Source organism: Sander lucioperca, chromosome 21, assembly GCF_008315115.2.
Source record: "Sander lucioperca isolate FBNREF2018 chromosome 21, SLUC_FBN_1.2, whole genome shotgun sequence".
NCBI classification, from domain to species: Eukaryota; Metazoa; Chordata; class Actinopteri; order Perciformes; family Percidae; genus Sander; species Sander lucioperca.
The window spans coordinates 17,814,453-17,935,237 of NC_050193.1; the positions used below are offsets into that span (position 1 = coordinate 17,814,453).

The 120,785-nt window shown below is 41.7% G+C and overlaps 5 protein-coding genes across 7 annotated transcripts; 3 read left to right on the forward strand and 2 right to left on the reverse strand.

The window, feature by feature from the left end:
• The first annotated feature begins 21,044 nt into the window (after positions 1-21,044).
• Positions 21,045-23,752, forward strand: gadd45gip1 (growth arrest and DNA-damage-inducible, gamma interacting protein 1). Its single transcript, XM_031318751.2, has 2 exons — positions 21,045-21,476; positions 23,177-23,752. Exons 1-2 carry the CDS (start codon positions 21,076-21,078, stop codon positions 23,466-23,468), a joined length of 693 nt encoding a protein of 230 aa, XP_031174611.1. The 5' UTR covers positions 21,045-21,075; the 3' UTR covers positions 23,469-23,752.
• Positions 23,753-24,026: 274 nt separating this feature from the next.
• On the reverse strand, positions 24,027-41,915 carry zgc:158403 (tetratricopeptide repeat protein 39A). 2 transcript variants are annotated; one of them, XM_031318719.2, is made up of 18 exons: positions 41,597-41,915; positions 40,663-40,767; positions 40,013-40,144; positions 39,370-39,428; positions 37,036-37,103; positions 36,743-36,807; positions 35,795-35,894; positions 35,550-35,615; positions 35,360-35,468; positions 35,159-35,226; positions 33,979-34,038; positions 33,173-33,334; positions 32,957-33,048; positions 31,231-31,351; positions 31,001-31,112; positions 30,393-30,507; positions 28,865-28,981; positions 24,027-24,982 (listed from the first exon to the last, which is right to left on the reverse strand). In XM_031318719.2, exons 1-18 carry the CDS (start codon positions 41,629-41,631, stop codon positions 24,874-24,876), a joined length of 1,695 nt encoding a protein of 564 aa, XP_031174579.1. In that variant the 5' UTR covers positions 41,632-41,915; the 3' UTR covers positions 24,027-24,873. The 2 variants fall into 2 exon arrangements, with proteins under 2 accessions (XP_031174579.1, XP_031174578.1); XM_031318718.2 differs by having other exon boundaries at positions 35,357-35,468; positions 41,597-41,631.
• A 3,167-nt stretch (positions 41,916-45,082) lies between these two features.
• Positions 45,083-48,372, forward strand: LOC116063771 (zinc finger protein 436-like). Of its 2 annotated transcripts, none has more exons than XM_031318736.2 (3): positions 45,083-45,693; positions 46,516-46,768; positions 46,802-48,372. In XM_031318736.2, the coding sequence occupies exons 1-3, from the start codon at positions 45,501-45,503 to the stop codon at positions 47,553-47,555; spliced, it is 1,200 nt and encodes a 399-aa protein (XP_031174596.1). In that variant the 5' UTR covers positions 45,083-45,500; the 3' UTR covers positions 47,556-48,372. The 2 variants fall into 2 exon arrangements, with proteins under 2 accessions (XP_031174596.1, XP_035852589.1); XM_035996696.1 differs by having other exon boundaries at positions 45,091-45,660; positions 46,516-46,767; positions 46,801-48,372.
• A 2,176-nt stretch (positions 48,373-50,548) lies between these two features.
• LOC116063750 lies at positions 50,549-91,845 on the forward strand. Its single transcript, XM_035997054.1, has 8 exons — positions 50,549-50,834; positions 70,646-71,687; positions 74,194-74,281; positions 75,832-75,943; positions 78,699-79,246; positions 79,594-80,272; positions 82,948-83,775; positions 91,192-91,845. The coding sequence occupies exons 1-8, from the start codon at positions 50,642-50,644 to the stop codon at positions 91,494-91,496; spliced, it is 3,795 nt and encodes a 1,264-aa protein (XP_035852947.1). The 5' UTR covers positions 50,549-50,641; the 3' UTR covers positions 91,497-91,845.
• A 3,662-nt stretch (positions 91,846-95,507) lies between these two features.
• On the reverse strand, positions 95,508-106,697 carry amdhd2 (amidohydrolase domain containing 2). The gene is made up of 12 exons (XM_031318731.2): positions 106,339-106,697; positions 104,785-104,922; positions 104,028-104,164; positions 103,507-103,646; positions 102,457-102,511; positions 100,489-100,701; positions 100,248-100,336; positions 99,524-99,668; positions 98,917-99,024; positions 96,791-96,859; positions 96,292-96,393; positions 95,508-96,205 (listed from the first exon to the last, which is right to left on the reverse strand). Exons 2-12 carry the CDS (start codon positions 104,865-104,867, stop codon positions 96,126-96,128), a joined length of 1,221 nt encoding a protein of 406 aa, XP_031174591.1. The 5' UTR covers positions 104,868-104,922; positions 106,339-106,697; the 3' UTR covers positions 95,508-96,125.
• Between the last annotated feature and the right edge of the window lie 14,088 nt (positions 106,698-120,785).

Consider the following 120,785-nt stretch of genomic DNA (forward strand, 5'->3'; position numbering starts at 1 on the left):
TCTTGTGAAATACTGACTACTGTCATCGCTGCAGGGCAGGAAAAAATGCTTCAAACGAAACAGAATTTATTCATTGAATGGAAATGAGTCTTTGGTCAAATTGCTCACACTGTGTCCTCTCTATAAGACCTACTGTCTGTTTGGTGGTGATCACCAGTGGTGCAGTGTAGCTAAGTACATTTATTCAAGTACTGTACTTATGTACAAATTTGAGGTACTTGTACTTTACTTGAGTCTTTTCTTTTCATGCCACTTTCTATGTCTACTCCGCTACATTTCAGAGAGAAATATTGTACTTTTTACTCCACTACATTCATCTGACAGCTTTAGTTACCTTACAAATTATGATTTGTGCACACAAAACCCATGTAGTTCATAAAATACGATGTTTTATTATAAATTAAACTACCCAACAATATGCAGGCCTACATGTCCAGCTGAAATGATTAGACCATTAACTCTAAAATGGGAGGATTTTTCTGCATTGAGTACATTTACTTTTAATACTTTTAAGTACATTTTCCTGATTATACTTACATACTTTTACCTAAGTAACATTTTCAATGCAGGACTTTAACTTGTAACTGAGTATTTTTTACACTGTGGTATTAGTACTTTTACTTAAGTAAAGGATCTGAATACTTCTTCCACCACTGGAAATCACCCACCAAAACAAAAGTAACAAAGTAGCTATTTTTAAGAAAAGCATTGATTGACATTCATTTTCATCAGGACCTGTAAGTGTGAGGGGCATTCTACCAATTTTACGCATGCCGTTCATGTGATTCATGTGATTAGTGGTTCTGCCGACTACTTAGCCTGTAAAAGCAGTTTTACAATGTCTTTGGTGGCTATGGAGGGAGCTTTCTAAAGAAAAATGACCCTGATGATGTCATAGTGACGTCATCCTGGTTATCCCGGCTCGGGCTGGATTTTCTTTTAACAGAAAGCCTACACTACAAATCAGAGGTGTGGGGTTTAAAAGAAGGAAGCATTAAGGAGGCAGTGAGGGTTGCAACAAAAGACACAATCCAGTTGCAGGGCTGTAGTCAAGTCCACTTTTGTCGAGTCCAAGACAAGTCCAAGACCAGGACTAGTCGAGATCGAGTCAAGACCGAGTCCAAAGAGGTTCGAGTCCAAGTCAAGACAGAGTCCAAAGAGGTTCAAGTGTTTTTGGAGATTGACCCATAATAGGGACTTTAAGTCTGGACATCTGGGCCTCTGTTGCCTCGATTTTAACCATTCTTTTTTAAAAAATCTGTCTCTTATAAATCCCTCAATAGCAATGCTAAATTGCTGGAGTACCCCTTTAAATCTGTTTATTTTATATGGCAACCTTAAATGTGAATAATCTTAACTGTACAGATGGATAAAATGGCTTAACCTCCCACTGCATCCTTGCCTTTGTCACAGAACAAATTCAGCAATTCTATCAGGAGCAAAATCACAAAAAGAAAGAAAAAGAGAAATGTTATTAACAAGAAAACTAAAATTTGAGAAAAACATTATCCCATTGAATCTACCCCGACACCCCCCCCCCCTCCCCTCCCCCCCCACCCCGACTTTGAGTATAACGGAGCTGAGACACTGCATGTCCACAGACGGAGGGAATGCTCCTTTGCCAGCCATGGGCAGCCTGTGCCCCTCTCTATGCCCCCTGTTGCACCCTGTAACCCCCTCCCCCCTGCTCACCATCTCCTGCATCCCTGCATGGGGCCCCAACACTGGCTGCCATCCCTCTGCTACTCCCCCTCTCCCTCACCCATAACTCTCTCGCCCCCCCCCCCACACACACACACACACTCCCACCCAGGCAGAGGGTCCAGCTCTGCCCTACATAGCAGCGAGCGCAGCAGGCTGGCGGTGAGAGGAACCCTCGGGTTTACAAACTGTGTCAGGCCTCGAGACACCTCTGTGATCAACACCAAACACCAAAGGAGGGGAAGTAGTGAAGCAACTGCTACCAAGAGATTGGAATGATTGATGTTGTCAATATGTGAAATCTGGAATAAATTAGCTCCAAACTGTGGATGTTTGTGTCACAAAAAAAGCACACAAAAAAAGGTCAAAAGCGTAAAAGACAGCAGCTACAGCAATTAAAGCCATGGCCGCCAGTTGAACTCAGATACATTGATTTGCAGTTGTACTGTAAATTCAACTCCTAAAGTAATATATTGCTCATTAAAATGTCTTAATATGAAGGCAACAATGCACTACAGGTAAGGATTAATAGGAGAAAAAAAATCAAGTAAGGTTTAAAATAGTGCTGTCATAAGGATAAAAGCACATGCCCCAAAAGTGTATCATGGCCTTAATACATTCTAAATCATTTTCTCTAGTGTCAAAAACAGGTTTTAATTAAACACCACTATCCTTTGGGATAAGCCCTAGATATCTTAGATGGAGTCAATCACCCAAATGATCTTGTGATTTGAATTAAGGAAGAAAAACTAAGTGCATTTTTGGGGAAGTATCTCCGTTCCTGGTATAGCTTAAACGTTTTTGCCAAACGCAAATATATTGTAATATATATATACCACCATCATCACTTCATTCACATTTACCATAATGTCAACAAGGAGAATTAACTTGTCTCAACTTCTAGAAGTAGACTGACACCACACTTGGCTTGTCTTTGGCCTTGGGCACCAAACACCTTGAACACACACTTAGCAAAGTGACTGAACACAGTCATTTCAGATGCACACTGTGGAAACATGCAGCGTACACATAAACATGTCAACATTTTGTCCCATTCTGCAGCAGAGGAGAACATTTCATCCAAACACAAGATGGGTTGTAACTGAGTTGCAAAAGAGAGCAGGAGAAAAAACAAACAGAACAGAGACAGACGGATCGATCGAAACAGGGAGCATCCATCCTACCATCCACCATGACCTGGCAGAGAAGTCATAACACAGCTGCCACCTGAGCCCGGGGTCACTCTGCCTCTCCCACGCCATTCCACACACTGCCGGCCCACGCTGCCTCTCCCACGCCAGAATCCTCTTCCCGGGACTGCTGATAAATATATAAATATATAAAACACAGTCAATGAAGGGGGAAAAACACGCATGGAGTCACCAATCAGGAGCTATCTGTTACCAGGATGCTGCTGCTGCGGTGTGAGTGATAGAGAGGGTGTGTGTATGTGTTGGTATATACTGTATGTATGCTCTGGTGTGTGTGTGTGTGTGTGTGTGTTTGTGTGTGGGTGTTTGGAGGGAGAGGGGACACAGACACAGAAATGCCATGGAGCCCTCTCCAAGCAGCTGTGCCTCTCGCCTCGCCAGTCCAACTGCTCCCGCTGCCATGTGCAGACTTACCCAGCCACCAAACACCGAGGTGCAAGCTCCGGTACGAGTGTTTGCACACATGTAGCGACTTGAACATGTGTGGTATGGTCATATCGTCGCAATATGCGTATTCCTAACAACTTTATGAGTCACATTGTCAGTCAAAAGCAATAATGTCTGTGGGCCGTGCTCTGTGCTGATATACATTTTCCAGGAGGCCCCGGGCCAAGCTCAGATGTCTGAGCCAGGTTACCGAAGGGCTTCCATCGCACACTCAACACAGCAAAGTGAAAACAAAGCTAGTTATGTCTACCCGTCTTGTTTTTCATTTTTCTCATCGATAGTGCTGGGTTACATCAGTTCAATGATACTATACTCTATAGAATGCAGAAATATAATGTCTGATTAACCCTTAGGTGCATGTCACTGGAACCTACACTCTTCCATAAGTGGGTCAAAATGTTAAATTACAATGAGCAGTTTTTGCTAATAATAAATATATGGTGTCTTCAGGAAATAATGAGTTGACTTCTGAACAAGAATTACGGAAGATTTGTAATGTTGCTTTTTCACCTTTTTAAGTTCGCAGAAACTCACACATATGGTGGCCCTGTGAGTCAAAGCAGAACAACATTTCAGAAAACACATTTAAAAAAACATGTATTATGACCCCTCAGGGCCACCATACACACTTCTATAGCCTATATATATATATATATATATATATATATATATATTGAATGTGTGTTGAACCAATTTTGTGGGTTGTTGTAGCCCAACAGCAAGACTACAAGTCATATTTTACTGGCTACCTGTGCTAAAAATGGACTGTTTATACAAAAAAAGAAAGAAGAAAAAACCCTCCACCAAATAGTTTTCAGGACCGCTCACATCCCCAAACACAATGTTTCTCTTCTCTCTGGTGCGCATGCAAACCAGAGGGAAATCTGTTGCTGATGAACATAATAAAAACAAACGAAAGTCATTTTCTTCTGAGGTATAAACAGTTAGTCATTTCACATGCGGACAGCATTAATGTGGATCTTATTTAGTCATGCCTATTATAGAAAATAAAAAGAAACGTCTGAGAGTAAAATTGGGTTTGCCCTTTTGTTTGAGTTCTGTGCTCAATCCAATGGAACGGCAGATTTTATCTGATGCATTGTATCTATTTGATCAGTCCGCCTGTCTTTGCCGGTCGGCTCGCCAACATATGATGCTGTCTTTATTTATCTGTCGCTCGGCTTTTATTTCTGTCTCCGTGGCCACTTTGCCTCTCAGAGCTAGAGCTGCACCATATGAGGAAAACATGCGATAACGTTGTTGAATATAGATATAGATAACGATATTACTTGCAATAAATAAACAGATATGACAGTGTACTCAGTTCTGCCTTTCTGCTGATTTTAGTATTCTGCTAAAATACAGCAAATTGCCTGTTGAATTTAAAACAAATTAAAGAAAAGGTTATTTTATTGAACTAATTGAATTGAAGATAAAATGCACCACTAAACAAAAAATGACAGTTACATTTTAAAGTGTATTTTATTTTATTTTTTTACTGATACTCTTTCAACACACTCAAAAAATCTCTAAGTGTCTTTTGCGATACGTCGCAGCCTTTCACGATGAGCTTATTGCGCAAGTTGATATCGCGATATATTGTGCAGCCCTACTCCTCTCTGTCCGTCTCTTCTCCTCTCTGTCTGTCTATCTGTCTGTCTGTCCAGTGAGCTGTCTTCGCTGCCTGTCTGTCTACCTGCCATATAGCCTGTCTCTCTGTGCATCTGCTTCCAGACCTGTATGTTTATGTATGGGTTCATTAACAGCCATTGACAGCTTGTGAAGGAGAGTGCCATTAACATTGCATGTATTCCCAAGTGGTGATCCTGCAGGGAGTGCTGCGCTCCGTCTCTGTGTTTTACATGCGTGGTGGGTGACCGTAGTGAAGAGGAGGGGGGGGGGGGCTGGGACGAGTGGCAATTACAGGGCTAGTTATAGTGTTATAGCCTGCTCGACGGGCCACGCTTGGCATGGATCCGTATTTTAGGGGATTTTAAAAGCACTAGACGGGGCTCCATTGTGTGACCCCATCCCTCTGCCTCCTCCCCCTCCTCCATCCCTCGCTACCTTCCAGTCATGATTCAACCCTTTTTTTTTTAGGCGTCAGCGGGGCCTAAAAGCACAGGGACTGGGCGGAATGCCTAGATGACCCCCGGTAATATGGAAATGGATAGAGCAACCCCCACTCACAGTCCCTCACGGACCCACTCACACACACACACTGAGGTGCTTACTCTAGCGCAGTCAACTTAATTTTCCATCAGAGCTGCTTCACCTGAAATATTTCTGCCAACTGAGCAACACTCATCCCTCTGTGGAGCCCTTCTGTCCCCTCTGCTCCGGCTACCTCTGCAGATCCCCTCCATGCTCACACTGCAGGTCGCTCAATAACAGCCACTGATCATTTCTAATGAAGTGCACAACTCAGAAAAGTTTCTCTGGTCAAACACACACCACATTTACCTATATGCACTCTTACATTTGCACTGAAACAGATCTGGTGCATGTTATTATTAAGTGTTTGCAAAGTTCTGTTCTAATGTTCTACATTTCTGGTCATCCAGCGTCATTTTTCCACTCAAGGTTACATTCACGTTTGTGAGTTATAGGATACACTAAAACTCCAAAGTTGACCCTCTCCCACACACACACACACACACACACACACACACACACACACACACACTCCCGTCGTAATTTGTCTGCCCACTGGTTTCACTTATTAAGTTTCAAAAGGTTTCTGGGCAACGTGGTTTGAGAAAGGGAAAAAAAGGAACCATGGCATTTTTTTGGCACACCACTCTGCCCGTCTTGCCCAGAACGAGGAGGTTACCATGGCATCAGTGGGCACCTCATAAAGCAGACCATTGTTGGTGCTTGTGTGTGTGCGCATGTGTGTGTGTGTGTGTGTGTGTGCCACATTGAGTTGCATGGCAACAATCTCTGGGCACAACCAGCGCTAGCGAGAAGCTCAAATTTTGCACGGGGCAGTGCCAGCCTGAAATACAACATAAACATGAACTTTCCTATCTGTTTGATTCTGATTTCTTTCCTACCTGCTTCTTTATCTGTGTCACATTACCACACACACACACACACACACACACACACACACACACACACACACACACACACACACACACACACACTTTCCCACCGAAGCTACTATAATTCTGTCAGCAAACTGCAAGAGAGATTCCATAATTGTTACTCATCATGATTTATTATCCCCAAATACAAAAGCAACGTGTTGTCAAAGGTTAGCAAATCAGAAAAGATCTGGAGTGTATTTTTTTTTTCTCCCCTGTGCAGTGGTGAGTGCAGATTTTCATTAAAGCTAGAAAATGACTGAGAAACATGCACTGCATGCTTAAAGAATGGCCACCACAATTAGAAAATGAGCCTGCAATCTAAAATAACCCGAGGGGGAAAACAGAAACGTTTAATTTTCTTGTCTTTTCTAGTCAGGTCCATTAGCGGAGACTGAGAGAGGGTATAATAAAGGTTTGTTTGTAATTGTTTCAGTTCCAAATAGCCCCAAACACTAAGTTACTATGTGTGAAAATCTGGACACAATTTGTGGTTCCCTTGGAAAAAAAAAAAAAAAAGAAAAAAAGAAGAAGAAGTGAGAGGAGGGAAGGAGGGGAGCTATTTTCAGTTTATAAAAGTTTTGTTGGAAGTTGAAAGACGTGGGTGACAACAATCTTTGACAGGTGTACGCTCTCTGGCTCACTGCAACCTTTGTGTTGGAGTTAAGGTCTCAGTGTGTGTCGAGTTGTGAGCTGCAGACTAAGTATGGAATAAAGAGCAGGCAGCGTGAAGTGAGACGGGGGTCCTCTGGCACACTCTGCTGGTGCCTTTGGAGAATTACAAACACTAGTGCTCCTGCAGCTCTCGGCCGTTTTGGAGAAAAGGTCTGAAACATTTGTGGTAACACTTTTAAAAACACATGCGTACCTAATGTATAATCAAAGCATGACTCAATGACTCATGATGATTCGATGCATAAATGAATGCAGGATGTACCCTGAGTTCCTGTTGCTCGCCATTAACCATTAGCCATTAACAAATTATCACGTCACTATGAATGTATGTGATTAGTTAACGCTCAGCGCTGATTCACAGTTACTTCATACATTTATTTGTATGCCACCAAATTAGCTTCAGTTAAAGGGGAAGTCCACACAGACACACACACACACACACACACACACACACACACACACACACCCTACCACTCATAGACTAAGTTAAGTTAATTTTCACTTATTTTTCTCTCTCTCTCTCTGTGGAACTTTAAATGTTTGTATCAGATTTTAAGTACTTGTACCAGTTTTTATGTTTTCATAGTTGCGTGTCAAAATGGATGCCATATTCTTGCTGCAAAATAAATCGACCTACGGGTACAAATAACGTAACCTGGACCTGAATCCGTTGTTCCCGCCAACAACGTACCATCCTACCAACACGAGCACCACTGTGACCTCATAACCCACCCAAAACCCCACTTATTGTCGTCGTTCCGAGTTAGCAATGCCCATATGAATATATAAAATGGTTACAGCGATTTTATGTTCTGTTGTACATGCCGCTATTTATCTGTTTATGTGTGTTTTATATTATCCTGTATCAATTCATGCATCTTGACTCATGTATTAGGCTAGTTAGTTATGTATTAGTTAAGAACATGTTTTGGGGAGGGTATTGTGAGTTTGTTTTTTTTGCCAAGTCAAGGAGAGAGTAAATTATTAATAATGCAAAGGAATACAAGATTCAGCCCCTCTCCCTATCCCAAGCATTTTGGTACAGTCCCTTATTCTATGGGCCTACTGAGCAAAGGATATGTATGCTTTAATATTAAGTATTGATGAAATCAGATTGATTTATCGGTTGTGTTTTATCTTTTCTCCTTTTAGAGTATGTTGTTTGCTCGAGATGAAAAGAATCCTTAATAATTTTTCCTATATAAGAAGTTGCAGAGTGTATACTTAGGCTAGCAAGCCTACAGTAAAAATATGAAGCAAATTCAATGTTTGAAGACAGAAAAAGCCCTGCTTTAAGAAAATAAAACCTGCTATTTTTTTTTTAATCATAGGCTCCTTTTTGTAAACGACCCTGTCTTGTACCCTTGTTATACCAAGTTACCAAATGTGTTCAGACGCTAGTGAATTCTGGGTGTTCAAATGTTTTTCATCTGTATTGCAGGCCACCACTGGTTGTCATTCATTCATATGATTTGAAAATCATCAACTTGTAGACTTTGAATTTGCAGACTGCAAACTTTTTTTTTTTAAACGCTCTGCTTTTGCAGCAGTGTAATACAACACAACCTAGACAGAAACCCAATTATGATCACACAAGTTTGAAGTCAGAAAGGAAAAAAATATATATATTATAACATCTTTTTGGCACTAATGTGAAGTACTAGAGATTAGTGACAGTCAATGGGCTCAAACATGTTAAAAGTACCAGTACGGTACCTAATAGGGTTCAAACTGATCGCAACTTATATATTCAGCCACCTGGAACAGACTTCCTCACTTGCCAAATACATGCCATGTAAAGCCTGGCTGCTCAGAGTGTGTGTGTGTGTGTGTGTGTGTGTGTGTGTGTGTGTGTGTGTGTGTGTGTGTGTGTGTGTGTGTGTGTCAGGTCTGTTACTGTGCTACTCGGTTGGTCCTGTGCTGTTGTGCAGCATGTGGCTCAAAGATTAACGCTTTAAATGAGACTCTCTCCTATTCTGAATGCCCCCTCTGTTTGCTTACAAGGCCCGGGTGAGACGGAGTGGAAGGATTTGAGAGGGTTTTTGTATCTCCTACTGTTCAGGGGGGGGGAGGGGGGAGGCATCCTATTATGAGTGAAAAGCTAAGCGAGGGCATGGTCACAAAGAGTTAAAACCTGAGAGTGTCTTTTTTTGGCATAATATGCAGAATTGGCTTCTTCTTTTTTTCCTTTTTTAAGACATGTGGAAAACGGCTCCAACCAGATTTTAGTGTAAGACAGGTGCCAGCTCTGCCATCTGCTTTCAGTTTTACCTCCCTCTCTGTCTGCTCTCAGACGATCCCCTCCTCTCTCTACAATCCTGATTCATCCATCTCTCTCTCTCTCTCTCTCTCTCTCTCTCTCTCTCTCCCTCCAATCACATCAGTCTGACACCCTCTCCATCATTAGCTGGCCTGGAGAAATCAAATCAAAAGGGAAATTCATTAACTTCAGGTATGACATCTTTGGAAAATATTGGGTCTTAAATGTACAAGCATATGCATGTACACACAGATGGATGGATTAGGGACTGTGTGAAAATGATTAGGGAGGGAAGAGGGGTTAGAAAAGGAGGGTTATCTCCTTTTTCTTTTGGTTGAAGGGAGGTTAGTCAAACATTTTTGGGAAAGTTTTTTTCTTCTTCTTTTAAACATTTTCTCATTCTCTGACCGTGTGATATCAGTTTTTATAATAATACTTTTAATTTTACGTTCCCTCATTCAGTGACTAATTACAGTTTATTTTGAAGAATTTAGTTCAAAGAATTCAGATCCAACCAGATCTGTTCTTGGTAACTTTGGTTATTCTGAGATAAAAAAGAGTTGCTCGTATTACCATCAACAAGCATTAATGTTAAAATAAAAATACTCTCGGTAATAATCAGATTTTTCATGTTATAACAAAATGCTTTTTATCATTCAAATTGCTACAGCTATGTGCCCTTTAACTCTGAGACACAAAAGTGTTTCGGGGGCCTTTCCTTGTGAAAACGCAAACCTACTTTAAGATATTGGCATCGATCTATTTATTCTTATCCACTGACTTAACTGTTTCTTAATGGGTAGAGCTAACCTCCCTCCTTTTAAAAAAAAAAACTTAATTTATTTAGTTTTTCCTTAAAATGATGTACATGTTTTTGTCACTGTTACTCTATTCTATTCTCCTGATTTGTAAAATGGGGAAAGCTAAAGATAAAATAGAATTTGTAACACAATACACAATACAAGAAAACAAGTTGTGTAACTTTGATTTGACCTGGAAAATTAGCTAACATTGTGACAGAGACTTGAATTTACTTTATAAAATATATATTTTTTACCGTGGAATGTGCACAACTGTCTCATAGTCCATTCATGCACACACTACAGGTACTGTTCTGTGTCCCTTCTCTGTATTTTATATCTGTCTATTAACAAACTAAGACTGAGGAGAGACGGCAGTTGCCAGGAGTGGAAACCTCTGCGACATTAAAATGATGTTCCATACAAACCGGCTCCTGCTTGAAAAGTGTTGTAAGCAAGTCGGGAAAACTCTTTTGTGTGACAGTCTACAGAGTAGCCTATTCCCAGAGCAAGGGAATTTAATTTTAGTGCAAGCATGTTTCTCTTTTGGAAAAGATGCAATTTCTTGTGAAAAATATCAACTTTAATGGCCAACTAGATGACTTATGAAAATACATAAAAGTGAAAACACATTGTTGGCTCGTCTCTCTGCAGCTTCCCCATGAGAAACGGGGCCAAGCCTCATTTAAAGTGCGGCGCCTGAGCGGTGGCGCTCGGTTCAGAAATGTGGGGCTTTAACCTGGTGGTTTTCTTCCTGGAATGAGGGCGCCGCTTGCTAATGAGCCCGCTAGGACAAAGGTGAGTTCGAAATGAGCGGAAAGAAAAGTAAACAAGCCAGGTGACAAATTGCAAATAGGCGAACATCAAGTGGCCAGGATGGAGATTCTGTCCACGAATACAAACTCGCTCACAAGAGAACCAGTGGCTGTCAGCGTTGTAAAGAGTTGTTGAGGCTAGAGTTGTTGTTTCTAGGACTCTTACAGCATGCAGGTGCTCTTTTCAAAGGCAGCCCTCTCCGCCAGGCACTTCTTGGCCACCGCTGAATGTTGGGGCTCCCAGGGTGTTTGTTTGGGTTCTTTTTTGTGTGCTTAGTGTCTATGCCTGCTTGATACCTATTCCTCTTTTCTTCTGTTATTTAAGTGCACATTTTCTCAGGGAACGCTTGTAAGGCTTTCCAAAACATATAACCTGCTCACAAAGAGCGTGGGTCACTTTTTCCATTCACGAAAAGAAAAAAGAAAAGAAGCAACAGGAGACTTAGTTAGGAGTTCGCAAGCCTTATATAGTCATGTAGCCGCCCAGAATGTATAAATCTTTGTTGCTATAAATCTATACATTACTGTGTCATAGCTCATTCTCTGGACAATAGTTTCCTCTGCAACCTGGTGAGTTAAGATCTCAATTAAAAATAGAATCTCAATTCCTATCAATGATTGTGGCCCACACTCTTTCACCGTGTGTGTGTGTGTGTGTGTGTGTGTGTGTGTGTGTGTGTGTGTGTGTGTGTGTGTGTGTGAAATCATCAGTGTGTCAGATGGAGCCTGTTGTGCCAGGCAGCCGGGCAGCAGCGGTGCCACTCTGTGTGATCAGGGCACAGTGTGTCCTCTTAGCTGCTGTTTCCAATTCACAACTAACTTGACAGCGGTGTCCTCGCTCATTCACCGCAGCAGATGGCGGTGAGCTCGCTGTTTCGCGTGCGCATGTGTTTGCCCATTTCTTTTGGATAGGCAGCTGTGGGAGGCAAAGCTTTGCCCACTGCAGCATCCAGCGTCATGTGCGGGCAGCAAAGAGGGAGGACAATTGAAATGAAACTCTGGAGTCTGAAAGATCAGAGAATCTCATAAAAGGATGCTCCCAGTCCCAGCCAAGGCTTGTATCAAATCTCCCCATATCACTCTGCATCATCCAGAGAGGCTACGGCCCAGTTTCATCACAGAGTAATCCTTGAGATTATATCCCTGCATGGTGGACAATGAGCATATTGTTATGATCTTGTTGCCGTAATCCAGCTCAGCACCATATGCAATAGACAGCGGCGCTCTCTAGAGAGCTGCAGTGGTGAATAACACTCTGTCCAGTCTAAGCACAGCAATCCATCTACCACTGGCTCTCTGCGTCTGAAAATATCTCCGCTAGAATCAACTCTGAGGCAGCATATTACAGTTTATTCTCAATCTGTTTCTGTTCATTTTTTATTCAGGATGATGCCAAATTGCAGATACAAATGTTGCTCATGATGGACCGCAACTTGGTTCAGCCATTCAAGTCTCCTGGAGTTTAATATATGAATATGATTTCAATTTTGGTCATAACCTCGGGTGCACCGAGAGGAGATAGATTAAAAATGGGGAAGGGGTGAAGCCATCTGTTTTGTGGTAGTCAGAGAGACAGAGGAGGAAATTTGGACGAGCCGAGCAGGGACGCTGGAAGTCAGTCAGAGCCAGGGGGGTGCTGGGGGAAAGTCAGTCTATATAATGACGTCATGCTAAATGCTGAGCAGCACTCATGGTCTTTGCATTCATTACAACGGACAGGATCATTTATATCTGATAGTTATTAACAACATTTCACACCAATTATAAGACGTTTTACAGGACAACACATGACAAACATGAACAGCAACATACTGTGTGTCAAAGCAGCCACATCTACTACACCAGCAACAACACTGAAGCCAAACATGAAAATGGAAGGAGATTAGTTACCAGATCTACTTTATAATCAAGAACTATAACCAAATCGCACATCTTATTGTCCAAATGGCCTATAAGTGTGACTGTTCAGCGGCAGTACTTTAAGTTAACCCACAGCTGTAGCTGACTGGATTGAGCTCTCTCCAGGGGTCTGCCTGACATGGATGATCTCTGCCCTAACCTATTTGGTTATTCGTGATTCAAATGAAAAAATCTGGACTCTAAAAAACACCTTAACCCTCGTGTTGTCTTCCCGTAGACCGTGAACTTGTTGTCCTTCTGGGTCAAAATTGCAAATGAACTTTTTTTGGCTCTTTTTTAACATTTTTTGACGCTTTTTGAAACGTTTTTCTCACTTTTTTCAACGCTTTTTTTAAATACATGGTCAATAAACATAATTTAAATGACATAATACCTATTTTATTTTTTTTTTAAACAGAAATTGTGGATTATTTTGACTGATAGTTAAGATCAGAGGATGTTGAGTGGATCACAGTTTATTTCAAATGCTATAAAATTGAAAAAAAAAAAAAGAAAAAACACCCACAATTCAATGAAAGTAATCATTCATTTTACCTGCCAAGAATGTTACATGGCTTCCATACAACGTACATCCACGCATTCATGTTATTTTGGGGCAATTTGATTCAAAGAAACCCACAATTCTGATATAAAAATGGATCAAATTTGACCCAAGGACAACACAAGGGTTAATGTGTTCCCCAGGGAATAAAAACGCTCTGACCTGCAGCGGGTATTATAAATAGACTAACACATATTGATAACTAACTGATGAAAAACAAAGTAAAACCTTTTTTTCTGGCACAAATACAAGTAGACATTACAAAAAAACATTACAAGTTCAAACTTTTTAATCAACTGATGGTTTTTATTATGCTTTATTTTAGAGGGTGCTGCAGCCTCCTCATCACCACTACCCCCAGCATCCATGGAGCTGAGGCCAATAAAGACACGGCAGACTCAGGCCAAATTGTCAGTTAGTAGATGAGATGTCATGCTAGCCAGACATGCCAGCCAGACGGCTGGTGTTGCCTGAGGACTGGAGGAACTATTTAATGTGCCTCTGCAACCCAGCTGATTCACCACTACACCATCCAGTCTAATCGGTTTCTGTTCTGGTGAATCACTCCAGGTTTCCTTAATGGAAAAGCCAAACATACTGCTCTAACATTGGGTGACAAGGGCACCTTGGGTTTGCAGATGTTCACGCAGATGACAGATGGCACCGGCATAGCTAAGGGAGCAACGGGAACGATGTCTGCGCCAGACTGGTGCCACATGCACTCCCCCTCCCCTTGTAGCTACTGCAGAGTCCCCCCATCCCATAATCTCACAAATGAGGGGCGTATAGCTGTATGCATGAGGCTGTAGGCTACCTGTGTCTGAATATCTATCTGAATGTGAATGTGCACATGCAGTGACTCAGCACCCTAGGGTCAGGGCTTGAGGGACAGCACAGCTACAACTCACTGTGTGTCCCATACGTCTGGATCATGGTGTTCCAAGTTCAATCAGGCGGCATTGTTCCGTTCACGAACTCAGTGTTCTTACAGAAGGTTTATGGTAAATTGACCACTCGCTAAGTCCCCTCCCCTTACTTAAATACTGGTGCTACACTTCATCTGTGAAGATTTCCATTTTCACAAAGCACATGTGCAGTTTATGATAACAATGGCAGATTTACTCAAAATTCTTAATAATTGAAAAAGAAATGAAGAAAAAAAATGGATCCTTGATTTCAGACAAAGGTAGACAAAAGCAACCTTGTCATCTTTTGCGTAGGTTTGCGGGCTGAAATGACAACTGCTGCTGGCAGGTTTTATCAGTTTACAGTTAGCTGCTAATGCTGCCTAACGCTACCTAATTAAGCTAACGCTAGCGCCAAGGGTAGGCTAAAAAATGCAGTCTCCGGATGGCTTTTTAATGTTTCAAGATAACTCTTTCTAAAACAAGAACCCTATAAATATGTACTTGATGGCTACATGTTATCGTGTTAATCGTGTTATCTACTGAGGTTAAAGCTACAGCCAAAAAGTCAGCATCCTCATTAGAATATTCATGTAGATGGTATGTACATGTACATGTACATGGAAATAAAGAAACAGCACTGTTGTTGTAACGTTATTACAGAATAGAGCTAGTTAGTCCTGGTATTATAAATGTAATAAGAAAAGGTAAGATTCAACTTTTAATTGCTTTCTTACATAATCCCGTTTGGCTACTTGGCTTACATACCTGTTAGTGTACGACTATGTTTCACTTTTAATGTTACAAAAGAAAAAGCTTTCAGCATAAGGACTAACTGATTTGTTTGGCAAGTGTAACTCGGATTTGCTACTATAAACCTCCCCAAATCCCAGAAAGAGCAGGACAGAGCCGCTAACTTTAGCCTAAACTCTTATAGGGTATCCACACAGTTGGAAAACACTGTTTGCAGTTAATGAAATGCACCTTGGCCTTACTGTAGTAAGCTAGCTAGCGGGACATGCTAAGGTTTGTAGCTTAAGTTAGAATAGATAAACACTTTTTTTCATCCATTCTTTACACATTTTTTTTTACTTTTAGAAAGGCTAAACAACAAGACACTACCCTCCAAAGTATTAATATCACTACAGTCCCATAAACAGCTTTGGTATGTAGAAAAATCCAAAGCTTAACTGCAATGGCCGTGCGATCCTTGTTATGCTTTCTAGGCTACGATTGAAACGTTAAGGAAGGGCTTAGTGAACGGTAAATTTTTGTCTTTAGACCGTGGGACTTTTGGTGAATCTATAGGAGCTTCATTGTGCCAAAAACATCTCTCTTTCACTCTCTGAGGTGTAAATCTCTTAAGGTGGCTCTGACTGTGCCAACAAGGAAATTAAACTCCAGCACTGTAAAGGTTTCTGTCATATTATCCCTAACTGCTCTATCAGTGGTCACTACTCTCACAATTTGGCAGCCAGAAAGCATATTCAGTGCATCTGGCAGGACATTTCATAGAAACCAATGACATTTTACAACAATGCCAACTGGAAGTGAAAACAGTAATAGCTCTGTTGACCAAGTGATAGAGGTAGCACTTATAGCCCAACGGTATCTAGTGGAGAAAGCACAGTGATTAGATCATTTGGTGCCCATGTGCAGAATTAGACATTCAGTATGGCACTCCGGCATTTTGTGTCATGAGAGCAACAATACTGGTGCATTAGTATAATGTGGAATGATCTCTCACTTCAGGCTTGATTGAGATCTATCAACAAAAGAGGAATTTGATTTAAGCCTCAGCTCTTCATGCAGACAGATTAGGAGCCCTGGAACCCCAGGAAGAGGAGGATGGCTGTGAACAGGTAGAGCTGATAATTACCTCCATTCATCTTCACTGGACCCCGGCACAGCTTTATGAAGGTGCATCTGAGTACAGGCCTGCATTTGATGAATCTCCCCTTAAATTAGCAGCCACTGGTGGATAGAGAGCCTCCATCACTCTGTACGCTTCCATTCATCATCTCATTAGGACCCTGGGCTGGGCTGTACAGACCTGAGGACTCCCAAAGAGAAAGGAGAAACGATGAGCTCCATCATAACAAAACAATTTTTGAGATGTTGTCGTTGTTTACAAATCTGTCTTTTTTATTTTTTAGAAACCACAATCTGTTCAATTCCCAAAAGCCATTTGATCATTTGTAGAAAAATCCTAATGTATCAGGGGCAGAGAGTGGCACAGTTGTTTACTACCGTGGGACTCCAGTGCCATTACAGAACTGGAACAAATGCCAAATCCTTATGTAAACCCAGTGACTGAGTATGTTTTTAGGAATGTGCTTCTCTTCAGGTGTTTACATGAACGTGAGATATAAAGATTTGTGATGCAAGATAATTTAGCTAAAGTGTTACAGCCATTATGTGGCAGGAGATGCAGTGGGAGTCCAGGGAATCCCAGCTTGCCATTTTTACTGCACTCTTTGCTGCAAAGTGAGCAGAAATAAAAGCTCTCTGGTGGTTACTCTGCTCCGCCGCCCTGGTCTCTCCATCACCGCTACACCCAGGTGGATGAATCTTTCACAAAGCCACAACCACCCTTGCATGTTTCCACAAACTCAGTGGAGAAAGCAGCAGGGCAATGATGCCCCCCCCCGCCCCATCCCACTCAAACCCCCGGTCGCGCTCCAAACGCATCACTAACGGGATCTCCATGTGGTACATCCATTACTGTAAAATACTCTGCTGCTCCCCACTGAAAGCTCCCCGTCCTGCTCTGCCCTCCGCTTTCCCTAGCGCGCGCACGCACACACACACACACACACACACACACACACACACACACACACACACACACACACACACACACACACACACACACACACACCACCCCCCTTCATAAGACCGCTTACGCTGGCAGTTCTGAATTGGGCTAAGTCCAAGTTTAACATTAGTGTGTGGGGGGGCTTTTGGGGTGTTTAAAAAGCAGCCTGCGGAGAGCTGCAGCAAAAAAGAAATCTGCACGTCTACACTCCTTGCTTTGTTGTGACCATGATGGCCTTTATGTAACCACAAATTGAGCAATCAGGAATGCTATACACACGTGCAATGTTTACATGTTTCAGTTACCTATGGGGAATTTGTATCCGTGTTGCCAAGGACAACATTAGTTACCTTTGGATTATTAATTTCTGCAGAAAGCTGTAATTTATCACCCGCGCTCTAGGGACTCGTCTTACCAAAGAAGCTTTGCTTAGCCTTTTTTTCCTCTTATAGTTTGTGCAGTGAAGCCACAGTGTTCTGTCATTACCAGGAAATGGAGATATTTTGGGGATCAGCTCTCAGTTATTTGGGATTTGTTCTCATCCCTTTTTTCTGGGGAAACGCTGACATATCTAATTTTTGGTGCCAAAATTCTGAGCAGACCCCTGTCATTGTTAAAGGCCAACAAAGGAGCGGTTCATTTAGACTCAATTTATTATGATTTATTCTTTGTGTCAACAAATAGTAACACTGGCTTGGCAAATTGCTTCATAGGAAAGACAACACCAAACCTTGGCTCTCTCTCTCTCTGCCTGTGTGTGTGTGTGTGTGTGTGTGTGTGGGTGTGGGTGTGTGTGTGTGTGTGTGTGTGTGTGAAAGAGAGAGAGTATTTTCATTATTCTTTTTTATTAATATTATTTAATTAGATTATTATTACAAATTATGGTTACAACAAACTTGGTGGTTATTAAGTAACATCTGACAAATAAGTATTCATCACATATTTATATAAAAAAAAAGGGTTTATTAATATTATAGTAAAAGGTTCCTGTAATTTAAGCATGAATTTTGTGTTTATAAGAATGTAGACTGAAGGTCAACTAGTCAAGGTGTCTTTAGTTTAGTTTAGTTTATATTATGTAAACAACTATACAAATGTCAAAGATGACACTGAAGCTGCAACTATTTTCACCATTAATGGATTATTCAATTGGTCGATAACATGTCAGAAAATAGAGGGGAGAAGGCTTTTACAACTTCCCAGAGTCAAAGGTGATTTTAAATTTATAATTTTACATTTAACAGGATTTGCTGCTTTAATTTAACAATGAAAGCAGCAAATCCTCACATTTAAAAGGCTTGAACAGTTGTTGGAATTGTTGCTGGAAAAAATATTTAAACGATTAATATGATATGATAATGATAATGATAAACGATAAGCTTAGACTTCCAAAATTTGAAAAAAGGCTTCTTATAGGCCTATCTTATTATTTTTACGTTCAAAATTCCTGGCACCACAGACCCTAAAGGAACAGGTTCTGATGTTGGTGTTAAACCTCAGCAAGCCCATGTTGGCAACACTAGCTCTGGTGTGCAGGAGTTTCTCCAACCGTATAAGGGGGTCTTTAAAATACTCAGGGGCTCTACCAAACTACTCTCTACCACCACCAATGTGTAGCACCCACCTGGGAGATGCACAGCAGCCTTACGACGCCAGGCGCTCACCACACATCAGCTCGACAGAGAGGGAGAGGAACATGTTTTTAGTGGTAGGGGAAACCAGAGCACCCGGAGAAAACCCACGTACAGTGCTGCTAACCATTGGGCCACACTGAGTTGTACTTGTAAGACTCTATCCTTGAAGGGTAAGCACCTAAACCATTTAAAATGCTGTCTGCCAACATGTACTCTGGTGTTTAAGCCTAACACAACCCCTGACTAACCTTATCTGAGAGATCTGTCTTTAAGTGACCAGATGTTTTGGACATCTGACCAACAATGAAGGCCCAAGTGTTTGCTGTGCTTGTTCCACTTAGAGAATACCAAAATCTCTCAGTCTCATGCAGCTATCCTCATAACCAGCGGTGAAAGAAGTATTCAGATCCTTTATTTAAGTAAAAGTACTAATACCACACTGTAGAAATACAAGTAAAAGTCCTGCGTTGACAATATTGGTTAAGTAAAAGTATTTATATAATTGGGAAAATGTACTTAAAGTATTAAAAGTAAAAGTACTCAGTGCAGAAAAATCCTCACATTTTGGAACCTGGAAACGATCCAAACAGTTCTGTCAGTCAACTAAGTGTTTAATCTGCTAATCATTTCAGGTGTACTTGTAGGCCGTTATATTGTTGGGTAGTTTAATTTATAATAAAACATCATATTTTATAAAACTACACGTGTTCACAAATCTTAATTCGTAAAGTAACTAAAGCTGTCAGATTAATGCAGTGGAGTAAAAAGTACAATATTTCTCTCTGAAATGTAGTGGAGTAGAAGTAGAAAGTGGCATGAAAAGAAAAGACTCAAGTAAAGTACAAGTACCTCGTATTTGAACTTAAGTACAGTAGGCCTACTTGAGTAAATGTAGTTACATTCCACGACTGCTCATTATACATTCAATACAAATATACAGCTCTATACAAATTAAACACCTCTGTAAAAACAGATGCAGTAGAGTCATAATTCCGGTGAGCCTGTTCTATATAACTTCCCTAAACATGTATTAATACACCACCCAAGCCTCCTACTCACATCCTCACTCAGAAATAGACCTGTCATCTTGCCACCATCCCCTTATCGTCTAACTGCTAACAAGCCTATTTGCCTGTGACTGACGTTGATGTGATCCCTAAAGCCCCGGGCTTGGCACCAGATCGCTCCTATAAGCCAAATTAAACCTCTGTCATGCCCACCCGCACCCGCACCCCCATCCCCACCCCCAGCCTGGTGCTACCCCTGCCATGGGAACCCTACATCTTTAATGACGATGGAGAGCCCCGCGCCCTCCCACGACACAAAAGCGATGACATCTGTCTCTGTAAGTGCTGCACTCCAGAGCAACCCCAGTTGTCCTATCTCCGCATCTTGTTTGTTGAGGGAGGATGGAGGCTGCTAAAAAAAACAAAAACAAAAAAAAATTAAATAAGGGAGGGGGTTGAGCTAAGGACGTTTAAACAAAAGGATCCTCTCTTTCAAAGGTTTATTGCCCTACTAACTAAAGTTTACTAAGGGCCCGAGCACGGAAGTGCCAGGGCCCAACGGTGCCTGGCACTGAAACAACTAACAGTATTTATTATGAATTAAGCTGTCAAATGTCTTTATGATTAATCGTTAGTCTATGCAGAAAACAATGAAGATTGACCATCACAATTTCCCAGACACGAAAGCAAAGTCTTTAAATTGCTTGTTTCTTTATACAGTCACAAACACATAGACATTTAACTTGCATTGATATAAAAAAAAGAGAATTTGGAGAGTTGGCATTTTTGCTTTAAAAACAATGAAAAACATAGCCTGGGAATCAGCATTTTTTGTCAAATGATTGTTTATTGATCAACTAATTGTTTAATACATTAATTCTTTCGACAATATCATTCTTTCAAACTGTTCAAACTTTTTTTTTTAAATGTCATATGCTTCTTTTCTAATGTAATGTATTTAATGTCTTAATAAAATCACTTTGAGCTGCCTTTTTGTAATAAAACGTGCTATATAAATTGTATGCCTTGCGTTTCCCAGTAGCCTAACCAAACCCGGTCAACCATACGGCCTAAATGTAGATATTAAAATTTTTAAACTGTAACGTTACCAACATACCAGAGCACTGCCTCCTGGTCAAATACTGTAAAGCATGGATGTATTATTATTATTATCAGCATTATTATCCTGATGAACAGGCACTGAGGTAGTTACCTCTTTTTTACTCCGGGTCCTTTTTGTTCACGAACAAAGATGGCGGCGTCCATGTTGTGCAGGAGGACGGCAATGTTATGTAGGGCTTTAAAGGGACTTTCATGTTCGAAAACTGTACTTTCTGCGAACTCTCAAAGTGGGTTTCTACTGCAGACGGCGTCCTACAACCCCAAACCTTTAAAGCTGAACCTCCGTGAGCCCTACGTCCCAGACAAGGACAGCGAGAAGACACCGGAGTGGCAGAAGACGGCCCGGTATGACAGGAAGCTATTCGGTCGCTACGGTTCAGCGTCGGATATCGACCCTGCCTCGCTGTGGCCAAGCCATGAGCAGCTGGACAAGATCATCGCAGAGGAACAGGAGTGGCACCCTCCGTTAGAGGTAATGCTGAAGAACATTGAGGCCAAGGAGAAGCAGGAAACCGAAAAACGGCTGGCAAAGTAAGTAATGCTACTGTAGCTAACGGTGGTGCGCCTATTATCGGACAGGTAGCTGGTACGCTGGTCTGTTTACTCTTAACTTCAGTTGAGTGCCAGCACGGGTAGTACCGGTCAGATACATGTACTGCCGTTATGTATTGGTAAATATATGTGAGGCACAAACTGGGGCTAAGAGAATATAGGGGCACGTTCAATATCAAAACGGTGTGTACCGTTTTGCTACGGGTTAAGACATGTTTCCTCGGAACGGTGTGAAACGGCTCGGAGATGTTTTCTCTCGTTTAGTGGCTGTGTCACAGGTGATAGCCAATCAGCAGAGACGTGTATGTAAACTCGTGGTAATTAAAAGGCAGAGCGCTTGCGCACACAGCAGGGTGTTCAACCATAGTGTTCAACGTGGCCCAGATGAACATAACCAGCAGCAAATCCAGGCAGAGGATTCATCCACACTGAATTCTACACCAGCTGATGGAGGAAGAGGATGCTTTCAGCTCATTCACAGAACTTCAGAGCTTAATTTACACTGATCAATTATGGTATTCATGTTTTAAACCTACAACTAAAAACGTATTAAATATATCATTTAGAGCCATGGCCCTTTTTAAAGGAAGTGTTAGGTAAAAATAAACCATAAGAACTCCAGTACTCCAGAAAGGTAGCATAGTTGGGGAACTCACAAGAGAGATCAGACGTATCCTGAATTGTCTCCGGGGTGGATCAGGCTCCAAACATGCTGTGTCCTATATTTCCCATAATGCAACTGCATAGTATCATTAGTTATGGTTGTTAACATACTACTGCACCTGACTAGTCAGAAAATGTCCATCAGTTTTCCTGCGTGGTGGCTTCAAATGTCTTGCTTCTTCTGACCAACAGTTCAAGTCCCAAAGTTAATATTCAGTTTATGTTCACATAAAGCAGCAAATACTTACTAATGAAAAGCTGCAAAGTGAGAATTTGAGATCAGATAATGCTATATTATTCCCACAGCGGGGGGATTTGCAGTGTTACAGCAGCAAAGGGGATAGTGCAATAACAAGAGGTACCAAGATATGATAATGATAGCCTAAGTAAACAGTAAAAAAGTTAAATATAACAAGTAGAGAGACAGATTTCAGTACATACCAATGCACAGTTCAGTATACATTGATATTGCATGAGTGAGTAAAATGTTTGCATAAAGAACGATTAAAACAATTCTCTAATTAGCAAAATAGGACAAAAATTTGTCTTTTGATTGACTTTTCAAGTGTGTGTGTGTGTCTCTCTCTCCACAGTTGCAAATTAGCTGTCAAGCTAACACATTTAACCTTAACACCAATGTTAATTAATGTGCATTGTCCCATATAATCTTAAAAATAAACTGATCATTTATAACTGTGTTAAATGTTATAAATGTGTATATACAGTATAGCATATGTGTATGAGGTGTATGTATTATTTGATGTATTTTATTGTTTTGTTTTTTTTAATATGGACTGGGCTACTAGTCTTGTGCTAAAAATAGATTTAAAAAAACACAGAGGAAGAGTCAGGGAGATAGAAATAATTCATCCTACGAGGACCAAGAACTGCAAATTCCACGGCAATCAATCTCATAGTGGTGGAGATATAATCTGAACCAACCGACCTGTTGAACAACTATGCATGATGCAACACATTAACATGAGTTATACTAATCTTTTCCATTTCCATCGCAGAGAGAAACTCCTAGCAGCGAACATGGCCAAAATGCCCAAGATGATAGCGGACTGGCGCAGAGAGAAGCGGGAAACCAAACACAAGCTGAAGGAGGAGAAAGCTCGGCGTGCAAAGTTGCTGGTCGAGGCCAGAGAGCGATTTGGCTATGCAGTGGACCCCCGCAGCCCCAAGTTCTTGGAAATGGTTGCTGAAATAGAGAAGGAAGAGAAGAAGAAGAAGAAACTAATGAAACGCAGACTGAAAGAGGAGCAGGTGGTGGCCCCGGTCACACCTCCTGCTGCCTCCTCATAGTCTTAGACGGAGTCATTTCAGACATACAGAACTGCTGGGGCTTGGTCTAACTACTTAATGAGATGGAAGGTGTGCTGCATAATACAATTCACTGGGACATTTGTGAAAGAGTATCTGAATACCAGTTTAGACCTTGTGTTACATGATGGCATCTGTAATGGCCTGGATTAAAGAAAAACCCCATCCATGTTTTTTTCTTTTGTAAAAAAAACTAAGCATGTTATTTTTAATTACCTCTTTATGTATTTAGCTGTCACTGAAATAAATACATTGCTGTACAGAAATGTTTTTAAGATTATTTTTTGGGGGCATTTTTAGGACTTAACGTGACAGTTTAAGACTGGAAAGGCGAGAGAAAGGGGGAATGACATGCAGCAAAGGGCCACAGGTCGGAATCAAACCTGTGGCTGCTGCGGTACGGACTGAGCCCCTGTACATGGGGCGCACACTCAAGCAGGTAAGCTACCCAGGCGGCCAAGAAATGTATGTTTAAAATATTTTAAAAGGACGATAAATATTACAAAGTAATTTTGGCATCATTAATGACAAAACAGACAGTCGTATGTAGAATTTATTTATGCAAAAATATTTTGTTAAACATTCTGACATTTTTGGAAAGTGCATGCACTGTTACAAATGTGCGTTTGAATTTTGATTCATTCAAAACACATCAAGACGGTGTCAGTGAGTTGAGAACAGTAAACGGTTCACCTCTTTAGCCGTGGCGTGTTGTACTCGTATGCATTTCCGTTGCAAGCATACAGAACGAGGAATGAATGAATGCATAGCATACTGGCTGCTGACTGTGGGGCATACATTTCTTCAAGTCAGTTAACCATTTTCTAAATTTTTTTTTTTTAAACAATTTTGTATCTTAAAACACCTTAGATCTTAACACCTTAAAATGTAGTCATTCCAAAACTGCACAGTATGCTATAGTAACTTAATTATGTAAAAATCATAGAGCTATTTTAATTTAGTAAAATATAAAGTCATTACTATACATTTCATCAAGTCATAAAATGTCTTACACTGGTTGTGATGCTTTCAATCAATTGATTTAAATTTAGTGTTTAATTTTTCTATGTAAACCGTGAAAACCTTGTCCATAATATCAAGTGTACTGTATATACACTGTCCCTCAGTTCACAATGTCAAACCGTTAACACTTTTACGATCTTGGAAGCCAGTCTGGGCAGTCCAGGCTTTTGTAAAACAGTCTTTACCTTTGTCCAATGATATGTTAGTGTAGAAAGTGACACAAAAAGGTATACCTGAACACAGTGATAAAAAAACAACAACCCAGCATTCACTTGTTGAAAATGGATATACGTTTTAAAAAACTGGGGCTAAAACAGCCATAACTGTGAGGGAAATGGCGAGTCCAGTGTGAAGAAATGTCCTCCTACATATGAGTGTCCTCCTCTTCCCCGGGGTCAGCCTTGAGTTTGGCCAGAGCAGCGTGTACCCTGAACTGTGTACGAGACTCCATCGAGTAGTCCTTGTAGTTGTGTCTACAAGTCAAAACAGGGGAGGAAGGTTAAAGTGTGAAAGGATTAGTGTTGGTGTTTTATTGAATATTACAAATTACATTTTTTTTTGCGAATTCTCACAACTTGCCTACTTTACTGCCTTTTATCCAATGGGAGCAGAGGGTTGATACACAATTTATTAGTCTTCAAGAACCCATTTTATTTCCGCCGTGAGTGGATAGTATTTGTTGTTCTGTAACAGGCAGAGAGCGACCTCTAGTGTTCCTGTAGGGGCTATACACTAAGTAACCATAGAGACGGTACTCGCTGTACATTGTGGGACTATCCTGTCCCAACAGTCCTGTGATGAAGACTTTGTTGGTGAAATAATGCTAATTGCAATAAATACATTATATTACATATAATATAAACATAAAAAAAAATTAGTAGTATAAAAAAGGAACTTTTTACAGCAATAGTAAAATATTCTTATTCACTTTCTTGCCAAGAGTCAGAAGAGAAGATTGATACTGCTCTGAGACATGGGAGTGGTATTGATGTTTTCATCCAACTATCTTAAAGGCAGCAAATAAATATGTATTCCAAAAATATCTTTTTCTTTATGTTAGGCATTTCAAGATTTAAGATTCCTTTTACTGTCATTTAGCAAAACACAGAAATGAAAAGCATGAACGAAATTACGAGCATGACTCCTTTTAAAAACACATAAAAAACAGGGTAATAAATAAAGCTATATATTATACAGTGCTGCTCATAAGTATTCATACCCATGCTAAAGTTGACTAAAAAAAGGAATAAAAAAAAAAATCATCTTTTGGAAATTGATCTTAATGCCTTAATTAACAAAATGAGGAAAAATCCGACTTTTTTAAGGACAACAATTTGTTTTGTGAGTGAATAATGTATTGTAAATAAATAAATGTTCTTCCTTAAAATACAGGGGCCATAATTATACATACCTCTATGTTAAATTCCCATAGAGGAAGGCAGATTTTTATTTTTAAAGGCCAGTTATTTCATGGATCCAGGATACTATGCATCCTGATAAAGTTCCCTTGGCCTTTGGAATTAAAGTAGCCTCACATCATCACATCCCCTTCACCATACCTAGAGATTGGCATGGTTTTATTTCAGTTAGCCTAATAGCTAACTGAGATAAGATCCATATCAATGCAAATCAAACCAGCTATTAGGCTAACTGAAATAAAACCATGCCAATCTCTAGGTATGGTGAAGGGTATGTGATGATGTGAGGCTATTTTAATTCCAAAGGCCAAGGGAACTTTATCAGGATGCATAGTATCCTGGATCCATGAAATAACTGGCCTTTAAAAATAAAAATCTGCCTTCCTCTATGGGAATTTAACATAGAGGTATGTATAATTATGGCCCCTGTATTTTAAGGAAGAACATTTATTTATTTACAATACATTATTAATTCACAAAAAAAATTGGTGTCCTTAAAAGGTCGTATTTTTCCTCATTTTTTTAATTAAGGCATTAAGATCAATTTCCAAAAGATGATTTTTTTATTCCTCTTTTTAGTCAACTTGACCATGGGTATGAATACTTATGAGCAGCACTGTGTGTGTGTGTGTGTATATATATATATATATATATATATATATATATATACAGTGAGGAAAATAAGTATTTGAACACCCTGCTATTTTGCAAGTTCTCCCACTTAGAAATCATGGAGGGGTCTGAAATTGTCATCGTAGGTGCATGTCCACTGTGAGAGACATAATCTAAAAAAAAAAATACAGAAATCACAATATATGATTTTTTAACTATTTATTTGTATGATACAGCTGCAAATAAGTATTTGAACACCTGTCTATCAGCTAGAATTCTGACCCTCAAAGACCTGTTAGTCTGCCTTTAAAATGTCCACCTCCACTCCATTTATTATCCTAAATTAGATGCACCTGTTTGAGGTCGTTAGCTGCATAAAGACACCTGTCCACCCCATACAATCAGTAAGAATCCAACTACTAACATGGCCAAGACCAAAGAGCTGTCCAAAGACACTAGAGACAAAATTGTACACCTCCACAAGGCTGGAAAGGGCTACGGGGAAATTGCCAAGCAGCTTGGTGAAAAAAGGTCCACTGTTGGAGCAATCATTAGAAAATGGAAGAAGCTAAACATGACTGTCAATCTCCCTCAGACTGGGGCTCCATGCAAGATCTCACCTCGTGGGGTCTCAATGATCCTAAGAAAGGTGAGAAATCAGCCCAGAACTACACGAGAGGAGCTGGTCAATGACCTGAAAAGAGCTGGGACCACCGTTTCCAAGGTTACTGTTGGTAATACACTAAGACGTCATGGTCATTGAAATCATGCATGGCACGGAAGGTTCCCCTGCTTAAACCAGCACATGTCAAGGCCCGTCTTAAGTTTGCCAATGACCATTTGGATGATCCAGAGGAGTCATGGGAGAAAGTCATGTGGTCAGATGAGACCAAAATAGAACTTTTTGGTCATAATTCTACTAACCGTGTTTGGAGGAAGAAGAATGATGAGTACCATCCCAAGAACACCATCCCTACTGTGAAGCATGGGGGTGGTAGCATCATGCTTTGGGGGTGTTTTTCTGCACATGGGACAGGGCGACTGCACTGTATTAAGGAGAGGATGACCGGGGCCATGTATTGCGAGATTTTGGGGAACAACCTCCTTCCCTCAGTTAGAGCATTGAAGATGGGTCGAGGCTGGGTCTTCCAACATGACAATGACCCGAAGCACACAGCCAGGATAACCAAGGAGTGGCTCTGTAAGAAGCATATCAAGGTTCTGGCGTGGCCTAGCCAGTCTCCAGACCTAAACCCAATAGAGAATCTTTGGAGGGAGCTCAAACTCCGTGTTTCTCAGCGGCAGCCCAGAAACCTGACTGATCTAGAGAAGATCTGTGTGGAGGAGTGGGCCAAAATCCCTCCTGCAGTGTGTGCAAACCTGGTGAAAAACTACAGGAAACGTTTGACCTCTGTAATTGCAAACAAAGGCTACTGTACCAAATATTAACATTGATTTTCTCAGGTGTTCAAATACTTATTTGCAGCTGTATCATACAAATAAATAATTTAAAAAATCATACATTGTGATTTCTGGATTTTTTTTTTTAGATTATGTCTCTCACAGTGGACATGCACCTACGATGACAATTTCAGACCCCTCCATGATTTCTAAGTGGGAGAACTTGCAAAATAGCAGGGTGTTCAAATACTTATTTTCCTCACTGTATATATATATATATATATATATATATATATATATATATATATATATATATATATAAAAACAGAATAAATGATTTCCAGCCGAATAATTGTCCATAATATCATCCATATTTGTATTTATTGCACAGCTGTTCTAATGGATTACATTACACCTTAAATATGGGCTATTTTGTTGGTCATTCATATTTTTAGTTTTTGTTATGTTAGTAAAGTACATCTGAGTCCAACTGAGTACTGTTACTTCACTCCTGTCACTTTCTAATAAATGGAGGTACTCATGGTGTACTTGTTGTTACGTGTTGGGCAGAATGTCTGCTTCGACAAAACACAAGAGGAAGGTAGGAAGTCAGCTAAATAAGGGCTTTGATTACACATAACCCCCAAAATGTTTTCTATTAACAAAATATTAACAGGTACCAGCACAATAATCCATGCAGACAATGTTGTGCCCCCAAATGCTGCACATGCAAGCTGTGCAGGCTGCTGGTTTAGACTACTAGAAGCTTTTTAACTCTAATTAAAGCACTGCATTTCTGTCATTACAGTCTATGGGCACAAGAATACAAATGATATTCGACTCTTGCTGGATCTAGGTGGCAGGATTTGACAGTGTCCCTGATGCTGTATGCATCAATGAAGCTGCTTTAAGGGAGTAACTTACTTGGCCTTGTGCAGTAGTTTAATAGCCTCGTCCCTTCTTCCTTGGTCTATGTAGAGCAGACTGAGCTCCACCAGAGAGTTAGGCACCAGGTAGTGGTCAAACTTGATCTTCTTTTCACTGAGTACACACACATAAAGAAGGTGAACTAAGTGTAATTGTCACATAATACAGTTCAATTTCAAATGTAGGTTACCCTGTAAAATAAGGAACAAGAGTTTTGTTTTTCCATGCGGGTAGGTGACTAACTTTTGAAATGAATGAAGAATCAAATGTTTCTCTCGGGACCTACTTGAAAGCCTGGTCATTACATTCAGTGAGTATGTTTACATGCACACTAATATTCCACAATTATTCAGTATATGACAAAATTCCAAATTTGATACGGGTCATGGTAACAGCATATTCTGTTTGGATATTCCGAATGAGGCCTTTTTCCGAATATAGAATTTTCCGATCAGCTGTCCTATAAAATAAAGGCTTAAAATGCCCACTCCCCCACCCAAAAAAAAAAAAAAACTTGTAGGATATGCCGGTATTATTCGCGTTTTAGAAGCATTCTTTGGACATGTATACAACGCATTCGGAATATGCATCTGAATCGGGATTTTTAACTGCAGTTTGCGACAGTTTAGGGCCCCTGGCTCTGTGCGTTGCTATGGTTGTTGTTCACAAACCACAGTTCGCAAGCATGGGGAAGAGAAGAGATGCATGCCCCAAAAAAAAGACCACATTTCAGGTAGGAAGGATAAACACACCTACTTCTAAACATTACTAAAGATTTGGGTATCAACAGGTTTTTTAATATGCACAAACATCGCAACCGACATTTTCAAGAAGCTGGTTGAAGAAATAAAAGAGGGAGGCTGTGTTCGCACAGTCCAACAAGTCCCCCACAGCTGGAAAACTTTTTTTTTTTTTTTTTAAATGTATTATGTCCTGCTACATGTAAACAGGAATATTAGTGCAATATTTATTTTCTTTAGCCATGTAGACAGCTTAGTCAGAATATTGTATTGTCAGAATAAGGGCAAAAACCGGAATAATATGTGCATGTAAACGTAGTCATTATCAGTGTGACTTAAACAAGAATGGTTGCCATTCTTCAGTGCTATGTAAATATTCACTGTATGACTTGATGGGTGAGTTGAGAGGAAACTAAGCAAACAGTGCATTGTCAATACATCCAGTTCAGTGTTTACTTAAATGTCAGGAAAATCTTGAGTTAAGATTTTGATACAAGATAAGCAAACACTAAATTTAAAAGTCCTTTTCAGGATGACTTTGGACCCGTTAATAATTTCAGTTCTTATTGGGAGAATGGCATAGCCTACTAAAATTTGAAAGTTAAGTGGTCTTAACTTGGTCTAAATGACCAGTGTGTTCATCCATGTTGCCAAAAACTGCATCCAGGTCTTTACATGCAGTGCACACACACTGATGTGTCTCTGTTCACAGACGATAAATGGTTTGTTGACTTGCATGCCATGTTAGCAGGGAATAACTTGAAGTTAAATCCACTGGAAGTCACCTGGAAAACACTTTGTTGAAGCTTTCCTCAGCAGCCTGGAGGTGACCCTGGTTCTTCAAACACAGACCCTTGAGCAGGTGGATCAGACAGTGATCATCCAATGAATACTCGTTTTCTGTAGAGGAGAGTGTCAAGTTATCTCATTTTGTCTACAGTTATATTTTAGGTTGTCTCACTTTGCTAGACCTTCCTCCACAGCGCTGCAAAGGAGGGTCTGGCTAGTCCACACAGCATTCCGGGATGGGAGAAAAACGTGCTGTGGTTTATTGGCATTTCTTTAAACCAATCACAATCGTGCTGGGTGGCACCAAGCACCAGGCAGAGCCACGGTGAGGCAAAATAGCCTCGGGAAGGAACTTGTTTTGGTGGAACGTGTACGTTCAAAAGTTGTTTTAGTCGTGCAAAAGAAAACTCAGATTGGACAGATAGTCTAGCTAGCTGCCTGGATTTACCCTGCAGAGATCTGAGGAGCAGTTAACCATAGTCCTCATAATTCCACCGGAGTTTAGAATGCCAACACAAAGAAAGAGGAAGGTAACGGACATCCGGCCGAAAAGAGTGAAATCCTGGAAGTGGGGTTTGTTCTGGTTTGGGATAAGTGCTATTACCAGGAGACTCCAGCAGGGTGCGTTCTGCATCCACCAAAGTCTGCATCATGCCTTCAGTCAGCTCTGGTCGTTTGCTGATCATGCTGAAACCGTTCCACATGTACATCATCTCCTATAATGAAACAGTGAATACTGTTAGATGGCTCTGTTAGTCAAACATATTTGCCATTGTATGTGTGTGTGTGTGTGTGTGTGTGTGTGTGTGTGTGTGTGTGTGTGTGAAGCTTTACCAGCACCGGCACTGGTAGCCTGATTGGGCAGCGAGCCTTGTAGCGTCTGGCTTTACGGATAGCAAACTTCTCAGTCGGGGGAGACTTCCCTGCTATCTTCTGCTTGAAGGTGGGCACTTGTCTAAAGACACAGGAACATTAGTGAAGTATAATTAGGAAAGAAGACATGAGGTCTGAATTAGGGAGACAGTGCCTAAAACTTATGCTACTTCCTTTTAAACCTGCATTTATTTATTTATTTATTTATTTATAGCCACGGAGGCAGCGTAACTAGATGTAAACCACACAAATGTGACATATTATCACCTTACACTAAACATGTTAGCTAACAGTTGCATATTTACCATATACTGTAAAAATAATGGACAAAGCTTCCAGGTCTGAAAAGTGAAACCAATGCGGAAGTGCCTTAAACCTGCATTTAACTTCCAGTAGGAGGTGACTCCACTGGTTGAAAAAGAAGTCTGTTTCCATAGAAGTCTATGGGACAATGACCCTACTTCTCACTTGATTTATTACCTCAATAATAAGTTTATGGTCTCAATCGCTAGTTTCAAGTTTTCTTCAATACAGCAGGATGTTCATTTTGTAAATTATAGTCCCATTTATTTTAAAATAGACTATAAGGCAGGGGATGCTTTAGGGGCCTAGCTACACGCCGACCTGTCAATCAGGACAGAGGCTTAGCAATGCTAACCATGGCACTGTGGAGATTAAAATAGCTGTGAACTTGTGTTTGGGTATTGACAGTGTTTTTCTTCTTAAACTTTGACCCTCTCACTGTGTGTTTTCACTTCAAAAAGGTAATTGGAACATTTTGGTCAGCTAAAAATGTCTTCTTCAGCGTTCTGCCATCCAAGCTAGCTAGCTACCTCTAGCATTAGCTGGTAACTTAGGGGAAAATTGCAGATTTTATCTACATATTACTGCTGTACATGCAGCTAAATGGCGCCAGTTACTCGCTGTTTAATCTCCACTGGATGACTCAATTAGGAGGGGTTGACAATCGGCGATGACGGCCAAACTCGAGGCTTCAAAACGGCAGTCCACAAACCAAGGGTTGACGCCAGTGATGCTATGTCCACTACTTTTACAGTCTATGGTATTTACGCATCCACCACACATGGAGCAATATTTTCATTTGGACTCATGCTTCTGTCCACATGATGAATTTAAGTCCAATATTAACTCTCTTTTAGCTCTGTTTTTGGTCTCAACCAACTCCTGAGGGAAATATCAATGCACCACTATGTTCCCCAGCTAGTTGCTAACTTTTGTTTGTGCCGTTTGGTGCTGTGCAGGTAGTGTACAATGGGTTTATCAGAGCTTTCTCGCTAATAACAGCTGCCTCCTGCTGCGGGAAACCAAGTTGATGAGAGCAGTGAAAGTAAACCAGAATGGTTACGTTTTGAGTTGTGAAGACGTTTAAGTCGTCCACGTAAGAGCGGAACTTTGTGACATCACACCTAGTTTCAAAGCCAAATGTGGTTCAATTTGGAGAGTTTTTAGTGAGGTAATACACTTTTCAGTGGAAAAACTACATCAGCTAAAAATTATTATTCAAAGCAAGAGTATTTTTATAGGTCTCAAAACATGTCTGCAGGGGACCTTCAACAACTTCATTACATCCTGAAGTGTTGTTATGTCTATGTTGTGAGTGAGTGAGTAAATATGTGGTATATGTTTCTGAGATAAATCATGGAGCAATTACAGTGAGTGCATTTACCTAAAGAGCTGGACCTCGTCCTCCCCAAAAGGCCTGGCCTCATCTTCAGCCAGCATGCTGAGGTAAGCAGCTTTCATGTAAACATACATGGCCTAGCAGTGAGAAACATAAAGTAAGCATTCACACATTTCGACAAGATCGACGCACATCTTTCTTTTGAGAGATCATCCAACTAAATTCCCACTGATCTCCTCTGGCCCGTCTGGTGTTCTGTACCTTGGACCAGCGGCTCTCCTGGCTCAGCAGGTCTGCGTAGAAGTACGCCATCTTCCACGCTCGCTTGTAGGTGAAGCACCACATCAGCTCCCAGTAGCACATGTGGTGGAACTGCTTCCACGTCTGCTGGGCCTTGCAGCCATCTTCAAAGAGTGCCACCGCCTGGCAGATCATTGACATTACATCATATAGAACATTAACAAGGATATGCAACAGTGACGCCAGGGGCGGAGCGAGGGGGTGGCTTCTGGGGCTCCAGCCCCGAACGTTTTCTCAAAATCCCCTAATCTTATATGTTTTTAAAATAACTATGTCATATCCCCTCAGTCTCTTTGTCTGGACTGGCAAATCAATAGAGCAGAAGTTATATGTTAATGAAAATCGCTCATTCTGTAAAGTCTACTAAAATTATTTTTAGATTAGTAATGCTGCCAAATTCCTACCCTACCTATGCTATGTAATTTAAAAAGTCAGTTGTTGCGTCTCTTTAGATGGCAGAATTGAGAATGAATCATCCTCAACATCTGTTGTGTTCAGGTTTCAGAATGATGAAGACAGTTGGAGTACAATTAGATACAAAATCGGATGTTGGCTCTCCCAAATGATCCTTTTCCTTGGCAACTATCATGTTTTTCCCAAATGATGTACAGATTTTATGACATTCTATTATCAAATGGCTTGAAAACTTGTGCATATATGCTGCTGACAACAAAATGCTCTATTAAAAAAGATTAAATGTACAGGACATATAACATCAGTCGTCATTCTTCCAAGCCCTACCACTGACACATTTCATCAAAACACACCTCATCAATGTTGCCCCTGATCTCTTCAGTCCTGCCTGCAAAGAAGAGGAATATTGCTCCCTGGACAGAAGAAAAAAATAGATTTCAGCCTCCAGTGTTGCTCAGTATTACATGTCAATTTGCTGTGTGTTAACTTCTCCTCTATCTGCAAGCAGACCTGTTTAGCAATTACTCTTACCAATGTTTAACCAAGTAATTTCCATTCTGGGTCGGTACACATTGTGTCAGAGCTTTGAGTTTGTTCTCTGGGATGGGCAGGCATGTAGGGAAAAGGTGGAGTGGAAACAGGTATAATGAATTCACAAGAATGTGAGTCAAGTGGAGTGGAAGGAGTGATAGCCTGAAGGTGTGCGAGTTCACGTAAAAGGAAGGAAAGAGGATGTAAGGATGCAGGGTGCAGAAGGGGCTGCGTGAGAGGAAGGTGGAGTGAGTATCAGATTAAAGTAATCAGGGTGGGGAGGATTCTGAGTGTGTGACTAGACCATAAAAAGAAAAAAGAATATATATGAGTTGAAGGGAGGGACTTGTAAGAAAGAGCTGCCATACTGTGAGACGCAAAGATGGTGTAAAAATAGAAAGATTAAAAGGGCAATGATTGCCAATAAAGGATCATTCTGTTTTATTTATTTATTTTACTTTTTTCCGACTTCTTTCTATCAATTATGACTTTGTACTCATTTTACCACTCAAGCTAACTGCTGAGATGTGAAAGCAAAAATGGAAATAAAACTAAATATTCCTTCTCTGCTCAAAAAAACTGTATGCGTGCATAAAAAGGGCACATATGGTAATTCAAAGTTGCACTAGGAAGTTGCCCAGTCTGACTTCTTTTAATTCGTGGTTGTGCCACGTTCCGAAAATTTTGCAATTACTTTGGTGAGTACAATGTAATCAATGTCTGTCATTAACTGATAGAAACAATGGCCAAAACTACAAAAATAAGATAAAAAAAAAGTAAAATGTCAAAATAAAAACAAACGGGAGTTATCCTTTAGAAATTTTGTACTTCAGTTATTTATTACTGCACTTCCTTAAAGTTGGGGCCCTCGTAAGAGACACATTAAAAAAAGAATGCTCAAAATAGATGCAACAAAGGCAGTGATATACTGGACTTTTAGCACTTCAGAACTTCCTGGAAAGTGATGTATCCTGTAAACAGATGATCCTTGTTGCCACTCACCCGTGGGTAGCGGAGACGGAAAGGTTTCAGCAGCCTTTCAGCTTCAGTCACGTCTCCCTCGCCTGTACCTGAGAGGACAGAACGGAGATACGATACATATGATACATCGTACCGACATTTTCAATGACAGGATATTACCACACGATCAGAATCATCTGAATCTCTGATGCTTGTGATGCTTTGGAGGGGGTACAGCACTACCTAGGATGAACGTGAGAAAGGTGTAGTAGCAGAGCACGAGCAGAGCGCATAGCATGGAGCGCAAATTCATCCCGGTCGCACCGTCATGCAGCAGAGACAGACCAAATTCCTAAAACAGAAACACACATGTAGAAAACATCCATGAGTGTGTGAGTTAATGCATAATGGAGGAAATGTGCATATATCACACCTTGTCTCCAGAGAAGCCCGCAAACTCTAAAACTTTGAGTATCCGTGGAGGAAATAGCGAGAGTGTCTGTGAATAAAGAAGACCTGATAAACTGTATGGTAGTCACACACGATCACACACACACACACACACACACACACACACACACACACACACACACACACACACACACACACACACACACACACACACACACACACCATTATAGTCAAACAATGGTGTTTGGGGCTGCTTTTGTGACGTACCAGATTAAACGCTCCTATTCCAAATGATATTCCTCCCTCTAAGTGAACGTGGCTGGGTCCTTTGAGACAGTTGTGAGATTGTATGAAGGAATGCAGTTCTCTGGATGAAAAAAAAAGGCATTTATGTCAATTGTTTAACAACACAGCTCAGCATAATGACCTAATACTGTATAGCAGTGATCTTCAACAGGGGGTCCTCAGAGTCATTGCAGGGGGAGGGCGTCAAATTATGAGGGCTTTTTCCTTTATTAAAGCAGCTGAAAAATGACAGGAAATGCAGGAGAAAGAGAAGGGATGGCATGTGGCAAAGGGCCTCGGGTCAGAATCGAACCCAAACCGCTGCCAAGGTTTGAGCCTACAGGGCGAGCCGCACGCTCTACCGTGTGAGCTAGAGGTCACCCCACATAATGACATTTGACTAAACAAAAAAACCCATCTAACTTAAAAAGGTTTCATCAGTGATTTACTGTTACACTTACACATTGGAATTGTTTAAGATACAGATTTAAAAAAGAAAGAACGATCAAAATCTGTGTAGCAGAGGCCAAAATATCCAGACTTTCAAGCTCCAAAAACACTTGTTCCTACATTTCCCATAATGCAAATCAATAGCATCTTTTAAGAACCTCCTTGCCTGATACTCCACATGCCCAGTTTGTAAAGGAGACTTTCTGTTATTTAATCAAGTCTCCAAATCTAAAATGAGATGAGCCTGATGATGTCACTATGACATCGTCAGGGCTATTTTTTAGACAGTTTAGAGAGTTTCCTCCAAAACTACAGAAGGCAAAATTGATGGAGTGCTCCTTTGATAACCTTACAAATTTTGCAACTGCGAGAAGAGTGGGAAATAAATATTGAGATAATGTATACAGCCTTTTTGCTCAATAAAATTAAACACCACCGACTTTTACTAATTACACACCCTGTTTCTCTCTCATTACTTACTTGTAAATTAGGTAACTGTTTCGTACTTTGATCCCTCCTTTGATAAAACTCACCATGTTCTCATCCTGCAGAAAAAACAACAAGGGAAAGGGTAAATTGAATTGAGGTGCTTAGATTATCATTCAAACTAATATAAAATGGCCTAAGTGGAATGTTCGTTCCATATATTTGCTGGACACTTCCTAAATAAACACAGTCTTGATAATGTGGAAACTGTGGTGTGCTGTTACGTTAGATATACAGATATATACAGTTCATTTCTACGTTTTAAAAATGGGATTAGCCTACTGCACCTGTAGGAAGGTGAGCGCGGCTCTTTGGAGTTGGCACTCTGCGTAACAGACTTCAGCGTGAAGCTGCACTGCAAGAACACATGCATAAACATGACACATGAAATAATAAATAACATACAGGGATCAAAATCAACAAGCAATAAAGCATCAAATTGTTTCACTGCTACCTCATCATAGCAAATAATATGGGAAGACCATGTTTACGTATGTTTTAGCCACACTAGCTGCATGGCTTTAGGGATGCTCCACTTGTGTATTTTAATGCTTTTACATGTCTGAAAAAAAGGTGAGTGCTAACAACAGTTGCTAACAAGTGGCTAAATGAGGCGACAGAGGTTGTCAGGGACATTAAACGTTACTGCCACTTTAGAGGTGGAGATGTTGAAGTCATGCAACCGTGGTGTAGTTTGTTTATAGCCTAGAGTTAGCTTTTGACTTCCGAAGGTTGCATTTACGCTTCATAATTCATAAAAGTGGTGTTCATCTGTGAAGATTGTCTTGCTGAACAAATGTTTAAGTATCATTAACTTGTTTGCCCCAGGGCTTATTTTCTGCAATAAAACCTTATCCCCCAGGGACCACTCCTCTTTACTTTCTGTCAGTTGGTTGGTTAAACACTTTTGGCCGGGACTAAAATATCTCAACCACTATTGGATGTGTAGCCACAAAACTTTGTACAGACATCCATGTCCCTCCTTACGGGGGAATTGCAATTATTTGGTGATCTCTGACATTTTATTTAGCTACATAATTTCAAATGGTCTTTACTTGTGCAATACTTTGGTTTATGGCCAAATATCTGCAAGTCTAATGACATTCTAATCAGCCTGAGCAGGGCTTTTGCTGCGTTCATGCCACCTGGGAATAACAGGGATCGCCCCCATGATTACGTTGTTTTTCCGACTGCCAGCGTTCACATGGTCGGGATGCGTGTTCTTCTTCTTCTGTTATATTGGCGTTTGGCATAACAACTTGTTGCATGACTGCCACCAACGGTTGGCCGTAGACTACAGCATCAGGTGTGTGAAAACATGGAGGCCACAATAACAAAAGATTTGCTGCGGTTTTCTTATGCGATCATACAAACAGCACATGGACAGGTGTGACGAGAAAGGACATGGATAAGGTGTTTTTTTATACATGGGCCTATTTATGAATAATTTGAAACATGTTATGTCTGTGTATGTTTCTTGGCAGAGGCATTTGTCCACAATAAACAGTTCATTGTCATTGAAAAATCTTCAGTGAACCAAAGTCGCCTCCATCAAACGTCAGTTGTCCACAACGCGTCACCAACTGGGAAACTTGGTTAGCAAAATCTAGCCCCAGTTTCCCACCTCTAATTCCCACAGGAAGGGACGTGAATGATGACGTTTTCACTCGGAAAAATGTTTTTCCGATGAACGCAGCACATAAGTTATGTGCTAATTAGCTAATGTTAGCATGCTAACATACTCAGACGAGCTAAAATAGCAGGGAAGGTGATTGGCAGGCCACAGAAGCAGCTCAATGATCTATTTGACAGTGTGGTACTCAGGAAGGCCAGACAGATATCTGTGGATGCCTCACACCCACTAAACTCAGAGTTTGAGTTGCTCTCGTCTGGCCGTCGATTCAGGGTCCCGAGGGCGAGCCGGAATATTTATAAAAGGTCTTTTGTTCCCCATGCCATAGAGGCATTGAATGCAAAATGACTGCACTAGAAAGGACTGGGTATTTTAATTATGTTCTCTTGTAGGCTGTATCCTACCTTCTTTCCACCTGCTGCTGCTTCTGCTCATTGTACAATTACTTGTTTAATAGCGTGTAGTATTAGTGTGCTGTATGTTTAATGTTTGATAATATCCAATGTCATAGTTGTGTTTAATGTTTTGGAGAAGCCAAACACAAATTTCCACCTAGGTGGACAATAAAGTCTAATCTAATCTTAATTTAGATGATGAACATGGTAAGCATGTTAGCATGCAAATGTTAGCATTTAGCTTAGAGCACTGCAGTGCTTAAGCGGCTACAGCTTCAGAGCTGTTTTCTCTAAGGATGTTACATTTCAGTGGAAAATTGTGAGTCTGCACAAAAAAAAGTAATTACTGTTGGATAGAGAAGTTGACAACATCAAGAAGATTGGCACTGACCGTTTTAGATAGGCTGCTATAGTTTTTTTTTTGCTATCAAACTCCATTGAAAATGTGCGGGATATATGACATAGTGAACACTCAGACAATTGTACATGTAATCCCTATTGAAATAAGAAAAATTAAACGTAAATTACACATTTTCCCTTTGCATTTACTGTTTTTTGGGTGGATTAAGAAGAGAAACATGTAAGCCTATTACCTTCAGTGAGCGATTCTCCTACTGACTTGTTAGTTAAACCTGGGGACTTCCGTCGAAACCTGAAACACCAAACAATACTTCAGTATCAACAAAAGGAATGGTGTTAGTATTCGTGCTAACCACATATTTGCTGACAGTGACAGCAATCATCCATGAATTGCATGTGCCCATTTTGGCAAATTATCTTAGCAGCTGCTTTAATGGCTTCTCTCATGCAAACGCAGTCAAATTGGTAGTATGGTCAGAAACAGTCCATGTAAATTTGCCTCTTATGGCTGATGGACTGTGGAAGAAGAGTTGACAGCATGTGAGAGAATAAAGTGTTTTAAAAGATGTGACGACTTTTTTATTATTATTCCAGTCTATGAAATGAGTGAAACGATATGCTTAAACTTTTAAATTTTAAGCAAACTTAAATTTTATTGTATTCACTGTAAAAATGTGATTCCTTTATTATTTTAACTGTTAAAAGCCCTTCTAGGGACAGGTGTTGCGAATTAGCCATGGCTATAAACACTGTGATACAGGCATCGGATTGTTCTTTATGTAATAATCTATGTTTTTTGTATCTGTCCCTATTCAAATAAACAAAAAAAAAAAAAAAAAAACCTGGTGAAAAATACTATTCATGTGACATCCTGACCTCTGGCACACCTCCGAGGCACTCTTCATGGTATTTCCTGCATTGCTGATGTCATCAGGCTGGAAAGTCATCATGGCCTGCATTTCCAGCACTGTGGCGTAGATAAGAGCATGGTACATACTCTCATTCACTCTACATAGGAAACACGGAGTGGCAGGATCAACATTATACACTGGAAGCAAACAGAGGCAATTTTAAGAGCATAGCTACTGTATGACCGGCGCATTTTCCTGCTGAGAAAAGATAAGAGCAAATGTCTGGTTCTCTTTATTCTTCCTATCTCCTCTGCCGTCCCAGGCCGTCTTGTGCATAGTGTTTATTTTGTAGGGTTGCCTTTCGTTGGCTGTTGAAACAGTCAGACGTTGGGCGTCAGCTTCAGCAAACACCTCATATCCTGGAGAACTGAAGCCTATACATAAGGCCCACCCTCGTGTCATGGCTGACAGAAAGCACGCTACTTCACAGGTCACACCACAGTTTCATCTTCTTAACATCACCCGAGACTAAATTCTGCTGACATTATACTAAAAGATACCACAGTGAATGTGCTAAAACGTGTATGCAGTGCACTACAACCTGAAAAACCCAGACTGTAACAGCTGGTTCAAACCTGTGTGGAGCCAAACGTGACTCGGGGATTATTCCGTTACCTTGGCCGCAGCCTCTCCAGGCTCTCATTGAAGTGGTTGTTAAGGAAGAGATCCAAGGCCTCCATGCACTCATCCAGGCACTCTTTCAGAGTCATCTGTGAGGAGCTGCCGCACAAACACAAACACGGATCAAAGCGTGCACACAGCAAAAGCACTGAGCCGTGTGCTGTGGGGGGGGGGGGGGGGGGAATCAGCAGCACACTGATAGACATACAGGATCCATGTGTGGTGCAGGTAAGAGGTTCACAGCAAAGACCAACAACATGCATTTAAGTTTGTCTGAAGCTTAGTTCAGTCTTAGTCACTAAACACATGATGCAATAAGAGCAGCATCACACAAAAGCAGCATCGGTGTTGTCCTTAATATGAAATTACTATATTATATATTAAATGTCCTATTCCCCACACTTTGCATCAACATCCATCCAGGACTATACACCTGCCCATTCTATATATTTCGCACATTCTGCACTCAATCCATTTAGCCTGTTTTGTCTAATGTTAAACACCTATTTTGTAAATATTTCTTTCTGTATATTTTGTTTATTTCATTAATGTTCAATGTCTGTTTGTTTATGTATGCACCAAGGCAAGTGACACCTTGTTAGTGTCACTTACTTGGCAATAATCGTTTTTCTGATTCTAACTCTGGTTTTGAACCCTGCTGCAGTCCCGAGTTAGAAATATTTGTGACAAAATGAACTAGGTTGGCAGACGAAAAGGAAACGACGACTAAAATAACGTTTCCTGGTGCAGCATGAGAGTGAATCTATATTATTATTTCCTATACCGGTTTTCCTTTTTCTTTTCTTTTTTACCATTTCCCAAGATAAACAGAATCCTACCTGCTGATCCAGAAGGCGAAGATATCACATATTTAGGGAAAAGACAACTTTTTGCGTGTCACTAAAACTTGGAAGTTGCCTGTACTCACTTTTCTGCAGCATTTGCGTCTTTCCCATTGGACATGTTCTCTCTCTGGCCGGGTGGCGGTCCCCAACACCTGTTAGGCGCTCAGCAGTACTCGGCAGTAGTTCAGTCAAGATGCATTCACCACTTCAGCAGCACACTGAAACCAACAAGCTACCAAACTACAGCAGTTACATGGACGTTGGCGTCGACTTGCCTGTTGGTTAAATTCAAGCAAAGTGCTCCGAGGTAGAGGCATGCGTTCATCTGTAAAGGATCCGACAGTTTGAGTGAACGCAGTAGAGGGGCATCTGACTCCTCCTCTGTTACATCACTGTTACATCACTGCCACGCACACATTAAACAGCGGGGATCACAGGATCAGGTGCGAGCAATAAGAAAAGTATTTATACAGCTGATTTTTTTCAAGGAAATGTGATTATATAGCCGACCTTTCAATTCAATCTTTTTGGGTATTTATTGTATTTTTTTTTTAATTTATTTATTTCTTTTTGACTTTCCTCTTTTCTTACTGTGTATTTAAGTACCTTTAACTTTATTTGTGTTATGTCATCATTATATAAGGTTATCATGTTTATTGAATGAAAATGACTGCCTATTTTTTTTTTATATTTTAAGTAGGATGCTGAATTGTTCAAAATTGTTTGTAGCCTATCAGTATTTGTGAAAATATGCAAATAAAGTTGAAAAATAAAAGGATCCGGTGCGAGCAGCTATCAGGTAAATGGTCATTCGGACATATTCAAGTCTGGTGAAATTGAGTAGGCTGTACGCCGACTTCTTATTGACTTTATTTTCCCCCTCCAATGTAAACTTAAAGACTGACAATGTTTGCTGGGCCTTCATAACATGGGCAGCAGAGAACGTTGATGTTTTTAAAAGCAAACTACAGACCTACCTTTCTAACCTGGCTTTGGTTAAATGGGATTTATTTTATTGATCTGTTTTTCTGTTTTTTTATTTATTTATTCATCTAAGTATTTACAGTTTTTATTGATACATTGTATTATTCTATTTTACTCTCATGTTCTCTTATTTTTATTTTATCATTTTGTATTGAATATTTGTTATTCTTCTACCGTTCTCATTTGTCTTAAACTGTATCTTACTTTCCTTTACAGTTTTTGCCGATTGCTTACACACTGAAATCAAAAGTATTACACAATTATCAAAACCTTACACTCAAGGAGCAAACATTGGCCCAGATGTGCACCACTATAAGCACAATGTCAGCCTCACACTTTATGCTAAACAATACAAACAGTGATTTGCAAAACACCAAACACACTTGTAGACATTAGACATGGAAGTATATCATGATGTCACTTCCTTGCAATTCCAAAGCACTGACTGTCAAACGACCACACCTATGAGCCGATCTGTGAAACACAGCCATCAGGTACGCAAACACATGGATGCTTAATTGTAGACACACCAATCAGGTGTAAGCACTATACAAATTCAGCAGGTAAGTCTAGTATTTTCTCCACTGTAATTTCAGTTTTTGTTGTTTTTTACTGTAACTGGATACAGTATTTTATGTGTGTCTGTTGTTTGCTGAGCTAACAGTGTTATGCACACTACTGTAGCAGCATGAAAACTGGGATGTTTTGTTGTGAGTTTCCATGTTGACATGTTGACTGATTTGGGTATATGGAGAGAAATAAATGATATTTTCCTCAGTCTGCAGCATTGGTCTTGTGTAGTGTTTGGTGAACTTGTATATTTTGCACTTTCTCTGAGCACTCTAATCACTGAGGAGTAGAATTGCTAAAAGTGTTTTAGGTTACGACAGCAGTGGGTAACTGGTTCAAACAGAATTAAGTCATATGAAATGTGTATGTTTCATGTTGGTAACAAAATATGGTTAAAAACAATATGGGAAAAAACTGTAATGCCTTACTCTGCCTCTAGTGTGTGTGTGTGTGTGTGTGTGTGTGTGTGTGTGTAGGGGATGACATTGTCAGAATATGTATTTATTTGTTTATTGACATCATTTATTTATTTTGGTGAATAAATATGTAGGCCTATGTTTTGTTTGTTTGTGGTCTGTGAGTATATAGTAGGTCTATATATGTAGCAAATTGTAAAGAATGCGTTAAAAATTGGATATGATATGAATATGAAGCCATTCATGATTATTATTATTATATAGTAGTGGAAAAGGGGTAGTATTAAATAAGCTTTTGTTTCTTCCTATTCCTTTTTGCACATGTTAAGTTCATTTTGTGTTTTGTTCTTTTAGCTTTTATTGTAGCTATTATTATGTTTTAAATAAAGCCTCCATTCATTCATATGGATGTGAATAGTAAGTTTGGCATGCTGAGGCTTTTCTTTACCTGAGGGGACAGGTGTGACAAGTTCTGCATCCCTGCGGAGAATTGCATCCACAAGTGAAAATTATTTTTTAAGGCAAAGGACTGATTTTATAATAAATTATCTGATGTCTATATTTTTTTAATTTGTTTTCGGCAGTGTTAAGAGACATGCATTATTTGCCAGAAATTATTGTTGCTGCCTGAATGGATGCAATTCTTGCAGGGATGCAAAACTCGGCACAACACCGGGAGACAGAATGTGAAGTATAAATTTACTTAAGGAGGCAAGGAGGCTTTGGTGCAACTAAGCAGCTGATTCAAACTAAAGGAAGAGGTCAGTATGTCCTGTAGAGTCTCTGTTCATAGTCACAGTCATTTGACATTAAAGTCACTTGGTAGCGCTGTTGTATAAAACATGGATGAAATGATAGCAAAGGGTTTTTTCTTGTGTTGGTTCATCCATTCTCTTCACCCTTTAAATATGGTCTCTCTCTCTCTCTTTTAATCTCTCTCTATATATTTTTTTTTCAAGATTTTCTGATAAAATATTCTCTTTTATTTTTACAGAAAATAGTTTTTGTATCAATACCCCAACTTTTTTTTAATGAATTCATATGACCCCTTCATCCTCATTTCTGCCAGGTGTAGGCTTAAATAGTACTGTGAACTACACTTACCATCACCACTCAGCTACATTATTTTCACACGAGTTTGTAGCATGCATGCTCCATCACCACCTGCAATTCACTCTTTAGATGTTTTGCATCACAGCGCTGTGACATTCACATCAGGAGAAGTTTTAGAACTCATCACTGTGACTTGTAAAGGAGTGTAGCCTATATTGTTCCTCTCTGTCAGTTAGAAGAGACCCCAGTTTATATTTAAAAAGCACCTTTAGGAAAACAACAGCTTAATGTTGCAACTCTCTCTTTCATACACGCAGCAGGCTGCCAAAGTGATATACACAAAATATACAACAAGCATAAAAAAGAATAAAGTGTAGGCTATATAAACAACAAGAGGTCACATCATTTTAGTGCAAATTAGCAGCAGCTAGACAGTAGCTCATTTAGACAGTAGAGGCAAACATAAACGATTTGAGCCGATTTTTTAAAAAGGGCCAGAGTTGGGGCAGCATACTCTCTTGCTCCACCCTCCACTGCAGTTGGATGTGGTAATGCACCTTTAAGATGGTTTTCAAACCGCCAATAAACTCTAAAGAAGAAGAAAAAGCAGAAGGAAAAAGAAGTCCTGCAAAACTCCTCTGTTCAGTTTTTGTATACACCTTCCCATCCCGGTGGGTGGAATACGTGTTTAGGGAGTCCCAATAGCAGAGTCCCTTTGTTGTGTTGAGAAAGTGTGAATCCATCAGAGCCTCTGTATGTCTGGATAAACCGGTCTGAATGGACTTCGTGTTGTTTTAACTTTTTTCTGAACGTTTTACTTCGGACTCATCTTTCCGGACCGGTAACGTTAGGTTAGCTACAAAGCTATCGAAGTTAGCGTAGCATGCTAGCTGGTTAGCAGAACAGAGCTAGCCTGTTTTTGACCGAGTTTGTGTGGACAAAAAGTTTCTGTCATTGTGTGAAGATGTCTAAAGTGCAAATGCTGAGAGCGTTGGTGAAGCAGCGACTAACCGCGGCTGCTGAAGAGATATTTGGGCTGTTTGAAAGAACGATAGCAGAGTACGAGGAGGAACGGTGTCGGTCAAAAGAGGAGAACGAGCGACAACGGAAACTTCTGGACGCTGTTTTCAACCCTCAGCTTCGGTTACACAGGACAGGTTTGGTTTGTTCATTTACGAACACTCTTCTCTCCTCCCTGAGATGAAAAGTAACTGAGCATTTACTTAAATAACGTTACACAGTGTAGGACATTAAAACATATTTCGAGGGCAACTTTTAAAAAACTGAAAATTAGTCGAAAAGTAGTTTTTAAACGTGAAATGAAATGAGCCTAGATTAAAATGCATACAGTAACGTTAGCCTAATCACCACCTTCTGCCAAAAAGCATATTTATTAGCAGTGCATTTACATGTCAAATGCTGTTTGTGTGTGCAGGAAAATGTAAAGTAGTGCAAATAAATGGTTACCTGTGTTGAACTAGTTTATTTTATATCTATTGCAGGTAGAGGACAGTGTATTTATCAATTGGATAAATAAATGACAATAACGATGTATTCTATTCTAACTCTCCCTACATCAATAGGACAGGCTTTGCACCCTGAATTTGGATATTTCATTTTCTAAATACGTATTACATATTATAGAGCATCTAATCTGTACCTTTTAATATAGTTTTTGTCAAACAAGGATAATAAGCATTCATTCTTTGAAAAGTACACAACAGCTGTCAAGGATGAACATTTCATTCTGAAGGAAAGCCTTTCATTCTCACATTATTAGACAGAGGGAACATGGTTTGCAGCAAAAGTCAAAAGCATCACCTAAACCTAGTAAAACATCCATTAGACATCGTTTTGAATCTCAGTCATTGGATGCAGAGTGCAGCAGATCAACAAAAGGAACAGCTATTCAAGTTTTTGAGCTGTGATGTGAATGAAAAACATTATTTCTCTGTAACATCTCTGTCTGTTTCCAGCAGATGTCCAGCAGCTGTCGGTGAGTAAAGAAGAGGTTCCCCCTGAGCAGCGGGAGTGGAGCCCCAGTCTGGACCAGCAGCACCCAGAGGCCCCACACATTAAAGAGGAACAGGAGGAACTCTGGATCAGTCAGGAGAGAGAGCAGCGTCAAGGGCTGGAGGAGGCTGATATCACCAAGTTCCCATTCACTCCTGTCCCTGTGAAGAGTGAAGATGATGAAGAGAAACCTCAGCCCTCACAGCTTCATCAAAGACAACCTGAACAGATGGAAACAGAAGCTGATGGAGAGGACTGTGGAGGACCAGAACCAGCCAGGAACTCAGATCCAGATATAGATTTACATATAAATACTGAAGACCAGACTGGAGACTCTTCTGAACCTGAGACTGATGACAGTTATGAGTGGAAAGAGACCGGAGAAGCTCAGTCAGGTTTAAACTCTTTGGAAAATGATGATGATGATGATGATTTTGTCAGTGATTCAAGCTGTAGTACTGATGAGAAAACATTAAGCTGCTCTGATTGTGGGAAAAGATTTGAATGCAAGGCATGGCTGAAGCAACACATGAGAACTCATACCGGAGAAAAACCTTTCAGCTGCTCAGTTTGTAAGAAATCTTTTGCAAAGAGTGGAAATTTACGGGCACACATGAGAACCCACACAGGAGAGAAACGATTAAGCTGCTCCGTGTGTCAGAAGAAGTTTAGCCACAACACACATCTAAAGAACCACATGAGATCTCATACAGGAGAGAAACCTTTCAGCTGCTCAGTTTGTAAGATATCTTTTACACGGAAAGATAGTTTACAGAAACACATGAGAACCCACACAGGAGAGAAGCCCTTCCCTTGCTCCGTTTGTAAAAAATCTTTTGCACAGAGTTATACTTTACAGGTACACATGAGAATCCACACAGGAGAAAAACCTTTCAGCTGCTCAGTTTGTAAGGAACTTTTTGCACACAAAATAAATTTACATGTACACATGAGAACCCACACAGGAGAGAAACCGTTGGAGGACCAGAGCCAGACAGGAACTTAGAACCACATAGACATCCAGAACCAGATACTGATGACAAGACTGGAGACTCTTCTGAACCTGAGACTGATAGACAGTGATTATTGTCTGTGAATGACAATCATTTCTGGCTAAGTGTTGTTAAAGACTTAAACAAAAGATGAACTAGTCAGTCACATGACATGTCAGATATCAGAACTATGTTTTTGACAGCAGCGGCAGTAAAACCGCTGGTTCAGATGAAAGTTTCAGTGGTGATGAAAGTCTGGATTAAAATAACGTAGAAACGGTTCTGGACATGTTTGACATGAGAACTCATTACAGAAAGCAGTCCTCTCTCCTCAAGACCCTAGCCAGGTTCCTGAGTCTTGCTTGCTACCTGCTGGTTAAAGAAAGGGAAGGGGGTTAGCCCCCGGAGATAGCAACAACTTCAGCTGGTGGGCTGGCTTTAAGGTGGACCAGCTATTCTCATTCTAGTGACAAGCCGCTCCTTCAAATTTTGCTTTAATGATCTTTCACCACCAACGAGGCTACAAGCTGAAAACAGTGGACCAAAACTAACACTGCTAGATGCTAGTGTTTTTAATGGTGGCCCTGTAACTTGTTTAGAGGAAACCAGTAAGGTAAATGTACAGGCTTTTCCAAATGTGCATAGTTACTTCGTAATCAACTAGAAATTAATCAGTAATTGCTTTGTGCAACTAAGCAGCTCATTCAAAACTAAGGAAGAGGTCAGTATGTACTGTAGAGTCACATCTCTCTTAACATTAACAGTCATTTGACAGTAAAGTCACTTGGGGGCGCTGTTGTCCTATTTGTATAAAACAATGATGGTAAAGGGCCTTGCGTTGGTTCATCCATTCTTATAATTTTTTTAAATGTAGGTTATCTCTTTCTCAATCTTTGTCTCTGTATATAGGCTATATATTTCCAAAACACCTTCATCCTCGTCAGTTATTTCTGTCAGGTATACAGTACTGTGGTATGGAGGACAGAACTTGACATTGACAGCCGTTTTCCGACTGGAGGGATTTTTGCAGTTCCTAGAATATAATGTTCCTAGGACCCTTTTTTTTTTTTTTCATGTTCCGACTGGACCAATTTGTGGATTATTAAGTTCCTCTGGCCACAGTTCCTGTAACTCTTTCAGCTCCTCTTTCAGGGCAGGGTCTTCTCCCTTTTCCGCATAGTGGTGGTTAGATGGCTGTGTTATAATAACAAAAGGTCAGTTCCTATGGCCACTTGGCCAGTGTGAATGCAAATAGAAAAACCGGTTTTGGGGGAGAGTAGAACTGTTTAGAAGTGGACTGTTCCTATAACTGCGTTCCTGTAACTACTTGGTCGGAAAGAGGCTTATAATATACTGATTATAGTTCCAGGGGAAGGATCGGGCTATGGGTCCCATCCAGTGCGCCGTACACAGCCACGTCGGGTAAATTGATGAATTGGTTCAACAGCTTGAATCGTATGGCCCTACACACCTACACAGCGGTGAACGGTTGTCTGGCTGACACCAAATGTCTCTGGCACAACCCTGTATTCTGCACCACAACCCTGTATTCTGCACCACAACCCTGTAAACTGCACCACAACCCTGTATTCTGCACAGGTGGCCAACATGTACAATGCGATGAAAAGGCATGCGTAGTTTATTCACTCTAAACCAGTTGATGGAAGCACTTCTAATTCGCATTCTTTTTTGTGACATTTTTTAAAAAAAATGCTTAAAATTCGCTTGACAATTGGATGGAAACATAGCTACTGCAGGAGTGTAGCTTGTTCGTCTCTGTCAGTTAGAAGAGCACTTCTAGGAAAACAGAAGCTTAATCTTGCACCTCCTCTCTTTCATACATAGAGGCAATTCAAAGTTATCTACACAAAATATACAACAAGACACTTTTTCCATTTGTCCGTCGACCCCCAAAAGAAGGCGTTATTTCCAAATCCATGTGTTTTGAGAATGCTTCCGGTCACAAAAAAAATCCTACCATGTGGATGTCAATTATTTTCAAGTTAGTCTTTTGGTCTTATTCTAATCAACAGACGGTCTCCAGACAGACTTAATCTAATCAACAGACGGTCCGCCAGACAGAGAGATAACAGAAGTTCTTCCTGCCATGTGAACAAAAAGCCTCCTCCTGATAAGTGACTGATATGATCTAATTATAGCACAACAAGCTGTAGATGGCAGGATGACGATTGGGATGCAATTTTGCTGCCTAACTCAGCTGCCGCGTACATTGTGAATACATCAAAACATAGAAGTACATTGATATATGAAGTACATTGTTTTAACTTTTTTTAAACTCAACATTAGCAATAGAACAAGAAGCCTATAATTTACCATTAATTAAACCACAACAATGTACATTACAATTACACTGAATTATATTTTCAACACACACACACAAAAGGGGCCGAAGGACAAACTTTCTGTAGAGTCACACACAAACTTTCCGGACCTAAAGGTGTTATAATACCTAGAATTAGATCTGAAATAAGGCTTCACTCTACAAAGTCTTTTAAGTATTTATTGTAAGTATTTATTCTTTGCGCATAGAATGTTCATTTAAGTCTGAGAGAATGGACAACGAGTTTTGGGAGAGCAGCATCCTTACATAGATTCTTACAAGGCTGAAAGCAAAAGTAAGTAGGGGAATAGACCGTTTCCACAAAAAGTACAAGTACTATCCGGTCCGACCGGAGGGATTTTTTTTCTGAAGACAGAAACTGAAATGTTAGCAATAGAACAAACCTATAATTTACCACTTATTAAATGAATTAAACCACAAAAATGTAAATTACAATTACATTGTCTTAGCTAAATACATTGGGTATATAAGTATAAGTATATATAAGTATAAGAGTACACAGTTAATAATTTCCTCACAGGATTAATAATGAACGAGGCCTGTTGGTGACCTCTCCTCAGATCGCTGCAGGAGCAGGCTACGTTAAGACAGCGCCGCCCATCACGCCCTAGAGGGGTCTTAACAAAGAGCTAGTGTTCGGTAGCATTATGTTGAGTGTTTTCCCCCAGAGTTTGTGTCAAAAACGTGTCTGTTTGACGGAGTTCGTGTAGAGAAAACAGTTTGTGTGATTGTGTGAAGATGTCTAAGGTCCAAATGCTGAGAGCGTCGGTGAAGCAGCGACTAACCGCGGCTGCTGAAGAGATATTTGGGCTGTTTGAAAGAACGATAGCAGAGTACGAGGAGGAACGGTGTCGGTCAAAAGAGGAGAACGAGCGACAACGGAAACTTCTGGACGCTGTTTTCACCCCTCAGCTTCGGTTACGCAGGACAGGTTTGTTCATTTATAAACACTCTTCTCTCCTCGCTGAGACGGAAACTGCGAGCATTTACTCAAGCACCCTGTGTCGGACATAGCTACAAAATATTTCGAGGGCAACTTATAAAAAAAATAAATGAGTCGTAAAGCAGTTTTTAAATGCGAAATGAGCTACAGTAGGCTAAATCACCGCCTTGTGTCTATATGGTTTAATAAAAAGCACAGGCCTACTGCTATTAGCAATGCCTTTATTTGTAACAGCTGAGTGTGTAGGCCCGGAAGAAATAAAGTGAATTGAATTGAATTAAAGTAAAATTAGTCTATGCTTAATGTAAGAATATTGGCCTATAGGCTGTTGAAATCTTAGGGTCTTTTTTAGTCATATTCTGAGACCGAAAAGATGACCCATCAGAAACTGTGACTGTAACTGCTTAATAAAGTTTGGGGTAGTCATCCCTTCACACTAATATGGACACGTTTTCTTATTTGGAGTCATCACAGTGGGGTCACATATTCTGACAACTTACCCAATATGCTGGTCCATTAAATATTTAGTTCTTTATTTTCTTTACAGTAGAATATGATTATTTAAGTTTTAAATGTAGGTCTAGTGTACACATGTAACTCGTGCATGCATGCACGAGTTACATTTGTAAAAACCTAAAACCTTTGCAGCCACAAAGAAATACATGTTTAGAAACATTTCAGAGTAAATGTACCTTAATATATTTTATTTACTTTCAGATAAACATATGTTACTAATATGGTCACCAGCGGTTTACTCTCTCTTTAGGAAGTAATATCAAACCGCTAATAATCATACAGCTTGCACCCGTGGATGTAATGTATTAATGTTTACGCCGTTTGGTAGACGCTCTTCTTCTTCGATGTGCAGCAGCACCCTCTGCGGTCACAGTTTGTAATGGGTCACAGCTTTATGTGCAACACCGGTCTATTTTGTTTGGGCTAAATGCGCCGCACTCCGGTCGAAAACTTTTTTTTTTTTGTTGGACGGTTTAAAGTATAAAGGATCTTAACTCCACAATGTGCCCGTTGCTGGCTAATAACACGAGATTTAAGCTGGTCAAACGATTATTTTAGCACCCTTGTCTACCAGAGAAGACTTGTTAGCTGTTAGTAAGCTAATGTTAGTTATGTATTAGCAAGCACTTGCAAACATAGTAGCTACTATAGCTTTCTGAGTTATCCACATTCCACAATAACACAAGTTGCATACTGTGTACAAAATGCAGCTTTAGCTTAACATATTTGCCTTTTGCCCCCCTTAATTTCTGACACTGCAAGTACTGTACTTAGGTACAACTTTGACGCAGATGCCGTTGCTTGAAACATTCAGATTAATAAAACAAAGTATAAGTCAACTAATAAATGATAAGGTGTTATTGTAATATGTTTGATTGTAACCAGTCCTGTTTGTAATATGAATGGACAGGATATCAAGGCGTAGTTGTGCCAGGGAGGGGTTGCGGTTTGGTGCGCCGGGGATGTTATCGCTGGTTTTTGCAGATGATGTGGTCATGATGGCATCATCGGCCTTCAGCACTCACTGGATCCGTTCGCATCTGAGTGTGAAGCGCCATCCAAACCCCAAAGGACCATAATCGATCAGCAGAATTGAATCAGAAAATGCAGCTACACTCTGTCTTTAGCTGCAGACTGTTGTACGCCCCCGTGTTGGAATCCTTTCACGTGAAAAACCGCCACACTTTAGACCCTTTAGCTTGAAGCATTTAAACCATGTTTAAGCAAGCTACTAGCTAACGGTAGGCACATGTTACCTGCTAACAAGGGAGCGTGTCTATGTTCCCCGGGTCCTATGTTCCCCTCTTTGTATGAGACTGGGGAACATACGACATTTTTCAAAAAAAGGGTCCTATGTTCCCCGGTCTGTTACTTTTTCCACCATTACTGCCAAATTCCATGGCTAACCCTAACCCTACCGTAAAGATTGATAGATTGCGGGGAACATAGGACCCTTTTCCAGAAAAAGGGTCCTATGCTCCCCTGTATGTATTGCTACAGGGGAACATAGGACACTTTTTGGGGAAAACGGGGAACATAGGACCTTTTTTCAAAAAAAGGGGAACATAGGACCCGGGGAACATAGGGATGATCCCATTAAATATTAAGTAGCGTCCTGTGGAGTAATGAATCTGTTGCCTGTAACGTCCGTTTCAGAGCATCAGAAGACAGTGCAGGCATTTAAGTGGCACCAAAACGAGGCTTGGAAATCTAGTATAACAACCGATGCCATATTGACATGACTTCGGATTTCAGTAAACAACTCTACTGACATGGCTGAGTGAACAGTTTGCAGCTGTTTGATGCTCAGTGATCTATTGACGTTCAATAAGACTAGTTTTTGAGCTGTGATGTGAATGAACAACAACAATTCTCTGTCTGTTTCCTGCAGATGTCCATCGGCTGTCGGCGAGTAAAGAAATTAAAGAGAAACAGGAGAGAGGGGGGCTTCAAGGGCTGGAGGGGGCTGACATCACCAAGTTCCCATTAAATTTACAACAAGATACCGAAGACCACGCTGGAGACTCTTCTGAACCTGAGACGGAGGTCAGCGGTGAGTGTAGGGAGACCGGAGAAGCTCAGTCGGGTCTAAACTCTAAAAAGGATGACGTTTCTGTCAGTGATTCAAGATGTAGTACTGGTGAGAAACAATTCAGCTGCTCTAAGTGTAGGAAAATATTTGGCTTCAAGTCACATCTGAAGAGACACATGAGCACCCACACAGTAGGGAAACCTTTGGAGGACTGTGAAGGACCAGAACCAGCCAGGAACTTAGAACCACATAGACATCCAGAACCTAAAGCTGAAGACAAGACTGGAGACTCTTCTGAACCTGAGACTGATGACAGTGAGGATCAGGAGGAGACCAGAGAAGTTCAGTCAGGTTTAAAGTCTTTGAAAAAGGATGACGTTCCTGTCAGTGATACCAGATGTAGTACTGGTGAGAAACAATCCAGCTGCTCTAAGTGTGGGAAAGGATTCAGCTGCATGAAATCTCTGAAGAGACACATGAGAACACACGCAGTAAAGAAAGCTTTCAGCTGCTCAGTTTGTAAGAAAGGTTTTACGCTGAAAAGCCATTTGCAGAGACACATGATAACCCACACAGGAGAGAAAGCTTTCAGCTGCTCAGTTTGTAAGAAATCTTTTGGATATAAAGCTACTTTACAGCAACACATGAGACGCCACACAGAAGAGAAAAGATTCAGCTGCAGTGTTTGTGACCAAAGATTCACTTGGCTTGATCAGCTCAGAAACCATCAGCGTGTCTGTTGTCAGTCCTCACAGCTTCATCAAAGACAAACTGAACAGATGGAAACAGAAGCTGATGGAGAGGACTGTGGAGGACCAGAACCAGCCAGGAACTTAGAACCACATAGACATCCAGAACCTAAAGCTGAAGACAAGACTGGAGACTCTTCAGAACCTGAGACTGATGACAGTGAGGATCAGGAGGAGACCAGAGAAGCTCAGTCAGGTTTAAAGTCTTTGAAAAAGGATGACGTTCCTGTCAGTGATACCAGATGTAGTACTGGTGAGAAACAATTCAGCTGCTCTAAGTGTACCAAAAGATATGGCAGCAAGAAATCTCTGACGAGACACATGAGAACACACTCGGTAGTGAAACATGTCCGTTGCTCAGTTTGTAAGAAAGGTTTTCTGCGGAAAAGCCATTTGCAGAGACACATGATAACCCACACAGGAGAGAAAGCTTTCAGCTGCTCAGTTTGTGAGAAATCGTTTGGATATAAAGCTAGTTTACAGCAACACATGACAACCCACACAGAAGAGAAAAGATTCAGCTGCTCAGTTTGTAAGAAATCTTTTGGATATAAAGCTACTTTACAGCAACACATGAGACGCCACACAGAAGAGAAAAGATTCACCTGCTCAGTTTGTAAGAAATCTTTTGCATGGAGTTGTAATTTAAAGAGGCACATGAGAACCCACAAAGGAAAGAAAAGATTCACAGCTTCATCAAAGACAAACTGAACAGATGGAAACAGAAGCTGATGGAGAGGACTGTGGAGGACCAGAACCAGCCAGGAACTCAGATCCAGATATAGATTTACATATAAATACTGAAGACCAGACTGGAGACTCTTCTGAACCTGAGACTAATAGACAGTGATGATTGAAAGGACACTTTGAATAACACGTATTACTGGCATTACCAGGCAGTCGCATGTCAGATATCAGAACTATGTTTTTGACAGCAGTACAACTACTGGTTCCAATGAAAGTTTCAGCGGTGATGAAACTCTGGATTAAGAGACATGAGAACACATTACAGAAAGCAGTCCTCTCTCCCCAAGACCCAAGCCAGTTTCCTTTTTTTTTAAAGATTTTTTTTTTTGGGCATTTTAGGCCTTTAATTCCACAGGACAGACGGAGACATGAAAGGGGGGAGAGAGGGGGAACGACATGCAGCAAAGGGCCGCAGGTCAGAGCCGAACCCGCAGCCGCTGCGTCGAGGCGTAAAGGCCAAAAAATTGTATGTGCGCCTGCTCCACCAACTGAGCTAACCCGGCCACCCAAGCCAGGTTCCTGTGTCTCGCTTGCTACCTGCTGGTTAAAAAAAGGGAAAGGGGTTAGCCCCGGAGATAGCAACAACTTCAGCTCAGGCACACTAACTTAAGGTGGGGTGGCTTTAAGGTGGACCAGCTATTAGCGACAAGCCTCTCCTCCAAGTTTTGCATCATATAAAAAAAGTGCCCCAAAACTAACTCTGCTAGATGCTAGTGTTTTTTTATGGTGGCCCTGTAACGTGTTTAGAGGAAACCAATAATGTGGTAAATCTATGACTTATGGGCTATGCCAAATGTTTAAATAAAGATGGTACCTTTTCAAATTTACAATCAAAAAATTGTTGCACATTTTAAAGTCTTTACATATTTTATTTTGATCTGTTTGGGACATATTTGCAACATAAAGTGAATATCCTTCCCTACATTAGCCTTTGGAGTCTTATCACATAGCACTGCAAACTGCTAGAAATGTGGGTGTTTTATTTTGATTCTGGCTATTGTAGAGTTTGTTAGTAAGGCTGCTCGATTATGGAAAAAAATCATAATCACGATTATTTTTGGTCAATATTGAAATCACGGTTATTTAACACGAATACTCACTGACCTTTGGAAAGATGTTGCAATTGAATTTAACAAACCAATGAATTAACAGTGGAAACACCTTGAACTGTGAAATTTCCCTTTAATACTTTATTTTTTTTTTTTTCTCATTCGGAACACAAGACAAAATAGGAGTTAACTTGGAAAATAATTTTCTCTCGATGACTGTATTTTTGTTATTGTTAGGAGCCAAAATGGTAATCGGGATTAAAAGTTTGAATTGCACAGCCCTAGTTGTCAGTCATGTTTTTATCAACCTACGTTCATTTCTAAAATCCGATCCTTCTTATCCACTGAGGATTTACACAGGGTTGTCCACGCTTTACTTTTTCTTGTTTTTATTTCTGCAATACTCTGTATATACGTAGGTATAACTCTCACCCTCATTCGCCTTCAATGACCTCAAAATGCTGCTGCTAGACTCATCACTGGTTCAAGACTCCTCGTTTAATATTGCATTGATTTTAGAATTGTATTGTTGACCTCCAAGGCTTTAAATAACCAGGCCCCTGATTATATTAAAGATATCCTACCCCTTTATGAGCCTGTGTGCAATGTTAGATCGCCTGACAGTGGCCTTCTGGTCGTTCGTGCTGTTGGGCCCCCAAACTCTGGAATGATTTACCTTTTGGGATTAGGTTGGCTAAATCTATCACTGCTTTTAAATCTCTTCTAAAAATATTCTTTTTAGATGTTGTGCATCACTTTGTATCATTGTTTAGAAAATGAAATGTATTACTATTTCCATCACTGCAGTACATCTGAGGGATGTAGCTAGTGTAAACAGCGGAAGTCTGCGTGAAAACCTCTGTCTTTTTGACAGGTTACAGCAACCTGGCCTTTTACACCCCAAAACATGAATGACTCCTGAAGAAAAATTAGTAATTCGCTGAGTCATTCAGCAGAAGCAACAATAGTCATAGTTCCATTATTTTATTGTGACTATAATTGCCACCGTTCATCACACCCCCAACCGGCACCTTCAGACACCGCCTACCAAGAGCCTGGGTCTGTCTGAGGTTTCTCCCTTAAAGGGAGTTTTCCTCACCATTGTCGCATTAAATGCTTGCTCTTGGGGGAATTACTGGAATTGTTGGGTCTTTGTAAATTATAGAGTGTGGTCTAGAACTACTCTATCTGTAAAGTGTCCTGAGATAACTCTTGTTATGATTTGATACTATAAATACAATTGAATTGAATAGATATTAAAGACTGTGCTGCTGATCTTGACTCGGGGTAGGACATGATAAGCCTAGGGCTTTTACCTATCCCTTACTGAACGGGTCGAGTGTTACGTTGACATTTTGTTTTTTGTCTATACATTTTATATCCAGTATTTCTTCTAATCATTCAGGTGTCTGAATGTCTGTGAGGCAATCAAGTTGGTCTGAACCATTTCTTTCAGGAAGATTTGATTAATTATTATTTGGGGCTGTTTTTACAGGAACATCTAAACGTGTCGTTCCTAACCACCATGACCACCAGTGACACTACTGATTTGGGCTCTAATTAGAGAAGCAATATAGGATTTTAAAACTTGTATTATTAAAAGTAATTTTAATCCTAGGAGTTATTCAAAAGGTCTTAAAAAGTCTTAAATTGAACTTGGGGACTCCTCTGGGTTTCCTGCTGATTATATCAGAGCTGAAACAGTGATAGTCATCAACTGACTAAATGAGTTATCGTTTCAGTTTTCAAGTAAAGATACAAAATATGATGCTTTCAGTTTCTCTAATATATGTATTCAATGCATGTCAAGTTCAGTTGTAGAATTTAAATAACCTTCCTGTATGTATAATAATGACATCTCTTTTTTTTTTTTTTATAATTTTAGGGACTCAAATTTTTTATGTTAACTCGGCATGATGCTGTACTGTACACATTTAAGGGGAACTTGTACTTTACTTGAGTCTTTTCTTTTCATGCCACTTTCTACTTCTACTCCACTACATTTCAGAGACAAATATTGTACTTTTTACTCCACTATGTTAATTTGACAGCTTTAGTTAATACTTCACAAATTAAGATGTTTGCACACAAAACACATTTTACACAGTTTATAAAATACCTTGTTTTATTGTTTTGTTTTGTTGATTAGACCATTAAACACAGAACTGTTTTGATCGTGTTCAGTTTTTTTACATGAGTTTTTTTTCCTGCATTGAGTACTTTTACTTTTAATACTTTTAAGTACATTTCCTGATGCTACTTACATACTTTACATACTTACAGTAACATTTTCAATTCAGGACTTTTAATTGTAACAGAGTATTATTACAGTGTGGTATTAGTACTTTTACTTAAGTAAAGGACTTGAATACTTCTTCCACCACTGCTATTCAGCAGGGAAACATAACTTACAGTGCTGAGTGACTGATCCTCTGTTTTTTTAACCTCTTACTGTATTGAAAGCATGTTAGTCATTAGGGTAAATTATTAATTATGTCTAAAACACACTTTTAGATTTGTGAAAGCTTTATTGTCTTTATAAGAATAAAGGGAGATTTCACAGTTTTTTTCACATGTAGACCATATTAGACCAGGTTCAGATCCAAAACCACTAGGCCTACACCTAGACTTGTCAAATCTGGACTAAATTATCCTAGAGAGGCTAAAGATTCTTAAAAACAGTTTCAGATTTGTGAACACTTTATTCTATTTGTGAAAATGCAAAAAAAAAAAAAGGAGATTTCCCTATTCTTTTTCATATGTTGACCACATAAGACCAGGTTCAGATCCAAAACCACTATACCTAGACTTGTCAAATCTGGATTTAATTATCCCAGAGAGATTAGAGAAGATTCTTTAAAACTGTAGAATGTCTGGAATGCCTGGGAATGGCCTCGCTCTCTCCTGTTGTCTGGCATGTGTAAGATAAGACAGTTGCAGTGCACCCAGTATAATATATAATAGTGACAGGGAACCTTGAGGCCAGGGGAGGAGGAGAGAACAGGAGTGATCCCAGGGCTTGCTTCAAAACACAGTTTCAGATTTGTGAAAGCTTTCTTCTATTTGTGAAAATGCAATAAAGGAAGATTTCACTTGTTTTTTTCATATGTAGACCACATTGGACCAGGTCCACATCCAAAACCACTGTACCTAGACTTTTCAAATCTGGACTAAATTATAAATAGTGGTTTGGGATCTGGTCCAATGTGGTCTACATATGCCCAGAAGTTTTCCTTGGATTAGGGTGGCACCTAAATCATGGTTGCAGCTGTCGCCATGGCCCTGCTCCGCACCCTGCTATGCCCTGCTATACCCTGCTGCACTCTACAGTGCCCTGCTACGCCCTGCAGTGCCCTGCTACGTCCTGCTATGTCCAGCTACGCCCTGCAGTGCCCTGCTACGCCCTGCAGTGCCCTGCTACGTTCTGCTATGCCCTGCAGTGCCCTGCTATGTCCAGCTACGTCCTGCTATGCCCTGCAGTGCCCTGCTATGTCCAGCTACGTGCTGCTATGCCCTGCAGTGACCTGCTATGTCCAGCTACATTCTGCTACGCCCTGCAGTGCCCTGCTACGTTCTGCTATGCCCTGCAGTGCCCTGCTACACCCGGTAACGCCCTGCAGTGCCCTGCTACGCCATGAACTACTACAACTACTACTTCTAGTCATAGTTCCATTATTTTATTGTGACTATAATTGCCACCGTTCATCACACCCCCAATCAGCACCTTCAGACACCGCCTACCAAGAGCCTGGGTCTGTCTGAGGTTTCTCCCTTAAAGGGAGTTTTCCTCACCACTGTCGCATTAAATGCTTGCTCTTGGGGGAATTACTGGAATTGTTGGGTCTTTGTAAATTATAGAGTGTGGTCTACACCTACTCTATCTGTAAAGTGTCCTGAGATAACTCTTGTTATGATTTGATAATATAAATAAAATTGAATGGAATATGAAAAGAAAAACTGTGCAATCCCCCTTCATTGCATTTTAACAAATAGAATAAAGCTTTGACAAATCTGAAACTGTGTTTGTAAGAATCTTTAGCCTCTCTGGGATAAATTAGTCCAGATTTGACAAGTCTAGGTGTAAGCCTAGTGGTTTTGGATCTGGACCTGGTCTACATTGGAGGAAAAAACGGTGAAATTTCCCTTTATTGCGTTCTCATAAAAACAAAGCTTTCACAAATCTAAAAGTGTGTTTTAGACATAGGCCTATTAATAATTTACCTTAATGACTAACACACTTTAAATACAGTAAGAGGTTCAAAAAACGGAGGATCAGTCACTGACCAATGTAGCCTAAGTTATGTTTCCTTGCTGAATCGGAAGCTTAATTTTACTGTCTATGATCGGAAGCCAACTTCAGTGTCGTCATTAAATCCAGAGCCATGTCTTTTGCTGCGTTCATGCCACCTGGGAATATCAGGGACCGCCCCCGTGATTACGTTGTTTTTCCGACTGTCAGCGTTCACATGGTCGGGATGCGTGTTCTTCTTCTTCTGTTATATTGCCGTTTGGCATAACAACTTGTTGCATGACTGCCACCAACTGTTGGCTGGAGCCTAGAGCATCAGGTGTGTGAAAACATGGACACAAATTCTATTTGTGAAAATGCAAAAAAAAAAAAAAAAAGGGAGATTTCCCTATTCTTTTTCATATGTTGACCACATAAGACCAGGTTCAGATCCAAAACCACTATACCTAGACTTGTCAAATCTGGATTTAATTATCCCAGAGAGATTAGAGAAGATTCTTTAAAACTGTAGAATGTCTGGAATGCCTGGGAATGGCCTCGCTCTCTCCTCTTGTCTGGCATGTGTAAGATAAGACAGTTGCAGTGCACCCAGTATAATATCTAATAGTGACAGGCAACCTTGAGGCCAGGGGAGGAGGAGAGAACAGGAGTGATCCCAGGGCTTGCTTCAAAACACAGTTTCAGATTTGTGAAAGCTTTCTTCTATTTGTGAAAATGCAATAAAGGAAGATTTCACTTGTTTTTTTCATATGTAGACCACATTGTACCAGGTCCACATCCAAAACCACTGTACCTAGACTTTTCAAATCTGGACTAAATTATAAATAGTGGTTTGGGATCTGGACCTGGTCCAATGTGGTCTACATATGCCCAGAAGTTTTCCTTGGATTAGGGTGGCACCTAAATCATGGTTGCAGCTGTCGCCATGGCCCTGCTCCGCACCCTGCTATGCCCTGCTATACCCTGCTGCACTCTACAGTGCCCTGCTACGCCCTGCAGTGCCCTGCTACGTCCTGCTATGCCCTGCAATGCCCTGCTACGTCCTGTTACGCCCTGCAGTGCCCTGCCACGTCCAGCTACGTCCTGTTACGCCCTGCAGTGCCCTGCTACGTCCAGCTACGTCCTGCTACGCCCTGCAGTGCCCTGCTACGTCCAGCTACGTCCTGTTACGCCCTGCAGTGCCCTTCTACGTCCAGCTATGTCCAGCTACATTCTGCAGTGCCCTGCTACGTCCAGCTATGTCCAGCTACATTCTGCTACGCCCTGCAGTGCCCTGCTATGTTCTGCTATGCCCTGCAGTGCCCTGCTATGTCCAGCTACGTCCTGCTATGCCCTGCAGTGCCCTGCTATGTCCAGCTACGTGCTGCTATGCCCTGCAGTGCCCTGCTATGTCCAGCTACATTCTGCTACGCCCTGCAGTGCCCTGCTACGTTCTGCTATGCCCTGCAGTGCCCTGCTACACCCGGTAACGCCCTGCAGTGCCCTGCTACGCCATGAACTACTACAACTACTACTTCTAGTCATAGTTCCATTATTTCATTGTGACTATAATTGCCACCGTTCATCACACCCCCAACCAGCACCTTCAGACACCGCCTACCAAGAGCCTGGGTCTGTCTGAGGTTTCTCCCTTAAAGGGAGTTTTCCTCACCACTGTCGCATTAAATGCTTGCTCTTGGGGGAATTACTGGAATTGTTGGGTCTTTGTAAATTATAGAGTGTGGTCTAGACCTACTCTATCTGTAAAGTGTCCTGAGATAACTCTTGTTATGATTTGATAATATAAATAAAATTGAATGGAATCTCCTGGAACCATCACCTTATCGTGGTGGAGAGGTTTGTGTGTCCCTATGAACCTGAGGGCTGTGTTGTCTGGAGCTTTGTGCTCCTGGTAGGGTCTCCCAAGGCAAAGTGGTCTCAGGGGAGGGGCCAGACAAAGAATGGTTCAAAAACCCTATGAAAAAACGAGGTAGAGATGGAGTGACCCTGCCCGGAGGAAGCCCGGGGCCCCCGTCTGGAGCCAGGCCCAGATGGAGCCAGGCCCAGATGGAGGGCCCGTCAGCGAGCGCCTGGTGGCCGGGTTTGCCACGGAGCCCGGCCGGGCACAGCCCGAAAAAGCTACGTGGCACCTCTCTCTCCAACCCATGGGCCCACCACCTGTGGGAGGAACCGCTGGGGTCGGGTGCGCTGCCACATGGGTGGCGGTGAAGGTCAGGGGCCTCGACGGACCAGACCCGGGCAGCAGACGCTGGCTCTGGGGACGTGGAACGTCACCTCTCTGTGGGGGAAGGAGCCGGAACTTGTGCGGGAGGTGGAGCGCTACCAGTTGGATCTGGTGGGGCTTACCTCTACGCACAGTCTCGGTTCTGGAACCATACTCCTGGATAGGGGTTGGACTCTTTTCTTCTCCGGAGTTGCCCAGGGTGTGAGGCGCCGGGCGGGTGTGGGGATACTCACAAGCCCCCGGCTGAGCGCCGCTATGTTGGAGTTTACCCCGGTGGACAAGAGGGTCGCCTCCCTACGCCTGCGGGTTGTGGGGGGGAAAACTCTGACTGTTGTTTGTGCGTATGCACCAAACAAGAGCTCGGAGTATTCGGCCTTCTTGGAGACCTTGAATGGAGTCCTGTATGGGGCTCCAGTGGGGGACTCCATAGTTCTGCTGGGGGACTTCAACGCGCACGTGGGAAACGATGGAGACACATGGAGAGGCGTGATTGGGAGGAACGGCCTCCCTGATCTAAACCAGAGTGGTTGTTTGTTGTTGGACTTCTGTGCTAGTCATGGTTTGTCTATAACGAACACCATGTTCAAACATAGGGATGCTCATAAGTGTACTTGGTACCAGAGCACCCTAGGCCAAAGGTCAATGATCGATTTTATAATCGTTTCATCTGATCTGAGGCCGTATGTTTTGGACACTCGGGTGAAGAGAGGGGCAGAGCTGTCAACTGATCACCATCTGGTGGTGAGTTGGGTCAGAGGGTGTGGGAAGACTCTGGACAGACCTGGTAAGCCCAAACGGGTAGCCCGGGTAAATTGGGAACGTCTGGAGGAGGCCCCTGTCCGACAGACTTTCAACTCACACCTCCGGCGTAGCTTTTCGTGCATCCCTGTGGAGGCTGGGGGCATTGAACCCGAGTGGACAATGTTCAAAGTTTCCATTGCTGAAGCTGCGGCGGGGAGCTGTGGTCTTAGGGTCTTAGGTGCCTCAAGGGGCGGTAACCCACGAACACCGTGGTGGACACCGGTGGTCAGGGAAGCCGTCCGACTGAAGAAGGAGTCTTTCCGGGATATGTTATCCCAGAGGACTCCGGAGGCAGTTGCAAGGTACCGAAGGGCCCGAAGGGCTGCAGCCTCTGCCGTGAAAGAGGCAAAGCAGCGGGTGTGGGAGAAGTTTGGAGAAGACATGGAGAAGGACTTTCGGTCGGCACCAAGGTGCTTCTGGAAAACCGTTCGCCACCTCAGGAGGGGGAAGCGGGGTACCATCCAAGCTGTGTACAGTAAGGATGGGATGCTGTTGACCTCAACTGAGGAGGTAATAGGGCGGTGGAAGGAGCACTTTGAGGAACTCCTAAATCCGACTAATACGCCCTCTATGGTAGAGGCAGAGCTGGAGGATGATGGGGGATTGTCGTCAATTTCCCTGGTGGAAGTTGCTGAGGTAGTTAAACAACTCCACAGTGGCAAAGCCCCAGGGATTGATGAGATCCGTCCAGAAATGCTTAAAGCTCTGGGTGTGGAGGGGTTGTCTTGGTTGACACGCCTCTTCAACATTGCGTGGAAGTCGGGGACGGTGCCTAAGGAGTGGCAGACCGGGGTGGTGGTTCCCCTTTTCAAAAAGGGGGACCAGAGGGTGTGTGCCAATTACAGGGGTATCACACTTCTCAGCCTCCCCGGTAAAGTCTACTCCAAGGTGCTGGAAAGGAGGGTTCGGTCGATAGTCGAACCTCAGGTTGAAGAGGAACAATGCGGATTCCGTCCTGGTCGTGGAACAACGGACCAGATCTTTACTCTCGCAAGGATCCTGGAGGGAGCCTGGGAGTATGCCCAACCGGTCTACATGTGCTTTGTGGATTTGGAGAAGGCGTATGACCGGGTCCCCCGGGAGATACTGTGGGAGGTGCTGAGGGAGTATGGGGTGAGGGGGTCCCTTCTCAGGGCCATCCAATCTCTGTACGACCAAAGCGAGAGCTGTGTCCGGGTTCTCGGCAGAAAGTCGGACTCGTTTCAGGTGAGAGTTGGCCTCCGCCAGGGCTGCGCTTTGTCACCAATCCTGTTTGTAGTATTTATGGACAGGATATCGAGGCGTAGTCGGGGTGGAGAGGGGTTGCAGTTTGGTGAGCTGGGGATCTCATTGCTGCTTTTTGCGGATGATGTGGTCCTGATGGCATCGTCGGCCTGTGACCTTCAGCACTCAGTGGATCGGTTCGCAGCCGAGTGTGAAGCAGCTGGGATGAGGATCAACACCTCTAAATCTGAGGCCATGGTTCTCAGCAGGAAACCGATGGAGTGCCTTCTCCAGGTAGGGAATGAGTCTTTACCCCAAGTGAAGGAGTTCAAGTACCTTGGGGTATTGTTCGCGAGTGAGGGGACAATGGAGCAGGAGATTGGTCGGAGAATCGGCGCAGCGGGTGCAGTATTACACTCAATTTATCGCACCGTTGTGACGAAAAGAGAGCTGAGCCAGAAGGCAAAGCTCTCAATCTACCGGTCAGTTTTCGTTCCTACCCTCACCTATGGTCATGAAGGCTGGGTCATGACCGAAAGAACGAGATCCAGGGTACAAGCGGCCGAAATTGGTTTCCTCAGGAGGGTGGCTGGCGTCTCCCTTAGAGATAGGGTGAGAAGCTCAGTCATCCGTGAGGAGCTCGGAGTAGAGCCTCTGCTCCTTCGCGTCGAAAGGAGCCAGTTGAGGTGGTTCGGGTATCTGGTAAGGATGCCCCCTGGGCGCCTCCCTAGGGAGGTGTTCCAGGCACGTCCAGCTGGGAGGAGGCCTCGGGGAAGACCCAGGACTAGGTGGAGGGATTATATCTCCAACCTGGCCTGGGAACGCCTCGGGATCCCCCAGTCGGAGCTGGTTAATGTGGCTCGGGAAAGGGAAGTTTGGGGTCCCCTGCTGGAGCTGCTACCCCCGCGACCCGTTACCGGATAAGCGGAAGAAGATGGATGGATGAATGGAATATAAAAAGAAAAACTGTGCAATCCCCTTTCATTGCATTTTTACAAATAGAATAAAACTTTGACAAATCTGAAACTGTGTTTGTAAGAATCTTTAGCCTCTCTGGGATAAATTAGTCCAGATTTGACAAGTCTAGGTGTAAGCCTAGTGGTTTTGGATCTGGACCTGGTCTAATATGGTCTACATTGGAGGAAAAAACGGTGAAATTTCCCTTTATTGCGTTCTCATAAAAACAAAGCTTTCACAAATCTAAAAGTGTGTTTTAGACATAGGCCTATTAATAATTTACCTTAATGACTAACACACTTTAAATACAGTAAGAGGTTCAAAAAACGGAGGATCAGTCACTGACCAATGTAGCCTAAGTTATGTTTCCTTGCTGAATCGGAAGCTTAATTTTACTGTCTATGATCGGAAGCTAACTTCAGTGTCGTCATTAAATCCAGAGCCATGTCTTTTGCTGCGTTCATGCCACCTGGGAATATCAGGGACCGCCCCCGTGATTACGTTGTTTTTCCGACTGCCAGCGTTCACATGGTCGGGATGCGTGTTCTTCTTCTGTTATATTGCCGTTTGGCATAACAACTTGTTGCATGACTGCCACCAACTGTTGGCCGGAGCCTAGAGCATCAGGTGTGTGAAAACATGGACACAAATTCTATTTGTGAAAATGCAAAAAAAAAAAAAAAGGGAGATTTCCCTATTCTTTTTCATATGTTGACCACATAAGACCAGGTTCAGATCCAAAACCACTATACCTAGACTTGTCAAATCTGGATTTAATTATCCCAGAGAGTTTAGAGAAGATTCTTTAAAACTGTAGAATGTCTGGAATGCCTGGGAATGACCTCGCTCTCTCCTCTTGTCTGGCATGTGTAAGATAAGACAGTTGCAGTGCACCCAGTATAATATATAATAGTGACAGGGAACCTTGAGGCCAGGGGAGGAGGAGAGAACAGGAGTGATCCCAGGGCTTGCTTCAAAACACAGTTTCAGATTTGTGAAAGCTTTCTTCTATTTGTGAAAATGCAATAAAGGAAGATTTCACTTGTTTTTTTCATATGTAGACCACATTGGACCAGGTCCACATCCAAAACCACTGTACCTAGACTTTTCAAATCTGGACTAAATTATAAATAGTGGTTTGGGATCTGGACCTGGTCCAATGTGGTCTACATATGCCCAGAAGTTTTCCTTGGATTAGGGTGGCACCTAAATCATGGTTGCAGCTGTCGCTGTGGCCCTGCTCCGCACCCTGCTATGCCCTGCTATACCCTGCTACGCTCTACAGTGCCCTGCTACGCCCTGCAGTGCCCTGCTACGTCCTGCTATGCCCTGCTATACCCTGCTACACTCTACAGTGCCCTGCTACGTCCTGCAATGCCCTGCTACGTCCAGCTACGTCCTGCAGTGCCCTGCCATGTCCAGCTACGTCCTGTTACGCCCTGCAGTGCCCTGCTACGTCCTGCTACGCCCTGCAGTGCCCTGCTACGTCCAGCTACGTCCTGTTATGCCCTGCAGTGCCCTGCTACATCCAGCTATGTCCAGCTACATTCTGCAGTGCCCTGCAGTGCCCTGCTACGTCCAGCTATGTCCAGCTACATTCTGCTACGCCCTGCAGTGCCCTGCTATGTCCAGCTACGTCCTGCTATGCCCTGCAGTGCCCTGCTACGTTCTGCTATGCCCTGCAGTGCCCTGCTACGTCCTGTTACGCCCTGCAGTGCCCTGCTACGTCCAGCTATGTCCAGCTACATTCGGCTACGCCCTGCAGTGCCCTGCTACGTCCAGCTATGTCCAGCTAAATTCTGCTACGCCCTGCAGTGCCCTGCTATGTCCAGCTACGTCCTGCTATGCCCTGCAGTGCCCTGCTACGTTCTGCTATGCCCTGCAGTGCCCTGCTACACCCTGTAACGCCCTGCAGTGCCCTGCTACGCCATGAACTACTACAACTACTACTTCTAGTCATAGTTCCATTATCTTTATTGTGACTATAATTGCCACCGTTCATCACACCCCCAACCGGCACCTTCAGACACCGCCTACCAAGAGCCTGGGTCTGTCTGAGGTTTCTCCCTTAAAGGGAGTTTTCCTCACCACTGTCGCATTAAATGCTTGCTCTTGGGGGAATTACTGGAATTGTTGGGTCTTTGTAAATTATAGAGTGTGGTCTAGACCTACTCTGTCTGTAAAGTGTCCTGAGATAACTCTTGTTATGATTTGATAATATAAATAAAATTGAATGGAATATAAAAAGAAAAACTGTGCAATCCCCCTTCATTGCATTTTTACAAATAGAATAAAGCTTTGACAAATCTGAAACTGTGTTTGTAAGAATCTTTAGCCTCTCTGGGATAAATTAGTCCAGATTTGACAAGTCTAGGTGTAAGCCTAGTGGTTTTGGATCTGGACCTGGTCTAATATGGTCTACATTGGAGGAAAAAACGGTGAAATTTCCCTTTATTGCGTTCTCATAAAAACAAAGCTTTCACAAATCTAAAAGTGTGTTTTAGACATAGGCCTTTTAATAATTTACCTTAATGACTAACACACTTTAAATACAGTAAGAGGTTCAAAAAACGGAGGATCAGTCACTGACCAATGTAGCCTAAGTTATGTTTCCTTGCTGAATCGGAAGCTTAATTTTACTGTCTATGATCGGAAGCCAACTTCAGTGTCGTCATTAAATCCAGAGCCATGTCTTTCTCTATCACTCTGATTAAATCCATAGGCTACTCACTTTTTTAATACCTCAGCCTGGTACAACGCCCTCACCATCAAACACAAAACAAAACGATTTAAACGATTAATAAATCAGGCCAGCAAGATAATTGGCTCCACCCAAACAGAACTTTACACCCGTCCAGTACATTGAAAAGCTACTATAATCATTGTTTAAAGTCATGATATTACACACTCCGGTACAGCAGGTGGCGGCTGAAGAAGGAGAAGGTTAACTCACCATCAGCGGAACCGGATGCTACTCTTTGAGCAGTGAGGCGCGTAACGTGAGCTAGGTAGAAACAGCCCGGTTTGTTGTGTTTTCTGTTTCTATAATCCCAACAGTAACGTTACTGATCCATCAGAGCCTCTGTATGTCTGGAAATCCGGATGACTTTGCGCTGTTTTTTCCCCCCGAATGTTTTACCTCGGAATCATCTAGCTATTAAAGTTAGCTCTGCATGCTAAGTGACTGTTTGGTTGGAGAGGTGTTTTGACCGAGTTTGTGTGATTGTGTGAAGATGTCTAAGGTCCAAATGCTGAGAGCGTTGGTGAAGCAGCGACTAACCGCGGCTGCTGAAGAGATATTTGGGCTGTTTGAAAGAACGATAGCAGAGTACGAGGAGGAACGGTGTCGGTCAAAAGAGGAGAACGAGCGACAACGGAAACTTCTGGACGCTGGTGTGTTCATTTATAAACTCTCCTGCCTTAGATGGAAACAAACTGAGCGCATTTACTAAAACTAAAGTAGTCACTGTAACTTTACTCAGATTCAGCTTTGAGGTCATTCTACTTACGGGATCGTGTCTATGTTCCCCGGGTCCTATGTTCCCTGTTTGTATGAGACGGGGGAACATAAAAAAGGGTCCTATGTTCCCCGGTCTGTTACTTTTTCCACCATTACTGCCAAATTCCATGGCAAATAGGCCTATGTAGGCCTACGGGCCGTCCTAACCCTAACTTGGGGAACATAGGACCCGGGGAACATGGGGATGACCCCCTACTAACTGAACGTTAGCTACATTTGCCTGCCAGCTTTAGGCTATTTTACACATTCAGATTTATACAACAAGCTGTAAACTAACTAATACATGATAATGTATTATTATTATAAATTAAAATACCCAGCCATATACAAGTACTTAAGATGGACCTTTTCCACATCAGACATTTTGACTTGTCATAGTAGGAAAAGCACAGCTGAAATTGATAACCTTAACGATGGCTCAATTCCATCAAGTGTCCCAGTAAGCTGTTTCAGTGAGTCAGCATGCACAACACCAGGACCTCTCTAAGTGGAATGCAGCCATCATTAATGGTTTTGAATAGACCTGTGCTTTTCCTACTATGATACGTCAACATGTCTGCCGTGAAAAAGGTCTATTAGCTCCACCTTTAGCAGCTTCAACATTAAAGTGATAAACACATTAATTATAATAATCAGTGGTTTAAGAAGTACATCTACTGTCTTACATATCTATTTCAGGACGTCCCCAATAAATGAAATTGTAAGAATGCATGTCGAAGTGGCGTAAAGTGTGTAAGTATAGAGTGTATAAATCGATCCATCAGTGGGGAAACTGACCATCTGACCCATTTAAGACCCATCAACAATAAAACATGATTATTCAATATTCTATTAATCAATGTCTAAGTGAAAGGTAAAGGCAAATAATAGAACAGAAATAATAAAGTAGTAAGTTCAGAAAATGACATACCTTTACTGAAATGCAGCCTCTAAAACCAGGAAAAGACCACTTGTGTCATATTACGATATCCAAAATTTAAGACGATATCTAGTCTCATATATCAATGTCGATATAATATATATATATACATATATATATACCAGATGCCCGAACCACCTCAACTGGCTCCTTTCGACGCGAAGGAGCAGCGGCTCTACTCCGAGCTCCTCACGGATGACTGAGCTTCTCACCCTATCTCTAAGGGAGACGCCAGCCACCCTCCTGAGGAAACCCATTTCGGCCACTTGTACCCTGGATCTTGTTCTTTCGGTCATGAAAGGTTCATTGACAGTTCATTTCCAAAGGGGCATCACCAACGGACGCCGCTCAAATGCCTCGAGGGAGCATTGGATAGTCCTTCAACCAATCAGACCAACGATCCGGGTGACACTGCGCTTCGGTAGCCGTCATGTTGAATGTAAACAAAAAGCTGCTCGCCGTCGCTGCGCTATCGTCGTCGCGTAAAGCCCACCTCAGCGGTTGTGATTGGTGTAAAGCCCACCTCAGCGGTTGTGATTGGTGTAAAGCCCACCTCAGCGGTTGTGATTGGTGCCTCGACTTTGGGGACATTGGAAATGGGTTTGAATGGGCTCTTCGCCAGACTGACTTGCAGAGCAAATCTCAAATTTGGCGGAAGTTCGTCAGGGTTTACCCAGGCTAGGTAAGGGGATCATTGTACTTAAGAAATTCACACCGAGGAACTATGTTCATTTTAACAACAGCAATCCTGGACCGTAATGATGCCGGCAGTCAATACAGAGTTTTTGAGCAGTGATGTGAATTAACAACATTTCTCTGTCTGTTTCCAGCAGATGTCCAGCACCTGTCGGTGAGTAAAGAAGAGGTTCCCCCTGAGCAGCGGGAGTGGAGCCCCAGTCTGGACCAGCAGCACCCAGAGGCCCCACACATTAAAGAGGAACAGGAGGAACTCTGGATCAGTCAGGAGAGAGAGCAGCTTCAAGGGCTGGAGGAGGCTGATATCACCAAGTTCCCATTCACTCCTGTCCCTGTGAAGAGTGAAGATGATGAAGAGAAACCTCAGCCCTCACAGCTTCATCAAAGACAACCTGAACAGATGGAAACAGAAGCTGATGGAGAGGACTGTGGAGGACCAGAACCAGCCAGGAAATCAGATCCAGATATAGATTTACATATAAATACTGAAGACCAGACTGGAGACTCTTCTGAACCTGAGACTGATGACAGTTATGAGTGGAAAGAGACCGGAGAAGCTCAGTCAGGTGTAAACTCTTTGGAAAAGAAAGATGTTCCTGCCTGTGATTCGAGATGCAGTAGGCCTGCTTGTCAGAAACCATTTAGCTGCTCTGAGTGTGGGAGAAGATTTGGTCGCAAGTCACATCTGAAGGGTCACATGATGATCCACACAGGAGAGAAACCTTTCAGCTGCTCAGTTTGTGGTAAAAGATTTGGGCGCAAGACACATCTGAAGACTCACATGCAGTCTCATACAGGACAGAAACCTTTCAGCTGCTCAGTTTGTAATAAATCTTTTACACAGAGTAGTGGCTTAAAGAGCCACATGTTAACCCACACAGGCGAGAAAGCTTTCAGCTGCTCACTTTGTAATACATCTTTTGCACAGAGAAGGGGTTTAAAGAGCCACATGAGACGCCACACAGGAGAGAGACCTGTCAGCTGCAGCGTTTGTGACCAAAGATTCACTTGGCATTATCAGCTCAGAAACCATCAGCGTGTCTGTTGTCAGTCCTCACAGCTTCATCAAAGACAAACTGAACAGATGGAAACAGAAGCTGATGGAGAGGACTGTGGAGGACCAGAACCAGCCAGGAACTCAGATCCACATAGACATCCAGAACCCAAGACTGGAGACTAGGGCTGAACGATTAATTGCATTTACAATAATATCGCGATATGCTAAAACGCGATTTCCTAATCGCAAAGGCTGCGATTTGGTCACGTGACTCGCGAGAGCAAATCAGTCTGCACTCCACAGAGAAAGCATCAACTTAGCACGCTAACGCTACGCCGTACCTTGAGGTGATTTCGGTCATTCAAACAACTCTGAGTTGTAGTTTAAAACTTTTACAGCCATTTTAATAAAATGAAGGGTTTTATTAGGGCTCGAGTCCATACATGCAGTTAATGGATACAGGCACACAGAACTGAAGGCTCGGTTAGCAACGATTAGCTCTGATGAGCGGTTAGCTCCAGTTAGCTAGCTCCGTTATAAAGATATGGAGTCGAGGAGACTGGCGTGGGGAGGGGTAACAACCAGACTCTGATAAATGAGCTTTCACAGCAGCGTGGCTGCGTTGTTTCAACGGTTTTATTAGTACAGTTAATCCCACGGCAAGACCAGCAGCAGCATGCTACTACTAACGTAACTATAGCCTCTCTGAGCAAGGGCAACGTTGACGCTGTCATGCACGCGGCATGCAACTTCATGAGGGGAGGGAGGGGCTGGAGGCAGCGTGTGCTGTAAAAAAAAAAATAAATCACCGTTGTATATACTATATTTTTACTTATTTAACTGTTTAGGAAAGTTCAAAGACAGTGTTTAAAAAGTGCAATCCACATGTTTACATATGTTTATTACAGTAAATAATTAAATGATCTAAATACTACTACTAAGTGTGGTAAAGCCACATATTTGTTTTTATATTTTTTGCAATCTGCACTTTAGTTTGTGTGATTTGTTTCTGACTTTCATATGAATGTTTACACCAGGCTTGGTCAGTGCTCAATATATTACTGTGATTGAAGTAGTTAAATAAAAAATGTCATTCATATAAATTCATGCATCACCTAATTTCATCATCACATACAGGTCTGGCCTCCAGGAAAGAACAGTTTGTTTAATATATCTAATCTTGTGTTGTTCATGCTAAACAATTATTTATTGCCAATTATTATTGTCTTTGTTGAATAATACAGAAGACAAAGAGCTTAAAAAGTAATCGTATATTAAATCGCAATATTTTTGAAAAAAAATCGCAATTAGATTATTTTCAAAAATTGTTCAGCCCTACTGGAGACTCATCTGAACCTGAGACTGATGACAGTGAGGATCAGGAGGAGACCACCTCAGTCAGGTTTAAACACTCAACAAAAATAATGAAATCCCAGTGCCAGACAATTATTACTGACAAAAAATAGTTGAGCTACTCTGAAGAGATACAAGACTATAGGTTTACTGTCCACGCAGGGGACTACCTGCAGTCACATGTCCAAGTGTGATTTCTAAAGCAGCGGTGATGAAACTACGAGAGAGAGAGAGGTAGAGGTCAATAGGCTATAATACATCCATGGTTTCCTGTTATCTAAAAGATTTTCAATAAAAACAATGGTTGGTATTGTCTCATGTCTCACAGCCCTGTTGATTAGAGGAGGGAAATCCTGACGTGGTGACACAGCGTTGTGTCCGAGGTATATTACTGGACACATCCAGACCACACATATCTGGCAGCAACAGGTCCCACTCCTGAAAAAAAGTATTCCAGGATGTCCCCAATAAATGAAATTGTAAGAATGCATGTCGAAGTGGCGTAAAGTGTGTAAGTATAGAGTGTATAAATCAATCCATCGGGGTAAACAGACCATCTGACCCATTTAAGACCCATCAACAATAAAATCTGAATTATTGTTCCCCCTTGCAGTTCCTCCAGCCTTTAGAGGGTGAGGTAGTTTCTACAGCGCATCACTCAGTGGGAAACATGCATCATAAACTGAGTATTAATCTTTGTTAGTAGTGTCAAGTTAGCAAAGAAAGTTAAAGCTACATCATGATGATGAAACAGTACGTGTGATTTAGGTTCATTTGAGTGACTAGGAAGGGGACTTTTGTACTCTTTAGACAGAGAGGACCATTAAAATGTTTAGTCAGGTTCCCAGACGTTATCCATTATCTTCGCTTTGCAAGAGTCCTTGTTTGTGGTGGGACTGATACCTCTTATCTTTTCAGAAGAATTGAAATAAAAAGGTTTACATATTTTTATTTACTCATTTAGGCCTCATCATTTGTATAATGTTTTTAATCACGTTAGATGTCTCTTTCGGTGATTTTAACTAATGATAATGTAGTAAAAAACAGATTTTAAATTTTGGGACGGTCCACGTTGATTTTTAGGACGGCTTAGATTGTGTTTTTTCCCTGGATCCACTCAAATGACCACCTATGGGTCCTGGGGCCTTACTAATTTGAAAAATCAGCTTCACTGGATGTTGTGAGGAGACCTGACACGGCTGAGTGAACAGTGTGATGCTCAGTGATCTGTAGAACTTCTGTTAAGGAAGTATGATTCCTTGAGTTTTATCAATTATCATTTGTACATTTTTCGGTATGCACTGTGTTCAAAACGGTCTCTCGCTGTTCTTTGAGCTGTGACATTGAGATGCAGTCAGAGGCACATGTAGAGATTTTGCTTACTGTGACGGGTGCCAGTGGCGGATCTAGAAAATTTGACAAGGTGTGGCGAAAGGTCTTGGCAGGGTGGCATTGGAAGACGGTACACGGAAACCCCCATATGCAAATGGCTTGTGTGGCAAATAGAGGAAAAACTGTAAAACTGCATTACATAATTCTATCATTTGTTTGACTTTTTGGTTGATCATAATTACTGATACAGTAAAACAAATAGAATAGAACGTGTCTTATTTTATCAGTAATTATGATCAAACAAAAGGTCAAACAAAAGAAACTGTAAAACATCATTAGATAATCTATTTATATACTGTATGTACATATTTACATATCTAACCCTATAACATATACAACAGAATAGAAATAGCTCACAACTGAAAACATGTCATGTCACTCAGTGAAATGAGATGTTTGTGAATCGTCCTTCACACGAGGAGCGAGATCCCGCGGATCCACGCGACTACGCAGGTGAAGTGTTCCTCCCTCGTGTGAAAAGCCCTTTCTTTCCCACAAGCTTAATATTTCACTTCCTTTACGACAACTTTTAACATGTAGCCTACAAGATAAACACGAGCAGCGGTTAAACGGCTTTTCAAATCTAACATAAAAAGTATTGGACAGTTTGAATAAAAGTTTAAAAAAAAATGTATTGTGGTAAATGCACATCTTAATAGGTAGTTGCTGAGCGCACATGGTTATTGGAGTTAGAGAAAATGGCGTCCCAACTGGCGCATGCTTGTGTGTACTGCTCTTGTGCAAAGACATCCATCTTTTTCCTTTCCATATTTCGTCAAGTGTTCTTTCTTTGCCGTATTTTAGGAATCATCAGAAATCCTAGCCTGACGTGGTCATACTCAGATTTTAGTCAGAGTGTGAACTTCCCGACCTCGAATGTTGTGGGCGGGGCTAAGTTCGCATGGCATCCAGGCTACAGAAATCCTTACATTCATACTGTATATTCAAACAAACAAACTGGTATCCCATAGCAACAATATAATTAAATATAGAATCAATAACCATTTGGATTGAAAACATAAGAACACGTGTTGTTGCTGTCATAACGACACACTATGAATACCGGGACCCAACTTTAGTTCTGACACAAATTCACTCAGACAGCAGTTTGTATCAGAGAGTGATTTGACTGTGACAGTCCAAAGGTGCACATTGCAACAGGAGAAAAGACACTGGTCCAGCAGTATACAAAGTTGGAAAACATGGAATTCCACTCCAGAGAGATTGAACCGCAAATTAATTTCAACCTCAGTTCACTTGAAGAACAAGTACGGCGTGAACTGAAGGACAGCGAGGCGAGGCTCACCCAATGTGAATCTGAGGGAAGAGTTCACCTGATAATCCGAGAGGACTTGCTGGCCAATGTCCTCGATCAGCTCCAACAACAGAGAGAGGGCAGCAGTTGGAGCCATGAGAATGAGCTGATGCAGAGGGAGATGTCTGACTTGAAAGTTCAGCTTGCTGAACGTGTCCACTCCCCACCCAGGGAAACAGAGTATCTGAAATCCCAGCTGGGAAAAATCAGCAACAGGCTGGGAAAAGCCCAGAAAGATCTTGACCTGCAGTACTTCATTACTGAAGACTGGAGAGGAGGACAAGTCATCCCTCCTTCAGGCCACAGAAAGCCTGAAGCTGACTCAGCAGGAAAAAGAGCAGCTGGGAGAGGACCGAGAGCACCATGAGGTCCCAGCTGGTAGATCTTCAGAGCCAGATAATGAAAAAGCCAAAGAAGAAGTGCACAGAAAGCTTCTGCCTGGCTGAGGAAAAGAAAATGATTTGTACTTGTATAGTGTGTGTGTGTGTGTGTGTGTGTGTGTGTGTGTGTGGCTGAGGAAAAGAAAATGCATTTGTACTTGTATAGTGTGCGTGTGTGTGTGTGTGTGTGTGTGTGTCTGTCTGTGTGTTTGTGTATCTGTCTGTATGTGTGTGTTTGTGTGTCTGTGTTTGTGTCTGTCTGTCTGTCTGTGTGTGTGTGTGTGTGTGTGTGTGTGTGTGTGTGTGTGTGTGTGTGTGTGTGTGTGTGTGTGTCTGTCTGTGTGTGTGTGTGTTTGCACGCAGGGCGTGTGATGCATCAGTGCAGTAGTGTTGGAGTAGTAGTGCTTGTAGTTAGTGCATGCTGCTTCTGCTTGCCACTCTCTGCTTTCAGCTACTGCCACCGGATAGAAAAGAGGAGCCGAGTGTGTAAGCCTTATATGTTAAATATAATATACTTAACATAGGTTTTTGTCTGGAGGTACATGTTGGTCATCCAAAGAAAATAATTAAATTAACAACACTGGAGCATTTCTTTCAGGGAGATTTTGCAGGTTTACTACGAGTCTCATGTAGCTTTAGACTTTAAGACCAAACAGGTTTATTTAGTGTCACAGAGCCTTTCAAACACAGCTGCAATTCAAAGTTTTATGAAGAAGAAATGCTTTTAGAATATACACTGGTTATTGTCAAATCAGCTACAAACTTGAATTATTTGGTAAATATCAATTATCAGTTTACTTTTTTTGTTTTAGGAATAATCAATATATCCTATGATTTTAATACATGTAGTTATGGTTTAATGATATGCCTGAGCCCGGCCTCTTCCTCCGACACAGAAAGCAGACAAGATGACATAGGCGGCGTGATCGACTAAAATGTTGGTAACATTCATTTGTATGTCAAAATGAATATTTTTTTTAAATACATTTTCAATTATACAAATTATCAATTGCAATATATTGCGTCACCAAAAGCTACCGAGCTCATTTCCGTATCGTGCGATAAGTCCATGTATTGACTATCGTGACAGGCCTACTCGTGAGAGCAATATCTGGCTTTTTAGCTGCCGAATGCTCAACCATGTTCACCCGCTAGTTGTAACAGTTTCTCTCTGTCATTCGGTGCTGGTTAGGTGGCTTTATCAGAACTTTTTTTCACTTAAAACAGCTGCCTGCTGCTGATGGAAATTGTGCTGAAGAGAGCAGTGAGAGTGAACCAAAGCAGTAAAGTTGTGTGGTATATTTTAGTTGCAGCACTGTGTTGCCGTTGTATGGAGAAGGAACTTCGTAGACACTGCTCTTGGTTTAAAAAGATTTATTACATCAGAGTTTTCAGCATCAATTTACAGACCAATGGATATCTGGAGAGACGACCGACCCAATCTTCAAAATTTGTCGCTCTGCCTTTTCTTTGTGTGGACAAAACTTATATCTCAATGCATTGTATCAACATAGGACGTAATTTTGTAAGTATATGATTGGATCAGGTAACTAGCCAATCAATGCCTGTTATCTGGCACAACTCCAAAAAAGGTCTCTTCTGTCTTGGGGGGGACCTCTACTCATGTTAACAATTTCCAGATGTTCTCAGTAAATGTAGAGTAAAGTTCATGCATCCTCCTTATACCAAAAACTTAGATCACAATGGTAAATAGTCAGATACCACAGTTGTAGGCTACGAAACATAAGAAATGACCTGGACGTTGCTAAAAACGCTTCTTAGAACTGAACAACTTTTGTTTGTCACTACGAGCCACCCCTTTTTCATTATACCTAGTAATTTTTTCCATAGTTAATAATACAAAATAGTGATCAGTGCAGCTTTAAGGATTTATTTTATTTGAGAAACACATTGGCCAGAGTGACTAACAGACAGCCTCATCTATACTCTAAATCTATACATCTATCTAAACAGGAACAGAGTGGTGCCATAAAATGGGCATAAACACAAATAAGTTGTTGTTGACTCCTAAATCACAGTGCCCCATAAATCTACATTTTTTATGAAAGTATACCACTTACACGAGAAACTAAGGGTTTTAATCAACTCCAGCTCATCCCTTCAGACACAAATTAACCACAAAAGTACATTTTATGTAGGACATGAGCTCTGGGATTCAGACTAAAGTCAAATTAAAAAGAAAACCAAAAGAGAAATGTCTTATAGGCCTATCTACAGTATTAAAGCCTTTGTTTTGAACCAGACAATTAGAAGACACATGTTTTTACACAAAGTACAGCTGATAGCTAAAGGCCTTAAATACATCACAGTATATTAGTTTTTTCCACACTGTTTGATTTCACTAATTTATGTTTAGACTAGCCTTCTTAATCCCATTTTATGTATTGTTTTCCCAGTTTGACAGTAAATGATGTCACATGGTTTAATTTGTGCAGCCTTATTGCCGTGATATGTGAGAGGAAGTGGATTTTATAGTACTCCTTAACTAATCACATACAAATGATCGGTCTCAGCAAGCAATTTGTAGTGTGTTGTAATAGTCTGTGTATCACCAGACCAAGCTCAATCTTTAAGATTGAACATTAGTCTGGGGAGTCTGCTCTGTATTTTCTACTGCGCAAGAGCATGGATGTATTAAGAGAACTGGATACAGTGTTCGCCGGGAAGCCCCGTACATTCCAATGAGAGCGCTCAAAAGCGCATTAAGCAAACCATGGATGAGGCGTGACGCAATTGGATAGTCCTTCAACCAATCAGACCAACGATCCGGGTGACGTACTTCGCAGAGCGACGCGAAAACTCCAGGCAAGAAACATGCGAAACATGTCAACAAACGTTGGTTTGTAGCATTGATCAGCGGTTTGCAGAAGCAGCGATGGCATCGAGCGATTTTTGCAGGTTGTGCAAAAAAAACATGAGAGTGAGTGGTATTTACACCCACTCGTCCGATTTGTTTGCTAAACTAAAGAAGCCACTGAGCATCGTCGAGAGGTTAAAAGGAATTGGATTGACGGTCGTGCGAGAGACGGGTAAATCAGATAGAGTGTGCAATCGGTGTGTAACAATCATATCGCACTTGGAACACGATCTGCCCCATTACAGGAGATGGGAAGAAGAGAACGGGGGAGCGACATCTTCATCCACCGGTATCACTAGTGCTGATGAGAGAGAACGGGAGCCTACTCCCACTAAAACTCCGAGGGATGTCAACAAATTGTGCCCTAACCCTTTGAGTCCTGGTGGAGCCACTAGGCCTACTGCACGGAGGAGCAGAACAGAGGTAAGTTCATTTTGATCCACTCCAACTTGCTACATAGGCCTACAATAGTTTTACTGAGTTATAACAAAAAATGTCATCATAGCACTCTATTAACATCTCAGGATATCACCGTGGATTACGTATTGTTGTATCATGCATCATGTTATGCAAGTTGTAGCCTATGTCGTGTAGTCCCCTCTGACTTTAGATCTATCAGTGAAGTTGGTCATGCCACTGCAACTAGTTGTCATTACAAGTCAGTTTAAGCGAACTACCTTACACAATGTCAATGTAGTCATAAACCTAGTGGATCCCACTTAAAAAACAAATGCCAAATGCTGATACTAATGTTGAAACATATATTTCAGGTCATCATTAATTATCCGTCTCGAAAGATTTCCAAGGTTTGTGAACCAGAAGATGGTCTGATAATTAACCACATCAATAAAAAGAATTGGAAAGGAGCTGCTAAGAGAATCGTGGCACACAAGGAGCTTTTGGAACACTTAAAACCATGCATCCTTCAGCTCATTCAGCGTGAATGCACACTACTCTGCAGCCCAAAGGAGGGGTTCATGCTTTGGAGGTCCTCACCTGGGGACCTGGCCTGTTTCTCATTTTCTGCATTAGAGGCAGATCTCCATCGCCTCTCTCCATTCTTGCTGTCTGTGTTCAACACCATTACCAACCACTCCCGCCTCACCACCTGTGCTGCAGCTGCCATCGCCATCAGAGGCAGACAGTCTCATTTGTCTGCATTTTCCCACTATTTGAATATCATCCTTTCATATGGTGGGTCAAAGAAGGCAGTGTTTAACAGGCTGTCCAAAATGTCAATCACCACCTCTCACAAATGTGCAATAGGAAAACAAAAAGAATTAGCAAACACATGTGCGACTCCTCTACTCCAGTTAAAGCAGCAAAATGAACGCTTCCTGCACATTGGAACAGTAGCGGGCATTACTCAGACTCAACCAGAGGACACAACTGATACAGAGATGGCACTAAACAACATCTTCAGCAGCCTGGAAGACCTTCAGTTCTCAGGTGAGAAAACACCAACACACACATGCACACTCAATCTTATCCTGTCATCTAATATGTAAAGAAAGACCTTCAGATGGCAGAACACTCGCCCAACTATTTTTAATGTCCGGCAATATATAATTAACGGCGACATGTTCAGGCCATTCTCCTTGACTTCCCAAACTATCCAGTCCAGACCGTCCAGGGAATCCGTGGCGACTTGTCTCAGGCCAAGCCTGATGTTGGTTCTGTTGGGGCTCACAGTGATGGTAGTCGCAGAGTCCAAATGCAACTGTTTCTTCACCATTGCTCTTGATTGCAAATCAGCTGATGCGGTCAATGCCAACACAGGTGTATCTAAAACCAGACTGATCTTATGAAGTGGCGTATGTATGACACAGCAATTCGTATGCCATTATTGGCGTGTTATCAAGACGCATACTCACCTTTTAGCGTGTTTATCAACGCCGTTTGTCCTCCATTGACTGACATTACCTTGCGATTGCGTGTGAATTGACACCGTAGCAAGTAGTATGAAAGGGCAAATAGTCTGTCCTCACTTTCAACCAGGAGAGCGGGGATCGTGTTCCGTGTGATGTTTCCTTTCCACGTTTGTTCTTTTCCTAAACCCTAAAACACAGGACTTTCAACCAGGAGAGCGGGGACCGTGTCCTGCGTGTCACGTTTCCTTTGTGTTCCGTGTGATGCTTCCTTTCCACGTTTGTTCTTTTCCTAAACCCAACCCGCGTGTGACGTTTCCTAAACCCAACCGTAGCCTTGCGATAACACGTAGCCTCGCGATAACACGCCATGTGGCTTTAGAAAGTGGCGTGTATGTTTACGCTGTGATGCTGCAGACTGCCGTCCGCTGTATACAGCGTAGACATACAGGCGGATAGCTCAAAATGCCTACAGATAATATGCCACTTGGCTTTAGGAAAGTGGCGTGTATGTTTACGCGAAGTCATGATGTCATGTTGTTAAAACACATAAATGAAACCCATCAGTGAGCAGCAATGGGAGTGTCTACTGAAAAAGAGACTTGAAAAACGGCTTGAAAAAGACACGACTGATAAGGCAACAATGCCAGATTCTATTTTTGGAAAATAGTCAGTTGGAATGTTCTAAATCAGAGTGTTATGAAGTGGCTACTAGGCTGATTTTGACTAAGGGCACAGGTAAAGGGGGGGTTAGGGTTGATGAGCGGTTATAGGAGTAAGGGCTGTGTTATGCTTCTGCGTCAAATCGACGGCGTACCCCCGCAGACCCCTCTGCATCGACACGAACCCCCCTCCGAGCCCTCCGCCGTAGCTCGACGTGCACCTCCAAAAATGTGTAACTTCGCGTCGAGGCGACGCAGACCGCAAGGACTGTGATTGGTCAACTGGTCCTGTGTGTTGACAGTCGGTGTTTCAAGCAGCCTACTGTGGGGAGTAGCAACATGCTAGTTCACTGACATAAGCTTTGCAAATATACTCAGACATATTTTGGTTACAGTGACGGGGTTATCCGTTTGTAAAGTGCCTATATGTCAGTAACGTGTTGAAATTAGCACTTCGCCAGCAAGCAGTACTTTGTGGGCAGTTGTGCTAAAGTTCGCCTGCAAACATAACATTAACTGGCTCTCTCTCTTTCGTCGGAAATGGCAGAGTTTCGTGATTGACCCTCCGGAAACCACACACCCCCTAGCGTTCTAGCGGTGAAATGCACCGCGATGCAAAGAAACGCGTTCAACCACAAAAAGGGTCACAACGCCAAAGGAGCGACGCCGTAGCTACGGCGTGGAGTTGACGCAGAAGCATAAAACAGCCTTAAGGGTGGGGGAGGTTATCAAGGGAGAGGAGGTAAGCACCGTGAAAACCTACACCAGCTTTGAATGCTTAGATTACATAAATGTTCTTACTGAGACAATACATGTCCAGTGACATGGTACACACAGGACAACTAGTATTGTTTTAATTACCTGGTTTGACGATAGACCTGAGTTCCCCCAGCCTGGCGAAGCGCTCTCTGAATGCCGTCTGTCCTTTTGCAGCCGTTCCCCTGGTTGAGATATATTGGAGCACAATATAAATTTATACAGCAGTGTAACAACTGTATTTTCAAATCAGGGACATGAGTGCTGACTTGACTCACGCCAGATCGCATCTCAATCTCGTTTGCAATTTAATCATTACGACTACTTTTTAGTGAATTTCCTTTCCATCACTTACCATTTATAGGTGAGATGCACCTCGTCGACCACGATGCCGATTAGGTTGACCCGGTAGATCTCGCCATTTTCGGCTTAGCCAAAACTCCAGGCCGCGGAACAAAATCTGGCATTCGCCTCCTCTGATTAATTCCTCCGCATCAGAACCCAGCTGTGCAGCAGAAATTCCCAGGTTGATTGCCTCCCGGACCTGGTCCTCCATGAGCGCGACCAACTGTGACACGACCGCGACAACGGGGTTTGAGCTGAGCTCCATTCTTTTGGCTACCAGCGGGGGGCTATATGAGCACTTTTTAACTCCCCTGTGATTAATTACATAAAACCTTTGCAATATTCACCTTTAACCATCTCTGTGTTTCTCTGTGCTTTGTGTTCGATTATTTGAGTAGTTCTGGAGACTTCAGAGAATCTCTAGAATAGTTTAATACAGTTTTTGAGCAGTGATGTGAATTAACACCAACATTTCTCTGTCTGTTTCCAGCAGATGTCCAGCAGCTGTCGGTGAGTAAAGAGGTTCCCCCTGAGCAGCGGGAGTGGAGCCCCAGTCTGGACCAGCAGCACCCAGAGGCCCCACACATTAAAGAGGAACAGGAGGAACTCTGGATCAGTCAGGAGAGAGAGCAGCTTCAAGGGCTGGAGGAGGCTGATATCACCAAGTTCCCATTCACTCCTGTCCCTGTGAAGAGTGAAGATGATGAAGAGAAACCTCAGCCCTCACAGCTTCATCAAAGACAACCTGAACAGATGGAAACAGAAGCTGATGGAGAGGACTGTGGAGGACCAGAACCAGCCAGGAACTCAGATCCAGATATAGATTTACATATAAATACTGAAGACCAGACTGGAGACTCTTCTGAACCTGAGACTGATGACAGTTATGAGTGGAAAGAGACCGGAGAAGCTCAGTCAGGTTTAAACTCTTTGGAAAAGAAAGATGTTCCTGCCTGTGATTCGAGATGCAGTAGGCCTGCTTGTCAGAAACCATTTAGCTGCTCTGAGTGTGGGAGAAGATTTGGCTGCAAGTCACATCTGAAGGGTCACATGATGATCCACACAGGAGAGAAACCTTTCAGCTGCTCAGTTTGTGGTAAAAGATTTGGGCGCAAGACACATCTGAAGACTCACATGCATTCTCATACAGGACAGAAACCTTTCAGCTGCTCAGTTTGTAATAAATATTTTGCACGGAGTGATTATTTGCAATTACACATGAGAACCCACACAGGAGAGAGACCTTTCAGCTGCTCACTTTGTAATACATCTTTTGCACAGAGTAGGGGTTTAAAGAGCCACATGAGACGCCACACAGGAGATAAACAATTTAACTGCTCAGTTTGTAAGAAATCTTTTGGATATAAAGCTACTTTACAGCAACACATGAGAACCCACACAGGAGAAAAACCTTTCAGCTGCAGTGTTTGTGACCAAAGATTCACTTGGCATTATCAGCTCAGAAACCATCAGCGTGTCTGTTGTCAGTCCTCACAGCTTCATCAAAGACAAACTGAACAGATGGAAACAGAAGCTGATGGAGAGGACTGTGGAGGACCAGAACCAGCCAGGAACTCAGATCCACATAGACATCCAGAACCTAAAGCTGATGACAAGACTGGAGACTCTTCAGAACCTGAGACTGATGACAGTGAGGATCAGGAGGCGACCACCTCAGTCAGGTTTAAACACTCAACAAAATAATGAAATCCCAGTGCCAGACACTTATTACTGACAAAGAAATAGTTGAGCTACTCTGTGGTGATTGTCCTCAGAAATCTGAAGAGATACAAGACTATAGGTTTACTGTCCACGCAGGGGACTACCTGCAGTCACGTTTCAAAGTGTGATTTCTAAAGTAGTGGTGATGAAACTGTGGAGCAACAGAGGGTTAAAGGGTAACTACCGTTTTTTTTTTTTCAACCTGGACCCCATTTCCCCATGCATTTATGTCTAATAGACTGATGGGACCAAACATCTAGGCTACAGAAATTGTGGGTTTGTGTTATGTGGCTGAGGTTGTTATAGTCAGATGACCACCTATATTAGAGAGAGAGAGAGAGAGAGAGAGAGAGAGACTGCAGCTGCTCAGTGTTTCGTGGGGTCATTAGGCTATAATACATCCATGGTTTCTGGAGCACTACCAATATCCTGAGTCTCTCTCTCTCTATAACGACCTCATCCACATTGTCGAAATCATTTAAATATTGAGATATGTTTTAGATAACGGGAGCGTTTCATTTCTGTAGCCTATTCTGAAACAACAGACTGCCAGAACTGTCCGACACTTTTAGTAACAATCTGAGCCTGTCAGGATCACTAACATTTTTTTTACTTTTAGTTGACAAAAACCAAGGCTGCTGTTTGCTCGGTTATGGATATGTGTGCTGTAATAGATGTGGCTTATTCTCAGTTTGTGTTACTGAACAATATGCTACATTTATGTTAATTATTACAGAGAAATTAATGTAATTCTTAGTATTGTTTCTTGTTATATGCTGGTGGCTATAACATTTAGTTTTGGTAAATAATGTCCATAGTAAGTCAGATTCTTATTAATGTGCATTATTATTTGCTTATATTTCAGAACCACATCCAACTTCACATGTAATGTCAAATACAACTTCATAGTTAACTTCATGTTGGAGTTGTAAATAAATCTTCCTGGATCTCAAAGTCAGACATCTCTGGTTCAAGTTCTTACCAGAACCCCTATAGCGGGCCAGTGTTTCAGTAGCCAGTTGTCAATCGTTTTTACAAGCCTATTGCCTATATTTTTTGTAATATAATAAACACTGTTACACTTTTTGAAACTATTTCAGCTTCTGTAGGCCTATCAGTGCTTTCTGAACATACTGAACACACTTTTAAAAATACCGCGATAATACTGAAAACCGTGATAATTTTGGTCACTACTAAATTTTAATACCGTTACATCCCTAATCAATGGACACATCCAGACCACAGATATCTGGCAGCAACAGGTCCCACTCCTGGAAAAAAAGTATTCTTTGGGTATATAGGGACACAGCACCCACAGGAGCACTACCAATATCCTCTCTCTCTCTCTCTCTCTCTCTCTCTCTCTCTCTCTCTCTCTCTCTCTCATAGGTGGTCATCCGACTATAACGACCTCATCCACATTGTTGAAATCATTTAAATATTGAGATATGGCACAGACAATCTTTTAGATAACAGGAGTGTTTTATTTCTGTAGCCTACTCTGAAACAACAGACTCCCAGAACTGTCCGACACTTTTAGTAACAATCTGAGCCTGTCAGGATCACTAACATTTTTTTTACTTTTAGTTGACAAAAACCAAGGCTGCACAATTGCTCCATTAGATTACATTGCAGCTCGGTTCGCACCGGCTCATCGCTGCGATCTTGCTCAATACTGGACCAAGTTCAAAGATTTTGGTCACATCAGTCTGTTAGACACAAATGCATGGGGAAATGGTGTCCAGGTTGAAAAAAAAAAAAAAAACATTAGTTACCCTTTAAGAGTTCTGGACACATTTGGGGCATATTTACACATTAAAGTGCCCATATTATGAAAAAAACACTTTTTCTGGGATTTGGGGTGTTATTTTGTGTCTCTGGTGCTTCCACACACATACAAACTTGGAGAAAAAAACATCCATGCTGTTTTGAGTGAGAGGTTTCTGAGTGTGTCCTGCCTTCAGTCTCCGGGTGAGCTGGTCAAAATCGGCACGGCTTTTTACGTCACTAGCCAAAATGAGGTGGCTAACTGTAGCATGCTAGCGCTAGCATGCAAGCTCGTTCTGATAGGCAAAACACTGCTACAACACACACTAGTTCACCATTATCTACAAAAGAACTACTTACATGTCCCTATTCTGCAGGTATTCCACGCAAAGTTGGAAGTGCGCACTCGTTTAGAAGAAGTCTCCCGGCTAATCCTGCCTTGTAATACTGAAGTTGTAGAAACAAATAGCTAACTAGATGATGTGATCTGACCTAGCTACATGTGCGACTGCCAACAAAGATGTTACAGCAGTGAGAGGTCTCACTCTGTAGCTAAAACAGAGACCTGAACACACGGGGTGAAAAGAGGAGCTGCAAGGATGGGCAGTACAACAAAAATATAGTGTTTTTTGCAAATTAAACCATGTAAACCTATTCTGGTACAACCTCAAAATACAATTATGAACCTGAAAATGAGCATAATATGGCCACTTTAAAAGTGAATATCATCCCCTACACTGCCCCTTTTTCTTTTCCCATTCATATATATATATTCATGAATTTTTATTGCAATTTGTATTTGAATTATTATTGTATTGACTTAAATATAAGACGGGGTTGTTTTTCCCCTATGAAGATATCTGAAAAATCGAGGTCGTACTACATTCGGGGTCTAGACTTTTAGACGACAATATACATCCACAACAACAGGTGGCGCCAAATAGCTGTAAACTGAATGTGCTTCTCATGACCAGAGCGTCAATCCAAACGATCCAAACTCCAGACAGAGCGAGGAAGCCTGAAAGATGCAGAGACACGGTGAGAGCCCCAAACAAGGCGGCTCAAACGTAGGCCAAGTTAGCAAACAAATGAGAAGAAGTTTTGATGCTACCTTAAAGATGATGGTGATAAACGCAGCAGAGTCCTTAAACAACTGCCAGTGCCAAGTAGCCAAGAAAAATGGTGTCAAATAATGTAATTGTACACAGTGGTGGGCCGTGTATTTTAGACCTGGGACTTCAGTACTAATACCATCAATAATACCATCAAACACAAAACAAAACATGCACGAATAAATCAGGCCAGCAAGGTAATTGGCTCCACCCAAACAGAACTTTACACCCGTCCAGTACATTGAAAAGCCACTATAATCATTGTTTAAAGTCATGATACTACACACTCCGGTACAGTCATAGACAGTATATAAGAAGGCTACAGTAGGTGGCGCATAGATATATATAAAGCCTTTATATATATATATATATCTATGAGGTGGCGGCTATTCACCATCAGCGGAACCGGATGTTACTCTTTGAGCAGTAGTAGTCTAACGTGAGCTAGTAGAAACCTTTCTATACTGTCTATGGTAGAAACAGCCCGGTTTGTTGTGTTTTCTGTTTCTATAATCCCAACAGTAACGTTACTGATCCACCAGAGCCTCTGTATGTCTGGAAACCCGGATGACTTTGCGCTGTTCACCTTTTTTCCCTCGGAATTATCTGCCTGTAGCTACAAAGCCATTCAAGTTAGCTTAGCATGCTAAGTGACTTTTTGGTGGAGAGGTGTTTTGACCGAGTTTGTGTGATTGTGTGAAGATGTCTAAGGTCCAAATGCTGAGAGCGTTGGTGAAGCAGCGACTAACCGCGGCTGCTGAAGAGATATTTGGGCTGTTTGAAAGAACGATAGCAGAGTACGAGGAGGAACGGTGTCGGTCAAAAGAGGAGAACGAGCGACAACGGAAACTTCTGGACGCTGGTGTGTTCATTTATAAACTCTCCTGCCTTAGCTAGATGGAAACAAACTGAGCGCATTTACTAAAACTAAAGTAGTCACTGTAACTTTACTCAGATTCAACTTCTATTGTATGGAATTCTACTGTAGTGAACGTTACATTTGAATGCCAGCTTTAGTTGGGCTACTTTATACATTCAGATTTGTGAACTAGTGGCCGGTTAGCTCAGCAGGCACCCATATATATTGAGGTTAACTCCTCGACGCAGAAGGTTCGAGTCCGACCTGTGACGGTTTCCTGCATGTCTCCCCCCTCTCTCTCCCCTTTCATGTCTGAGCTGTACTATCATTAAAGGCGGAAATGCCCATAAAAATAATCTTAAAAAACGGTAAACTAACTAATACATGCTAAAAATGTATTATTATAAATGAAAATACCCCAGCCATACAAGTACTTAAAATGAGCTCCACCTTTAGCAGCTTCAACATTAAAGTTATAAACACATTCATTATAATAATCAGTGATTGAAGAAGTACATCTGTCTTACATATCTATTTCAGGATGTCCCCAATAAATGAAATTGTAAGAATGGATGTCGAAGTGGCGTAAAGTGTATAAATATAGTGTATAAATCGATCCATCAGGGGGTAAACAGACCATCTGACATTCCATTAACAATAAAATCTGAATTATTGCTCCCCCTTGCAGTTCCTCCAGCCTTTAGAGGGTGAGGTAGTTTCTACAGCTCATCACTCAGTGGGAAACATGCATCATAAACTGAGTATTAATCTTTGTTAGTAGTGTCAAGTTAGCAAAGAAAGTTAAAGCTACATCATGATGATGAAACAGTACGTGTGATTTAGGTTCATTTGAGTGACTAGGAAGGGGACTTTTGTACTCTTTAGACAGAGAGGACCATTAAAATGTTTAGTCAGGTTCCCAGACGTTATCCATTATCTTCGCTTTGCAAGAGTCCTTGTTTGTGGTGGGACTGATACCTCTTATCTTTTCAGAAGAATTGAAATAAAAAGGTTTATGATTGATCATTTAGGCCTCATCATTTGTATAATGTTTTAAAGTGCTCATATTGTGCTTTTTGGCTTTTCCCCTTAACTTTATTGTGTTATATATCTTTTTTTTCTCATTATAGGTTTACAAATTGAAAAAGCCCAAAGTCCACCCCAAAGGGACTTACCATCTCCAACAGAAAACACTGTTCACAAACTGCTCCAAACAGCTCTATTGTAGTCCAGCCTTTACTTCCGTGACGCAGTGTTGCCAACTCTTTTGTGGTTGTGTCAGCAAGGTAGATAGAAAGAAATGGAAATCTTTAGCCAAATCATCATACATTCAATACAGGAATTTATTTTACCTTATAATTATTACTTAGGTAGCCTATCTTTGAAGTAAATAAAAGAAATTTTACAAAAGGCAGGGAAAAAGATCGCTAAAGAACTGTCAAAGAAGGCTGGCTTGCTCAGGGCCAGGCCAGCTCAGCGGCGTCTTTCTCCCGTTGCGCCCCGCTGTCTCTCCTACCTACACCGGCCCCCGCACCCTGTCCCTTCTCCCCTTTCTACCTGCCTGCGCACTGTGCACATGAAGAGAGAAGGGAGGGGCTGCTCCTCTGCTCCTTAGTCACGGAACAGAAGACGTGACTGTTTTGGCAGCCACAGGAGTGCAATACCTTGCGTGGACAATACTGGCGACTTTTTTTTACAGAAAGTCGCTGTCTTTTCTACAGAAAGTCGCCAGATTTGTTGCTAGTCCCTTTTGTGAAAAAAAGTCACTAAGGGGGTCTAAAAAGTCGCTAAATCTAGCGACAAAGTGGCCAAGTTGGCAACACTGCCATGACAAACGTGCGTCACTTTGTAACACACATTATAATGCTCGCCTAGCTGCTAGCGTGGCACTCCCTCATACTCTGCAACTGACTAGCTAGCAGTACTTACTGCGCATGTGCGACTCCCAACAAAGATGCAACAGAAGTGAGATGCCTCACTCTGTAGCTAAAACAGAGAGCTCAACACACAGGGTGAAAAGAGGAGCTGCAGCAATGTGCAGTACAACGAAAATATGGTGTTTTCTGAAAATTAAAGCACTATTCTGGTACAACTTCTAAATACAATTATGAACCTGAAAATGAGCATAATATGAGCACCTTGATCACGTTAGATGTCTCTTTGAGTGAATTAAACTAATGATAATGTAGTAAAAACAGATTTAAAATTTTGGGACGGTCCACATTGATTTTTAGGATGGCTTAGATTGTGTTTTTTTCCCCTGGATCCACTCAAATGACCACCTATGGGTCCTGGGGCCTTACTAATTTGAAAAATCAGCTTCACTGGATGTTGTGAGGAGACCTGACACGGCTGAGTGAACAGTGTGATGCTCAGTGATCTGTAGAACTTCTGTTAAGGAATTATGATTCTGCAAGTTTTATTTATTATCATTTGTAGAGTTCAGAGAATCTCTAGAATAGTTTAATACAGAGTTTTTGAGCAGCGATGTGAATTAACACCAACATTTTTTTTCTTTGTCTGTTTCCAGCAGATGTCCAGCAGCTGTCGGTGAGTAAAGAGGTTCCCCCTGAGCAGCGGGAGTGGAGCCCCAGTCTGGACCAGCAGCACCCAGAGGCCCCACACATTAAAGAGGAACAGGAGGAACTCTGGATCAGTCAGGAGAGAGAGCAGCTTCAAGGGCTGGAGGAGGCTGATATCACCAAGTTCCCATTCACTCCTGTCCCTGTGAAGAGTGAAGATGATGAAGAGAAACCTCAGCCCTCACAGCTTCATCAAAGACAACCTGAACAGATGGAAACAGAAGCTGATGGAGAGGACTGTGGAGGACCAGAACCAGCCAGGAACTCAGATCCAAATATAGATTTACATATAAATACTGAAGACCAGACTGGAGACTCTTCTGAACCTGAGACTGATGACAGTCATGAGTGGAAAGAGACCGTAGAAGCTCAGTCAGGTTTAAACTCTTTGGAAAAGAAAGATGTTCCTGCCTGTGATTCGAGATGCAGTAGGCCTGCTTGTCAGAAACCATTTAGCTGCTCTGAGTGTGGGAGAAGATTTGGCTGCAAGTCACATCTGAAGGGTCACATGATGATCCACACAGGAGAGAAACCTTTCAGCTGCTCAGTTTGTGGTAAAAGATTTGTGCGCAAGACACATCTGAAGACTCACATGCATTCTCATACAGGACAGAAACCTTTCAGCTGCTCAGTTTGTAATAAATATTTTGCACGGAGTGATTATTTGCGATTACACATGAGAACCCACACAGGAGAGAGACCTTTCAGCTGCAGTGTTTGTGACCAAAGATTCACTTGGCTTCATCAGCTCAGAAACCATCAGCGTGTCTGTTGTCAGTCCTCACAGCTTCATCAAAGACAAACTGAACAGATGGAAACAGAAGCTGATGGAGAGGACTGTGGAGGACCAGAACCAGCCAGGAACTCAGATCCACATAGACATCCAGAACCTAAAGCTGATGACAAGACTGGAGACTCTTCAGAACCTGAGACTGATGACAGTGAGGATCAGGAGGCGACCACCTCAGTCAGGGTTACCGGTAAACACTCAACAAAATAATGAAATCCCAGTGCCAGACACTTATTACTGACAAAGAAATAGTTGAGCTACTCTGAGTGGGGAAGGAGATTTGTCCTCAGAAATCTGAAGAGATACAAGACTATAGGTTTACTGTCCACGCAGGGGACTACCTGCAGTCACGTTTCAAAGTGTGATTTCTAAAGCAGCGGTGATGAAACTGCTGGTTCAGATGAAACTAGACTGGAGGACTATCAGCCGTGGACGGACAATCAGCCGTGGACGGACAATCAGCCGTGGACGAAATGTAGTCTTATTAAACAGGACAGATCATTCATGTTAAAGTCAGATCTAACTCAGGATGGACGGAGTCTGCAGAATAATCACCGGCACACCGTCATATTAAGGATTTATTATTGCTATCCCCGAGGATTGTATGTGTCCACCTGCGCAGTAACGTTCTGGATATTATTCCTCAGTTTAATCCCCGCCTCCTGCCTCTCAGTCTGTGGCCACACTGCTCCCTCACGGAAGTAGAAAATCCTCAGCAGTTCACAGCGAGTCTCTCTCCGTCCCGGTAAATGGTAACAAGCAGCCCTCGCAGCAAAGGCCGCTCTCATGCCGAGCTGAGAGGCAGCAGTCTGCTGGAGGGACGAAGAAACCTCCGCCTTCCTCTCCTCCATCATAGTGCGCTGGACTCTGAAGCCCGCAGTTGAACGGCACTTCACCCCGGAAGGAATCATAAAGTCACTGTTCAAAATGTTCATGCTCTACTCTTTTTATCGTGTCATTTTCTGTCGATTGTCAGCAGCCATATTTGCGACAGACGGAATTTTGATATTTTGTCCCAGGACTTTGTCCTGTGAGACATACAGCGACACTATTATAGAAAAATAATAATCTTTTATTTCAGTGTTAGGATTCAGATGGGTTGACTCGGAACTGTGAATGATATTTTCTTACTACTCCAAAAAATCAATTATAGTGTCAAATCATATCAGATGTTATCTCAGGACACTTTTCAGAAAGTGGGGTTCGGGGACCCCAGAAGTCCCTAAAGTGGTTCCAGGGGGTCCCCAGCAAAAAGGAGAATATTTTTTCCAATCAAGTGTTTACTATAATTTCACCCATAAGAAACAAAAATATTCGGAATTAGTTTTCGGATTGAAGGTGTGGCTACAACACCGAAATATAATCTTATAAAACGGGACAGATCATTCATGTTAAAGTCAGATCTAACTCAGGATGGACGGAGTCTGCAGAATAATCACCGGCACACTGCTGCAGACGCTGATGTCTCTCAGGAACTTCATCTCTCGGTTCGATGTACAGCTGCGCCACGAGGAGCCTCTCGGGCTGGTTCTTATCATCTCAGGGGCCAGAGAGAGGCTCGCTGTGATATCCATCACTAGACTGCTCATGCTGGTGTTCAACACCAGAGGAGCAGAGTAGCAGAGTGATCACAGCGACGTGTGCGCCGCGGCTGGTTCGTCAGGATTGAACGAGACTTGCTTCCTCAACGTGAAACTGTGCGGAGTGACATGATGACACGATCCCAGTGCTGAAGGGGCGGAGTGAAATGCTCTTTTCCTGCTGCAGCCACCACTACCACAACAGCTATGAAATGCAGAGACCGTGCGACTAAACTGCAGATGACGCTGAGATCATTACACAGACATACACAGTCCCTCTGTCAATGAATGTAATAAACACATTTCAGTAATATTGCTCTGTTGTCATACTTTTATTTCCCATCGAAAAGTTAATAATAAAGAAATCAGTACGATTGTATGCATGAATATTCTCATACATGGTTAAATGAATATTTTCATTGGGCCATACTGACCTCAAGACATGCACATAATCATGAAAACACGCAGAGATACAGCCACACACATTATTTAACTCAGATCATTTATTTTTATAGATCAGGGGTTCACAATATTTCAATTTCACAAGCATGAAAAAAGATCAATTTAGATACACTACTTCAAACTGACAACAAAACAAACTGTAACTTAAAAAGCACATGAATGAAAGACCTGGGCAGCTGCACTCTCCTGCTGATTCATGCCTGTGTAACCAGCTGCAGTTACTTTTACGCACGGTCCACAGAAGGGGTTGTGAGTCAAGATGAATCCAGAATTTACTTTATTTCAATTTTTTCAACCAAAACTATTTTACCCTGTCATATTAAGGATTTATTATTGCTATCTCCGAGGATTGTATGTGTCCACCTGCTCAGTAAAATTCTGGATATTATTCCTTGGTTTAATCCCCGCCTCCTGCCTCTCAGTCTGTGGCCACACTGCTCCCTCACGGAAGTAGAAAATCCTCAGCAGTTCACAGCGAGTCTCTCTCCGTCCCGGTAAATGGTAACAAGCAGCCCTCGCAGCAAAGGCCGCTCTCATGCCGAGCTGAGAGGCAGCAGTCTGCTGGAGGGACGAAGAAACCTCCGCCTTCCTCTCCTCCATCATAGTGCGCTGGACTCTGAAGCCCGCAGTTGAACGGCACTTCACCCCGGAAGGAATCATAAAGTCACTGTTCAAAATGTTCATGCTCTACTCTTTTTATCGTGTCATTTTCTGTCGATTGCCAGCATCCATATTTGCGACAGATGTGATTTTGATATTTTGTCCCAGGACTTTGTCCTGTGAGACTTACAGCGACACTATTATAGAAACATTAATAATCTTCTGTTTCAGTGTTAGGATTCAGATGGGTTGACTTGAACTGTGAATGATATTTTCTTAATACTCCAAAAAATCAATTCTAGTGTCAAATCATAACAGATGTTATCTCAGGACACTTTTCAGAAAGTTGGGTTCGGGGACCCCAGAAGTCCCTAAAGTGGTTCCAGGGGGTCCCCAGCAAAAAAGGGAAAAACAATTTCATTCAAGTGTTTACTATAATTTCACCCATAAGAAACAAACATATTCGGAATTACTTTTCGGATTGGAGGTGTGGCTACAACACCGAAATGCACCACGAACTTAGTTCGAACTAACCTCTAGGGAACCAGAAACTAACGTTCCCCAACGTTCCCTAAACGTTCTGTGTTAGTGGGGTGCATAGTTTAACTAAGATACACAACTTTAATATTTAAAACAAAAACAAAGTCCACACATCACAAGTAATACAAAATGCGCCAAAGTGTTCCGGCTGGTTTTACGCATAGGAAATAAGAAGCTTTGTGTAGATGATCACCTATACATACACTAATGAATACACAACATAACGTGAGATACCACTGAAGGACTGATAATACCAGGACAGCTGCACTCACCTGCTGATCCATGTAATTATGCCTGTGTATGAACCAGCAGCAGTTACTTTTACGCACGGCCCACAGAAGTCTCCAACAAGTGATTATGAGCTAAGGTCCAACCACAACTTACTTTTCTTGAATATTTGTGATCTTAAACAATACGTGCTGGTATTTCCGGTATTGAGTTCTATTTGGCATTTGGCGCTATGGGGCGCCAAATGTAAAAAAATCAGATAGCTGATATGTTTTGATTATTTAGCTCACTTTCCTCACATTTAGCTCATTTTCTCACATTTGAGACAGAAATTCCTGTATAAACTGTTACTTTTATAAACATATTGTGGAAAATTGGGTAACACTTTACAATAAGGTACACAAAAAGTAGGTAGTTAATGATTAACGAATGAGGAATGTAGTTAGTTAATGTGTAGTTACTGATCGACTGTGTAAAGTGCAACCTTGATGTACTTGTACTTTACTTTTCATTATATGCAATTTTAGAGCTAAATATTGTACTCATTACTCCTATTAACTGGTGCATAATAATAAATAAAAATGCCATGTCTAGTGGGGGCTTCTTGTCATGTTTTAGACGACTATCAGTTGTTAGCAGCAGTTCTACACGAGAGTGACTTACATACAGTATGACTTCTATAGTATACTGTACATGAATTGTAAATCATGCACAAACTACAGAACACACACAACAGAAATCCACCCAAACAGATGAAATAACAAAAGTAAATGTTATTGCTTAGAAGAGGAACGATTACAGTAACATTCAGTGAAAGTTGATTTATGTAGTTTAATACCAAAATGTTTCCCTTTAAATCACATATGAGTAAAGAGTGAAAATAAAATAAACAGTACAGCATCTGGAAGCATAAAAACCTATTGCAGTAAGTTCATCATTTTTCATTAAACCCTTAATATGTCAGAATACAACTCAAATCTACTTACATTCAGATAAAAGTACTATGAGTTAGATTCAGAGTTCAATTGCTGATAGTTGATTTACTGATGCTTAAATGTAAAATCTTATTTGTAAAAGAAAAGCAAAGACAGCCAACAAATCTGTAGCAGTCTTGGGAGGCTGTAACACACATTACGCTCCGTACAAACAATATTTCTGGGTGAACAACTTTGCTATTCTTAGATCTAGAGGTCTTGGGGAAAGTTTGTATCTATATCTAAAAGGTTCCTCCTCTGTACGGTGGCCTTTTTAGGACATCTGAAGCCTCAATGTTTCAACTTACCTGGCATGTTCTAAATGCAAAGCATCTGTGTGTTCTGATGAACTAAAACATTCAACAGATTTGTGGTTCTGTGTATAACAGCGTCCCGTAAAGGCACCGCGGGTCCCAGCTGTCAGGCCAGTTTCCATCTGCAGGCTTTTGCTTCTTCTATGGTCCTTTTCTCCAAACCTCCTCTCCAGATATAAAGGTGGCTTCGACGTTGAGGGCGTCATCGAGCAAAACAAGATCTGCGAGCACAGTCAGGGTAAACACAATTATCGTTTCGGCCTATGCACGGCAGAGATGGGGATTCTTTTATGCAGTAAATCCTGACCTGCGTCTGATCCGTAGTCTAGGTTTCCCTTCTTGTGGCTGATACCCAGAAGTTTGGCAGGATGGAGCGATGCAGCTTCCAGAGCTTCCTCTACACTGCAGCCTGTTCATAGAAAACATGGTGGAGTTGTTGTGGAAGTTAGGGGTTAAATAACTGGGATTTAGATCCTGTTATGCAGCTTAAATTCTCTTCTAACTTCTGCAGGATTCTGGGATTTTCTGTGTTTTAAAATACTGAAGAATATTGTATATTGTGGAAGAAAGATGCCCTCTCTAAAGCAATGTTATTTTATGATACATTATATGCAGTTCTGGTTTTGAAATCATTTAAAAAGGCAAAAACTCTCAGTCTCGGGAAAAGAGAGATATATTTCCAGGAAGTGATCATTTTAAAACTCCCGGGAAAACTCTCGACCCTACACAAAGGACAAGAGAGTAGTAAAATCACATCTCTTTCCAACATTTGCACTGGAGTATTATTTGGTTACATTTAAACTCACCTGAAGCATGTTTAAAGTGGCGTACACACATGTCCATCGTGGCAATGCTGCCGCAGAGCGTCTTAGTGCCTAAAAGAGAGAAAGAGTTCAAAACACAGAGGTATCAATTTAAGCTCACATTACATGACTTTCACGGTGGTCGGATCACTGCACTATCCACACTTCACAATTTGCTGTTTTGTAATCTGGAGTCTTTGTTGTAATCTCTGTTGTGGTTTTCACAATACATGATTGAGCGGCGACAAGGGAGAAGTGACACGGGACATGACATGATACCATGATGAGGGACATTCTAGGGACAGGTGTTGCGAATTAGCCATGGCTATAAACACTGTGATACAGGCATCGAATTGTTCTTTATGTAATAATCTATGTTTTTTGTATCTGTCCCTATTCAAATAAACAACAAATAAATGAGCGAGATGGGATTTGGTTCCAAAAATGGATGTCTGCCAAAAAACAAGCGCTGCAAGTTGTTGGTGGCTGATATGCAGCACTAAAACAAAGAAGAAAAAGTAAAGAAGGGTGGGGGCATCACTCTTCTTTACTTTCCTTCTTTATTTAGGGGTGTCAAACTAATTTTAGTTCATGGGCCACATCCAGACCAATTTGATCTCAAGTGGTTTCGGACCAGTAAAACCATGATGGTTCATGATGAGTCTGGTGCGGAATATTAGATTCCTTGAGCACTGAACGGTGCTGTGAACACACCAAGCACACTGGCTTCCCATTTACCTCTGTGAAAGAATAGGGACTGGTCCATTTTCTATGACACCTCTGTGTCTACTTTTCTTCTTTTGGACAAAGACATGTTCCACGGCCGGCTCCTGCTTGAACAGCAGCCTACACTTGACAGTGTGTAGCCTGTATGTTAGCACGAGGGATAGCGTATTCAGCATAGGGACTGCTAATCTTATTAGGACAGTGCCACCTTCAGTTGACAGATAGAAATAGCACTGCATTTTATGGCTAAATTGGAATTAATGACCTGCAGTTTTTACACTTTGTAAAGTCATCCAGTGGGCCGAATTGGACCCTTTGGTGGGCCGGTTCTGGCCCTAGGGCCGTATGTTTGACAGTTTCCATGCACCTTTACTATTTGTAGCCTGTTTCCTTGAGGTGCAACAATAACTTATTATAAATTATAAATAAGTAAGGTTCTGACATTGTCCGAAATTTCCATTTCACACATGTAGCACACAATAGGAGATGTATACGTGTCAGACACATTCTCACTGGAAATACTACGTTTAGATAAGGTAAAGGGTGGTGCCTGGGTAGAGTGTGCAGGAGGCAGGACATGGTGCGGGTTGCAGCGTTGTCACAGTGCCGGGTCGTAATTTGGTCATAAACAATCGAATCTCTTGCTGTTTTTTTTTTTTAATTTAAAGTCCTTTTAATGTCCGGTCCAAATGATTGGGACATACAGCTCCTCCAGGTAATGTCTAGATAAGTTCAGGGTTGCAGTGCATGTGTGTAGGGTAGGGGTGTTGAAATTAATCATTGCATCGCGATGCGGACCTGGACTATTCTGCATCGATGCAGTCACAGACCATAATCGATTATTGCCTAATGATGTTACTTGTTGATTTTCCGGTCGCTGCTTCTTTTTTTGCCTTTTGCCTGTTGTCTGCTGTGTTCAGACTCCCTACTTTCAGGAAGTGTCTGTGTTTTGAAGAGCAGATACAGTTAAAAGGGGAGTTCATATATATCCGACTGCTTGTATTTGTTGATGAAAACCATGTGTAGCAATATATAATAATATTGAGGAGGTGATGCATCGTGACGCATCAGGATATTGAATTGATTCAAATCGTTGACAGGTCCAGATATTTCGCATGCTAGATATCTGGGATGGGTCCACGAGGCAGTGGCACGTGCGTCTTTGAACAGTTCACACAAAGCACCCAAAAGCCGATTAGCAAGCGCCAGGCCAACTCTGATTTGCCTCTGATGTGGGATTTTTGTCATGGAGCTCCTAAACCCTGTTGGCAGGTGGAAAATCAGGACCAATGTTGGGTAGTGTGAACTAGGTATAAAGCTATATTTGTGTTACCTTCATACAAGCGTCACAATTAAATAGAAAATGTATTGATATATTTCAAAACTGAAGAAAAACTTGAGACCTGCAACGTAAGCGTGGAGACCCTGGATCTCAATGACCTGCTGGCCCAGAGTGTGACGGCCGGGAGGGAGACCCATCGCTGTGATCGCATCCGTCACCAACACCAAACCTGGAGGTGCAAACGCATATCAAAAGACATCAGGTTAGTTTATTTTGAACGTGTTAAAAAAAAATAAATAAAAAATAAAAAAAGAAGATAAATAAGAACATGTATATTTCAGTACAGGCAAAACGGAAAGCAAAAAAATCCATAAAACTCAAAACACAAAAATATCTTTCAAACTGATTGTTAATGATTCAAATAAGGATTCCCATGTTCAAAAAGGAGTAGGAAGAGGTTAAATTTTTTTTCTGGTCCTACTGCCTTTTTCTATTTTTGTGCTTTAGTTAAACACAAAACAATTTAGTTCTCCACTTATTTATATACAGTATGTATACATACACATAGTATGCATGCATACTTGCACGCACAGATACACATGTATACATGCATGCAAACATATACACGTTTTTCTTTTTCGGCTTTATGACCACAGGAAGTGACATCAGGACTTTGGCTGTCTATAGTTCAGTACTCTTTCCAATCGACAACAACAACCTCCACGGACCTGAAGGGTGAGCTCTGTGGGCGATGCGTAGGGCCGCAGGGTTAGTGTGGATCCCGTCAGCTATCATGCCGTAGTAGACTGTCCTGCCTGCAGGAACCTGGTCACTGGTCAGGAGACCCACTATACCAGGGTCCCGATGGTGGAACTGGATCACAACACAGCAAAGAGAAAAGCAGATGCTTTAGGGAGGGAGGACTGGCAGTTTGACTCCCAGACGACCCCCCTTCATACAGTCTAAGCATTGCACTGAACTGCACCTCCACTCAACAAATTGTCTCATGACTAGGGGTGGGAATTACAGGGTACCTCACAATACAATACGATGCATGGCTCACGATACAGAGAATATCGCAATACAGCAATTCTGTATTGCTAGACAACCCTATAATGATACATCACAATATCGTAACTATGAATACAAAATGCCCATTAAAAAAAAAAGGTTCTCTCTTTTTTCCTGCAAGATCAAACTCTTCAGTCTGTAAATAAAAACTACAGAACTAAAGAGCAACTGTGGGTCCAGACTTTGGACTTAAACGTGGCTGGGGGTATCTGTTATTTGCCTCAAAGTGCTGTCAGCCATCCCGTTGAAAACCTCTTCCTCTTCGGCTCAAGATTGTTTTTACCTTTTCTTCTAAACGCAATTCTTAAGATCACGCAGTGAAATGTTATGCGCTGCATTACAATTATTATTAGATACAGGTTCTGAGAATCCGAGACTCACAGGCAGCATAGCGTTAAAGAGGTGAGTGATGAAGGAGGCTCCGTGATGAACAGCCTCCTCAGCCTGGGACAGGTTGGCCACAGAGTGACCTACATGAGGGAAATAGTAAATGAGTCAGAGGTGTTCGCAGATAAATACACTTAACAGAACTTCATTGTGTTTTTTCTTCAATTTAAGGTGTAAAAGAAGCTTTAAAAAAATCTGTCTGGTTTGGGGGTATGAGTGAGTAGATGGTGCTCACCTAACGACACAGTGATGCCCCTCTGGCAGAGCTCCTTCACCACCGATTGGCTGCCACCCAGCTCGGGAGCCAGTGTCACCATGGCAATGTTGTCCAGGCCACCGTAGGCCTCCATCAGGTCCTCGATCCCTCCAGACTGGAAGGTCCGGAGAAACTGCTCCGGGTGAGCTCCTTTCTTCTCCACGCTGATGAACGGGCCCTCCAGATGAAAACCTGCAGATATATACAATATAAATATAGATATACGAAATATTTTAAAGGATAAGTCTGCCAATTGTGTGTGTTTATCACAGCCTGATATGTCTTCTTCATGTGTGCCATAAAAAGATCAATGAGCCACACTGTTGCACTGACTGACATGTTCCTTCTTTACCATGAACACACACACACACACACACACACACACACACACACACTAGTTTATTTTTGAATCAACCCCACATACACCGTCCTGCTGCTGCCACAACAAAACAAGTTCAGGGCTATTTTAATGTACACAGTACCATGGTTAGCATTGCCTCTGCTTTATCATCTATTTTATAATAAATGGGACCATAATTTACAAAATGTACATCATTCTGTATTTAAGGAGACTTGAAACTAGCGATTGAGACCATAAAGTCATTATGAAGATGTTTGCTGAGGTAATACATCAAGTAAGAAGTAGGATTATTTTCTCATAGACTTCTATAGAAACACTTCTTTTTGCATGGAGTGGTTTTGCCCCCTGCTGGAAATGAGATAGAATGCAGGTTTAAGGCACATCTGCACTGGCTTCACTTTTCAGGCCCGGAAGCTTCGTTACAGCTTCATTATTATTATTATTATGCAGTCTATGGTTTAAACACTCTGAGTAATAAAATACAACACATCATCTCTGTAGCGTCCATGCTGTTTCCACATTACGACTTAAAGCTTGTCTGTCAAGCTTCTGAAGTTTGCGGACGACACCTCCCTCATCGGACCGCCTACAGGTGGGAGGCCGACCACCTGGTGATCTGGTGCAACCAAAACAATCTAGAGCTCAACGCTCTAAAGACAGTGGAGATGGTTGTGGACTTCAGGAGGAACCCAGCCCCACCTGCCCCCATCACCCCCTGTGGGTCCACAATTGACACTGTGGAGTCTTTCCGCTTCCTAGGAACTATCATCTCCCAAGATCTCAAGAGGAAGCTGAACATCAGCTCCCTCGTCAAGAAAGCACAACAGAGGATGTACTTCCTGTGGCAGCTGAAGAAATTCAACCTGCCAAAGACAATGATGGTGCACTTCTACACAGCCATCATTGAGTCCATCCTCACATCACCATCTGCTACGCTGCTGCCACTGCCAAGGACAAGGGCAGGCTGCAGCGTGTCATTCTGTCAGCTGAGAAGGTGATTGGCTGCAATCTGCCGCCGCTCCAGGACCTGTATGTCACCAGGACTCTGAAGCGAGCTGGAAAGATTGTGGCTGACCCCTCCCACCCCGGACACAAACTCTTTGAGCCACTCCCCTCTGGTAGGAGCCTGAGGTCCATCAGGACCAAAACCTCACGTCACATGAACAGCTTTTTCCCCTCCGCCACTAGCCTTATTAACAAGGCCCGGAAACCACCCTGACTCTCCACCCCTGGCTCTTCATGCCACTGTTCTCTCTCTGCTGTAATGCTCTTTATTTTTTTATTTCTATCTTTATTTTTAATGTAATACATACTGTGTACATATACTTATATTTATACTTATATTGTTTATACCTATACTTATACCTACCTATACTATAATATTGTTTAATATTCCATCTAGAGAATGTGTGACGTGCACCAACAACACCAAAACAAATTCCTTGTATGTTTTAAAAAACGTACTTGGCAATAAAACCCTTTCTGATTTCTGATTTCATGAACACATTGAAGTCGGAAGAATTACTTCCCAACTGGGGAATTGGGACTATCCCAGGAGCACTTGAATGCACCATAACTAATCTTACCAAGAACTCCAGCTCCATGCTCTCCTCCATCGCTAACTTTGATCTGAGGAAGAACCTGAAACACACATTTTAGATACGGGGGGGATCAATGACAGATTGTATGTGCAGCAGCTTCATCTCACAAATAATAAAAACCAAGAAAATCCTTTTTAAAAAGCAACATTACTCTGAAAAGCCAACAGTGACACTTATTCATTAAATACAGTGTGAGAACAATTTGATGGTCTGTACAGTTCACTACTTGAAAAATGCGTGGAGTCTGATCCATTTGTGGAAGTAATTAGTGTCAGACAGCAGCTAATTAGACGACCTCATGTCTGTGTGCTTTACTGATTTAATCCTGTCATTATTTACTTCTAAAGGTGTTTAAATTAGAGCTGCAAAGATCATCCGATTAATTGACAACTATTAAATTAATAGCCAACTATTTTGATAATCCATTCATCGGTTTAAGTCATTTTTTTTATTCCAGCTTCTTAAATGTGAATATTTTCTTCTCTCCTCTGTGACAGTAAACTGAATATCTTTGAGTTGTGGACACAACAAGACATTTGAGGATGTTGTCTTTGGGCTTTGGGAAACACTGATCCACATTTTTCACCATTTTTTGACATTTAATATTTGTTTTCTGACAAATAATAATCGACAGATGAGGCTAGATATCGTCTTACATTTTGGATATCGTAATATCACGCAAGCGTTGTCTTTTCCTGGTTTTAAAGGCTGCATTACAGTAAAGTGATGTCATTTTCTAAACTTTCCAGACAGTTCTAGCTGTATTATTTGCCTTTACCCACTTATCATTATATCCACGTTACTGTTGATTATTTATCAAAAATCTCATTGTGTTAATATTTTGTGATGCACCAATTGTCAACCTTACAATATCGTCGCAATATTGATATTGAGGTATTTGGTGATATTTGATTTTCTCCATATCGCCCAGCCCTACATGCACATGTAAATTCTTCTGTCTTCCGTCTGTCTGGAGCCTGATGTGGACTAAGGAGAAGAAACCTGAAGTATTGATTGTATTGGTGTTGGTGTTACCTTGTGGTAGACAGCGGGAGGCGAGGTGACCAGAGTGGGACAGAAGGACGTCACGCCATGCTGCAGGATCTTTTTGGCCACAAAAGAAACTCCACTGCTGACGTCGTCGGAGGCCTGAGAGAAGTCGATGCCGTATCCTCCTGCGGGGAGAGGACAGACTGCTGAGGACATGTTCCAGAAGATCAATTTCCAACAACACAGAACTTATTCATGTCCGCCCCAAAAACTAGACTGAGAAATCTGGTTAACTCACAACATGTGTTTGAATTTTATAAACAGCCTACTGTTCAGCTGTGGAAATCATTTACGTTTATAGCAGGACGATAGTTGCAGTTTTGTTTATTTGGAATCTTTGGGCAGATTTCTTTTATTTGCCAAATGATTAATAATATAATCATCGAGAAAATCTCATTTGGTCTGTAAAATGTCGGAAAACAGTGAACAATGGAAAGGAAAGTTGTGTTCGGTTTTGGACACAACCAAGTGTCCAAAACCGAAGTGTGTGTGTGTGTGTGTGTTACCATTGATCTGAACGTCTATAAAGCCCGGGGCGATGATGCTGCCTTCACAGTCCACAAGCTTGTCGGCATAACCCTTCTCATCAAAAAACAGCTTCTCTGGATCTAAAACCTTTCCTTCACGCACCCACAGGTCATCTCTACACACACACACACACACACACACACACACACACACACACACACACACACACACACACACACTAACTTAGAAGAACTTTGTATTTCTACTTTACTACATCTCAGAGGTGAATATTGTACTTTTTACTCTCCATTTGTCTGACAGCTTCAGGTACTTTTCAGATGACAGTTTCCCCCCCCCCATCCTGTCTAGTGACAACAATGTTTCTCCAGATGTGTTGATTTTAAATGTAACATTAATAAACTGAAGAATGAAGTGTTCCTTTATGTGTTGCGAAAATTCTCATACCTCTTAATAAGCTAGATAAACTCTTTAAAAAGCCTTTTTGGATCAGCTGATAAATGCATCATCACAAAGCTAGTTTTTCTGACACCATGAAAAGTGGACTTTTTAGAGATACAGGGTTCTCACAGGACAGCGACGCTACATACAGTACATATGATGATCTTATAGAACATGATGCATTGCTGTAGACTTAACTACCAAACAGTATATAAAGGAGTTAAAATGAGCACAACCTTAAACATCTACAGCAGTAAAATGCAACATACACATTAATACAGGGTAATATTAATCCGGGAAACACGTGTCTGTGTGTGTGTGTGTGTGTGTGTGTACCTCTGCAGCCGGTGGTCTCTCAGTATTCTGCAGTTGATGAACTGAGTGATGGCAGCGTCAGACACTGACTTGTTGGACGGCATGTTTTTCTCTCAGCAGTTGAGTGGAGACAAACTCCGTCCTCTCTGCTTCAGAAGACTGAAAGACGCAGCAGAATAAATCAAAAGTTCCTCTCTGTTACACAAGCAGAAATGTCACCTAAACTGTCAACATTGTCTGTTTTCTGTTACATTAAACAAAGCCTATTATTAATTTGTTGCCATGACACCCGGGCTGCAACTAGAAATTATATGAATTAATCGTGATAATCGATTAATAGTTTAAGGTGTTTTTCAAGCAAAATAAAAAAGTGCCCCTTAATTTAAGCTTTACAGTTGCCACCATGTTCTGCTTTTTCTTTGTCTGATGTGATAATACACTAAATATTTAGAGCAAAAACACATTGGGAATTTTTTTACAAGCATTTTTCAAAACATGTCAGGAAATAGCAGTGGTTAAAGAAGTACTCAGATCTTTTGCTTCAGTAAACATAGTAATATTACAGCATAAAAATACTCTCTTACAAGTAAAGGTCCTGCATTCAAAATCGTACTTGACCAAAAATACAAAAGTATTAGCATAAATATACTTAAAGTACCAAAAGTAAAAGAACTTGTTATACAGAATAACATACTATATTACTGGTATTATAATTGTCAATGCATTAATATGTTCATCACTTTAAGGTTGCAGCTGGTAAAGGTGGAGCTCATTTTAATTGCTTTATATATTGCTGGGTAGACTCATTAATCTATAATTATACATCATCATTTTTTCGTTGATTATATTTTGAATTAACAATCAGAATGTGTAAAGTAACTAAAGGTGTCAGACAAATGTAGTGCAGTGAAAACGTACAATATTTCCCTCTGAGAGTTAGTGGAGTAGAAGTATAAAGTAGCATGAAATAGAAATACTAAAGTACAAGTACCTTCAAAATTGTACAATACTTGAGTGTCTGTGACATGCGTGTGAAAGGTACTTTTAAAGTGAAAAATGTCCATCACAATTTCCTAAAGCCCAAAATGATTTTGTCCAAATAGGATACTCCATGTATGTATACAGTATAAGACAAATAGAAGTAGCAAATAATCACAATTAAGAAAATGTAACAATTAAATGTTTTTTCATTTTGTAACCCTGGTGTGTGGAGCAGTTGAAAGTCATGCCTGGTGTACTTTCTTTTTTACTGACTACCATCACTGTCTATGATGCACCAATATTAAATGATATCTGCTATCTTATCAGTGTAGGAGGTGCAGCAGCTGACTTTGACCCCTGGTCTTCTTTATGCTCTCAAGGCGCTTTCTGAATGATGTTGCAATGAGCAAAATATATATGAATCTACTTTAATCGTCGTCTTTCAAATATGAACACGTATACTTTATCTGGCTGTCTTTGGGAAACTATTACTTGTGGCTATGATCCTTTATTTTCGTGAACATGCACTACGCCAAACGTTACCCAGAAAACAGTCAATTTAAGTCGTCCATAGCTCTGACCTACTTTACATACCTTTAGAGAGAAATATGTCAAAAGTCTCAGAATTGGTAGGATCCACTTGTCAATGCGGCGTACATTAAATGCGCAATACAACACTTATTCCTGTACAATTTAAACGTGTTCAACCGTTACTCCGTCGCTCTTCTTCCACAAAAATACAGGAGCAAGCTGCAATAAACTAACGTATTTTTTAACCGAGTTCGGCGACCGTACATTCCGTGTTTCCCTTTATCTATTTTGACATTAACAGGTAAAATAAATAACTATACCAACGTTTTATGTTTTAAAAGTACTTGTCTCTTGTTGGTACCTGCTCCTGAATCCCTTTCAGCTGAGTCTGTCGTTTATACAGGGAAACGGATGTCATGTGACAGGTCAGCTGATCTAAACACAAAATACTGTCCCTGCATTTACCTTTACAGATGATGAATGCTGTAGTATTCAGACCCTTTACTTAAGTAAAAGTTCAAATACATTAATGTAAAATAGTAATTATACAAAATAATAGCCTACAACTAAAAGCCCTGCATTTAAAATCCTACTCTGAGTAAAAGTACACAAGTAGGCTATTCTTAGTTGCATGAGGTAAAAGTAGAAAAGTACTCTTAGCTTCATGCAGGAAAAGTACAGAAGTATTCTCAGCTTCATGCAGTAAAAGTACAGAAGTATTCTCATCACCATGCAGTAAAAGTACATGTAGTGAAGTGTCTCTGTCTGTGACTGATATCTGATTCTATGTGACATTATTAGATATTAATACTGAATCATCAATGTGAGAGCACCATGTTACCGTTGTAGCTGCTACTTCAACCACTTTAAACTGTTACATTTACAGTTACATCGTTTAGTCCAGTGGTTCCCAACCTAGGGCTCGGGCCCCTCCAAAGGGTCACCATATAAATCTGAGGGGTCGTTGATGGGAAATTTTCTTATTTTGTGAAATATTGGATAATTTATTGTGTGTTGTTTCGTAAAATGAAAACAAACTGGCAACTAAACTGTACAGGCCCCTGTGTGTGTGTGTGTGTGTGTGTGTGTGTGTGTGTGTGTGTGTGTGTGTGCGTGCGTGTGCGTGTGCGTGTGTGTGCGTGTGTGTGTGTGTGTATGTGTGTGTGTGTGTATGTATATATGTTTGTGTCTCTACAGAGCCAGTAGAGGGAGCTAAAACACAACGTTTGTTATTCCCCCACAAACATCTGATGACTTTTCTTCACTGTATGCATTTATGCTATGTGAGTGTAGAAAATATAACTCGCAGGGGCAAATACTTTTACATTTGATACTTTAATTAACTTAACTTCAAACTACTTTTTCATATTCACTACCTTGAATGCAATCCAAACCCTGTGCAATAAATATAATAAAATAAAATAAAATAAAATAAAATAAATAAAATAAAATAGAATATATATATATATATATATATTCAATTTTATTTATTTTGTTATATCTTTTATATTTACTATTTACTGTTTTCCTTCAATGGAGCTTCCCATCGAAAGTATATCAAACGATTGTGGCCTACTTGTATAACCGGAGTGAGAATAAACATCTTAAATATTGAATCTTACTTGAAGTATTTTCACATTAATGTATTTGTACTTTTACTTCAGTAAAGTATCTGAATCCTTCTTCCACCACTGTTGTATATATAGGTCTGAGTGAGCACTACCACCACCAGGTGCGGGTGCGGGTACGGGTGCGGGTGCGGGGCCTGTGAGGTGAGCAGGTCCATGAAGTAAAAACCCAGCTCAGCCGATATTCACTCTACCAGGAAGTGCTGCCCCAACCTCCGTGTCCAACTCCCCTCTGCTTCAGTTCAGAGCGGCAGCCCCCTCCCCATTCCTGAAAGTCAACAATAAACCACGTTTCCAGTAAGCCGGATACCTCCCCAAGTCCTGCTCATTCCCATGGAGACCACTACGCGAGTCCGCAGTCCTGTGTCCGCTGGCCAAACCAGGCCACCCATGAGGAGAGAGAGAGAGAGAGAGAGAGAGAGAGAGAGAGAGAGAGAGAGAGAGAGAGAGAGAGAGAGAGAGAGAGAGAGAGAGATAGACACTATATTTATTTCCCCAAATATGGATCAGAGAGTAGATCCCCCCCTGAGTCACAGTGTAAATGCTCCTCTGCGTTCCCTCTGCCTGGACACAAAGAGCAGACTTGGCAGCAGCTCTGGTGCGTATTTGAGAGGAGAACCAGGACTGAGAGTGCTCATACTATATTTTACAGCCTCACTGTCCTCTCTTTTGTGAGACGTGACGTCAGCATTCCCCTCAGTGCAGTGTGAGTGACACAGTAGCTTTGTTTTGGAGTTGCCACATCTCATTCACGGCCGCTTAACTCCAGAGTCCGTGGCTGTGTGGTGGCCTTTCAGGTTCCTCGATTCCTTAATCCGCTGGTTTTTTAAGGCACTGAATAAGCAGCCGTTTGTATGCTCAGCTCAGGGGCGGCGGGGTGCTTCTGCTTTATGGGAATTGTTGACTTGCAAAACACGCCTTGAGGACACTGTGTGACTGATACACTGAGGGGGTGACTGCCAGCAGGGTCATGGTGAAAGGTCCTACTGCTCACATGTGGATGCTGCTGAGAGGCAAGAGAATCAAAGTAGTAGTACAGTAGTGAAGAAACACTTTCACCATCACATGAGCCCTTTTCAGACATGGAACATGGAACATGGAACATATCTGACTTTATATTTCTATTAAAATCATTTCTTTTTCCTAAAGTCCTAAAATGTTTATGCTGAACGTATCACTAAAATGTTCTCTGACAATGTATTTCATTTGTTTCTTGACAAAATCTGTTTTTATGTTTCTGATCAGGAAATTCAAAGTACTTCTTGAAAAAGTCCACATCAACTAAAAGCATGAGACAGGACCTGTTTACTTAAAGGACCAGTGTGCAGGATTTAGTGGTGTTCCTGCCAATAGATCCCCCTAAATCCCACACACTGGTCCTTTAATTATCGTTAAGCTGAAACTACCATCTCTCTCTCTAACCCTCACTGAAGTGTTGACAGAACCCCACTCTCTGCTGTCAAAGTCCACACTCTGTATGTGAACTTTCCACCCAGTGAAATGCCAAATGAATAGTTTTCTCCTTATGTTGTCTTAAAAACATGAACTTCCCACAAAAGTGAAAACAGCTTGAGGCCTCACTTGAAGGTGATAAGAGCTGTGATTTTTCAGACAGTCTCTCCTGAAGATCTTTAGCCCCTTTCACACATGCACTGCAACCCTGAACTTATCTAGACATTACCAGGAGTAGCTGCATGTGCGAAAGCAAATGTCTGGGTAAGTTGGACCGGACATTAAACAGACTTTACCCTGCCAGCTGCCTAGCACAAAGTCTGTGTAATGTCTGATTGAGCCCATGTGTGAATAGAGCAGGTCATTGTCCGGAGAATTCACAGCGATTGGGCGTATAGATGAGGTTTTTATCATGCGGCTGATGCTAAATCAGAAGAAAACAAACATCTAAGGGTGTAGAAGAAGGGTGATTTACACAAGGACACCAACAAAAATGTCTAACTGGAGAAATGACGAGATTCGGGAACTTTTGTTGGAAAGGGCCGAAATTGTCAGACAAATTCAAAGAACAGCAAGAGACTTTTTTTTTTTTTTTATATACCAAAATACGAACCTACGTTCTACCCTGGTGCCACTGGCCTAAAACCAAAGAGAGTTTCTTAAATTTTGAATGGGTGGGCAGGACACACTTTTGGATGGGCTCTTAGCTACCGCCCGCCTTGTCTGACACGGACAATCTCCTGTTGTGTGTGTTGTGTCTGAAAGGGAAACTCCGGATCTGATTCGTCAGACATTGTGCAGAGTTCATGAAAAAACGACTCTAGTTTTGCACTTGGAAAGTACAGTAGAGAAAAGTACTTTCACACCTCTGCTCCTGCTATCACTGTGTTGTCAGTTTTGGACAGTTATGAAAAAAAATCAGACTATTGTTAAAAGGTGAGATAAGCAGTTTGTTGGAAGCATACAAAGGCCTTTAGATGGAGTGAATGTTTGAATTTTTATGAGTTGCTTTATAACACACTGTTTGGGTATGATGTGTCACTCTTACAATTAATCTTCAGGCTTGGTTTCTATGCATCTTCTGCTTGTATTTATTATATTACATATTACATCAAATACATTTCCCACCAATACATGCATCCAAAAGCAGAATTTCTTTTTGACACATAAGGTGCATTTACATTGTACACAAGTGGTGGGAGGCTTTTCTCTCTCCCAGCTCCACTTTCTGATCCGAGGTTAAAGTCATTATCTTCACCTTGAGCGGGGAGAAGTTCAACCTACTGCTCAGCGACACCCTCGTATCCTGTGACATCTGAGGGCTTTGGCTAGTTTGCAAACAGATGCGGAGGGTTGGTAAAAAGTCAAATCCATTAGCAAACAAAGCTTCAACACCTCTACACGATGTGCCCTCTCATTCCTCCACTCACTGCAGCTTTACACTCACTAATCTGCTAAATCTGTTGTCATTTGTCCTCAGTAACAACAGGCCCTCCCCCCTCCTCTGCAGCCTCCTCCTGCTCCTCTGGACTAATCCACGTCTTCCACTTGTATACATGTGGACTAATAACTGGATGAGGAGAGATGAACAGGAAGCTGAATCCAAACAGAGAATGTCACAATTCATTAGAGTAAATCCAAAAGTTACGTCATTGAAATGTCTTGTTTTGTGAGACAAAGAAAAGCAGCAAAAACACAACTTTAATGATTCACTGATTATCCAAACAGTTGCCAATAAATTACTGTTGCGTGACTATTTAATTTGTCCTTGTCAGTTTTAGTTGTGTGTTGCATGCAATACATAGACCAACCTCAAAAAAGACTGACTTTCTAAAACATGCAGTTTTGTACAGGGCTTCAGTAGAACGGAACAAACTGCCATACCATGCTTTTTAAAGAAACAGATGCACCTAAAGCTAGAGACTATATTTCAATAATTTAAAGGATGGTTGTGAGCTTTAATGTAGCTATGTTGTTGTTTTATTATTATCTGTCATTTGTTTGTGCTTGTTTGGCACACTCTTTGTCTTTATTTTATTTATTAGTGGGGATTTGAATCATGTGTGATATGATCAATAGTGTTTATGTATATTTGGTTATGTATTTATTTATTTATTTTTATTCAGACCTGTTTTATTGGACATATTTAACAGGGATGCAATAAAACAAAAAATAAACAGAACTTCCCTCCACTATTAGTTTAAGTACCACACTGGCCATGGGCACTGCTTGCCATGACATTTTGTGTTTTATTCCTGTTTCTATTTGATATCATTCTAATTATTTATTTATTTTACTAATTATCTGCACTTCTTTCTGTATTTGTGCTGCTGCAACACCTGAATTTCAACTTTGAAGATCAATAAAGGCTTATGTTATCTTATCTTGGTACAACATGGTAAGGTAATCAATGTCCAATCAATAAAACAAAACGATATAAATAAATCAGATTGAGATGAAGCTTGATGTAACTTCATGTCTTTCAGGTTCACCATGTTCAGTGGCTCCACAGTGGTCTGCTGCCCATACGGTCGCCACGTCTTTGCCACAGGAGCGGCATTGTTCTGGAAAACTCTGGATCAATCTCCTGGGTGGGGAGTTTACAAGAAGTAAAAGGAGGAGGTGGGAGGAGGAGGGTCTTCTCCATATTCCCCTTTCCCTTTCTTCACCCCCACATCCTCCCCTTACCTCCCACCCTCAGCCCTCCACCCCTCAGCCCTCCACTCTCAACCCTATGCTGTCCTGCGTCTCAGCAGCTCCGGCCTGTTTGCATTCCTCTCAGTTAATAAGTGTTTGTCTGATCCCTTGCGGGGGGTGTAAAGACACCCCACACAAACACTGCAGCCACCCCCCCCCCACCTCCCCTTAATCACCCAGCTGTAAAGAGGACAGGAGTGATGCTGCGAGGAACACAGGAGGAAGATGGGAGGTGTCATAAATTTCATGGACACGCTGCTCAGCCATTAACTTTTATAATAAGCAGCAGGCTGCAACACGGAATAAACACATACACACACACACACACACACACACACACACACACACACACACACACACACACACACACACACACACACACACACACACACTTAAGGATGAAGCCATAACTGGAAAGTGTGAATAAACAATTATTACAACAACCACTGTCTCTTTGTGTGATGTTAAATGTCTGAATGTTTTGAAAGCTGACCTGATTCAAAAACTGTCAGTTGGCCGCAGCGTCACTTCCCTCCTCTGAAGTCAATCATTCCTCGACTGAACAGGTTATTAGATCACATATTAAACCCAAACCTGGAACTCCAGCGTTCTTACTTTCTTGTTTTGGGAAAAGATCAGGGAAAGAGAAAAAGAAAACGAGTCTGCAGCCAGCTCTGTGAGGCTGAACTGTGAGCTAACTGCTAACGTCAGCTTAGTATGTATATTGTTTACCATGTTCACTATACTAGTTTAGCATGTTAGCATGCTAACATTTGCTGATTAGCACTGAACACAAAGTACAGCTGAGGCTGGTGATTGAAATGTTGATGCTAGATGAAAAGACAGAGGATCACCAAAGTTATCACTGTTCGTGCTGAAGGGGAACATGAACGATGAACCACATTTCATCACAAGCCATCCAACAGTTGTTGACATGTTTCAGTCTGGACCAAAGTGGTGGAGAGTCAGAGACATTAACCTTAGCACCATTAGCATGGGGACATTAGGCTTCAGGAATGAGGTTTTTGAAACCGCCTGCTATACTAGCTGCACATACTGATTTGGCCAAACTGTAGCATATAGTATGCAAACAAAAGCAAAATCTACAGAATGCCAAAAATACCCAGATGTTGTATGAATTCTGAAAAATCCTCCAGCATGCATCAGATCAGTCTACTTTGCCTACTGTGTTGGAGCATTGGAGCGGTCACCGGCCCTGCCAGATCTGTACTGGAAACCCGATTTGTTCTACGCATGTGTGAAAATGGTTGAGGTTAGGCATTGACCTCGAATGGTTAGGATCAGGGTAGCCCATTGGTCAGGTGATAGGACCTGAACAAATCAGGTTTTCAGTAAGGATCGGGTAGAGATGGTCACAACAACTGTGTTTACTTCCACTTTCCAAAACCAACAACTGGCTAAGCCTGGCCTACTGCAAAATAAATCGATTTAACAGTTTCATACTTCATGCTCCCAATGAATGCATTATACGTTTGAGTCAAGTTCGACGTAATTTGATGAGAAATCTGACTTGGTAAGATGTTTTCTCCCAAAGCTGAATTAAAGATAATGATGAGGATGAGAGGAAAGCTCTACAAACAGAAACTGATCCTGGCATTTGTTTCACTGGTAATAAACCACGCTGCCATGTGAAAACACAAATCAAGCCAGCTGCCATTGAAAGGTCCCACTGCAGCAGACTGATAACAGAGGGAGAAAGAGTGAGCAGTGCCAGAAGCATCCCGACTGTGAGCCCTTTGGGAAAACGCCCTGGAAGCTCGCTCTCTCGCTCGATCCCACGTCCACTCCAATCAAGTCATTCTGTGGATGCACTAAACACAACAGAGCTGCTCTTTGCTGGGGGTGTGAGGCTGCACCAGTGAATGGGGCGGCTTCAGACTGGTGTAGGGCTGCTGGGAGAGATCCCTGGCTGTGCTGAGCAGCGAGGGGGTCCGAGGCCTGGACCAGGCCTGGCTGGGTGTGTGTGTGGAGGGGGCCTTTGTCGCTACTGTCGCCACGGCAGCTCACCTATTGAGGGTAGAGTCTAAGATATGTAAAGCAGCAGTGTTTCAGTGCTTTCCCTCCGCTGTGGAACAAACAAAGACATAAAGAAATCAAATTAAAGTTTGGAAAGGAATGAGTGAAGAGTTGGAGAAAGAGAGAAAGTATCCTCTGTGGTAAATGCTTATGCACCGGGCCAAGCCATGTGTTGGAATCCGATGAGTGTTGAGAAATGGAAAAAGAAAGGAATCATTAAAAAGACGGAGTAAAGTGGAGCGAGATTACTATGCCCTTGTTTGCCCAGAGTGGCATTTTCTTTTTTCATTGAGCCGGTCCAAGTCCTGCAAGCAGCTTGGTGAGTCTCCCACCCAGCATTGAGAGGCAGGCCTGGGCATGCCCGGACGCCAAGGTCAAACTGTGGCCGCCAAGAACGCGCACAGGGCTCAGCCTGCCCCCCAGCTGCCAGACTCTGTTTATGTTTGTTTGTTCAGTCCGTTTCCCTCTTCCTGCCTCCACAGGGATCGCCTCAGCAGCTCGGCCTCTCTGGAGGGTTCAGCAGCACACGCAGGTATCATGTTCCTCCAGGACGATGTGGATGAGATGCTACTGCTGCACACCTCCCCTCAGCATCATTATCACACTCTATATAGGGCATCAGTATACGTTAGCAAAGTATATGTTGCCACAGAATTTAAACACCTTTATGCAGGAACATTTCTTTTCTTTTTTTTGCCACAGCGTTGCATGAGAAAAGAACGAGCGGCAGCAACTGAAGGAAACAATGCACAAGCTGGTGTGAAATGGCGCACACAGGAATGTAAGCTGAGAATATGTTTGGTAACTGACTCTAGTATTTAGAGACCATTGTTCTGTCACTGCAGTGAGTCACTAACCTTTGTGTTACCTGGACAGCAAAACACACTCCAACGTATACTGGAGCAAATAAACATGGGGCAACAAACTTTTTTAGAGGACTAGCGTTTCAACAACAGGCGTGTCTCCATCAGATCTAAACAGGCAGGGGCAGAGCCAGATGTTGTAAACATTCGGGGTTCAGCCCAAACCTAGGGGGTCCAGGGGGATTTTTTCCACCATTTACGGCAGCTATTTGCACTATTTTTCAAGACGTTTATGCGCAAAAGCCTGCATGAGTTTAGATGGAGGTGGAGTATCTCTGTATACCTATGGCTGCAAAGTTTCTCTGGTGAACACCCACAGTTCTCCTAGAAGTTTCCCAGTTCATCTAGAAGTTTCCCAGCTCTCTGTGAAGGTTTACTGGTCACTCCAGAACTGGCTTTGTCATGCTGGTCTTCTGCCGCCTCATTCAGTCTCTAAAAATACCTACAAAAGAACGTCCCCCAGCCCAGCGTAATGAATAAAGAGGCCCTCCCACTGTTTCCCTGGGTATTGTCTCCATGTTGTTACACAGAGTGTGTATTGCTCACTAAGCCTGTGATGGATGTCGGATTACCCCTCTGCCTGTGTCTTCCTGACAAAGAAGCATCAGCCTGCACTGCAACAGTGGACACACACAAACTCACACAGAGGCAAACATGCAAACACACACTCCCCAAACATGCCACCGTAATCCTGAAGACCCTGCATACAATGATCTACAAATCTTTGTCCTGACCCTGACACCCTGAACACATCAGTAGCCATATGGCATTGACAGGACATTCATGCTTTTTAGAGCAAACAGTTGTGTTTTGATAGCTATTGATACAAAGACATCTTACACAAAAAGACACAAATATCTTAAAGTGCCCATATTATGAAAAAAGTTATTTTGTGTCACTGGTGCTTCCACACGCATACAAACTTGGGGGAAAAAAAAACATCCATGCTGTTTTGAGTGAGATACGGGTTTCTGAATGTAACCTGCCTTCAGTCTCCGGGTGAGCTGGTCAAAATCTGCAGGGTTTTCTACGTCACTAGCCGAAACGAGGTGGCTAAACCATGCTAGCGCTAGCATGCTAGCGGTTAGCCCCCTTGTTCTCAATGGCAAAACACTGCTACAACACACACTAGTTCACCATAATCTACAAAAGAACTACTTACATGTCCCTGTTCTGCAGGTATTCCACGCAAAGTTGGAAGTGCGCCCTCGTTTAGAAGAAGTCTCCCGGCTAATCCTGCCTTGTACTAACTGAAGTTAGAGAAACAGCTAGCTAGCTCACGTGATCCTTACCTAGCTACTGCGCATGTGCGAATCCCAACAAAGATGGTACAGAAGTGAGATGTCTCACTCTGTAGCTAAAATAGAGACCTGAACACACAGGGTGAAAAGAGGAGCTGCAGCAATGTGCAGTACAATAAAAATATGGTGTTTTTTGAAAATTAAACCATGTAAACCTATTCTGATACAATTTCAAAATACAAGTATGAATCTGAAAATGAACATAATATGGGCACTTTAAATGAAAACATATAATGCATACAACCCATAAAGAACAAGTAAAATGTCTCTGAATGCAGGAGGAAAGAATTATAAAAAGTTAATGTTCACATCAGCTCATTGATATGATCTTTTAAGTTTTTTGAAACCTGTTGAACTCAACACCAGCTACAAAACCTGAGAGCCACTCTGATGCATTTTGTCATGTTGATTTTTAATGAACTGCTATGATAATAAGATAACGTGTTTTTTACTTCTAAAGCAACTCAAAATGTCCAATGTGTTACGGTTCACACTGTTTTTTCCTCACTCTCGTTTTCTAGCTGAAAAGCCAATCAGATGAATTGGCTGTTCAACCGAAAAAAAGCCTACGCTTGGCCGCACAAACTAGGATGGTCAGCCGCCGTCAGCCCAACAAGGACGCCCAATGGTCGGCTTGGTGTGTCAAAGCCTTTACAGTGAAAGTAACAACAATCAATCAATCAATCAATCAATCAATCAATCAATTTTTATTTGTCACATGAGGTATAATTCCAGTGAAATGTAATCCCACAGGCTCCTTCATTTAGTGCTTGATTCATCATAAAGTAGAATGTGGCTGCCAGATAGGCACACTGAAATAGTCACCCGGTTGAATGGCACTGGTGAATGCCAGGTGTGTTGGAGTTCATTTTGAACTATTAACTAATGATTATTTTCATTAATCATTAATCTGCTGATATTTGTTTGGTTTGTTATAAGAGTGTAAATAGTGAGAAATGGCATCACAATTGTCCAGAGCCCAAAGTGACACCTTCACAATATTTGCTTTGACCAACAACAGTCCAAACCTCAACATTATTACTAATACCATTAATTAACATTATCAAAAGGAAATCCAGGAAATGTTTTTACATGAAAAATGACTTGCTAACTTACTTACTAACCACCTAGTTTCACATTCATTTTCTGTCATTCGACTTATTGATTAATGGACTAATGGTTTTAGCTGTACCTGTATAAACTGTTGGGGAGTTTCATTCATAACAAAACATCAGATGTTATAAACTCTTCATTTGTTTTGTGTGTAAAAATCTTAATTTGAAAAGAAACTCAAGCTGCCAGATACATGTAGTGGAGTAGAAGTATAAAGTGGCACAAAATACTCTAATACAAGTACCTCAGATTTGTACTTAAGTACAGTAATTTTTCTTGGTACATTCGAGCAGCTTTAAAAACTTCAGGACATCAGATCCTGGATGTCTGTACACATTTTTAATGTGTTTAGACTGAAAACATTCCTGTGTTAAAACAATGCGTTGGTGGGTGGGTTTTGTTTCAGGTACAGGTGAGACGATGAAATATGATCCATGTTTCCAAACTCAGATCAATTCTCTCTGAACCTCTAACCTGGAGAAAGTCATCCACATATTTATCCTTCAACCCTGATTACTGACAGTACTGACTCACAACAGACTTCTTTGATTTTTTCAACTAAAAACACACGTATACTGTATTGGACTGTAACTGTGTCTAACCTAATTTCTAATGAAGCCTCTGTAGATGTTTATTTTTGCTTTCTCTAATGATTTCTCCTTTATTTTGCTCTGTAAAACACTCAAGATGGATGGTCTTGAGTGTAAAGTGATACATAAATAAAGGGAAGCTATCACACCCATGAAAAGTAGCCTTTTTAAAGTAAAAATCTAAAAGAAGGAGCACATTGGTAAGGTGAGTGAACTTTCACAAAACCAGGACTGTAATAAATCTGGGGCTCCATCCAGCCTCTCTTTCTGTCTGCTTCACCATCCCTCCACAGCCCTAATCAACCCCACAGCCTCCGAAGACCCATTACCCCCCAGTCCTACATGACAATAGTACCAGCCGTTACCCAGGAAACAGGCCTTTCATTAACTGTGTGATAAAAAAGATGTATTTCCCCGTCTTTTTGTCCACTTTTTCACATCTTGGTTTTTTTTGGGATCCTGTAGATAAGCTTCAGCTCTCCAGGGCTCCCAGCAGCTCCCAGCAGATCCCTCACCAACATTGTTTTCCAAGACTTCCTCCAGAGGAATACCAGTGGAGTCGTGGGGCAACAAAAAGAGAACTGATATTTTCATCACTCTGTTACACACATGCTTACATATTAAATTAATTATAAGAGGCATCTCTGGGGGAACATTGTAAATTAGGGTTATATTATTCAAGCCTTTCCGGACATACCAGATTTGTTTGGCAAATATGTTTGTATTTTTCCACTTTAAACAGGAGTTTCCAATACAACTTATCACACGATGAGATTCAAAGTTTATTCTCGCTGTAAAGTCCACTCAGTAGCTGTTGTGGAGCTTTCGGTCGTATTAGATGATCTTCCTTAGCAGATGGAGATGGCCAGTTGTCGGTGAATTTTAGATGTTAAAACTTCCATTTTTCTGACCTCCCTCTGCTGTGGACGATCATGATCAGCAGCTACTATATGCACCTTGTGGTCCAACTGCTGTTTGTTTGAGTGCAAAGTCAATCTCAACTTTTAATGTAAAGTGATACTTTTGAAAGAAGAAATAACCCGTCATCACTCTTTTTTTATCTGTGGTATTTTTACACTGCGTGTTTTTTATGGTCACAGTGGCTGCTGTGCAAAAGTTAATTTAAGCCAAAATGGACGAGAACTCCTTAAAGAGGTCAGAAAAATTGAAGTTTGAACATCTTTGAACATACAGTCTAAGATAACGTGATGTGATTATAAGCTCCAGAGCGAGTAGATCTTGTGGTTTTGTCAGCTGTCTTATGATGGTGTAAAAGTCAAGTCAAACACAACACACACGACACAAATCGCAATCTAACATCATTGGTTTATGTGGCAGAATAAAGCAGTTTTAGAGTGAGAAGAATTGTGTGTTTGTGGCATGAAAATGTTCAAATGTAAAAATATCAAATATGTGCACAATATCTCCGGCTATTAGTAACCTTCCTCACTTCAGCTGAATCCGACTGTAATTGCTGCACCATCGGGTGTTGGCGTTTAGCGCTTTCAGTTTGCAGCGTTTCTGGGTTGGAACAAGCAGTAAGGGTTAGCGTTTCACCAGGAGGCTCCTCTTACCTGCAGCCGTCAGTAGGGCCAGGGAATAATACCTGCATCAGGTTACCACAGGCCTCTCATCTAACCAGCCTGCCACATTATAATTATATAGCCCTGCAATCCAGCTGGAGAGCTAAGTCCAGCAGGCAATAGCTGTCCAGGGGGGCTTGCAGGGAGCTCAGGTTTGGGGGGAGGAAGGGGAAACGTCAGCTCTCCTTTCCCGGAAAAGCACTCGGGCTTGGGCATGAAGATGCAGGATCCTGCTCTTCCAGCAGAGTGTCAGGTGTCCACCGTACAGAGGTGTAGTGTTACAGCACTTTATCTTTGCCCTTCATCTCTCAGCCATCATTACCTCATCAGCGACCACAGACAGACACGCTCACTGACAGAGAGTCTGTTCACCACCCTGGGGGGACACAGGCTTCTTAAATTCTACGTATTTGCATTTGATTACATGCCGCTATTCATCCGACTCTCTAAACGCGAGCCACCTTGCTAATCTGCAGCAGGGTCAGAGAAAGACGGTGTGGTCTACAGCGGGGCAGACAGGCGGTGATATATGGGGCCGTGGGACACTTGTCCCTGTTAGACCCCACACCAACCCAATGAAGGACCACAGATCCAAGCGCCATAGGGAACAAGAGTCTGACTGAGCACAGACAAAGACCTGAAAGAGAAACCCAGCCACCCCCAGCTACTATTACCCATCCACTGCCTGATCACAGCAAGGGCCCGAAAGAGATGAGCAGGAAAAGACCAACGTAAATCTCCCGTACAGACACACTAAAGCAAAGGGGGGAGGGCAAGACAGCAAGCAGAAGAAAACAAGTGGCTCTAACCATGCTAGCTGCTCTGTGATGCTAAAATCAGCATGCTGACATGCTCACAATACATGTTGACATGCTGATGTTTAGTTATAATGTTGACCATGTTAGCATGCTAACATTTGCTAATTATCAGTAAACACAGAGTCCAGCTGAGGCTGATAGGAATGCCATTAGTTCTGCAGGTATTTGGTCATAAACCAAAGAATTGTACGCATTCAAATGTTGACCTGACGTTGGCACTAGATGAAAAGTCAGAGGATCACCAAAGTTATTACAAATCATCCTGATGGGAACATGAATGATGAACCACATTTCATCACAATCCATGCAATAGTTGTTGATATACAATAACAAGCGTTTATTCGCAATAGCTGCAAACACAGAACACACAAAGTTGCTGTGGCTATTGGGTGGAGAAATTTTTGTGGACTGACCAACCGACAGAGACA

What these genes read in the sequence shown, in the direction of transcription:
- LOC116063750 (XM_035997054.1), top strand. Translation starts at nt 50,642, where the DNA reads ATGTCTAAGGTCCAAATGCTGAGAGCGTCGGTGAAGCAGCGACTAACC. An exon ending in GCTTCGGTTACGCAGGACAG is followed by an intron (nt 50,835 to 70,645) that starts GTTTGTTCATTT and finishes TGTTTCCAGCAG; the next exon opens with ATGTCCAGCACCTGTCGGTG. An exon ending in GGAAGACCTTCAGTTCTCAG is followed by an intron (nt 80,273 to 82,947) that starts GTGAGAAAACAC and finishes TGTTTCCAGCAG; the next exon opens with ATGTCCAGCAGCTGTCGGTG.
- amdhd2 (XM_031318731.2), bottom strand. Translation starts at nt 104,867, where the DNA reads ATGCCGTCCAACAAGTCAGTGTCTGACGCTGCCATCACTCAGTTCATC. An exon ending in TCTTTAACGCTATGCTGCCT is followed by an intron (nt 99,669 to 100,247) that starts GTGAGTCTCGGA and finishes GTTGTGATCCAG; the next exon opens with TTCCACCATCGGGACCCTGG. An exon ending in CCACAGAGCTCACCCTTCAG is followed by an intron (nt 99,025 to 99,523) that starts GTCCGTGGAGGT and finishes TTGCACCTCCAG; the next exon opens with GTTTGGTGTTGGTGACGGAT.
- LOC116063771 (XM_031318736.2), top strand. Translation starts at nt 45,501, where the DNA reads ATGTCTAAAGTGCAAATGCTGAGAGCGTTGGTGAAGCAGCGACTAACC. An exon ending in GCTTCGGTTACACAGGACAG is followed by an intron (nt 45,694 to 46,515) that starts GTTTGGTTTGTT and finishes TGTTTCCAGCAG; the next exon opens with ATGTCCAGCAGCTGTCGGTG. An exon ending in TCACAGCTTCATCAAAGACA is followed by an intron (nt 46,769 to 46,801) that starts ACCTGAACAGAT and finishes AGCTGATGGAGA; the next exon opens with GGACTGTGGAGGACCAGAAC.
- gadd45gip1 (XM_031318751.2), top strand. Translation starts at nt 21,076, where the DNA reads ATGGCGGCGTCCATGTTGTGCAGGAGGACGGCAATGTTATGTAGGGCT. An exon ending in ACCGAAAAACGGCTGGCAAA is followed by an intron (nt 21,477 to 23,176) that starts GTAAGTAATGCT and finishes TTTCCATCGCAG; the next exon opens with AGAGAAACTCCTAGCAGCGA.
- zgc:158403 (XM_031318718.2), bottom strand. Translation starts at nt 41,631, where the DNA reads ATGTCCAATGGGAAAGACGCAAATGCTGCAGAAAA. An exon ending in GCCTCGGAGGTGTGCCAGAG is followed by an intron (nt 39,429 to 40,012) that starts GTCAGGATGTCA and finishes TTGGTGTTTCAG; the next exon opens with GTTTCGACGGAAGTCCCCAG. An exon ending in CCGCGCTCACCTTCCTACAG is followed by an intron (nt 36,808 to 37,035) that starts GTGCAGTAGGCT and finishes TTTTTTCTGCAG; the next exon opens with GATGAGAACATGGTGAGTTT.